Raw genomic sequence first — 138242 nt, forward strand, 5'->3', positions numbered from 1 at the left:
TGCCTCTGGCTGAATGTCTGGAAGGTTCAGATGTTTCCAAGAGCAGGGTTTTGTAAAGAGAAACTGTTCCTGCTCCTCTTGAAATAGTGTTCACTAGTATTTAGCTGTAAAGGTTTAATGTCTTCATATTTTGTTCTGCTGTTGCTGTCAAGGATCCAAATTTCTAGTAAGTGCAACACAGCAGAGAGGGACACCAGCTGCCATGTCACTGGATGTGCAATTCCCAGCTCTCAGCTGAGTTAATCTACACTTGAGTATTTGAATGTGTTTATATAGGCAGAGCAGCAACAACACAGTGACATTAATTGTTTGGTACACAGTTGCTCAAAGGATGTTTCTCACATTTTAAAGATTTGAAAAAAAAATCTCAAATTGCTACTTTTAGTCTGTTCCACATCAGCTATAATACATCTCCCTTATATGTCCTTCTGTGCCTCCAGACAGTCTGTTGTCTTGTCATCCTGTGGTGTGGATCTCTCCAGGCCTTGCACCGATCCTCTAAATCTTGGGTGCTGCCTCTCCTTTAATGCCTATTGAAACAGTATTGATTGATTGATTGATTGATTGATTGATTGATTTTTTAATTGGCCCAAATAATTTTATAAGTCTGACTAGCCCCTTCAAAGAGTTTATTGCTTATCTGGACCCAGCTGTATAGCTGTGATAACCAACATGGACTTTTCATATTATCAGAACTCTTGGCTTTTTGGCTCTTCTTAACATATTCAAAGGCTGTACATCTGAAATGTGGATATAAATGTCTCTCACAAAGCATGTTAGTCATGGATCAGAGAAGGATACAGCAATAAGACACAGACTTAATGATGGAGCATAATGCATTAAAGAGTTATTAGTTAATGATGTTTGGACACAAAGTAATTATGTTTAGTAAAAATGGTCTTTTTTGTGGCAGGTTGCTGACTGCCTGTCTGCAGCATCACTTGAACCAAGCTCTAATGGTTAATGTGGTTTTATCCTACAATCCCTCCTTAAGGATAATACAAATAATGACAGTCATGAAATCATACATCATCCCTCTGTACTAGTTAGAATTTTGTCATGCAGCATTTGATTTAGGTAGTGGTAGATATTATGTGTTTTCCTGAGCAAGAGGGCTGTGTAATAGAATGATAATTACTAAATCTACTGATGGATTTGTTTTCCATGTTGAGTTTTCTCATGGGGTAAACATATCTCACAGCTCTACTTTGGTTGGCATTTTTAAGGACATTACAATTTACACTAAGTTATTACTGGCAGCTTCTCTGGGCTTTGGGGAAGCCAGGTATGCCCCAGTCTCCCACTGCATAAAATGAAGACAAAACTACTGCTTTTGCCTGCTGCTACAAGGATGTGGGGCTTTGTTTTTACTAAAGCCTAATTGATTAGATGTTTATTAGATAAAAACCTACAAGTATAATCAGAGAGTAACATTAATATTTTGATTAAAAGCCAATATACTGTAATTTAATTTTGTAATCTTGTGCAACTTTTCTTGCTTTCTGAAAACATTTGGCAGAGATGTTTTAGATTTCATTATGTCTTTATCATTCTCAAAATGTTAGAAACTCTTGAAAAATGGAACGTTCCAGATAACATTATGAAAAATTATAGTAAATTTCTGGAAAAAAATCCCACTGTTTTAGTTCTCTTTACTACAATTACTGATTTGTCTTAGTTTCCTGTCCATTTTATATATTTCTTTATCTTATCTGTATAATTTCTTTATTTTTCTTCTGACCTTTTTCTTTAATGTCTTTCTTCAAAGCTGTTAGTTGGAAAACATGCAGGAACTCTGACAAGTATATTATTCATTTTATTTGTGTTTTCTTCTTTCCCTTTAGAAATTGTCAATTTGAAATGTACTTGGGCATTGTACAATTTGTATCTCTTTTTGTAACACAGGGGGGTCTAAAATATCTTCGGGATATTTCCTTTTTCTTTTTCCCACCTGAGCTAATGATGCACTGTGATTGTTTGGTTTTGTTCATCAGAGAAAAATGTCCACAGAATGAAAACATTAAACTTCCTTTGCCAAGTTTACATATTCAGTATTTTTCCAAAGAAACAAGATACTTACTGAGATACTGGAAGTGAGTGTTAGTGTATTTGGTTAACTTAAAAGACAAAGCATATTTAGAACAAGTATAAGTAAGATTATAGACCCTTTCTAAATATAATTGCTGTCTGGTTTCTGGAATTTTGAAAGTACAGGACATCTAATGCAATATCCAGCCTGTCCTGAAAACTGGGATTATTAGTGTACCTACCAGCCATAGTTAGAAGAGAGCCAAGTGTGGAATATCTAATGGTGGGAAGGTGCTTTCTGCACATACAGTTTGACTGAGTTTAAGCTCTTAGTTGCCTTGGTTCAGGTCAATGTGTGGTCCAGCCATTCCTGCCTATTGGCTGTGGCTGCACCACAGGCATACACAGATAACATTATTATAGAAATCTTGGTAATTCAGATAGTATTTTTATCTCTGAGAAAGGTTTTCACATAGTTTTTTCAGATACTTCTGGTATGTTTGCCATCTAGGAAACCTTTATGCAGCACAGATCTCAATGTGTCATTGAGTAGCAAGAGCAGCAGTATCATGAGTAGTGAGGTTTATCAGTTTTCATTAAAATGATACAGTTTATTGTGTTTGTGGCAAATAATATGAGTTATGTTCCAGTAATGACCTGTTGCACAAAGTGTGAACCCTTGTTGTCATCTTCCTCTTGTGATTTTGTCCAGCTTGTGCACAAAGTATTTGTTGGGGGAAATGGAAGCCAAAAGATGGAAGGGGACTTCTTCCCAGCAGATGTTCTGTGTGCTCTTTGAAACAAGATATGTTGCACTTTTTAATTCTGTTCCTGCGAAAAGTCAAATTTCTCAAGTTTCACAAAAGGAAGTAGAGTCAATGAAAAAGCTGGTGCTACTTTCTGTTTTACAGAAAAGCCTGCAAGTCTGGGTGTGGGAGTGGAGAAAAGTATGGTGATTTCAAAGCCACTAATAATTTTTACCTTTGCAACATTATTTTCAATGCCAAAAATAATAATACCTGTTCATTCAAGCAGTCATCAATTCCACAGATTAAAAGAGTCTCAACCTACTAATTTAGTACCTGGACATGAAAGCTGGTGCACTTGACTTTAATATCTAACCTAATTTAAGATGTGGATGTAGCAAAGAGTATTTTTCTTAGGTTCTCATCACAACTCCTTAGGGAATGCTGTATGCATAGTGATGGGGTGCCTTGCTTTCCCAAGCAGGGTTGATTCAATGGAGAACTATTTCATGTGCTCTGGAGAAAAGTGTCACATTGTTCTTTATCTGTATTTTTAGGTACTGCTGTAGCACTCATTATCCTAGCTTCGGGATTTTTGCTATCAGCTCAGGTCTCGCCAAGAATCACACTTAATCCAACAGATCCTTCACATCAAAACTCTACCTGCACAAAATACAGGTGAGATTTCATGGTCATTCATCCAATCTTCTTGAAGACTGCTTTCAATTAATTTTTAAAGCCCAGCATGAGTAATAGACAATTATTCATTCACAAAGCCTGGTACAAGGACCTAAACTAGACATCTAAATTCAAAATCCTAACTTCCCTCTGTAGAGAAAATGAGACCTTGGATTAAATTCTCTGAGTATTCCTTTGGAATTTCTTGGACTAAGTAAGGTGGTTAAGTGGCAAATTCCACATATGCCTCTTCTAATATATCACACCTGCTACAAGTTACAGTGTACACAACATCAGGAATATTTTATAAGGAATTTATGAAAATGCTTGCTGTTATTCATCTGCTTGTCATGTATAGCAGCTGTAAACTCTTCAAGAAGATGGGTTCCTTGCCTGTTGTTTTCCTGAGCAGAAAGAAGTAATATTCAGATAATTGCATACCAAGAAACAATTATAATAAATGTGTGGGCTTTGACCTATTTTCCATATGCAGTCATGGTTTCAAATAACATTACTTCTGGGGGTCTAAGAATGTGTCATTTTCTATATTTTGTGGGGTTTATTCACATGTGAGTGCTCTTATGTTCATTTAGCTGACAGGCTAGAAAATTTCCTATTCAGAGAAGACTAGTTCAATGGCTGAAGAAATTCTAAATTACGTTCAAAATCTGTCTTTTGGTAGTAGAAATAACCATCAAGAAATGAGAGGTACACTCCTGGTTTTGTGGCAATATTGGCTAGAAATACAGTTCATGGCTTTTCTTATGCCAGAGCAATGTCTTAGGTGAAAGATTCTGAAGATCTGAAGATTTATAGAAAACTTGGGAGGGGATGGAAGGTCTTCATTGAGTGTAAATAGTTACAAATAACCACAACACAGGATACTATCAGATATAATGATTCCTGTATTAAAAATTGTCTTCTACTTATAGCAGAGTCAGCTATAATTTGCAATTTTTGAGATGGGCCTGTCTACAAAATGGAGAGTAGTCTGGTTAAAAGACTACTCTTTTAACCAGACTAGGGAAGAAGGGGGAAGATGCTCTCCTTTTGCTATCAGATTACATTAAAACAAAAATGGGAGAAGGATTTGCCTAGTACTTCAGTTAACTATTTGGCAAGGATGTTTGGAGAGATGAGATGCACCCTTTGCAGAACTCATAATTTATTATTTAATAAAGCTAGATGGTTAATGTAACCTGAAATCATATAAAATTTATGTACAGGAAATATGGATAGTCCTACTTAAAAAAAAGAAAAAGAAAAATATTCAACAGAATTTTCATGTTTGAGTTAACCACAGCCAGTCAGTAAGGAAATTTTCATGGCTTTCAGTGTGTGCACTTATGGGCAAAAGCATGAAAAATTAAAGCAGACAGTTCTCGTAAAGGCATGTTACTTCATGAATTATTGGAATGCTTGTAATCTGTTGTGATTTCTGTTTCTGATGTGAAGTGGGGAAAAGCAGATAAAATAAAAATTCAAAGGTGCTGGAAAAAGAGCAATAAAATAATTTAAATATTTTCATTTGAGAGTATTTTGAAAGAGAAGGAGCTTTTTGTTTAAAGATCAAAGTGAATGGAGGGGGAAATAATGAGCAACATATGGGAAAGCTTTAGGTGCTTCTATTTTAATCTTATGCTGTACTTTAGTAGAGACACAAAAGCCAGGAGAGCTGAAAATAATAAATGGATGCATTTGCCCACAAAGCACAGAATTAGTCTACAGCACTCAGTATTTAAAAGGTTTGTACAAAAAAAGTAGGGATTGATATGTCTAATAATAACTTTCACACTTGTATACCTAAAACTGTATAAATTTTTATAACTCAAAACATCACCAAAGTGTGATCCAGATGGAGCCAAAGGAAGAATTCCTTCAGCATGATGAGTATTAGTATTAATTATTTCTGGAGCGTATGACATACAAGCATATATCTGACTTGGAAAAGTGGCTGTGCCTGCTTTCTATGCACATTCTCAATAAGCTGAATGAAATAAAAAATATTGGTTTTGTCACAAGAAAGTAGGTGGTGTTTTTGGCATTCCACTTGGGTTAGAAGAACTTCAGCATAACATTTATGGTCTTGTAAGGAAGAGGAGATGGGGACTGCAAACCAGGGAAAAGCTGAAGGCTGAGCTTTGTGACTCTCCTCTCTCTCCTTTTTGGCCTTGGAGGTATTCCCCATGGCAGTTATAAAATTGAATCAAAAAGATTCCCAAACCCAAAGCTTTGGAAGTAAAAGTCTACTCTGTATAATATCAATCTTGCATATTTTCTTTGTATATCCACAGTGAGGGGCAGCAAGTGTTGCTTTAGAGACAGGTACAACCAGAATATCCAATCAAAGTAAAGGGAAGTCAAATAATGGCAGTGGTCCCTTGCTCATATTTTAGCTTGTTCTAGTAAAAGTGCTGGTGTCTCAGATTGCTTAGCATTGTATCTTGCAAGTCTTCAAGAGGTCTCAGAAAGTTTGGGAAAAGCAAAAGGCAGCAGGAGTTCAGAAGATGAACACATAATGCCAGTTCCCTGTAACTGCTTTTAAGTATGTGCCTGCACAAGTGCAGCTCGTAGTTCTCTTCCTCTTGTGGGGACACAGTGCTTCTCTGAGCTGAGGTGAACTTAAAGTCTAAACCTGATTGCAGCTTGGGCATTTCAGAGTGTGGGGCTCTTTCCTAAATATAATTTGTGATTGTGTGTGTCAGAAGGTATTTATAAGTTATGAAAGCATCAGTAGAATTTATTTTGCTGGCAGAAGCTGCACTGATACTACACAGAGTAAAAATGCTTTTTATGTTAGTAAATCCATTGGGTTAAAGTGTGGGTGTCCATTAAGGAACCCTTAGAGCTACTACAAACAGTCTGTTTGCTTGTTGTTCCTTCAGATCCATATTCCTCTGCACAGACTAATCCCTGCTGCTAGAACAACAATGAAGATAGAAAGACTAGCAGATAAAGAGCACATTGTCCTAACTCAGAAAAGCATGTAGGGCTGAGTTCTGTGTTCTCAAAGAGCTGTGCCATGCAAATGGAGTTACAAGACGCCTGTACATGGTTGCAGAAAACAAGCCAGTAAGATATGCTGTGCATAAAATAAGTAAAATAAAGTATTTTCAGTTGGTCTGGAGATGTACAATATTATAGTTGAACAGCCGAAAAATAATTCAATAATGTGTGAAAAAAAAAAAAAAGAATCATGGAAATACCTCCAATTCAACAGGGTACTCCAAACACTGTAATTTGTTTTGCCTCCTTACAGCTGGAAGTGGATATGTATCTCACTGAGGAGAGGCAGGGTGAATGCTTCTCTCTGCACCATCCTTTAATCAAATATCATTTTCACACTCAGCTGTATGAGGTTGTATAGATATTTGCAGTGTGACCACCTGTTTTATTTCATCTGAATCTCCTCAGCAGCTGTGATTGTACTTGTCATCAAGGCCACAGAAACCTCAAAAGGTAAATTTAAGAATACAAAGCAACACCATTCCAAAATTTGTCACCTTAGAAGTGAAAAGATGAACTATCCATTCCTATGATTATTCCACCTACCAAAACTCTATAAACATCCCCATTTTTCCTGGGAACTTGCCTGCTTCTGGAAGGAGGTTTAGGTTAGGGCATATGTATTAGCAACCCTCCCACCTTTTCCCAATCTTTAAAGAATCAATGATGTGACTCTTTGGGACATTGAGCCATTTCTGTAAAATGACTGTGTTCTGTATTCTTGCTTGTTTTGTCTCTGTTCATGTCTTTCTCTGCACTTCTTGAAACTTGGTCTGCTCTAGGAGACATAATGCAAACCTGTTCTGCCTAAGCAATATCTTTTCTGTCAGTTACTATGTAGAAATGGTAAATATTGTGTTAAGCTTAGGCCAGCCCTCATATCTTAGGGAAATGATACCTGAGCACACAAAGTTTCTCAGAATCCTTCCTGAACAGATTGTCTTCAGACTGATTAAAATAACACAGGCAGTGCCAGCTGTGCTGGGCACACAAGGACTCTGTTGTTCAGTTTTCAATTAGTCAGCCTCACGTGGTTCATGATCCTTTGTACAAATACACTGAGATGAAGGCAACAATATTTAGTACTCCAGCATAGCCATTTAGTAAGGTAGCTAATGCACAGAAATATATATATATATATATATATATATATATATATTATATATTAGGAGTGTAGAAGAAGTATCTAATTGTGATCAGTCCTGAAAAACTCAGCTAACCTAGTAATTGAAGCTGGTTTTATTATACTTAATAGCCTTAGGATGCCTATAGTAGGTGTATTAGGTATTGAAATTTATTTTATTGAGAACTCATTGACAATCTGATTTATGAGCAAACTAGGCATTGCTGTTTTTCATAATGTCACTGTAGCATGGAACCAGTATTTGTTAAAATATGATTCTCATTTTCTCTTTCCAGTGTCAAAGTGCCTGAGTTACTGGTCTTTCTGATAGTTGAGAATTGAAATAATAAATATAGTAATGTGTTTTGGCCACTGAGGCCAGAAAATTATGAACATATAAAGAGATAAACATGTCTGAGAATGCTTTTGCCAGCTCTTATGAAGTATAGTTAAAATTCTAATAGTTTATGTTGCAGAGCTGTGAAATGACCTCAACACAGTCTTGAAATTTATTAAATAAATAATATAGTGATATATTGCTTGGTAATGATTTTCCCTGTGCTGGCATGTTGGTCCTTTCAATCAAAACTTGTAATTTAATTTTAAATGATAAAGGGTAGGAATGAATATGTCAGTTCATATAGTAGGCATCTTTAATGTGAGTGGAAAAAACCCTTCTCTCATCATTTTAAACACATTTCATTCAAAGATCTGAAAAGAAACTTACCTGAACTATAATGTCTGAGTGCAATGCAGTTCCTGTAACCATTGTTAAGTTTTTCACATGCTGTGACTCAGACTCTGCATTGGTGAGGAAGCAAGGTGTTTTCATATAGTAGCCTTTTAACACTTCACATCTCTGCTAGTACTTCTAAGACTTTGCTGTTTAACAAAACCCAAAACAATGCTTAGGGAATGATTTTTTAATATCTTCCAAAGTGGTGGTGTTACACTTTACAAGGTCTGCAGGTTTTAGTCACACAGGAATGATTTTAATCAAGTTTGAACAGGGCTTCTATCTGATCTGCCTGGAAGGTGAAAATAGAGTATCTGCCTGTAGGGTCTCTTTGGAAAAATAGTTTGGAAAACAAATTATTCTACAGAGACAGACTCTGTCCAAAATAAAGGCCTGTGTAAGTCAGTTGTTTCTGTTCTTTATTGTCTGTGCTGCTCAGTTCCAGGAATAAATCAAGAAGCTCTGTAGTTGGAGGCTCTATAAATTGAGAACAAAAGATCATCAAAGACAAGAAGCAATTGATACCTATAAGCAAGTAGATCAGGACACTTCTCATGTGATGTCAGCATTTCAGCTGCCAAGGTGCTGGTAGCAGTAGGGGGGTAGCCCTAAGGACTAGGCAGGGTTTGTAGAGTCATTATCCTCCTAGGACTGTGCTAGGTGAGGAGCATAGATGAACCTTCACATCCTCACCACACCTAAAGCACAAATAGCAAACACCAAGAGGCTGAGAACAATTTCTGGGAGGCTGTATAAATTATGTTGCATAGTTGAGGAATGGGAGCCTTTGTGAAGAAGGTTTAAGGAATGTTTGAAGAAAGAGAATGTATTTGTATGTAGCTGGCATATCAGGAAGGGTAAAGATTCAGGGCTGGTCTGGAGCTTTAGGGAGGACACCAAAGAATGATCTCAGTGGAATAGATGGAGCAGGAGCCTGATTTGAAGATGAGAAAGGGTTGATCATACTTGAACATAACTGTGATTTAGATCTGTTGGAGTATCTGTGTGGTGAACTGCAGAACTGCAATTAGCATCCAAGTGCTGTGATTACAAATTATAACTTTTACTTATGGACCACTAAACAGATACATTTGTTATCTCACAAAGTGTTGGTAGAACTTAGCAAATACACTTCTGTTGCTTGGTCTCTTATAATAGCAGGGAAGTGCTCTTAAAGTTCAACTGGATTTTTCTCATTCTTTGCTAAGTAATTTGTATCCTGTGTCCCAGATACAACAGCTGGAAGTGGTATCTGCAGTTAGCACACATTTTAACTGCTTAAAGCATCCCCTATATTCTTGTCCAGTTATATGTAACCTGAATTTAATGCTTCACTTCTGGAAGCAACACAGGGACCATCAGAAGTATAGAGAAAGGCTTAATTTCATGCCTGAGGTGCAGTGAAGCCTGTGCAAAGAGCACAAGCATCAGGTGCAAGCATCAGGCAGTTTTAAACATGGTTCTAGTACCTAACTGAGATGAGTTTGTATATAAAAATGAAGTAAGCCATTTGTCAAAAAATCCCCAAGATCCTCAGTTGTATATCTGGCTGAAAGTATCAAAACCCTAACATGCCAACAGAGCTAACAAGTCTACTGCAGTATTTGTCCAAAAGACCTTGGTTAGATCTTTTTGTTGTTGAGCAGCCTTGGCTGTTTGGGTTCATCAGTTGCCCATGTCCCTTGGTCAGTGCAGCTGAGCAGGCCTGGCCTGAGCAGTGATGCTCAGCTCAGCTGCCTTGGCCATTTGCTGTTGCTCAAGGCTGGAGGAAAAGACATTGTCTTGTGTCTTGTAGATAGAATACAAGAACAGAAGCAAGGAAATCTTGATCCCAACTTGTTATTGTTCTGTAAGGAGATGGAAAGGAACTGCACTGCATGCTAAGGCGGGCAGAGAGTGTGTACATAGCCAACCTTGGGAGCAAAGAGTAACCTGAGGGTAGGGTGAAAGATCCACCTGGCCTAGGATCATGCTTCCAGGGTGCCAAACAGCAAGCTGGAAATAGGAGAAAGCAGCACAGTCAAAGTGACATTCCTTCCAGCCTGCAGTGATTTGCAGCTTATATTCTCTTTGGGTGGGATGTGCTAATCCTGCATGACCCTCCTGTCCCTGCATTTAGCCTTTCCTGCCTGAGTCACTTTTTATTGTTCCTGCAGTTCTGTGAGGAAAACCATCTTCAGAAATATGAATATTTGCATCATACAGAGCAGGGGTAGTGGGTTAAAAAAGTGCACAACAGTGGAATTTACTCTTTGGACAAGACAGGACATGAGTAAAATGTCCTGCATACGATGTCTCAGGTTGGTAGGGACCCATAAGGATCATCAAGTCCAATTTGCATGTAGCAGATCAATCAGATTTTCCCATAAAAAGTCTTCTTCACATACTGAGGCTGATTCTGCAGCATGTACTCAGTGTGAATGATGGATTTGCAAGAAGTGGAAAGAGTCTGTCCACAAAAAGAGTCTGTATTTGGGGATGTTCTGATACTCTGAGTGGCTGTTCTGCTCCTCATGCAGTAGAATATTATGAAATCAGGTGCTATATCCTGTACAGCTGCACAGTCCAGAATGCATTATCAGGTTCAGTTTGCATTTCTGTAGCTGGACAATAGGAACATACTGATACATTTTGTAAGTGGATAACAGAAAATAGAGAGCAAAGTTGAAAGTTCTTCAAAATGTGGCAAAAAATGAAAATTGATGACATTTTTTTAATTGAGGTTCAGCTTGAAAAAGTCAAAATTGTGTGAGAAAAAGACAAATTGTGCTTGCAGAGCAAAGGCACTGGGCAAAGGTCTTTTAGTGCTAAATCACTCAACAAAGAATGGCAAGGTAAAACTTGCATCTTAAATTACAAGACTTCTGAGAATTGTAGGAGAGTCATTACTTACAAGGTCATTTTACAAATTTAAAGTGCAAAATGTAATGATGAAACAAATGTAAGTATGGAGTGTTCCAAGCAGGGGGGCAAAAGTAGTTAGGAACCTTTCTTCAGCACCTGGAGAGTCACTTTGGCAGGCCAGAGATTTAATTCAATATTTTTAGAGACTGCATTAGAGCCTAGTAAACCACACTGTTAGAAAGAAAGAAAAAAGTAATTTTGGTATCAAGAAAAATGTCCACAGCTAGTCAATTAGTAATTCATCCACATAATGTAAGATGTCTGTGAGAGAGGATGGCATTGAGGCCTTTGTGATCAACCTCTACCCTCAGGAGCAGTTAATTGTGCAGGCTGATCCCGAGCAGAGCGTTCTGAAAGTTGCTGCTGCTCAGGCTGGCAAGAAATTGCTGTCAAAGAACCTCAAAATTGGTTCTGTCAGTCTTTCTAGATATCAGTTATTGCTGTGGGGTTGGATGAAGGGGACATGTGTTGAGTGTGTTGGCAGAATCAGTGAGGAATCACAGGGTTGGGGATGTGTTTGTGAGGTCACCAGGATGAGGTGAGAGATGAGAATTTGACTTTATGTTTTCAGAAGGTTGATTTATTATTTTATGGTATGGGATGATATATATTGTATTATATTATATTACATTACATTACATTACATTACATTACATTACATTACATTACATTACATTATATTACATCATATTACATTACATCATATTGTATCATATCATATATAATATCATATCATATTATGTTATCATATATGCTATACTAAAGAAAGAGAAAGGCTGTATCAGAAGGCTTAACAAGAATGATAATGAAAGCTCATGTCTGACTCCTCAGAGTCTGACACAGCTGATGGTGATTGGTCATTAATTAAAAACAATTCACATGTTTGGATAAACCATCTCCAGATCACATTCCAGAGCAGGAAAACATGGAAAAGCTGAGGCTTCTCATCTTCCCAGGAGAAAAAAATCTTAGGGATTTTTCAGAAAATATCCCAGTAACATGGGTCTATCTACTCTGCTGACAGTCTGTCAGCTCCTCAGCAAACATGCTGTGATGTTTGAGCAGGACCCCACAAATCCCATTCCATGGCAGCCTCCCATAAACTGAGAGGCCAGGCTACTTTGTTCTGTTGAGTTCATGCCCCTGATCTGCAGAGAAGCTCTGGAGCCTGGCTGTTGTTACTCTGCCTCATAGGCTGCAGCATCTGAAGTCCAGACACTTGCCTTCTCTGGGTTGCCTAGGAGCCCAGCTGGCAAGCAGGGAGTGAAACAGGCTCATTGTAAAACCTTTCTGCTGTAGTGCTGCCTGGTTTCATCAAAATCAAATCATCTCTCCCAGGTATTTCAGTCTTGAATTGTCAGTCTTACAGACCACCAGCCTACCTGGGAATGTTGAACTGGCTTTTCACAGATGAACTTGTTTTCAAGACATTAGCTCATAAACTTAGCACAAATATAAATATCTCAGGATAACTAGAGGAAGCATATATCCTGTTTATGATTGGATGCAAATTTCCTTTCCTACCTAGACATCCTCTCATCCAGGTGTACTCTCATAGAGCCTTCAAGGCCATAACTGATCTCTGGTGTGGATTTGAAGAATTACCAATATTTTTAAAGATTCATCCTCTGATATATATATATATATATAGAGAGAGAGAGATAGATAGATAGGACTGATAAGGTACTTCTGAGCACAGGAATGAGCTCTGTAGAAATTGTTTCATGTCAGTAAATATTAAATTGTGCATTTCTTCTCCTGATATATTCTATATCCTGTATTATATATATCACTATGAGCATGTATGTCAGAATGTGCTCAATTTCAAATTGTTTAAATAGTTTAGCAGATAATAATGGGTCTAGAGGGAAGAAGGAACCTGTAACTGCTATATATTTTATTTCTAGAGTGAGCAGCCTCAGCACATGGTGTCTGTGATTGTTTTTTAACGGCTTCTTTGAAAAAAGAATCTTCCTTGCTCATTTCATGGTGCATCTTATATTATCATTAGACTTAGTGACTGATAGAGGTTTCTTTATTGTGTTATGGAACAACTTTAATGTGTATATGCTGGGGTTTTGGAGAAAAAAAACAGTGATCTTCATCTTGGAAAAAGCAATGACCATGTACCTCGTCAAAGACACCATAAAATTTTATATCAGTGATAAGACAGGGCACAGAAAAATACTAAATGTTCTGAATAGCAACTGCCTGCTCTTAGCCTGCTGGGAGTTAGATTTGAAGTGGCTTTAAGTCTTGTGTGTTAGATTTCTGTGTTTCCTCTGTCTGGTATAAATTAGCCTTGTCTCCAAAATCTGAAGTCAGGGTCTGATTGTATGGACTCACTGTATAGGATGACAGGAAATCCTAGCACAAACATAAAAGGTTTATATAGAGCTGCTTTTAACTGTTCAATCCGAAAGACAAACTTCAGAAAAAGCATGGAAAATAATAATTTTAAGTTATTTAAATTGTTAGGAGTAACTCTGTTAGGAATAACTCTGTATAACCTCTGACATTTGGCAAAACATGAAATCCAGCAGCCTTTATTACATTGAATGCCACCAGGAGGATCAGTTGGATTTGATGGTGTTAAAGGTCCTTTTCAACCTGAATTATTCTGCAATACCCAATAAAGCCAGGGGATCAGCTGAACCAGCAGCCATGTAGACAGACACTGGAATCAATACTCAAATCTCTCATTTTTTTCTGGATGGGAGTAGGAATAAATAAAATATCTTGTGCTTCCCACTCAACTGGTTACTGATACCAGCTCTACATGAGGTTATGTGGAGTTACCCAGCAAGATGGAACAGACAGTGCAAATTCAGCTCTGCTCTGTTCATCTCTGCATTGATTCTTGTGCAGACACTGAGGGAACCAGGAGGTGTCCAGTCCCTGTCCTGTCCTCTGCTGGTAACACCATAAAGATGACACTATGCACTGTGTCTTGTTAGAAATTCATGTTCCTTACAGGCACTTTGATAACCCCATTTCAGTGGAAAATGTTCTATATTTTGAAAATCGTATGCCACAATCCTGTTTGATATCACAAGATTCTTTTCAATATAAGAAAATATTGTAATTTTATACATTTTTTGTATTATTATTATTGCATATTTGAATACATTTGTGATTTATAAAGATGTTTTCATTCACTTGCAGTCTTCTGTTCCTGTAAACTCTTTTGGTCACTGCCCGTTGATGTACTAATATCAATGTAACAAAATGTAACTAAATCTCACTACTGTGATAGTGCTATTGGCCTTTCCTTTGAAAATTGCTTATTGCAGAATTACAATTTTCTCATATATCTTTGTAAGAGAAGAAATGTTTTCTACAGTTAGATAAAATTATTGTCTTTCATCTGAAAGTTTTGTTTCATCTCCAATGTAAAAATATTTTCTGCAGTCTATATTTGAAGTAAGATCAGATTTAATGCAGTTTTCCTAATTAAAAACCTCAAACTGTTTAGACTGGAATTTGACCAATCAGTTAAGCAGAGGAAGGTGTGTCTAAAATAGATTTATATTCTAAATGTAGACAACATAGAAATTCTGCAGTAATTTAATAATTTAGAAAGAACACAATGGCAAAGAGTACACTTTTCTGAACTTGGAAGAAATAGGAAAATCCAAATGAATACATTTTCTAAACACAATGCAAGCCCTTTTTTTGCCACCTGCCGTGTGAGTTGGCCTTATAATTCTTTTAGAAACATTATAATACAAAGAGTTTGAATAACTAGATTTTAAGCATATACTTTCAGACTTTTTATATCCATATAATCTGTTTTGCTGTTTTAGTTTCTTGAGACTTTGTCATACACTTATTTCTACTTTTTCTCTTAATGCTTAAGAAGTTTAAGCAAGATACTCCTTAATTCACAAATTCCTTCTTGTGTTAAAGATATGTACTCAGAAAATAATATTTCCTTGATATTGTTGTTACAGGAGTGTATGGTAAAGCTCCTTTGGTCACCTTAATTATAGGTTTCCAGATGTTGCATTTCAAAATTGAATTTTATTTTCAAATTTCCAGGCTCACTCTATGTTTCACAGTACCTATTATTTTTTACATTTTACTGGCTAAATGGTGAAAATGTGTGTCTGAATGTAAAATGGCTTCCAGGGAAGATAAATACCTGTGTTGTTTTATCACAGGAGCAGTGAGTGAGTGTTTGCAGGGCTTTGTGCCAGCAGCTTTCAGGTACCTTGCACTGCATGGGGAGCTTTGGAATGCCATTGTAGCTCAGGGAACTACATCCCCCATCAGTCAGATCTGAGAGACAGATTTTGGACTGACTCCTCAGTGGAGTATCTGTAGGGCCCTTGGTGTCTAGGCTGCCAGAAGAGTCAGTGGGGATGTAGTCAGTGCAGCCAGGGGTATCTAGAGAAATCTAGAGATATCTAGGTATCTGTATCTAGAGAACAGTTTTGCTGTCTAGTTCCTTGAGCAGCTAACAGAATGGCATTGAGGAAACTGCCTGAATGTTAGCATCTCATGCTTATTGAGACTCCCAAGGAAATCAGAGGCATCTCCACAGAGCTGGCAAGTGTGATGCATGGGAATACCCTGCAAGAGCACTGCATACTCTGCAGTGACAGCTAAGGGGCAGATGGGGTATTTTTGGGCACTAGGTGCTTGTATGTGAATTGTCTCGACTGACATAATGACTCTTTCCATCAAATGTGCTGGAAATTCAGGTGCTGAGTTTGCTGATGGAGACACATGGTATTGTGGTCTCTGACTCACATCCATGGATGCCCAAATTCTAGTTTGATGATTAGGTATTATGTATATATATATATAGGACAAGGGGGAATGACTTCAAACTGAACTAGTGTTTAGATTAGACATTAGGAAGAAGCCCTTTTATTAGAGGGTAATAAGTCACTGAAGCAGATGCCCAGAGAACTTTTGGATGACTCATCTCTGGAACTATTCAAGGCCAGGCTGGATCAGGCTCTGAGCTGAGGTCTAGTAAAAGGTATCCTGGCCCATAGCAGTGGGCATTGGAACTTGGTGATCTTTAAGGTCCCTTCCATCTCAAACCATTCCATGATTCTATGATGATTCTTTTTCTTTGACTCCAATCTGTCTTTTTTCAATTTAATTTTATTCTATGAATGAATTCTCCTACAACCTGATCAGGTATCACAGGGTAGATGCAGAAGGACCATCTAAATGTGTTACAGAAGAGGTTGAAAGCAATAAGTGATCCCTTTTGGAAAACTTACTGGTCTTGTCTCCAACCCTGACAACTTAGCTATGTGCATTCCAAGACTTACTAGGAGATGCTGTTGGTTTTGACATCTGCAAATGAATGAAGTGTTGCTTAAGTATTTATTTTTTCTCTTTCAGTTACTGCAATGGATGCATGTTAGATCCAGACTGTGGTCTCTGCTACAAATTGAATAAATCAAGTGTTGTTGAGTCCTCATGCATTCCTGTTGATAAACACTCTACAATGAAAGCAGCTTGGGGCAGGTATGTCACTTGTCAAGATTTTTTTAGCCTTGTGCTCTACAGAGAGTGTCTTTTATACTATTGAGAACAATTTTGCTTTTACAGAAAGTGTTAAATTCTTAAGATGTTTGGGAAGAAGAAAATAACTTGGCATTGTCAAAAATGGGTGATTACTTCCTAACAGTAAATTAAAGCCTTGACCCTGATGTGTGCAGCCCTTTTGGTGTAGTCTGTCACTTAGGCAAAAGTACACTAGAAGTGAGGAAAATTACCTTTCCTTTATGTTTTTCATTCATTTGAAGTGGCACATTCCCTAGTTATATACTTAAAGCCCTCTGAATTAATTTTCTTTTAAAATGCATTAATTAGACCACACTTTTAATATTGGCCTACCAAAGAAACAATTAGCTCAGCTGAATAAACTAAAATTAGCAAAATCTGAAAAGTTCAAATTGTCAAAAGCTTGGCTTTGGCCACAGATTGCTGTGGTTCTGTGCCTGAAAGGGGTGCCATGCCATATGTTGCACTTGGGTGTAAAAACGTGTGCATTCATAGGCACAACTGCAAAATGTATCACACCTCTTTCTTATGCAGCACAAAACTGCCTGGGAAGTCACAGCAACCTCCAGGTTTTCTAAAGTACTGACTATTCCTCAGGAATAGCTTTGTGAGTTGGAACATTGTCTTGTAGAAGCTTTATGAATACTTTAGTAATGATTAGGGCTTGGATTAGGGTTTGGAATGGTTCAGAGGCACAAGGGAATTATGTAATTACTTCTGAGAAAACCACCTCAACATAATTCATCTCAGCCACCCACACACCATGAACATACTTGGGGAATAGGCAAAGGTTTGTGTGGTGGTTTGGGCCTCTTTTTTTTTTATTTTTATAAACTTTCATACATATTTCTCAGAATTTAAACCAAACTGTCTCAAAGGCACTGAGTCATATTGGACAGAGGTTAAAAGGTATGAAAAATATATACTAATTGTGCAATCATTAATTTAAAATTACTTTAAAATTGCCCTCATTTTGATTTCAGTACCATTAGGCCTAGTAATTAATTCCAAGTGCAGAAAAGAGAAGCTTATATTTTTTGTAATCCTAAGTTAAAAGCACTCTGATCATTTGGGCGTTATTACAGTTAATAAATAACTGTGAAAACTACAAGATTGCATCTGACCTGCTTGTTCTGTGACTAACTTCAAAGTCACATTATGGAATATACCTTGCATGTTGCCTGATACCCTGATGTGATCTGCAGCCTGTGGACTCTCATGTTTGTAAGGTAACAGATGTCTCTTCATATTCCAAGTCAACATTCATTTCCTATATGCTGTAGTTTTAAGTAGCTTTTCTATAATTAGCAGAATCACACTAGAATGCAGAAAGACATACATGCAAACAAAACATTTTTATGAATAGTTGATAGGTAAAATTAAACTTTATTTCATTAGCCAGTGCTATTTTTTAGCACAGTAAATGTGGGCTAAGCAATTATTTCATATTCATGATTCAGTCTCTGTCTTTGCTGTACAGCCTGTTGGAGCAAATTAGATAGGGAAGAATAAATATTTCCTTTTCATATTGCAAAATGCAGTCTTTCCATGTGCAGGAATTCCATACCATGAGGACCCTGCTTAAAATCCTTTAAAAGGAAATCAAACAATTTTATATATACTATATTGGTAGTCACCACTGTGAAAGTCCTGCCTAAAGATGGAAAACCAATATAATATCCACATTTCTTTTTCTAAATATTCCTCACCATTTCTAGTGTTTATTTCATTATTTCTCTCTTGCCTCAGTTTTCAAAAATCTGATCCTTCAAGCTGTGCAGTGTCAGGTGATGCCTTCTGTGCCTTCCAAGCCCTGTGGAAGACAGAAGCGTTTTCCTTCTGCTCCTTTTCTTCACAGATAGGTGTATTTCTGCTTACTGGCCTGGGGGAATCCCCATAGAGTTTTGTTTCCAAGGGCTCACATTCACATACCACCCCCCAGCTCCATTTGCTCAAATCCTGAGTCTGCTTTACAGCAAAATCAGTCCCACAAAGCCATAGGGTTTCCCTGGCAAGGGAAGATTGCTGCAGGGAAAACAGCATAGTTCCATCCCCAGCTGAGTCTCAAAGCAGCCAGAGGCATCTGTATCTCCCTGGCAGCATAGGGAGAACAGTGTCTGAGAAAAGCTAACAGCACTGGGGAAGGAAATTGCAGCCCTTTCTTTCAAAAAGTTACTTTGTCACAAGCTAGACATACAGGGGCTATTGCTTAAAAAATATACATGGCATTAGGGTGATCAGAAAGTAGTGTAATAATTGGAGAGATGATTTTGTGGGCTGTGGACAGCTGATAGCTGTAATTATCAGCAGCCTCTTTTGTATTTCTTGTGTATCTTGATGCCTTCATGCATCCGGTATTAGATGAATGAGTTTAAATGGCTTAAAACCTCCAGGGTTACACTTGGCTCATAGAAAATCTATTTTGCCATTAATTCTGCTCAGGAGAGAAGAAATTTGTTTCTGAGCTATTGGTTTGGGACTTGTTGGACCTCAGATGTCTGAGCATTAGCAGAAGCAGCAGCTCTCACAATGAAGGAGTTAGAGAAACAGCTTCTCCTGGACTCTGGCTGACAGTGCCATGCAGAGCATTTTACTGCTGCTGTGATCATATCCTGTTTATGATTTTCCTGCTGGAAAGCTGGGAGCTGCAGCCATCTGAACCCCAACTGTCCTGACATTTACTCAGGGGCTTGTCTATTCCTGATGTGTAACCTACCACCAAGGTGAGAGGTGCCCAGAAGCTCTAACAGAGAAGGCCTTGTCATGTATTTTTTAAAGCTCTCTGCAGCCATGCAGACTGATGTAGAAAACTTCTGTTTATGTATTTATAGCTTTGCACTGTTTTTCACTGTTGGTCCCAAGGTACTTCGATAGCACTGATGTAGTGGGCAATGCTTTGACTGTTACCATAAAATATTGTAATGCATTTTATTTCCAAGACATTTCCCCAGTGCCAACTGGGTGTACTGAATGCCACCTCTATTGTTAATTGCATTTATTTTGTTATGGTATGTTCTACATTGAGAAGTTCTGGGGAGGGGAGGGAAGAGAGCAGAGATTTCAGTCTCCTGTGGCTGCCAGCAAGGCTGTTTATGTTGCTGTAGTTGTCATAGAAACCCAGGGAGACAATTAAAGCATCCACATATTTTTCAAGAAGAATATAGTGTTTGGGTTCTGGTGAGTGTTGGGAACTCAGTGGCTGGCAGTGGCCCTGGGGGAGAGAGAGAGATTGCGCAGGAATAAATCTGACCGAGTCCAAGTCACAGCTAAAGCAGCCTGGGTGATGTGCAACGGGTGTGCCTGTAAGATCATGCATGTACCACAAGCAGCAGAGATGTATCTTTCATTATTTAATCAGTTACATAAGCGTGACTGCTAGTAGAATAACACAGGGAGGAGTGTTTAGCCCAGGGCACCAGCACAGGCAGGTGCTTTGCTGCCCTCCGTGTTTCTGAACCACTTAACAAAATCGCTGTTGACATGCAAATCTTGCTGCCTCTGGCTCTGCTCAGGGACACATAAAGGATGGTTCCAAGACAGAGAGCAAGAACATTCTTAAATTATTTACTTGGCAGTAAAAGAAGAAGAGCTGTATCTTTTCTTTCAGTGTGGTCTCATGGTTCTGCACTGGGACTCTGTTTTCCAAGATTTAGGGAAGTTTTGCACGTAGCAGTAGCACAGAAAGCCTTGCAGTTCTGTTCTTCATGAGCATTGAATTATGAAATCCCCATGAACTTAATAAAAAGCATTAGCTCACCTGTACAGATGGGCTTGCAATGGGAGGGTTCCCATATGAAGCTCAGGTGGCACAGAGAGGTCATGGGCAGAGTCCCTCTCTCAGCCAGGACAAAATGTAGAGGGGATTGCTTTCAGGGCTATGCTTTCTGAACACAACCCAAAATCCAGGGGTTTTCCCCACAACTACAATTACTCCCTCAGTACTCAGAGAAATTTCTCTCTTGAAATTTCTCTTTGTGTAATTGCAATCGATGCTCCTAAAGGTCAGCCAAGGATGAAGAAACTTTAAATTGCATTACTGCCCTTACAGTTGAAAGAATAACTGCAAGGGAAGGAGGTACTTACAGTGCCTTGATGTGACATTAACCTTGACATGAGTATGTTGTCAAGACGACAGCAGGCCCACAACTGAGCTGAAACGCTCTCATGAGCAACTCTGAGCAATCTTCCTCTGGAGAGAATGATGTTGATTTTATACAGTAAACAATTATGAAGAAATAATAACATCATCCTCAGATCAGAGACAAGCCTAGAGCCATCCTGTCCACACAATTAGCTGGCAGGTCTCCACAGCCCCCAGAGGAGAATGATTGGGAGCAGAAATCTATAAAGAGAGAGAAGCTGACTGATTTGCTGTTTTCAGCCATTTTTATTAACTTTGTTAGAGGAACATCTCTGTGCCTGGGGAGTTTAATGCTTCATGGAGAATCCTGCTTTTCTCAACATAAAGAAGCACTCCCCTCTCTAAGGGCAGCCCCAGCAAAGGCAAGAGAGCAGAAGAGCTCTGTCTTTGGGAAGCTCTGTTTTCCTTAAGCCAGAGCTCTCCTAAGCATCTTCCTCCCATGTAAAATTAATGGCATGGTTACAGATGCTCAGTAATGCTGTTATGTTTCACTGTGTGCCTGTTGCTCATATCTGCCAGTTTGCTGAGGGGTTTAAATGTGTCTTGGAAACCAGTTTGGGGGGAAAGTGGGTTTGAATTGCCTGTGCAGTGAGAGGAAGCAGGTCAGGCAGGCAGTCAAACTCTCTTTCCCAGCTTCAGGAATGTGCCTAATGACCTTGGCATTCGAGCCTGGATGCTGACTAGATTCCACTGGTTAGAAAAAATAAATTCATGGGAGTTCATTAGCTGGATTCTCAGACAACAGATTGGGTTATGTCCAACAGGGGACATGCTAGTGTCTGTCACAGCCTCGAGAGTATTCTGGGGAGCTTTACACTCATGCAGCAATCCCTGTTGTCTAATGCATAGCAGATGAGACTCTTAAAATTTTAGAATACTTTTTCTTGGTAAGAACATTCGATTTTTCTAAAAATACCATGTTACTTTTTCCCCTTGCAGATAAAGACAGACATGTAGGTTCATTACACTTGTTTTGCATCATCAGATACATTTGTAAAAGTTCCTGTGACTGCTTTACTAATGCAAGAAGAATGTATGTGCATATTTATGCATTTGAAGACTGAGAATCTGTTTTCAGTGCATCATGGGAAGCAGCATGACAGACCTTTGCTGTTACCACAGAAAGATTAGCCCCAGAGCAATCTTTCAGGAATTAAGTACTCTGCTGTCCATGGGTAGACCTGGCTTATTTTGTCATGCAGAAAGTATTGCTAGAAAATTTTATTTCTGAAAAGATTATTTGAAGCCTTTCTACAAGGGTCTGCATTGAAAATTCATGCTTAACTCAGCAGTAATTAGAAGATAAACTAGTATTTCTCTTACCAAGTAGTCATATCAATAGATGAAGATTATACATAGGATTATGGTTCTCATATTTACCATGTAAAAAATGATAGTAGAGGGAGTAAAGGATTCAGGAAAGTAGCAGGATCAAGAGATTATTCACACCTGCATGTATGTTGGCAGCACTCAGAAGAGTTGTGATTATAGCCAGTAGTCTTAGAGAAATCTCTTGATAGACAATATGGTAAATGTTGGCTAAATTGAAATATTCATAACTTCAGTAGGATCCAGAACATAAAACGCCCCCTCTCTGCCTCAATATTGTTCAGAAAAGAAAATCAAGATAGATGCAGAATTGTATTCTGAATATCTTCCCCAGTGCTAGTAGTTATGAAAACCTAGAGCAGCTGTGTGGCAAGGTGCAATCCTATTTGTCCTGTTTGATTTGGAGTATGTACATCAGCACAATAATGTCTAATATATATTAGTGAGTTGTGTGAAAACAGAAACTAAAAGAAGATCTGAAACTGATTAAAGTCTTTGTCAGCCAAATTCCAAGGCACGAGGTCTTTCCTGGGAGGAGGTTATCAGACATGTAGTCACAGTCTAATGGTTGCATATGCCAGTGAGATTTGTAAAAGAGTGTTGAAGAGGAACTTAAGAAATCTCGTATGCATGTTTTAAAGCCATTTCTGCTCTCTGGTAAGAGCAAAGAGGAAGAACAGAAGGATAAAGTAATATAGAATACTGTGTCCTTGATCCTTGATGAGCCTGTCTTATTGGTGATGCAGGAGTAGGTAGTAAAAGGAGTGGAATTTTAATGTTCAGATCCTTTCAGCCACTCTTCCTGCTCAAATCTTAAAGACATCACACTTTGAAATTATTTTAAAAGGAAATTATTTAATGGTGGAGCTGAAAACCATAATAAGCTCCTTTAAAGCACATATAAAGATGGTGAAATCTATATATGTACTGAAATATTGTAAGGGTGTAATTAAATAATTGAGGGCGGAATTTTATTGTAACTTTAATAGAAGATAATCTTGTCTTTTTTTTAACTGTTTAACTTGCTAAAAAGGGAAGACATTTTTTAACCTATTGTTATAACATAATTATATTTTAATTTAATGCCTGTACAAATAAAGTACTTTGTATATTGTAGCTGCATTTTAGGTCTAAAATAGTGAACAGAGCAACACAATAATCTAAAGTGAAACTGTTTACATTTCTTTCAGATAATTGCTTAGGAATTACTATCAATAGTTCTAGCATGATATTTCTACTCCGCCAGTGACAAATTCTGGCTGTTTGAAAAGCCTTGTTATGAAGTGAATGTGTTTTGACTGGGAAATTTTCAGTTTTTATACTGAAGGCAGAATTTATTTGTTGGAGACACCCAGCACAAAATAGGATTTTAAAGCAGGGCTGGTTAGTTTGAAATATTGTCTGTGCATTTGTTCTCTACCCATTCCTTTTTATTGCTAAACATGCTTTTGGATCTTGCTCCAGGTTACTGGTTAAAAGGCATTCTGGCAGGGAGTGTCAACTGCTATTTGGGTTACTTGGTACAACTACTTCAGATGCAAGCATTGAGGTAATTGGAATATAAAAACAAAAGTGACCCTTGAGCTAAAACATTATCTGTCAAATGCTGCTGGCTGGAAAAAATTGCGTTATTTAAATGAAAAAATATTTGAGTCAGTGTTCTTCATTTTAAAAGTGGTCCAAAGAAGAAGATGGTATGGTGTTCAAAATTTAAATATACATCTGCTGAAGAGGCAAGCCTTCAGCTTTTTTCATTCATTCTCTGGTCAGCTGAAGGAGAGCTAAAAGAAAAATACTCTTGTTCCCTGTTCAGAAAGCATGTTTGCTCCTAGCTGACAAAGGAGATGGGAAAGGAAAGGAGGAAAAAATGTCAGAGTGTACGAGAGAATTGTCAGTCTGCCACCAGTGTGCTTCGATTATGAGGATAATTCCTGCAGCTTTTCTCTTTCCCTTATGAAAGGTACGTTAGAGAGTCTTTTACTGCCCACAGGAGCTGCTGCTAATTAGCTGCTCCAGCTGCTCATCTTCCTAGGGACAGACGGAGAGCCGTCCGTGCGTCCCTGCCAGGCTGTGCTGGGCAGGGCAGAGCTCTGCTCATCCCAGGGCACCCCAGAGGGGCAGAGGGAACGTGCAGGGAGCTGCTGCTGGCACAGATGGGGAGTTCCCCTCCTGCCTTGGAGCATAGGGAAGGGAACTGACTCACTTTTGGGAGCATGTGGATTTTTTATCTGAGAGGAAAACTTCCAGTAGCTGTTTTTCACATTTATTTGGTTATTGACTATAAAGTTTGAATTTAGATAAAAATAATTTGTGAAGACTGTCTCAGCAGATTCCTTTGGGCTTTTACAGTGTGAGATGGATTTACTAAAATTAAGTTTCCTCTGTGTGGAGGGTGGAAAATATTTTGGAAAGACTCATGTGGTAGAGTATTTTTACTGATAAAGACCATTCAACAGGGACAAACCCAGACCTCCATACAGCAGCTTGTACCTTTAACAGCATCCCTAATCCACATCTTACATACCTTTATTCCATACTAAGTAGTTCTTCAATAATCACAACATGGGACACAGTAAAATTTTCATATCTTCCCTTCTTAAAAGAATTAAATTTTTAGAGTTTGTTGGGGGTTTTTTGTGTTTTTTGCTGTTTTTTTTTTTCTTTTGAGGGAAAATAAATCAACACATTTCTGCAGTAGGGCTGTTGAATAACTCAACATGTTTGATTAGTTTAAGTCATAGAAATTACTGCATGTGCTGTTTGCACGTGTGGTTCATTTCCTTGAGAATGGAGGCAGTAACATCAGCCCCTCACTGGCACAAGATGAACTGGAATTATTGATTCCTTTGATTTAAAGTCTTGACCTTACTTTAACTCAGCTCTTTGGTTAGTACAGGCTAGGAGGTGGGCAGTCTGGGAGGTGGCAGACTTCTCAACAGCAGCACTTTGGGCATTTCTTCCTCCTTGCAGGATGCACAGACTTCCTTTTGTCCTGCAGCTTTCCACAGCTGTCAGTTAGCTTTGCAGAGATAATAGTGAGAGATGAGTTTGAGGTTCTGCATGACTATTGAGTTCTTCAGTCCTGTGATTCGGGTGGGTTGTGTTCTCATGTAGCATATTTTCTTGGAAAAATAGCTATTGTTAAAAAGCATTTATTTATGTAAAATTCTTTCTAGATATCAGAGGCCTGGAAAGATAGAGGATTACTTTGATTTCTGCTGAGTTCTTCGACTGTCACATCCCAGACTATTGAGTTGCATGTAACAATGAAGACTTTGGTAGCCAAAGTTCTTAAATTTCATAAAGCAGAGATAATGAAACCATATATACCATATATATATAACCATATATATATTTTATAAAGTTCGTTAGATTAGGCATGGGTGTTGCACCTGTGTGCACAAATCAAAGCAGAGCAGCACTCTATGTTAAGTGCTCACTCTCACAAATCAGGCATGAAGTAATTATCTTGTTATAAGTGTTTTTAGAGCCTTAGGGCTCCATTTTTACTTGCAACATTAATGATTTGCAGTGAATTTTAGGGCTGACAGCAGAGGAATCTTCTTTGGAGAGCTCTGTTGGGTGATTTAATTCAGAGCCTCCCCGGTACAGCAGGGATGGGTGGGGACGCAGTGCTTCATTCCCCTTCTGAAAAAGGTTTCTCTGAGCTTTTTAGGGCAGAGCTATTGCCACCTACTGGAATCAGGGAAAAGCTCTGCTTAAAATATATGTTCCATCATCTATTTAAAACAACAAATGCAAGATCTCAGGTGTTGTCTAGTTAGATTTCAGTTGTGATGGCAAGCAGTTACTGGCAGTAGTTAAAATGTAATATTTGTGTCTAAATTGCTGTTACAGAAAACAAGTGTTGTTAGATGGAAGGCTATGGTGGTCAAGATGTTACTGTTAGAACTGTTGAAATATAAACTTTATATGTATGTCAATAACTAGAAATTAAACAGAGCAGGGAAGTGCTAAAAAGGCATGCTAATGCATGTAATATTGATCTCTGTTTTAAACTCCTTGTCCTTATGTGGTCTTTTGTCTCAGATTCAAGAAGAAAAGCAAATTTAGGAAGCCCCCCCTCCCCTTTCCTTTTATTTCAGTAAAAATTTCCAAAGGATTGATACTTTACTCTCTCCTCAGCTCCCATTGAAATATGAGGTTAACTGAGGTTGTAAGGTATTAACAGCGCTTTGGAAAATTCTTTCTGCACAGTGCTGGTCTGGCTGGGAGGTACAGGGTCTGCTGCCTGGAATAAGCAATAAATTATCTGTAAGCCTCAGCAGTGTGCCTGCAGACACAGAGCAGACCCAGGTTGTGCTGGATTTGTGTCACCATGTTCCATCTGTGGTTTGAGTTTGGGGTTTGGGTCGGATTTGCTTTGTTTTTCTCAATTGAACGATAAAATCTTGCCACTCCTCGCTACCTTCACACACCAGGTTTCAGTGTAAAAGTACAGTTTTTATGGTACCTCTGTATGTCTAAAACTTTGGGGGAGTTAAAGCAATATATTTTTTTTTTCTTTATTGTTTTCTAAAGTGTTTAGAAGCACTCAGAAAAGAAAAAAGATTAGAATAGAAACGATTTCATTTGGAGGGTGAACTTCCAGTGAATTGTTCTGAGTTACCGTGATACTAAGTTACAATATCCACTTTGATTTCTTTGGTCTTTAATTACCACAGTCTTGGAAATGCTTCTGACAATTGTAACTCAAGGGATGATTTTGACATGATGATATTCCTCTGACACTACCACTGGCACATGGTGGACAGCACAAGCATCAATAAAGGTTACTTGTAAGTTTAAGTAAAAAATAGGAAGTCTGGATGGAATTTGTTTAAATCAACTTCAGATGTCTAAAATTGTGACCTTGAGCTGTAGTTCCTTGACTAATGGAGTAGAAAATGTTCCTTTTTTCCCTGTGCAGCTGGTCTTTGTCTGTGTTTTAGAGAATTCTCTTTCTTATGCCATGCCAGCAGTTCTGTTCTGCTGTTCTGTTAAAATTTCTTCAGTTAACATTAAAATACTGATACTTCTTATTATTGAGCCCTACACTTGGCCCTTCCCACCAGTATTCATTGGAGTGATCTGTCTTTATTCAGCATTCAAAAGAGGCAACACCTGGGAGAACTGATATTTCTGCAGTGATTAGGCAGCTGGTTGATATTTCTGTTATAGCCAAAAGAACTTTGGAAATTATAATTATTAAGAAAATGAAATGTAAATTCAGGTGAAAGAACAAATGAGATTAAACATCAGGTGGATGTTTATTTTATGGTAAGTCTGCATGAAATTCCAAAGTGCTGCATTTGACATCATAATCTTCAGACCAGTTTGTTTCAGTAATTTTATTATTGAGTGTCAATGCTGCAATCAGAGAGATTAAATGCTTTTAAATCTGGAAAGAAAAGCTAGAAGTTCTCCTGTCCTATTGCCCCAGTTCTGGCAGTCGTTTGGTTGCAGTCTGGTGCTTAGTCCATAAGCTCTCCAACATGTCAGAACAGGGATGACCCAGAACTTCCACCAAAAACTCAGGAGCAGCAGAGCAGCTGCAGTTCAGGGAAAGACCAGGAGCACTGAGGTACAGCGAGGGGTCTGCACACAAATGAAACTCTTACTGAGCTAGTCTGTCATGGGTGTTCAATGCCAGTCTGTCTTTAACAAAAAATACTTGAATCTCCTACATTTCTAAGCAATTTTGTCCTGAAGGAGCTCCAACAGAATGAAGCCTGCCTGCCTGTAGGCAGGAGTAGAGTGACTAAATCTGTCTGGATTTTGCTAGAAAGCCTCGGGCAGCACAAGTTAGCTCTGGCAGCCCCCAAGGTGACTGATAGACACTTGCCAGTTCGTGCTCATCTCTGAAATTCCCCAAAGGTTTGCCTTTCAGAAGAAATGGCCAAATCATTAATGAGCACTCCCTCCTTTCAGAGAAGCAGGGGAAGCTGGCAATGGCTGGATGAAGCCAGACTGGATGTGCACACCCACTGCTGAAACGAATTGTTCCAAAAGTGAACTATTTCTGTATAACCACAGAAAAAGCCACTAAACAATCTTTAAAGCCCATTCTGGGGTCACAGGGAGTCCAAAAGCATTTCTCAATCATGATGGCTGCCAAGAGGGAAATAATAGCTCATTCTGTTTCCAGAATGTCTCTGTGATACCTTTTTGCTGGTTGTCATGAAGAGACAGCTTTGTGCTTATATTTTAAATCTGTGAAATGGCATCTACTTCACAAGCAGTTAAATATTCTCAGATGTCATTTCTTACAAGAGTTTGCCATGTGTCTATGCCCTTACTGTGGTATGAGGTGTTTCTTTTCAGTTTGTACTTGATTGCAGTGAACACAATTAAATTGAGCTTTTGTGGCAGCCACCAAGGTGGTGGGAGCAGGAATTCTCATGTCCCACTGGCCACTCCGTGTGCAAGTGACATCCCTGAGCCACGGCCCCATCACACACATCTCATCTCCATCCAGACCTGCACATGAATACATGACTATAAAAGTGTTGCAGGACACAAATTGTGGGTCTTTACCAGATCATGGAGTTTTTTCCACTCCATCTGGTAGAATGCAGTGGGTTTCTTATATTTTTTTATATTACTGTCATACTAAAATACCTATTGATCATGGCAAAGGCTTCAAAATGTTGGGTAGTATCACTTCCACCATACTTACTCAAATTTCTAAACATTCTTTGCTGATGTGTACCTCTGGGACATTCTTCAAGATTTGATAATACCTGAAAGAAAGAAATTGTGGAAACTGCAGCATTTAACTGAAGTATTTCAGCATGAGAATTAGGACTGAACTAAACCATTTCTTTATCTCTTACTGGATCTTTCTTATTTTGAGAATTGGCTGAGACTTTTTAACAACAGCACTGGAATCTGGGAGGCTTCATGACTCACTGAGGGCACTCTGCTGGAGCCCACCTTTTATAAAGCATTTGTAAAGTTGGGGTTCCCATGCACATCATTCATTTGGAAGCTACAAGAAATATTAGAATGTGTCTTGAAAGAGAATAAAAGATTTAGGGTTAGTAAAGTTCTTCAAGGACATGAACAAATAAAAGTTTTGTGATGAGAGGTGAAATCTCAGTGGACCACTGGGCACAATTGCTTATATTGCCACAAACCTTAGCAACAGGATATGCTGAAGGGACAAACACAAGATTTGTTTGCATACTAAGAGTATTTCAGTAAGAACTGTCAGACAGTTTAGTGGTTGTGAAATACTCTGTGGTTATTTTTAATTTTTGAATCAGTGCATTCTACATATGAAAAAGCAGGAAAAGTTACTGAAAATTTCAATCTTTAAAGTACACAGATGTAAGTTTTCTGTAAACCACTGGAGTGTGTCCTTGACAGGGGGAAAAGGGCAGAAATCTTACATTGCCTGCAGTTTCCTTCTGAGTCTTACCTGAAATGGTTCACTCTTTTATTGTTGCTTTTTCATAGACTTTTTAAGCTTGTAAATACACAGAATTATGTTTCAAGTTACAAAAAATATATTATTGTGTCTTCTCATGAAGACACTGTGACCTATTATCTAGTGATTGAAGAAGTTGAAACCATCACAGGCAGAAATGCATGAAGGACAGTGGCATTCAGCTGTGATGCTTATGCTCAAAACTAATTAAGTTTTTGCATTTTGATCAGCTTTTAATTTGAATTCTGCCCATTAAAATTCTGTACTTATGACTAGGTATTTGTTAAGTGAACAGTTGATTATGTTTCATACTTGCATGACCTCTCACAAGTTCCTGTGCTATTAATATAATATTTGAATTATTTATGATTATGAAATCATACAATTTAATTACTACTAATTAATTCTAATTTTTGCTGGGGTTAGCCAAGTGTGTCCAGTCAGAATCAGAATTAGAACTAGGAAAGGACACTGTAGAGCACAGAGACATCAGATGTTTCCTGACACTTTTTGTGACCATCTGATACTTTGGAAGAGTAGGAAAAAGCTTGGAAAGAAAAATAAGTCAATCTCTGTATAGTGCAATAAAGGTAATTTTGTCTCCTATGACAAAAATCTGATATGTACTTATTTCTGCTCCCAGTTTTTGAGTGCACTGTCAGCTGCTGCGAGGTCTGAAATGGTTGGGCTTTAACACTGGGTAAACATTATTCTGCATTTTCCTGGTTTGAGTCCATTTTTCAGGGTAAGGAGTGCACAAAAGATGATGGGGAAGCCTGTTGGACAGAGTTCTGGCAGTAGCAGAGATTTGTCTCTCTCCCCTCCTGGCAGAAATGATGAAGAATGAAGCTTGAAACCCTTGGGGTGTGACAGCAGAGTGGGGAATTGTAGCTGACAGCTTGGAGGTAGCCATGGGGGCTTGCAAGGTGCCTGTGTAGGATAAAAGAAGTCTGAGGCAAATCCCAAACTGAGCATCTTTCTCTGGGAGATTAGAGTTGTCTAATCCCACCAAAGGTGCTTGCTCAGCCCCACAGCTCAGGAGCATCCAGCTGGCACTGTCCCACAGCTGAGGTTCTTCCTTTGGCAACAGACACAACAACAGTGTTGTCCACACTTCAGAATCCACTGATAGGTGGTTCCAGAAGTACTGAAATGTCCAGATCAGCCAACAGTTCAGAACCCCTTTGATGTGATTAATTTTGGGCAAAGATTTGTCATGGGGAAAAATTGCAGATGCAGTTGTAAAGCTGAAATTTTTCAGCTTGTGAAAGTGTTTGAATTCAAACTGAAAGATTCTTATGTAAGTAAATAATAATATTAAAAAATTATGTTCATCTCTGATCAGGTATCCAGGACAGAGGTAAATCAGAACAGTGCTAAGTCTCTTGCAGGTGTGTGTTCTGACATGACTGAGAACCCTGGAATTATTTGGAAAAGGCTGTTAAGATCATCAAGTCTGTAGCTGCAATGGATAGATCCTGTACCAGGGGGGTCAGTGTGATAAAGACTTTTTCCATCACGTACAGATGCACCAGTCATCTGCTGAGATGCAATTTGCTTTCTTTGCTGTGAACTAAGCTATTTTTCCAGGTTTTTGAAACATATACTCGTATTTTTAAAACTCTTTGACAGTTATAGCAAAAGGCTTCAATAAGTGTCCCAAAACCCTCTGTATTTTATGCAATGAAAGTAAAGCAATGTGTAGCTGAATCCCATGAAGTTTCATGGCAATAGTTTTTCAAGGCTGTATCTGTTTGTTCTTTTCTGGTTGTCTGGGATTTTGAGGGGTTTTTTTATTTTGGTTTAGGGATTTTTAGGATTTTTTGGTTTTCAGTTGCTGTCACCTGGTATAAGAAGCTTCATCTGTAAATTTTTAGGTAACATCTAGTTTAATGGAGGAATTATTTATCTGTGTAAACTATAAAGTCAGAGTGATAAATGCAAACTCCAGAGAGGTGTGGAGCTTCTGAGGCATGGATGACAGTAGCTAGGGAAATGTGGGAAAGCTTAGAAATTATTGATTCCAACATTAGTCAGGTTTAAAGTAATCTGTTTGCCTTCAGGTTGAGTTGCAGTTCATTTGATACTTTAGACATCGTCTTACCACCTGTATAAAAAAGGAGCAAGGATTTTTCCTTAAAACAGAATATGCTGATTTATAGTGAAATTATTGCTCATGGTTTAACTGGTTTCTATGAGTTGTGCTAATGTAACAATTTTGGATGTACATGGATGGATATGGGAGGCCACTGGATGGACAGGGTAGAGGTGGTTTCCAGAGCTCTCCTTAGAGAGAGTGTCCAACTACCACTGAGTTATTACACATAGTTCATCTGGTACCTTGCTAAATTCTGCCCTCTAAGGTAGTTGGGGGTTTGTTCAGACAATTAAATATCTTTAGCAGAAGAGGAGGAGCTTGAACTTATGAGAACTAATCCAAAGGTTGAGATTTAGATTCTTCTACAGGATAAGTAATGGATTGTGGATAAATAATCATAGTTGTTCCCAAGCATCATCCACAAAAACCTTCCTCCATCCAAACAGCAGCTACTCTGAATCATGTCTCTTTTGTCCCCTGTTATCTCCATGACAGACTTCAGATGAAAACATGACTCAGTGAACTTGGCATAAATGTATATTGTTCAGTGGACTGCCATGATATGAAAGTCAGCGCTCTACACAGAAGACTGTAAAAATCTCCTTGAAGGAGATTTTTAGTAAGTCAAACATATTTGTTTTATACTTGAGACTTAAATTGGAAAATTGTAGATTATCATCATCCTGATAACCCAGGCACAAAAAGCTGATATAAGAGCAGTCCTTAAGTAGTTTTTCTTGTGTTAGAACAAAGAAATGGGGGATTAGTGAAACTGTGAATTAACTATAAAATCTTTGCCATCAGCATCTGATGCCAAAGTTTATCTCAGAGCAGAATGTGTAATTTTGAAATATGCTCATTCTAACAAGCATTTTACAGAGATAGACAATCACATTAGTGTTTTTCTTCAAAGATCATTTCCTTTGCCTGAACTTGATTTGAATTTTGACCTTTCAAATTTTTGATCTAAATCTAAATCTAAATTTAAGATGCTTCTGAAGGGTTTAAAAGACAGTGAGAAGTCAGAAGCTTTCATATTAAAAATATATGAACTGTTCACAATGAAACAATTAATTCAAGCAAAAGCTGTATCTTTAGGGCTAGACAGTCCTCATTGCACAGCAAAGCAAAAATTAATGGATATGTGAGAAGAAAATCAAATTGGTCTCTGTCTTGTGTCTGTGTTGTGCCTTGCCCAGCCATTTCTCACACTGAGGTTTTCAGCGTTGTGCTTCAGAATTATTGTACAGCTAAAATGGCTCAAGTATTACAAAAATTTTCACTGATCATCAAGGGAAGTGGTTTTATCCTGTTTCATCCTCCTGTTATTCGCAATAACATTTTAGACTCCCCACACTGGCTCTTTTCTTACCTTCCTTTATGTGCCATATGAAGGTCATTTAAGGAGATGGGGAGCAAAGCTGTAGTTCTTTTGAGATTCAGACCATATCTGATAGAAGGTGGATTCTGTGATTTTGAAACTGACCATACAATGCTTGTGATTTCAAATATTGATCTCATTTATTTTCTGTCAGTTGAATTTTTTGCATCAACTGTTTGTAGGTCAGGCTTTCATTAATTAGAACTGATGTACATTTTAAGTAGCCTGTAGAAAACACTTAGCCAAAAAAAAATTCAGAGTAAAGGTTTTCAGTGTAGAATTTTCATGGTTTTAGTCTGGCAGTGATTTCAGAGGCTATGATGTGGTGTGTCTTCACTGGTTGCACCAACCTGACTATTATCCAGCATATTGGTACATACAAACTCTTTGCACCAGTACCTGACTGCATCATTTCACTTGTACCATTTACAGGGAATTGCCTGGATGGTCACCCAAAGTGTTGCAGTCAGCAGTTTAATGACCAAGTGGCACCAGTGACAAATGGCATTCTTCAGGGGTCAGTACTGGAGCTGGTGCTGTTTAAGATCTTTGCTGATGACAGGGACATGGCATTGAGTGCACTCTCACCAGGTTTGCAGGCAGCACCAAGCTCTGTGCTCCTGTCAACATGCTGGGGGGAAGGAATGCCATCCAGAGGGGCCTGCACAGGCTGGGCCCATGTGAACCTTCTAGAGCCATAGAATCATCAACGTTGGCAGAGCCCTCTAGGATCAAGTCTGACATCAGCCCAGCACTACCCCTGTAACCACTTAAACACATCAGCCTCTTAAACACCTCCAGGGATGGTGACTCCAACACTCTCCCCTATTCCAATGCCTGAGCACTCTAACAGGGAAAAATACTTCTAATACCTAACCTTAATCTCCCCTGTCTCAGCTTAAGGCCATTTCCTTTGGTCCTCTTACTTCAGTCACTGTAGAAGAGTCCAGCCTTCATCTAACTACAATCTCTTTTTGGGTAGTTGAAGGCAGCGATGAGATGCCCCCTGACGCTCCTCGAGACTGAACAAACCCAGCTCCCTCAGCCACTGCTCATAAGATCTGTTTCCTAAACCATTCATGAGCCTTGTTGCCCTTGGCTGGACATGCTCCAGCACCTCAATGCCCTCTTTAAAGAGATGATCCCAGAACTGAGCACAGGATTCAAGGTGCAGTACAGTGCTGAGTACAGTGGGGTGATAACTGCCCTGCTCCTGCTGGCCACAATATTCCTGACACCAGTATTCAAGATGCCATTGGCCTTCTTGGCCACCATCAACAGGGATGTTAACAGGCTGTGGAACAGGCTGTCCACAGAAACTGTGCCTGCCCCATCCCTGGAAGTGTTCAGAGACAGTTTAGATAGGGCTCTGAGTAACCTGAGTGAAAGTGCCCCTGCCCAAGAAGGTGCGGGTTGGAACTTGGTGATCTTTAAGGTCCCTTTCAGATCACACCATTCTGTGATTTTTTTACTTTCTTCTGTATTTCAGCTTATGAAGCAAATGGGTAGCTGTTCCTCTGCTTCCATCATAAATGCTGCCTTCATGTAGGACAAAATTAAATTTTTTCTGTTAATAAAATGTATGCTAATTATATGTATGCTCTTCAGCAAAATAATAGGTGGTACAGTAATAGAACTGTAATAGAGCTTGAACAAATCTCCAGGCTTGAAGAAGTGTTATTTTTTTAACATTCCCAGCACTGCAAGATGCCAGCAAATGCAGATGTCTTTGCCTTTACTATGTGTACCATGCTGGTTTACAACTGAAGGATAAGCAAAGCAAAGTTTATTACTGTCATGTTTCTGTTTAATAGTTTCAAGTGCTGTTTTTCCCATTTCATTGCACTGAATCTGCTTTTTTTGCAACACAATTTCCTCTCTGTTAGGGGCAGACAGTGAAGAATAGATGAGTGGCTCAGTCACAGGAGGCTTTGGAGACATCTGGTTTTCCCTTGTATCATTTGTTTTCCAATCTGTCAAAGCAGGACACAACTGGGGAAAGATGGCAGGGGAAGGAAACACACTGACCTGCCTGCAGTTGTGTCTGCATGAATCAGCATGTTGGTTTGTACTCATGGAGATGGATGCAGGGTAATAAACCAAGTATGTCTTTGTTTACAGTTTTGTTTGAGAGAAACCTCTCTGCAAAGCTGCCAATCTGGCTGGGCAGAATGGAGAAATTCATCTCAGCATCAAGATGCTTAAAAGTGCTCATCAACTTGTATTCATTCCAAACACCTGCAAATGAAATTCATGTAACAGCAAAAGAAGGAAAAGTGATGATGTTGAAGCAGTGTGAAACCGAGCACTCCTGTGTCTGCAGTGGGCCAGTCTGTATCCAGGCACAAAGGATGGGTCTTTGAGAGGGATGTTCAGCTGACCTGTTTTCTATGTGTTTTCTACCTCAAGAGTGAAAATGAATCAATGCCCTGGATAAGATGGCTTTTCCAGGGGAACTCAGCAAGGCAGAGCTGTGGAAGAGTGGAAAGGTGCACTGGCAGCACTGGCTGCACTGCTGACCCCAAATTAAGGGCTCAGCATTTCTCCACTCGATCAGGTGCTGCTCAAGGGCAAAGTAGAACTGTAAATCTTACAGGTTACTGCCATTAAGGAAACATTAGGGTCTTACCAAGGTTTCAGACGTGCATTTTTCCAGTATTTGTAGGGTTAACCTCTCTCTTTTAAATATTTTGGAGCTTTGGATTTCCAGCTGTCCTGAAATTGGGTCTGCGACTTCACCCTGATATCCTGCTTTAAATGTTGTCTTTTCATCAGTGATGACAAAGGGAAGATTTCTGCCCTAGGAGTGCTGGGGGGCTGGCCATCAGTGCTTGGCACATTGCTGCTCAACTCTGAAGCATTGCAGGCTGGCTGTTACTCCACCATCCACAACTTGTTGCCCACCTATTCCCTGTTGCAGGCATCTTCATTCTGGTTTCCCTACTGTCAAGAGGGTCATATCCTTCACATAAGTGCTCAGCTGATCTAGAAATCATAACCCAGGCAGATGTTCAGCTCTCTGTGATTTCTTCTTTGCAAGTAAATTCCACTTTCTGCATTTGAAAGAGTAGTGTCTGCTTAAGTCCTCTCTCCTAAAAGTATAGGATTTTTAATCTCTAGCAATTTAAGTGGTGGCAGCTGAAAAGTTTCACTAGTTACATTTATGACTTGTTCCTTTAAACAAATGGTAATTTTAAAAAAATTAAAACAAAAATAATGTTGTGAGTATGCCTTTAAAAAATGTTATATTGTTGGCAGTCAGAGGGAAATACCTGATATTATACCTATTCCTTGAAATATGGAATTCCCACATGGTCCTTGGAATAGAGACATATTTTCTTTCAGCAGCTAATTACAAGCACTACCTTCTCCTAAACTATTTCACTGTGTAGGAAGAAAAATACACACCTCTTTTCTTTATAACTTCACTTGACCTTGGCACGCTCCACAGACATTGCTGATTACACCTGAAGTGTGTCACATGTAGTTGGTTCAGCAATGATGGAAGGACTAACTTGCATCTGTCCTTAAATCCTTGTGTGCAACATCTTTATCTCAAAGTCCTGCTGTTACAGCTGGTTTTGCACTGTGTGATATTCCTTTGAATTGGTCTTGATGGCTTTGGTATCACCATTTTTGTAGTAATGCTTGGTTGTTCGAAGGAGATCTGTAAATACAAGGCAAGTGTTTAAACTCAGGGATGTTCTGCTAATTACTCTTCCTAAGACCAGACTTGAGAGAAAAACATGTTTCTTGAACTTTGCTCAAAGACCTTGTACATTACTTGCCATGTTTATATTGCAATGTCAACTAGTGCCCTGAAAATTCTTTAATAAAAAGGACTTTTGTTGATTTTCAGGTGTTCAAATGAATCCACATTCAGAAAGGAAGATTTATTTTGGGCATACAATTTCTGCCCCACTCCGTACTCTTGGACAGCACTTCTGGGCCTTATTTTGTATTTGGTTTTCTTTGCACCTGGTAAGAAAATACTTGGTTTTGCATATAAGTTTAAAATGTCAAATAGTGAAGCTGCATGTTAAATTTATTTTTGAGCACAGCCGTTAAAGTCAGATTGATCTTTTTATCCCTGATTCTTAGGGATGGGTCCTATGCCCTGGACTGTCAATTCTGAAATCTATCCACTTTGGGCTAGAAGCACAGGAAACGCGTGTTCTTCTGGAGTCAACTGGGTTTTCAATGTGCTTGTGTCACTGACATTTCTGCATACAGCTGAATATCTGACATACTATGGTAAGTAACAGTACCTGTCCATAAGTGCAGTACTGCCACTGGCACAGAGATTTCCTCTGGATTCTGGGTCCCTCCACTGGTTTTGCTATGAAGTGTCAAAGCAGTGTTCTCAACCCACTGCGCTTTCGTAAGACTGGGGATCTGCTTGGAACATAGAGTTTGGTCTGGATTTCATAAGAAGCATTTATTTTTGTCCTTAACTGAGAACCCAGACAGTTGATTAAAACAGAGAAGCTGGAAAAAACCACTTTTGATTTAGTGAAATAATGCTAACTCCCACTTAAGGTGACAGCATCTGCAGTTTTCCAGTTTATAGTGACATCCAAGGCCAGTATCAGATGGTACTTGCAGAAATGCAGCTGTTGATAGAGTGCTGTCTGTGGGACCCTGTGGAGTGTTTGTCAGGTTACTGGTCAGCTACTCTGGTACAAGTCATTTAAATCACATTAATCTGCCAGGGAGCTGATGTGACCTTCACATCCTTCCTAGTGCAGAGCCTTTCAGCTCTGCTTGTTATTCTTTTGAGCCATCAGTGAAGCAACTCTAGGTAAATGTTTGTTGGTCCTTTGCTACCTGCTCTGCCCCTCTAGGTATGGTGGATTGTGGGCAGGAACAAGCTCTTTCTCAGTATTAATTGTCACCACAACACACTTTTAAATAATAATTAGGTGTAAAAGTCACAAACATTATTTTAATCCTGACTCATTTCTTTTGCTAGAGCTTTTCATTTTGAGGACTTGACTTAATGTGTCCTTCATTGTCAAGGCAAACCAAGAAAGCTCTTTCCTTTCACATCTGCTTTTTCTTTTTTAATTTGGACATGTGACTGTCTAATTGCTGTTTATTTTAAGAGCAGAGTGACTTGCCCAGAAAGGATATGTGTTATCTTTCACATGAATTGAAATTGCCTTTGTCAATTTACTTTGGTGAGGAATGAGGCAGTGAAGAGTCCTTCTCCTACACCCACAGCTCATTGTTGTAACCTGCCACTCCAGCCTTTGCTTTCACACTCTCTGTTGAAGCCACAGCCTGCTGCTTCTGTCACTCCCCTGCTCTGGCACAGAGGAGGGATGGGGACCTCTGTAACTGACTGTGACAATGGTTTTACATTGCAGGAGCCTTCTTCCTCTACGCAGGGTTTGCTGCCTTGGGACTGGTTTTCATCTATGGCTGCCTTCCTGAGACTAAAGGGAAAAAACTGGAGGAAATTGAATCTCTGTTTGAAAACAGGCTATGTACATGTGGTATGTCAGATTCTGATGAAGGGAGGTATATCGAGTATATTCGGGTGAAGGGAAGTAATTACCATCTTTCTGACAATGATGCTTCTGATGTGGAATAATTTTCAGCTGCTGATGTATTTAATCATTTAAAAGCCTTCTGGGGGAAAAGCAGCTCTCTGATGACCTCACTGCCCTGCTTCTGGTCTGGTTCTCCTTTCTACTGTGTATTTAAAAATGCCTTCATGTTCAAAAATGCTCCATTTGGGAGGAAATTCAATATGCTAGCGTTTTCTTGATAACTGAAAGCAATGGCTTCCAAAAGAGATTGAATTCCACAATTATGTGACTTTACCAAGTGTGTGTGACACTGCTCCATCCCCAGAGGTTTAATAGGGTGCACTGTACCAGATGAATACAGAAGGCAATCCTAGATGGTCAGGGGCTGTCCTTATCTCCAATACTGACAAAACCTAAAATAATCAAGTGGCTGATGAGAAAGCAGCTGACAGCTGTTGGATCCCCATCCCATAGGAGCCAAGGAAGAAGCTCTGCTGTGCAGTATGACAAAGGATGAATACATAAGCTGCTGTAATAGTAACCATTTCAAAGGTTTAACTGATGGGCTGTATCTATCAGAGGGACATTTCCCAAATTTACCCAAAGAGAGAGAATTTCCATTATTTATTTGAGCTAGCAAGTAGAGAGCCATACTCACCTGGATGGGGGTTCACTAGGGTGGTGTGTGTCTGTGCTACACCGGGTTATCCACTCACTGCTGCTCCTGAGTACATGCTGCAGTTGGGAGTTTATGTTTGTGAGAAAAAACTGCCAAAATTGATTACTAACAGCAGGAAAACAGAGTTCACTACGTGGCCACACGTACAAATGTACTGGTATATATTGCTAGGTACAACACAGAGGCTTCAGTTTTAAAAAAAAAAATGTTTGTTTTCCTTTTTAGCATTTGAACATATTGGTTTGTGCCTAGTTTTGAACAGAAAAATACCATTAGAAGAAATAGAAGGAGGGGAGAGGGTTTTTGCTGCTAAATGCACAGTGGTCATCCCTCCTGCGCCTTTTGCTTGTGAATAATTTTTGCCTTCAGTTTATCTCCATATGTGCCGAGTAAATGACTCCAGCACATTTTTCTTCAAATTTCCATAGCCAATTGGTGTCTTGCTGAATCTAAAGAGAAATATTAGCCATGGGCAGAAGCCTGCATCTCATATTAATTGCCTTACTGAAGCATTGCAAACTTGTCAAGAAAATGTCAGGCGCAAAACTAACTTGGCTGCCTTTAGCTTGGTAATGAAAATGTGAATGGTATTTTATTCACCTGCTGTGATTGCTTGCCTTGGCAAATTGAATTTTATGCAGCTACATAAAAATATTATTTGTTTTTTCTTTGTCCTGTCCTTACTGCTTTAAGTCTTCAAAGATATGAGTTTGAAAACATCAACAATTCAAATTCTTATCTTTGAAACATTTGCTTCATGAAAGAATATTGGAAAATTCCCATGGGCTGACACCCATTTATTTGGTAAAAACAACATTTATTTTTCACTGTGTAAAGATTAAAGAAGTCATTAGGTGCATTAGCTTTTATAGATTTGGTTTGTGGGGTTTTTTTGGGCTGAAAAATGTTTTTAATGTTGGATTGCTATCAAAACCAAGCCTGGACAGTTGTTACTAAATTATTTTTATTGGATAACATGGGGTTTTGTTGTTGTAAAGAAGTCTGACATTATGTTATCTAATCTTCTGTGGGGGGGAGTTCTTATTCTCCAATTCTTGACCCTCAGGATTGGGTGTATTTTGGTTTTTTTCTTTCTTTTTTTTTTCTTTTTTCTTTTTTTCTTAATCAGAGAAGTATTTTTGGAAAGAAAGCATTTTAAGGAATCCTCCTGTGACTTGACTGGGGCTAAAAGGGAAAAACATAGTAGACAGAGGGAATTCCAACTGACTATTTGCAAAGAGCAGCTCGACCTGTGCGGTGAGAGGGCTGGATTTTCATGCCTTCCATCTTGCCTCCCTTTTAAGCGCACAATATTTTTATGCTTGAAAGCACCAGCTGTAGAAAATGCTGAGATCTCCAGATCTACCTAGTGCAAATGCTGAGGTCCTCAGACCTCCCTACAAATGCCCCTGCTGTGGCATGTCTCCCTTCGGCTGTCACCTCTTTGAAGCCTTCACTGAAGGCGCAACACCTGAAATGAGAAAAAGAGGTACTTGGTACAGAGAGAAGAACAGAATTGTTTCAAAGAGAAATTAACTGATTTCTGAAAACAAAAAATGGTGTTTGAAGGCCCAAATTGGAAGCAGTTTGGTTACCTAGAGCAGAGTGTGAATAGGTGTGTAAAAGCCAATCGGTGCTTAAGTGGTTTAAGTGGGTATTTTGTGGCTTCTGGGGATGGGGACTTAGGGTTCTGATGGCCCCAAAAAGCACAAGCCCACATTCACCTTCACACCTGTGAACATTCCCTTGCTTGGGGTGTCTGGAGTGGGAGCGAGGTGGGAGCCAACATCCCAGCGCTGGCCCCAGGTCAGCGCTGAGCTCACTTGTGTCCACAGGGAGAGGGAAGGTGCAGGGATTGGACAGAACTGAAGTGACTGAAAGGTCACTGTCACAGGGTCAGCAGCCTCTTCTGTTTTGCAGGCCGTGCTGGGGCTTTTTAGCAGCAGCATCCCATCTCTCTGCCAGCCTTGTTTCACGGACCTTCCCAAAGGGGCGCTCAGTCGCGCTCAGCACTGGGCTCGTTTTCTCACACAGGTTCAGTCTTACTGAAAACTGTTTTCTGAAGGTTTGTATCCCCTGTCCTTTCTCCCAAGACACACCAATTGAAACATGTATTTTATTCCTCACTGCTGCTGGCCATGAGGGTAAAAAATACATTGGCTTCTTTATTGTCCCCCCCTGTTCTGTGCCTATGGAGAGCGGGGTTTAAGTCTTCCTTTTAGGGTTTCTTCACACCTAGAAAGCATTCCATACCTTACAAACACTGAACCAAGCATCATGTGTATTGAAAATGAGATCAGATACTTCAAATTAATCTTATGCTGTAGGGTTTTATTTTTAGAATCTATGAACATTTAGAGTTTATGAAGAAAATTAGAAATGTGTTTCTATTTTGCAAATATTTTTAATATTTATGAGTATTTTAAGTTTTAAGAGATTTTTGCTAAAGGTAGACTTAGTAACATTCCAGATAAGAGAATAAAAATGCAGTGTAACTGAATAATTTATTACATGAATTTCATTTATAAAGTAGCATAAATAATATGTCTAAGCACAATATTCTTTTATTGAAAGCTTTTTGAAGAAGATGTGAAATTGTTTCTTCACAAGGACTGCACACTTAATTCAGGTATTCTGTGCATCGGGAGTGTGAGAGTAATACTGCTGGTAGAATTGGGCATATTAGTTATACACAACAATTTGAAATATTTTAATTCTGAATTATCCAACAACTCTACATGTTGTGAGCTAACACCAACTATAAAAGAAACAAGTCCTGATGCATTTTTAATATTTTAAAATTAAATTCATGTTAATTTGCATACAGTAGTTTGTTCACCATGCTGAGTAATTTCAGATAATTTGGCCCTTTTTTTCTTCCCATTGTCACTTTGTTGATCAAAAGAATCTTTTAACACGAGAACCAAATCTGTTTTGAAAATAGAGTCAAAGCAAGGCCTGGGAGTCATTTGGAGGGCTGGAGTTTCATTGGGGCTGGTGCTGTGTGGGCACCTTGGATTGGTCACTCTTGTGGACGTTTCCTTGGGAGGTGCAGTGACAATGCTGGCAGAAATGGTGGGGCAAGAAAGGGTAAATCACAAAGGACCATTGCTCCAACACTAACTTATTTTGGGATGGGTTGATAATGCCACATTTCACTGGTGTAGGAGTTAGGGTTGGGAGGGGAGAAGGAAATGATGCATCAAAAGGACCACAAAGTCATGTTTCAGTAGATATGGGTGTTGTAGCCAGCAGGAGCAGTCTCTGCTTGTCTCCCTTGTGGGGTGAGGATGATGGGGTGAGGGACTGTGCTTGGCCCTGTGGATAGGAATGGAGGGGCTGTCAGTGCAAGAAGCACTCTAGTGCTGCTCGCCCATGCCTGTGTGGAGGTGAGGACGTGGCAGTGGAATTGTACAGCAAAGTTGTACATTTTTCCTTGGTGAAATCTCTTTGGCCATTTTTAATCACTTGGGCTGAGCACTGGGGAGAAGTTTTGACCTTCAGGGGCTGCTACAGGCCCTAAGCAACGGTCTTGCCTTAGGCCATGCAGTCCTGAGGCAAGGAAAAGACAGACCCTGTACTTCTCCACTTTTTACCCAGCTTTCTACTTCTTGGTGATGCTCTTCTAACATGGTGATTTTGAAATTTTACTTGCATTGTTGGCTTTGTTGGCTGAACGTCACTACTGCAGAAGAGGCAGAACCTTTACAGCAGAGAATGATCTGGGGGTAGAAATCGAGGCAGAAGAGACAGTTCTGCAAAGCACTTTAAAGAGTACTTTTTTTCTGAGAGAATCAAGCTAACCAAACCCATTCCTCTGCATTGGGAAGAGAATCAAGCTTTGTGTACCAGGCCAGAAGCAGATAATGCCACAATATGTGCTTTATGGCAAAACGTGTTTCTATTGCGGGTAACATTTACAGCTTACATGTAGCTGCTGCCTATAAAGTGACTCAATTGTTCTCTGGATTTTAACAAGTCATACTTTTGTGCAAAAATCTTAGTGGTTTTCTATCAATCTTCATCACCTTGTGTACAGTACAGTTAAGCATAATCCACAGTGGTCTAGATTGTGGCAGTGTTTCAAATGTCAGCACAGTAAAATTCTAGGTGAACATTGTTAAAGAAATATTGTTGTTTGTGATACTGGGGGTTAAAATTCCTCAAAGGCAACTATATATAGATTTTAAAAGTCTGAACAAAAAAAGGCAGTTCTTATCTATTTTGTGTATGTTTTCATATAGAGAAAGAGTTTTTTATGTGCCAATAACCATCACTGTAGTGTTTTGTAAATGGGTGTTAATAGTGTTGCAGAGTTCTGTATATGAGAATATACTTTAGCCACAATGACCTGTTAGTGTGAACTGTGGCATGTTTTTAATCTTACACCTCTCATCAGAGGTGCTCACTTGTTGGCTTCAGTAGAGCTCACTCATGCCAGGGGAAGTTTGACAAGAGTCAGGCCTCAACAATACAGACTTCATCTAAATCCCTGCTTTTTCACATTGTCCCCAGACAGTATGTTACATGTGAATGATCTGGCACACGTAATTTTAAAGCTTCAACTCCAGTTCAGTTACTCTCCTTGATTTTGTTGAGAAAAGTTTTGTCAGAATTTGCTTTGGCCTTTCATGACATTTATATAAATAAGGAGCATACTGATGAATTATGAATATTGTCCACCTATTTCTAAAGGAACCATCTGTTTCTGAAGTGTTAAAATAAAGGCAAATTCTCTTGCTGCCTTAAACATTACACAGACTTTGGAGAGGACTGAATGTATGACCATCATCGTGACTTCTGCAGGAGAAACTTCATGGATGCTCAGCAGGTGTGAAACGAGGTGATTTCATGGTGCTGGGATGCTGCGTTGCACTGCGGGCCCTGCCTAGTGCACGCCTGCCATCTGTTTGATTTCCAGTGTTCCTACAGTCCCTGTGAAACTGATGGGATTATCCATGTGCTTGGTATTCTCCATGTGCTCAGTGTCCTGCTGGTCCGGGACGTCCCTGGGAAGTGGCACGAGTCATGTCTCTGCTTTCCATTGTGAATCTCGCTCCTCTACAAAACGCTTAACCGGCTCTGTGTGGGACAAATGCCATCTAGAATATCTGAGACGTTATTGGGGACCAAACTGACAGTAGTAATTCCATGCTGAATAATGTGCACATGGTGCCATCAGGCACACTGTAATCCCTGGGCACAGGTTATGGTATTCAGTACAAAACAGGTTTTGGCAAAACAATTTGCTGGGTTGTCCAAGTCATTTCTTAACCATGTCGAAAATGTGCCATTTCCATTTCCAACCGGTCAAGCCTATAATGTATGAAAGTGTTGTACATTTTCTGAAACTTAAGTGATGTAAAATTATTTAATTGACTTATGATTGCTTTAATGAAGTTTGGTCTTTACATAAAAATAAATATCTTCAAAGAATTGTCAGTGCCAGAAGTGTAAATGAACAAAATAAAAGGTGAGATACTTAATTACAGAATTCTTCTCAAGGTTTCATTTTCTTGAGTATTTGGGTCACCTTTTAGAGTGGCAGCTTCACATTGCTCAGCAAAATGAGCTTAGATAGGCCACAGGTTTGCCTGAAATAAGGGAAGGGTAAGATTAGCTTTGAATATCATCTTAATATGATGTTTTTCAAATCAGAGAATGGTTCTGTGACACCAGGTAAGTGTCCCTTCCTTTCCGGAGGATTTGTGTGAAGAGCTGAATGCAGCTATGCAGAGCTGCCAGCTGTCCCAATGTCCCACCATGGGTTTGCAATGTCCTCTGCCCAAGCAGACTGGTTTCCTTACAGCAATTTACACTGTCAGACTTGATTATGGACTGGGAAAAGAGCAGGAGTTGCTGTTTTCTAATGGGGAGCTGTCCTAATTCTGTGTGTTTTATTAAGAAAATTGCTGGAAACACTTTGATGGCTGAAAGAAAGCAGCATGACCGTGACTGTGCTGTGCTGGGGCTGCCCTGGTTGCACTCCCCAGTGCGAGAGAAGAATCGCACCCAGGAAAACAAATGGAAGATGGTTCTGTTACATCCACCCACCACAGATACCACAACTGAATCCTGGTGAGATCCAGAGCTGGCTCTGAAAGAGCTGTAGCCTTTTGGTCCAGGATGCAGAGAGATCACAGCCAATGGGGAGAAGACTGCAGGGCAATCCTGTATCTGTGGCAGTGCATATCTCCAAGAGGGTAGTGAGGCAGCTCAGCACTGTGCACTGACAGCTTCTGTTTCTAGGTTTCTGGCTGATAGTGCTTATAAAGGTGATGAGTGACTCCAGTTCATATTACTTGTTACCAAAACTACATGGCAGCTTTGTGGGATAATGAAAATCTGCTGGCTCTATGTTAAAGACTCAATTTTTTGCCTTCTCTATGCTCCATTGCCATTTCTCTGTGCTCCAGCTATTACAAAGCAACTACTGATGGATTGATTTTTGCCAAATGCATTCTCAGTGTAGAACTGAACTGCAGGCAGTTACAGCAGTTGCTCCAAATCTTTGTGAGCATTTTCAGGGTCAGGACTGGGTGATGCTCCATCTGAACTAAAGTCACCCATAGGGTGCCATGTGGCCTTTGCTTTGTGCAAGGCACTAAGTGCTTCTTTCAAGGCTCCTACAGTTTGTGGGAAGAAGTGGGGAGCTTAAAGGTAAGCTTAAAAAAAAAAAAAAAAGTCCTTTTTTTCTAATCTCAGTGGTCACCTGCTGAGTTGCTCTGGACTGGTTAAAGAGATCTGCTGTCAGTTGTCCCCTGAGCTGGTGTCCCTCCAGTTCACCCCTCACCCACACAGAGCTCCCTGCACAAACATACTTGGGCACTTCAACTGCTGCATTTCACTTCCACTTGACCCAAAATGAATGGCATCTCAACTCTTCTCCTGATGGACAGTCTAACATATTCAGCCCATCAAGCAACCAGCTGAACTCCGTGGGAACCAGTCACACACAATTGCATCAGCAGTTCCACAGTCTCATCCTAGGGCTGTTTGTTAGCTGGTCTCCAGGGCAGGTTTTCACTCCCTTGTTTAACATGTGTTACCTACCCCATACCTGCATGTGTGTGTGATTGAGAAGGTCTGCATAGTCCTGAAGTTTAGAAAGCTTTTGCCTTTTGAGACTTAACTGCAGAACTACCAGGAATATTTTCTGCATGTTGATTTTGACAGAAAAATCTGCAGGGTTGTGTGAGTTTAATTTGGTTGGATACTTTTATAGGAGATATTGGGATCTGGGTTTCAAGAGGATACAAGGATCCATCTGTTTTTCTGATTTGTGAAACCTTTGCCTTAGCTAGCACACTCAGATTTTGGGTGCTGTGATATCCCATGAAAGCTCAGATAGAATCCTTAATGCCTAACAGAAAAGCAGGAGGTCATACACAGAGCAGTGAGATGTATTGTGTGAAGGAAGAAAGAGAAGCACACATCCAAAATGACCTGCCCACAGTCTTGTAATACATTAACACTGGCACCACACAGGGGGGACTTAGGTGCCTTTTATTGCAGGTAGAAAATGGCAGGGAAATGAAAGGCTTCAAAAGCAACCCTGTTCTGTGGATCATTCTTCAGAAGATCAGAACACAGAGATCCTCACAAAGATGCAGGAGTTATGCTCAGTTAAGGAGTGTGGAAGCTGCAGTGCACTGATGCCAAGGGAGCAGATCCCTTGAGGGGACTCAGGTGTGAGAAGGGAAAACAAAGCCCCCCCCCACTTTCACAAAAGCAGTGAATCACTGCAGTGTCCATCCCCATTGGAAAGAGAGTTACTTGCAAATGATTAAAGGTGGAGAAAGGGGGCTGGAGAGGTGGGGAAGATCCATGCCTGAAGGAACAGTGAGAGTTTGGGGGTCTGTCAGGGAGCTGGTTTGAGATACAGGAGTAGTTTGAGGGCAGAGGGGGCTGGATTAGCTAAACTTCATAATCAAGGTGATATTGGAATTGAGACTGGATCAGGTTGCCACGGCAACATGAGCAGGAAAAAACACAAAGCAAATCCTGAGCAGAGGTTGGAGGAAGGAAGGGCATAAAGGTATGGAGGATGGTTAGTGAAGTGTGAGTGTGGGGACGTGTGTCCATAGTGTCTCTGCCACACTACTGCATGATGTCAGGGGACAGTGTCAAGCTGTCCTGGGCACAGGGGGGCAAAGTCAGAAGGCAGCACTGGGCTGAGGATGCAGCTGATTCAAGATCTAAATCTCTCTCTAAAAAACAGGGTTTTTTTTTCCCAGGACTCAGATTCATAGGCTTAGTCTTCAATTTTTAATTTTTTTTACACTTCTTGAGTGCTGCAGTGCACTTTGTTAATTGCCTAATCTATCAAAACTGCATATATAGAGAGAATTAGTCCCTATTTCCACGGCTAGCTCTCTCAGCTGCATCCACCAGTTTGTGCATGGTGACAAAGCACAGGAACAGGGTCAGGAGCAGGGTGAGCCAAACCCCTGCTCTGCTGGCACATCCTGCCCTTCTCCTTTACATGTGGCATTTTCAGCCTTCCCAGCCCTGCAGCTTTTCCTTCTCAAAACCATTTCCACAGCTGAGGCTGGTGAGACCCCATGTCCCCATCCACCTGTCACCAAATCACACATACACATTTTCCACCTGAAGCCTTCACTCAGGGTCACTCAGCATAACTGTAGTTGCAAAGGGGAGGCTCTTGGCAGTCACACAAGGAGCTGTCCTGCAAGTGCCAGATGACTTCTCCATCCCTAAAGGGGCAGTTGTGGCCTGCAGCAGGTGGCCTGGTCCCCACTGGGAAGTGGTGCCTTGGAGTAAACACTGCCATGAAATTGGTACTTGTTCTAATATATTCATGGTGAGATGGCATCAAAACTGTCTGGCTGCTCCCAGTGAGCTCCTTCATTGTCCAGGATGTCCGATCAGTGTGCCCTCTCACTGGTTTGTCACAAGATGTGACTGCAGTCAGTCAGTCAGTCTCATGCTGTATGGCTTCTCCTGTGCTCTCCCTGGTGTTTGAGGTACCTATAACCTACAGGTTGGCTGAGGAGGCTGAGGGAGAGGCAGATGCCCCATGCAGCTTTGGAACTAAGTTGGAGCTGGTGTCCCCACTGCTCTCCTCTCATGGGCTGCTAAAAACGATAGGAAAAAAGTTAAGAGCAAGCAAAGTTTTTGTAGGCTGGGAGAAGGCTAACTGCCACCCCCAGCCTGGTAGCAGATGAGATAGCTTTTGTATTCTCTCTATATGCCAAGCTTCCTTGTGGCAGGTGGGATTCACAGGGATGCACTTGGGGGCATTGTGACCCTCACAGTCCCCGGTGGGGAAGTGATGAGTGCCTGTAGTTAGTGCAGCCCAAGGCTGCAGGGCTGCTGGAGAAGGCTCTGTGGCTGTGCACTCAAGGATGAACTGGTGTTGGGGTGAAACATGGCTGCTCTTCATTGCTGCACTGAAATGTGGGGGAGGAGAAGCAAGAGAGGCAGGAGCTGTGCTCTAAGGAGGTGGAGCAGGGCAGGGCAGCAGCAGCACCCAGCCTCCCTCCCCATACATCTCCCCTTCCTCCAGCCCTAGGCCCCTGCCTGGCTCTCAGCACAGGGAGGAAGTGGCTCAGGCAGTGGCTGCCTCCATCTGCTGCAGCTGCTGTGAGCAGGCACAGCTTCCCTGGAGCCCCCTACCTGGCAGGGCTTATTCCCCAGCCCCAGGCTGGGTGTCTGTGATAGCAGCTGGCCATGGCCTAAGTACCCTGCTCCAGCTGGCCCTGCTATGAGTGGGGCTTGCAGTGGGCAAGCTGGGAGGTCCCTGCCAGGTTCAGCTGGTTTGGGGTTCTCCAAAAATTAATTTGTTTGCATGGAGTGCAGCTTCTCTGGGGAGCAAAGCTCCTTGCAGACCTCCTGTTTCTCAATAATGACTCCAACCCAGGAAATTAAATAAATCTTCTGCAGTAAGACATATTGGTCTGTCCCATGAGCAGCCACAGCTCTGGGTCAGGCCTGCACCCATGTGCTGAGTGTGACACTTGCAGTAAATCACAGCACTCCCTCTGCAAACGGGCACAAATAAATGGTTCATTTGGACATGTTTTCTCTCAGCTCTGTTAAATAATTCTACTGGTCTCCTTTGGCCCCCTGCCTTATCTTGACTCTCTCACTCTCCACCCCTCTGTGTTTGGGCCCAAGATCCCCCATCATCTCCCACAGAGCAGGTGTACCAGCACCCTCTGCAGCCATGTGCTGTGTGGGGGCTCACCAGGAGCTGCTTCTGTCACCTTGCACACCCAGAGGGCTGTGGCACCGGAGCAAGCACCATCAGGGTGTGCCCTCACTGCAGAATGCTTGGAGAGGGGGACACGTTCAGTATTCAGCTCAGAGAGTCAGGAGACCTGGCTGGAGTTCCACATCACCAGTCCTGGAGAAGCAAGCTCTGATATGGGTGACTGGGATTGTCACCTCTAACCTCTCCAAGCCTGTCAGGGAGAACAGGCTGAAGAAGCCTTGCAGAAAGGTCATTGACTTTCATGAGGACAGAGTAGGCATGAAATGACTGAATGCAGAGAGTTAAATATTTTTTCCAGGAAACCTCATCCTCCCTCAATCTGCTCTCTGTTAAAACCCTTGAAAAACCAATTCACAATTTCTACCAGAGAAATAATTACTTGCATAAGACTTAAGCCTCTCATTTCCTGTAATGATAATCCTTCATGAAAATGAAATAAGAATTTCTACAAAGTTTGTGGAGGCTCTTGGCAGAACATCCAGCAACAAACTGCCCATTAATGACCAAACTTCTTTTGGTGCTTGTCCAGAAAACCTTACTTTGCAGGTTACTGTAATTAGATCTGATTTTGGAGGGAAATTAAGTTATGAGCAGTATATTAAAACTGATTCTGACTGAAGCTTTCAGTAGTATTTTCAGTGAGAGTCTTTCAATCTCTGTTTAGAAGCATTTGACTGCCACCAATAAGCTCATGGGTTTTGCTTAATTACAGGTACCCTTCTGTCCTTCTCCCCAACAAAATTCTACTTACAATTAATACATACCAAACAGTTAAAATCATGTATATTTCCATGGCCTCCCTGGAGGCTCAGCATGCTGCCAGGAAGAATGGCATGGATGAAAAAGGGGCGCCTTTGCCTAAGCTATTGCCTCAGAGAAAGCTGGTGGTGCCTGAATGCATTTAGACAGATGACAATCATTACTTTTAGTAAGATGACAGTCATTACATTTAGGGAGATGACAATCATTACTGCTGCTGAATTATCAGCTGAAGAAAGCACAGTTTGAGGTTACTACTTGCGATTAAACCTAACTCAGCCCTTCCCTGAAGTCACAAAAAAATCAAGGGAAAGTACCCTAACAGAGGGGCAGACTGGTGCTGAGCTAAGGAGAAAGCACAAGTCTCTTTAATTGCAATAACAGCAATGCAACTACTTTAAAATACTTCTCTAGTGGCTATAAAGAGCATGCAGCCTTATTTGTCATCATTGCCAGCCCACAAACCACTACAAAGATAGTTTTCTTTCTTCTGATTGCTTTGCAATTACAGGTAAAAATGGGAATGTAATTTCAATTTATATACTCTCATCCAAAGGCTTTGAAACATGATTACCTACAGTGATTGATATCCCAAGTGGGAAATTATTGCATTAGAGACAGATTAGTACAGTCAGTCAGAGGGTGAGTTTCTGAGCAGTGGAATTTCAGTGCAGTCCAGGCCGAAACCTGGCTGGGACTGGACAGAGTGTGAGATTTTCTATATCAGTGGCTGAAATGAAAATAAGTGATACCCACTGAGAGGCTTTTAAGGATGATAACTATGAGCAATAACTTAATAAGGAGCATTTGAAACCCCCCACACATACATCCATATGGTGCAACTGTCCCTCTTTTCCCACCTAAGTTCCAACCTGTGTTCTTTGTCCCTTAGGTTCATAGGCACAAACTGGGAATATGTCAGCTCAGGGGCCAGCTTTGCAGATCTGGAGTAACTGCCTGAACGTGGGTAGCTCACTTCAGTGTAAAACTGAACACAGTTTAAAAGTCCCAGCAACAATTCCACCATCAGAGAAACCAGGAGCAGAACTTCCACTGCAAGTTAACAGCAGCTCATCTCTGGGTCACCAGCACCTCTCTAACCCAGACACCAAAGAACTCTTTGGCCATGAGGCAATTTTACATCTGCTGGGGTAATAAAACCCCTCTAAAGCATACAGTGATGGAGCCTTTAGCTATTATGTGCCACTCTCTGGCCTCTGCCACTGTGTATTGCAGGCTGGCAGGCCAAGTGCCTTGGGGACACATCAGTTGTGGGGGAGGCTGGGAAGCTGGACACACACCACTGGAAGGACTGGCAGGCATGTACTGGGTGTGAGGGACTGCTGGGAAAGCAACATTCAAGCCAGCATGGGCCACTGCTGGTGTGGCACAATCTGAATTGACTTTGTCATACTGAGTGAAAATCTATGCTTTAGAAACCATGGGTAACAGCTGATCTTTCAGAAAATCATAGCTGTTATTCAAATAAATTATATCTCCTGTGAAGAAGATGAATATTGCAGCTTAAAAAAATTACTAAGGAGTTTGCTTTGACAACAAATTGAGGCAACCTAAAAAAGAAAATCTGCTTATGTCAAGCCTTAGGAAGTGGGCAGTGAATTGGCTAAGTGATAGGTACATGGTTTAGAAGTCTGCCTGTGCAAACGACTTCCTATGTATGTAATTTATACATATAAAAGACTGTGCTATTTTCTTCCAAGTACAGAACACTCCACTGAAATTTCTGAGCTGCTATTTTAAAAAACAGCACAGCCATAAACCTGCAAACTGTTGAGCGATGTAGACCTTCTTTTAAAAATTAGACCTAGCTTCAAAAAAAAAAAGGAAAAAAAAAAGCAGCAGCAAAACCAGCCACTTGTTTGATGATGAGAATAGAGACAAAGAATGGTGACAAGTCTCATCCAGGCTGGGTGACACTCACCCCTTTTACAAAGCATTGAAAAACCCCTGACCTGGTGGGAATAAGGGCAGTGAATCTTTTAACAGCAGACTCCAAGGGGAAAGCACAACATAATAACCTTATAGAGACAAATCTCCTGTTGTTTAAGGAAGTCTCCAGCATAGCTTTTGCCCAAGCCCAGTTTGTGAAGAAGAGGAGCCCTGCATGCAGCCAGCTGGCTAGAAATGCCAGCACAGGCATTTCTATAAATACATAAGTATATGTATATATATGTACATATGCATACACACACATAGTTAAGATAGAGAGATATCTATATAGAAGTGAAGGTGTATGGATCTGTAAGTAGATGCTAGTAACAGTGAGTCTCCCTGACACCTTTACCAGGAACCTTTTAAAAGGCAAAAATATAACCTAGAAACAATATAATCAGAAACTTTTATTTGTTGTGATTTGTAGCTTCACACAAATACTGAAGTGAAGATGCAAGTAGTTCAGATTTCAGTTTGCAGACAGAATACAGAAACACATGACAGATTTATTTTTAGATTAACAGCCAGAAAATGAATGACTGGATCTGCTGTGGAAAAAAAAATGGAGCATTTAAGAAAATTTAATAAATTAGCTCTTTTAAAATTACATTCTATTCTATGTGTGCAGGTGTACATTTTCTGTTTCCCATTTTTCTGTTTAGTATGAACACATGACAAAGGCAAGTTTTTCTGTTAAAATGGGTGAGAATCAGACAATGGCTCTGAACTCAGAGCCACACTAAATATTTTTTGAAGTAGAACAACATCTTCCTACTACCTTAAAAGAAACAGGCAATGAATTCTAAACTACAGAATCCTACAGATATAGGGTGAGGAAACCAATATAATTCCCAATGGAAACCAATATAATTCCCAATGTGTTTATTTACTCAGCTGTTGTAAAATCCTTTGTTAATAGTTGGGTATCAACAACTTTCTATAGATATAGTTCAGTATCTATAGAAACCCATACTTTGAGATAGCAGTAGGTAGACAAAAACCCACAATTATTCATAGTTAAAGCAAACAAACAGTAAAAGTATCTTTTGCCTAACCATGCTAGAAAAATCAAAATATGCCAACTGAATGAAATACACTGAGAAAAGGACAAAACTACTACTGTGTTCCTAACATGCCATTATAATTGATCACTGCTTATCTATCTCCTTCATTTTATCAATGTAGTTCAGCACCTCTAGAGTCCTCCTGCCAGCCAAACTCAGGTACTCGGCCTCAGAAGAGAAGTCGTCTGTCCCGACTGAGTTGCCGGTGCCCGCGGGCTGCTGCAGCTCCCGCGCTGGCCGCTCCTGCTCTCCCGCTCTGCCGACAGTGCTGGGAGGAGGGACCCCGCCCGGGCTGCAGGCAGCGGGGAGGGATCCCCCACAGCTGCACACCCTCAGGCTGCTACACTGGGTGCCTACATCCACCTTCTCTACGGTCACAGGGCCCTCGGTCTGCGACCAAACATCGCACCTGGTGCTGCTACTGACATGCTCCCTCTTAAAGGCGTGGTGTGATGGGCCCTGAGATAGACCTGTGTAAGTTTTATTTTCCTCCTCTGTGGCACAAAAATTAGAGTCTTTCCCCCGAAGATTGTTTGCTTCTTTTCTAGCCAAAATACTGCTGGGCTTCATACCCACACTTCGGGTGTGAAAACTCTTGGGGGCCTCTCTGCTCACTGAGGCTGAGAATAGGTTGGCACCATGTGCCTTCAAGGACTGTTCATTCAGATATTCCTTCTTTTTGGCTGATATTCCTTCTTCCTCTTCAGACTGTTTGGATAGAATTGTGCAATTGTAACTGTTCAAATAGTTCAGTAACTAAGGACTAAAGTAATGACTTGCTAATAGCTAAGTGCAATAAACAGAAAGGCCAAAACAGTCCGTTTTTGGTTTGCGGGTTTTTCTTCATTCCTTCTCCAGGGATGACTCTTGGTGAAGAGAAGGTGGCCAATGCAGACCTTCACTCTCACATACAATTTATAATCTTACACCATGGCATTTTTGTGTTCAAGAATGACTAAAAACACAGTGTGTCAAATCATTCTGCTTTACAGGCGTGTAATGTAAGGCAGGTATACATATAGGAAGAGCATAGAACATTGCTTAGCACCTTCCCACAGTCAAGCTATGTAATTCCACAAGGCCAGTCATTATCAAGAGAACAATCATTATCAAGAGAACAAACCATGTCTGTCAAACTACTTAGGAAAATTTACAGCTCATAATTTCTTGTCCTCATCACATACAAAGTTATCTCGTACAAAACAAAATGAGATGCCAGCTACATCCACCTTTAGGTGCATGGGGCATAGAGATACAATTCAAATAAAGCCCTGCCAGCTCACAAGGATTTACTCACTGTGTCAGGACTAGAGCTCAAATAGCTCTCGGACTGCCTTGGAGAGTAACTGTGAGACTGGCTGCTGAGTGGTGAGTCCACATCTTGAAAAATTAGATGAAAAAGAAAGAAAAGGTTACTCATGGAACAATCCCCAAAGTAATCCTCAAGTACACCATGTAGAATTAAACATTACTATTTCTGATGCAGGTTTAAGATATTGTTTAAAGAACAAAAAGTTAGCAAGGTCAATCTAGTTCTCAGTTCTTCTCTTCTCAGGTCAACACATCTTAACAGAGGTTGTGAGATGGGGCCCTTAAAGCCTCAGCTGTGCTGTTAATCAGCAGCAAAACTGGGCTACCCAAAAAGAGGAGGGACTCTGGAGAGCAGGGCCTGCAAAAGAGCACAGTAGACTCCATGTGCACACTGGCTGCCATACAACTTACATATATCTTTCTTGGAGGCCCCGAGAGATTCTCTTCTCTGAAATGCAGCCAGCACAGCTGACCTGACAGCTACTGAGGGAGTAGGAAGGATGTAGGATTGCCTCTCTTACTCCCCCACCTCTATCCACGTGTGGAGTGACAGCATATAGTCTAGTGGAAGAGAATATCTCTTCAAGGAAAAGCAAGCACAGCTAATTCTTCACTGTCTTTTTACAGTGCTATGTGAATCAGAAATACAAGCCCTTAATCAAAGTTAACATCCTAAAAAGATCATTCTCCCTGGCTTTAAAAGTAACTGTTTCAGTTTCACATGTAGAGAAAACATTTTAAAGTGATAATGTATAAATAGTACTAACCCATCTCATGAAGATATGAACTCAGTCCAAACTTATACCCTTTCTCTTGGGCTGTTGTGAACTGTTAAAAAGAATAAGGAATTAATAATGAGGGTTCAGCTGGATCAGCATCTCAGGTTAAGAGAGGAACATTCAGTTTCTGTATTACCTAAAGGAGTCACTGCACTGTACCACAAATTATTTTAAGAGGTATTTTTACCCCAGAGTAGTACCACATGTGCCTTCTACAGGCAAGACATCTGAAACAATTTTTATATGTATACTGGCACAAAGCTCCTTTATAATACTGAAGCATCCTGCATATAATGTCTGGGCATTGCCTGCAGAACCTGATCCCAAGTGTTGATGGGTAACTTACCCAATGTCTTTCAGGCATCAGCTAAAGTGTGAATGAAACCATGTGAACTGTGGACCTGTCTATCTAAACCACATCACTAGCAGCAGCTCTTTCTGAATTCCTTATATAAACCATGATGGAAAAGAAGCTTCCATGGTAGTTAATTCAGTGAAGATATATTCATTTTCTAACTGTGGTGAAAAATCTTTCTCCGCCTCAAATGAATTAAATGAAACAGTGGGTTTGACAAAAAAAAAAAAAAAACCAACATATTTTTAAAAGTTACCTCTTCAAAAACAAAGACATGGTTCTGATTCCAGGCTGTTTCTTTCACAGACTTGTCACTGAGGAATGCAAACACAAGTTCTCTAGTAAGTGATTTTTCCCCATTATTTTTATTTTCTTTCTGAGTTAAATTCCTTACTGGTGACTTTTCAATTTTTACTTTGTCTTCAGTAACCATTAAATGCTTCCCACTACTGAGATCACTAGACTTATCTCTGAACCTGAGATTTAACACCAAGAATATGTTTCTCATAAACTTCATTTCTGTTGAAATGCAAAATGGAATTGAAGCAATAACTGAAGATAGTGCTGTTTTGTAAAATGGAAGGTACTGCGTATCAGTCTTTGAAAAACAAGTATTTAGTAAAACACAGAGCACTCACATAGCCCAGAGGAGACACTTACTTGCTCTGTAGCCAGTGATGAGACAGAGTATTTTAGAGGACAAGCCAGATCAACAGCTTAAGTTCAGGATCTCCAAACTGCCCTATGAAGCAGTATTTCTGTGTACTTATTATGGGCAGATACACAGAGGCATAATGGGCTTTCCTGTGCATAGATTTATTCACATTGTACTATTTGCACTAAGAAAACCTGAGTCCTTGGTACTACTCTTTAGAATTTTGCTTTCTTGTGCTCTTAGCAGGATTTCTCCAGTTCAGCAAAGTCTCTGAAGTTATCACTGGTTAATAGATTGGTAATTTCCATGACACTCACCTTTTTCTTCTTGAATAATTCTGCACATTCTCCTTTAAGCTATTCTGCCAATCATGGTGATAAGCAAATGTCTCTAAAATTTAAAAAAACAAAGTAAACCTTGATTTTGAAATGCATTAGAATAAACACAATTTATATAAAAGTTTCTGTAAAGTTTTTAAAATAATTTAAATTATTTTATGTTTATGTTTATGTTATGTTTTTTTAATTATTATGTTACTGCATTCTGAAGATTCATGATGTTTTCAGCTGGGGCAGACACATCTCTGGTTATAAGAAGATATATCTTGAAAAGGGGCATAAAACCCAGAGTACATGTCCTTAAAATATGATACACACCAATTTTTTCAAGGTTTGCTCTTCTTCGTTTCTGTTCACAGGGCATGAAGTAGCACTGTCCCTCACAGTTCTGCCTGTGTGTTTTATGAAGTGCACTTGTTTCCTTGTAGCTTGTATTTGACACGTTATTACTTTTAAGGAAAACTTGTTCTGGAGCTGTGAAAATGCCTTCAAGGTGTCTATCTATAGAATCTCCTTTTGCATTGATTGCAGGATAAACCCTTCTAGCGTCACAAGAATAATTTCTGTTGGTAATTTGATTTTGAACATCAGGAACAGTGAAAAAAATGTCATTACTGCTTTGGTTAGAAAAAGGACTGAAATGCTTTGTCGAAGGATTATTATGGATTGGTTGACTCTCATCTTCAAATAGTGCCAGAAAGGAACAACCACTTCCACCTTTCAATTCTGCAGTTTCTTTCACAACATCAAATATTGGTTCTTTTATTCCTTCACAGTTTTCTGATTCATTACTGGCTATTATCACTGGATTTTTCCTGGCAGAATTCATGCAGTCTGGCCTGGGGGTAGGCAATGAGGTATAACAGGGGTAGAAGAGAAAAAAACATTTTGCTGAGTACACAGACAAGCAAAATATTGTTAACACAACACTTTATGATAATTTGATGATAAAAATATCAAAAACTACACTGCTCATTACACTTGATTTTGTCCTAAATATACAGTATTTCAACTGAAAAAGTGTGTATTTTATTATGTGTTATATCTACTTTATGGTAAGATTGATTTAAAAAGGGTTCTATTTCTTATCTCCAAATATACAAAGCCTTGGAGCACATCCTCCCAGACAGAGAACTGTGATTTATAAAATCAGCCACAGTATGTCACTGCTGCTCCACCAGCTGACCAAAGGCGGCCACGTCAGGGAGAAAAAGAGGAAGATAGTTTCTTCCATTCATAAGAGTAGGTTGCTAAGACTATATTTCTCTTCCATGCTGAAAGCCCCTAACAAGTGATTTTCATTTGTACTTGAAATCAGTAATTCTGATTCAGCGCAGAATTTTTCTGTTTCACTGCCAGGAGGCCAGTCAGACATTTTGTTATGCCTCTACTATCCTACCCTACTTCTGAAAGTAGTGGTTTTGAAGATTTTATCATGTGAGCATCATGGACATGAAAGCATCCTACTTGCACTTATTTGGCTCTTAATCGAACATTTTCACTGGTTTTTTTTCCAGGCTGGATGTGCTGACTGACCTTTCAGAAACTCTGAGCAAAAAGTCGAGATTCTTCTGAAGGACAGAGATCTGGCAAAAAAGGCCATTCAAAAAAACCGCCTTCTTTAAAATGTTCTAAGCAAGGCTGTCAATAGAACTTGAAACTGAAATGTAGTACAGAAAACTCTTACTGGAGAAAATTCCTGTGGGGTTTTGATCAGCAAATACTTGGAAGTGGATAAAGATTCTATGGAACTTAAATGAGAAACGAGTTTTCTCTAGTTACAGAAACCTGACCAGGACAGTTTTAGAAGGCTAAACACACTAGAGTTTATTTCAGAAGATAGATCTACATGAGGAAGGTAAAACCATTTTGTGAATCAATTCAGAGAGTCTTTCTCAACTCCAGCTGAATATTTTGTTATGCAAAATAAGATTTAAGAGTAGATGAGGAAATATGGCATGAAAACTTTTAATTAATATTTCATAACCTTGAGGTGCCACAGGTCTCAGAATTATGCACATTGATTACATCATCAGTATGTTCCATTAAACTACTGCATGAACTGACACCCTACTTTTCACAGACAGTGAAAGAAACTCCCTGCACAGATTTGTGATCTCTTGAGGTATAAGAATTTATGGCTGCAATGGATGAAAACAAAATGATGACAATACAAAGAAATGGATCTGAAGAGCAGTTGGAAAGGAAATGGTGTTAGTGACCCATAAATGGGTAGAAGATGAGAGGATGTGACATAAGCAGATGAGTGCAGGCCTGATAGCTGGTGGAGAAAGGAGAGATGCACGTGAGATAAGGTTACACAGGGCTCAGTGTAAATATATAAATTTACAATTCACTCAGATGTGCAGCAAGATGAATCCTATGCTCATTTTAGGTTTTGCTGGAGAAAGCCAGGAGAAGCCGGAAGAAGAATGGAATTTAAAGGGGCTGATGTGTTTAGTTATTATTTGGCCAGTGATTTTATGGGGCACTTGACTCCCCAGGCAAACAGCCTGCAGGCCCTTCAGGAACAGCAAAATACTGTATGGCCTTTTTATGTCTCTATCCAGCCTAAGCTAGAGATGGACAGGAACTTTCAACCAAATGGCAGACTTATGGAATAGAAGGAATAAAGTAAGATTAACTATGTAAGACCTCTAGGTCCAAGGGAGAGATGCTGGAAAGAAAATTAAATAAAATTTTCAGTACAAATAAGTCTGGCCCTAAACCATCTGTGATTTGAAAGATTTTTAATCAGCACATACAAAAAGAAATATATTCTCGATTTTGATCCGTTCTTTTAAAAACAAAGTGCACATTCTCATAGAATATTATTGAATCAATTATAGGGAAAAAAGAAAGCTATAGTAGGACCACATTTGAAAGAGAAGGAAAGAAATTGCTTTGTTCCTGGAACCCCTAGCATAAATAATGCAGGTGCAGATGCTCAATTGCTATTGCATCAAGATTGTCAGAAAAGCACTTGCAATACTACCCAGAACTAATAACACCTGGGGCAGTTTCCCTCTCCTCGTGGTCTCTTAGTAAATCTGTGCTATCATTCAAGGTGAATTCAGCAACACTATCGTGTCTGTGACATTGCAAAAAACAGATCATGATTCCAAGTGCCTATCCAAAATTTTGCTGCCTTTCAACAAATTTAAATAGCTTTGTTTAGTTTTTCCATTTGATTTCAATTTTTATTTGACAACCAGTCAGTGAAAAAAACAAGTAACAATAAGCTTCTGATTATTTTAGTATTTTTCTTAATTAAACTTGACTTATTTTCCTCATTAATGTACAATCACTGCCTACCTATCAAATGGCTTGAACAGCTCCCAAGGCACTGTATCAGACTGCCTGAAAATACACTGGCTTGGAGGGTTTGTATTCCAAGGATCTTGATCAAGGCTGTTACCTGGCTGAGAAAACAGTAGAAGCTGTCAAACTGTGAATATACATAATTGTCTTTAAAACTTTCAACTTGGGTTTGGAAACAATATACATATTTTCCCACTATTTTTATTTCTTTATATCTTTACAGCAGAAGCCTAAACCTCCTTACAGCCCAACTGTTGCCAAACAAACTTTAGCCAATGATAACTACTTTGAGCATGACAGTAACAGACAGTTTTTCTCACCCTATTGTTCATCCATCTGGTTCATAGCTGCCCATTTTGGCTACCAGAATCCTATGGGAAACTTCAACAAAAGCCTTCCTAAAGGCAAGGCAAATAATGCCTGCTCTTCTCTCTAATTCCCAGAACTACCAATTCCATCACAGAAAGCCATTGGGTCCACCAGGCAGAGTGTGACCTTGCAAAATCTGATGGCTGTTTGCAGACACCTTCTTGTTCCTCATGTACCTCTGGAATTGCCTTTGGTAGCTTAGCTCCTTAATCCTTCCAGGGACAGAGGTGAGATGATGCTTCCCCAGATCATGCCTACATTTTTGCAGGTGAACATAACATTTCTGTATTTCTTCTCACTGGGAAGCTTCTCTGATCACCACAGCCTTACAAGGGTGATAAATATCTGCCTTGCAGTGATGTCATCCAACACCCTGAACTAGGCTGAACGCTGTCCAGTCTCATATATTTCTTTATGTCCAAGCTACAATGGATTCTCAAACTTGCTCCTTCCCTGCTGGTTCATTCAACTCCCCCCAGCTCCTGAAAGCATTTTAAAATGAGCCAAAGAGCAGATCTTGTCTGAAAAATTTGAAGCAAAGTAGTCTTTGAGTATCTAAGGCTTTTCCACATAATTTTTTCACTAGGTCTCAACTCTGTTTAGCAGTGGACAACATTTTCCTTGCTTTCCTTTCTTTGATGACACACCTACAGAAGTCCTCCTTGCTGTTCTTCTCACCCATTGTGATTCTCAGCTCTGGCCATCCTAATGCCACCCCTCCAAACTGAGGGGATGCTCCTGTTTTCTTCCTGCCTTGCCCATCCCTCCTTGCACTCTTCCTCTTCGCATTTGACCTCAGTCAGGGGTTCCCTGATTCTGTCAAACTGGCCTCCAGAATCTAATCATTCTCTTGCACATAGCAGTGGACACAACATATTTGTGCTCTGAAAACATATATTTCTCGGGCTTCTTTGCTCTTCAGGTCAGCTTCCTGTGAGTTTTGACCTCCTCATTCCCTGAACAACCCATAATCTCCCCTTCCGAAACTTCTTGAGCATTTCTTCCTCATTTACCTCAAAAGTTCAGAATACCATTGGTGAAATACATTTTTTTATTATTATTACCAATGAATAATATATTTGCTAAAAATAAAGTTTATTATATTTGCTATCACTTTTGTAAGGATCATTCTTTTAAGAATCACAAAGTTAACAAAAAGAAAAATAATAGTATGCACCAGATCAAATAACTTTCAACTGTTTCTTAAAAGTAAAGAGTTAAACAGCAGAGCGCTGAAAATTCTGTAAGAACTATATTAATAACTGAGACATTAAAAGATAAAAAATTAGGTCATTGGATCACCTGGGATCATGCAACACCCAGTTACACTAACTGTATGTTTAAGAAAACTGTATTTCTAACTATATTTCAGGTTTCTTTAACAAAATTTACAAGCTAGAAGAAAAAGAAAGCCACCAGTATGTGACTAATTCTCTCTCTGCTGATATCAGCAACACTGAGAGTTCAGTGAACAAAAGCTTAAGTTGAGCTTATTTCAGAACAATAAAATAAATATATTTGTATGTACAGAATATTCATTGCCACCAGCCTACAAAAAATGATGATCAATCATAATTGTCATCACCATTACACTATTTTTATACACCAAATAAATGAAAGTTAGTTTAAAGTAATTCCATGGAAGTAAAACATTAACCAAACCTGATTTTGCAGCTTTTTTTCATATATCTGTTCCCAAATGTTGCCCATTAGTTTTGTGCTGAAATTTTCTTCTGAAAGCTGTGTACAGTTAGAGAACTGATAACCAGAGGAGGACAATGGACAAGCACTAAAACCTCTTGCCATGCTGTCTTCATTTTCTATACTAGAATCAACATAGCCTAATTCCATTACTTGTGGAATGAGCTAGACAAAACATAACAAAGACATTTTATTTAGCTAAAACTGTTTTGATTTAAGCATAAAGTTCAAAGTAATCAAGCCATTCTGTATCTTTTACATCTCTGCACATAAACCACAAAGAAGAGAAAATTTTCTATATTCTGATATAGAATTAGAATTCTGATATAGAATATAGAATTTCTATATTCTGACTTTTCACTAAAAACTTAAGGCAATAAGGGTTTATTTCAGGGAAACATGTAAGTAACTACTTAATCTGAAGCATGCACACAAATGCTATCTTGAGGAGAAATGGATATAAATACATTTTTAGCTTTTTTTCAATAAAGATATATGCAGCATGAAAATAATTTATCAATAAAGACAGAGAAGACTTTATGTTTCAGTATCCATGAGCTTTGTCCACTCTTTGAAAAATCACTTAAAAATACATTAATTACTGCACATTTTTAGTCTTTTATCATTAGAACAATAACTTACCTTATCCTGGTATTTTACTTTTTCTGAGAGATGTTGTCTTCTGCTGTCCAAAACTTGCTTTTGTAACCTTGTAAAATGAATAAAAACGGCCTATGAAATGCAAGGTCCAAAAGATTAAAGTATTCTGAGTATTAATTTCAAATAACTTAGGAATATTTTTCCACACATCTTAAAACAGCCTGATTCTTAGGCAGTTATGAGCAGCCTGTCCATCAGTTGGTCACTTTAGGGTGTCCAAAGCAGGATGGGAAAACAGTTTAAGAGCATAATGCTGTTTGAATAACTGCTCCTTGAGATAAACTTAGTATAAGTACCTGACATGAGTAGACACGCAACCATTAAAAAAACAATCTCTCAGCTTCATGTGCAGTTTTTTATTCAGAATTTATTAATTACTCTCTCACAGTAAGAGTATCACTGGAATAACAGGAGTGGTGAAACTTCCCTGTTTACAGTGGTATGTTTATGTTTTCATAATACCCCAAATGTTAAGACTACAATGAAATACCTCTCCCAGAACCTCACTGTTGCATAACTATTGCCTATTTTATACAAGTACCTGCTCTGGAGACCATCTAAGTTTGACTTCTGTTGTGTACGTAGGGGGGATGTGGGAAGCTCTAAGTTAAGTCTCCTGATGGGTTTTTTTTCATCTTCAGTGATATCAACGTGGACTGGCTTCCTCACATTCTCTGCAATGAATGTATTTGTTATGTCAGTGCTGGGCTTGGAGAAAGTTTTGAGGTTCCTTAATTTTCATTACAGTACAAAAGCTGTTGTTTTATATTTCTTAATTCACTTAAAGCCGTATTTGTTTCTCTCTTTGCTACTAACAACACAAAAACTCTATTCTAAATGGCACAATAGTATAAAATTATTGAGTCAGCCACTGTGTGTGTACAGGCTCTGTTGCCTTCCTCAGTCACCTTCTACTCTTCTGAGCATAGGAGAAAAAACGTTCCATAATCTGGTTTACGAGTATGTCACAGATGACAAGAATCATAGAATCACAGAATCATTTAGGTTGAAGAAGACCTTTAAGATCATTGAATTGAGCCATTAAATCAGCACTGCCAAGTCCACCATTAAACCATACCCTTAAGTACCACATCTACGTTTAAAGAGCTAGGACTCAAGTTTTAGTGATGTTTCTCAAGAAGTTTAATAATGGATTGTAAGGATAATCTGGGTAGAACTGACAAAACTATTCCAAATGCCTCCAAAGTTATGAAAAAGGAAATGGATGGGAAATGGACCCACTCAACAGCCAAGAGGAAAAGAAATGAACGTGGGGTAAAATTAATGAATAGAATGGGGAAGGTAATAAGTGTGTGAAGTGGTTTAGAAACAGTATTCTCCAATTTAGTGTTCCCACAGAAACACTTAAAACCCTGTTCTGCTCACTCCCTCTCCCTTCTCCCTCCTTTCCATCTCCCTCTCCCTTTCCTTCTCCCTCTCCCCATCACTCTGCAGAGGATGGAGAGGAGAATTGGAGGCACAAAAGGTTAAGATCGTGGGTTGAGATATGAACAATTTACTGGAAGCAGCAATGAAACAAGAAATTATATTTATTACAGAGTGATGATTCACAGGCAGGTGCTCACCACAGGGAGCACAACGTTCCCTGGCCACTCACTTCCCACTGCCCCACTGGATGGGACTCCCTCCCTTGTGCATGAGGTGAGGAGGTGTAGAGTCACCTCAGCGTCGTGGCCAGGCCTGTCCTGACTACTGCAAACATTCACCCTGGCCTGGCCTGGCCTGGCACCAGGACACTGCACAAGGCTTTACAGGGGAAGTAGGCAGGAGCCAAGGTTGTTTGATACCTTTTATGTCCAGACTTTTTATTCAGTCATAATTTTTGTATTAACATACGATTTTTAACTTTAAAAATAAAACAACGTTTATTTGAGGGTTAAGCTGTAAATGGAAGAACAAGAACTAAAATAACAGCAGTAACAGTTAAGAATAACTAATTCTGATGTGTCAGAATACCTAAAACTCACCAGTGTTTTCTTTTTTGGTTGATATCTGGTTAACCACATATAGATTAAGAAGATCCAAACTGACTGCTGAACTTTTAGGAGATGATACTTCCAGGAGCTTCATTTTTGACTTAAGTTTCTTTCTTTCAAAGTATTCCTTAATTTTTTAAAGGAGAGAATAACTTTTTGACAGCAGTTTCAACAATGCATTACCATTATTAGTATAGCTAAGTCTTTTGAAATTAGCAAGCAAGAGTTAGCAAACTATTCTTAATATAAAAGCACACAGTTAAATATCTCTGAATTCTCATGCCCTGTTTGCTCTTAATTTATTTTTATTGACTTGAAAAAGAATGTAAATATGATTTGGTCATATTCAAAATAAATCATTGTTATCTTGATGTCAAACATTTGGTCCTTCAAAGCTCATTTCTCAAACTTTGTGTAAAACCACTAAAAATATTTCTTGAAATAAAAGATACCAAATGTGGCAAGGACAAAGTCCTAAAAAAATTTAAACGGTCTTTTCAGGAAGCATATAAGATAAGCAAATAAATCAGCAAGATTACATACACCAGATGTGCCATCTATAATGACACAAAGAGTTTATTTTTCTCCAAATTTCTCTCTTGACAAAGAAAATAGTCTTCTGACAAAAAAAAAAAAAGATGAAAAAGGTAAAAAAGAAAAGTCTCTAAGATTAGGAATTCAAAAAGATTTTTTACCAAAAGGAATAAAAAGGGATATGACTGACACTTTGAATTTATCAGGACAATAATATAGGAAAGAAACCTCTCAATTTTGCAGACACTATTATTAACCATCCTAAAATCATTAAGTACAGCAGATGAATAAATAAACCCAGTAAGATTTTTTTTTTCTAAACAAAATACGGACATTGAAGACTGAGGGCTATGCCAAAACAAAAAATAGTATTGGCTTTTCTTCTAAAACATAATCCCTGTCATGACTGCAGGTTACACGTAACTAATATACCTGACATGTATGCTGGTAACTAATTTTTAGTATCATTTATTATTATCTTTATCTTCCCACAATAATATTATCTATGGAAAATATCTGTTCTTCAGTTAAGATTAATATCTTCAGTAAGGTAAAATCATCCTGTGTACAAATCAACACTTAAAAGTTCATTTTACTTTAGGGCCCACACCCCCAAAATGTAACCCCTTCCCTTCAGTGTCCCAGACGTTTTTTCCCCATCACCTCTAAATTACCAAATTATTAATAAATATGTAATAGTAATTAGAAAACTAACACTGTCTTTAGTAATTTAGTACTATATTACTAAAAACAATCCTCTATTTTCCTGTTTTCCCTTTCCACTGAAACAAATCATATAGTTGTAATATAAATTATGTGGCTTAGACCAGTAATCCCTGAGAAAACAGAGAGCTCACAGGGCTCCAGGAAACTGGGAAAGGGATGGGGACAAGCTTCTGATTGGTCCCACATTGCTGTATGTAAATGTTTTGAGTAATTGTATCTATACAGCCAGCCTGTTTTTCCTCAACCTCTATATGCCTGGGCACCTGCTCTGGGTATTGGGGGTATCAGCTTCAGTGGTGGAGCTTCCCTATACTGCCTCTTTCTTCCCTGCTGCTGAGGAGGAAACCGACTCCACTTATTATGGTCATGGCCAATTTCTCTTGCTGTTTTCTTTCTCTTTCCTGTTTGAAATGTCTCCTGCTATGCCAGGGATAAGTTTGATTCCCTTATTTCACTTTCAGATTCAAAATACAAATAAGCCATCCTCAGTTTGCAAATGCCAGAAGAAGGACTTTAATGAGCCTAACATCATTTACATGATGCAGAAGAATGGCTGTGTAGGTATGTGTTGGGCCAGCTGACCACATGGTTATCACCTGAGGCTTCAAGCAATCCCTTGTGTTCCCACATACCAACACAACATGGTAACATAAGTAATCCAAGAAAGCCAAAACTGGGCACAGGCCAATTCATTCATTCATTCATTCATTCATTCATTCATTCATTCATTCATTCATTCATTCATTCATTCATTCACACCTTTTCTTGTTGTAATTGAGTTTAGTAAATCTAGAACAAGACTTTTCCCCTAAAAGTCAGGGAAACACATTGTAACTGTTTAGCTATTGTTTTCAATCTCACTCCAAAGGCTTTGAAAGTTTTACCTAAGTGAACCCACTAAAGCTTTTATATAACAATATAAAATCCAATATGGCTGAAACCATTTACCTTTTGTTTTCTCCTTTCTTGCTTTAATATGATTCTGCTTCTGTAAAATGCAAATAATTATTATTTTAATTGCAAAGGCATAATCTTGAGTCATGGCTTGAATTTCTCATCAGTGCTTCTGAGTTTTAGGACACAAATATGTGTTATGTTATGTTATATGTTATAATGGATCAAACCTTCAGGTAGTAAAGTCACCATATCTCTATTGAAGTAATTCTGACTGATCCCAGTTTACTCCAGTAAGGATAGGACAGCATTCAGTATTAGGCTACCAAACATATTTAACATGAAAAAAGAAAGCAGAAAAAGCTTTTAATCATTTGACTTTTAAAGCACATTTCATCAATTTGTAATTTCTTAAAATTTAAGAAATCTTTGTCAATATATTATTTCATCCTAATTTTCTTTGTCATGCTGCAAAATAGCTACAAAACTATATTAGCAAACAAAAGGAGCACTACATGAGCTTTTATCTTTTGGGACTTTCCAGAATACTGGGGACCTTTTGTAAAACAGGAAAGCAAAATAGATCAGCACTACAAGTTGCTGTTGTTTGTTCAAGTACTTGTCTCATCTGTCAAACATAGTCTTATGTGAAATGCTTGTAGGGCTTGCTGCATTAAACTGGAAGTCGAGGCCACTGTTCCATGAGCAGAGTGAGCATGGCTGCAGTCCTTAGGTCAGTATGATTAGGACTTTTTGTGAGGGTTAGAAATTTAGAGCATTCCCTTGGAATTACCTTTTGCTTAAAGTTAGAGCAAACTTTCCAAACATATACATATAACATTCACCCTTGCAGTGAGGAGGAACCCCAGTGATGTGTAGTTTTTCTGACACCTAAAATGTAAACCCCAGATTCACCCGAAGAACCCTGAAAGATACTGGCAGCAGCAGTAAGCAGCAGGTTGCTTTATATTTGCTAAATGTGTGAAGTCCTCCTACACACTGGGTTTTCTTACAGAGGGTATGTGAGGCAGGCAATTAAGACAAAGCTTGGGTTGGTGTTTTGGGGTTTTTTCCAAGTGAAACTCTCCCTTCCTCCTGCTTCACAGAGGCAACATTCAGAAAACTCAGTTTGCTGGGAAGACTTCCAGATGGGTAGGGTGTTCTTTTAGTTTGATTCTGCATAGTCTGGACGATTACAAAGCTGTCTTCAGCAATGCTGCTTCCCAATGGCTGACAAAATCTGTGGGGTTTACATTTCTAGTAGATTGGCAGAGGGCACAGCACTCAAAGAAAGAGAACATTATCTTTTTTCTTTCTTCATCATTACAACTCAGTTTGTGATGCTTTACTGTTTCAGTGAATCACAATACCTGTACATCCTTTTCCCCAAATGGTAACCACTGCTTTTTGTGAGGGTGTGAGAAAGGCCTTGTCCAGCCCCTGTCTGTGGAGAGACACTGAGTCCAAAGGTGACTCCCTGCCTGGGGTGGGAGGGCACCTGCACCTTCCCACAGTCTGGCTCCGGAGGGGACGCCGGGGCTGTCACACCACGGCCTGCTGCTCTGTGAGGGGACACCAGGCCTGAAACACACACACTGTGGCACTACTGTTCCATGGAGAGACACTCGTTCGGTCACAAACACCACGGCGATGGCCAGTTTGTGAGGGGAAATGAGGCCTGAAGCACACACCATGGCTGTGCGCAGTTTGTGAGGGGACCCCACGGTGGCCACACACAATATGGCCGGGCCTGATTTGTGAGGGGGCATCAGGGTTGTTAAACACACCATGGCAGTGCCCAGTCTGTGAGGGACACTGACACAGCACGGAGCTGTTTCTGTCGGCTTTGAAGAGTTTCACTTACCGACTGCCACCCACCCAGTTCATTTTCTGCTGCTGAGGAGGCAGGAAGGAAGGGCTGGCCTGGGCGCTGCCAGCACTGTGGGCAGAGGCAATGGCTTCCCCGGGATGGTTTGCAGCCTCCCAGCAGGGCCACAGGGCCCTCCCGTGGGGCCTCCTCCGCCTTGCGAGCACCAGGGCAGCTGCTCTCCAAGCCCCCAGCTGGCAGAGAAGAAACAGCTGGTACAGGGATTGACAGACAAAGGGGAAGGATGCAAAAAGCCAAATGAGGCACTGATGGGGAAGAGGCGATGCTCTGGTTGCTGCTGCCCTTCTTCTACCCCTGGTGTTATCATACAGCCTGCTGCCAAGGCCATTGCCCTTTCCTGAGGAAATCATGAGCATCTTGCTGTCCCAAGTGAATTGGTTTGTCTTCCAGGTCCAGCTTGTCTCTGCTACAACCACCACGATTTTTAGGACAAGAGAGCACTTTTCATCTGGCTTTTCCTCAGGTATTTTAGGGGCAACAGGGGAAGCGATGAGCATTTTCTACAGGTAGATGTTGTTGCCCTTGGTCCTGCCTGATGAGCTGTTGTGTGTAAATGTGACTAAGCCTCGAGGAGGGATGCAGAGCCACTCAGGGATTCTGGGCAGCAGCACAGCTCCACTTGCTCCCTTCCCTATAACTCACTTCTATGGTCTCAGCAAGTGAAGGCACCCATTTACAAAACAATCATCAAAATGCTACACGAATCTTTTCCTGTGGTGTTTCTTTCCTGAGTTATCTTTAGCCTAACGTTTTTCAGGGTACCAAAGTTTGATTAGCATTAGTACAACAATGTGAAGAGAGTTCAGAGTAGATAGTAGGAGTCTAAAATTAAAAATTAGCCAAGATGTTTTTAATACTTCTAATTTGGCTAGGTTGTTTATGGAATCTGATAAGTATGCACAATTTTTCTTGTAACAACACTAGATTAAAATCTTCATGATAAATTATATCCATATTTTAAGTTTATGTGGCTCAACAGCTAATATGACAGACAACAGACTGAACATTTATTTAATTTCTTCATTTCAAATAATAATTTTTACTTTCAATTCTATCTAGTGTAAATGTTGAACTTGCTAATACTATGTCTAAGATGTAGTTTCATGTATAACATAATCAAATCCCTTTTACATTTGTTTTTTAATATATGATATTTTCTATATCACCCTTACTCTTACTTTTTCGCAGTATTGTCTAGATTTAAAGGAAAAAAAGTGGGATTTTCTTTATTTTTGACTTATTTTATCTGGTATTTTATCAGGAGAAATTACATCGTAGCTTCAATTATTTATTTTTCAACGTAATAAATCTTCTCCTCCTCAAATTATTTCTTGCAAATAAAGTTAATGACCTTTCAAACAGTCATAAAATAAAACATCAGTTCTTTTTTGAGGAGGGCAAAGTAAAAAATGAAATAATACCTGCGATGAATATGATTATATTTCCAATGTTTGCATATTTTGCCTTGACTGTCAACATTTTAAAAGTTTGAAATAATTCATTTGAATTTCTGAATTATGGCATAATTTCAAAGAGTTGTATGATATAATTATTAATTTTTAAAAGGTCATGAGAGTGAGTTTCATAGAGCTTAGCTAATTCTCTGGGAAGTGAAATAAGACAGAACAAAGAGGCTTCCTCTATTTGTTAAAGACCGAAGTTTAAAGATTTCCCTTTTTCCTAACTTTTTATAGCCACTCTTCAGAATAACTATCTCTCATGTTCCTTCATTAAGAAAGTCTTATACAGGATCTTCTTCAGAACAGTTTTCCAACCTTCAGCATCTGAATTTTCCTCTCTGACATGCTTCTTCATTATCAGATCAGCTCTAGATATAAGAGACATATCAAAGAAGCCCAAAGCAGTCTAAGAAAGCATTTCTCCAGGGAGGCTGGTCTTGATGTGTTGACTGTGTAACTTTTGGCACCCAGCTTTGAGTAGGTCCATACAGAACTCCTGAATACTCAAATAAGAGAGAGGGAGGTCTTCTGATGGGTGACTTGAGCATTTAAGTTAGGCCCCTACTCTATGTCCCAACACACCCAGAGAGGAAGCAGCTAATTTAGACAATGAAACTGTGAATTCAAAGTGTGTGCCAACTCTGTCTGCAGCATTATTGTACCCTGAGGGTTTGAAGATGCTTCTTTCCTTAAACATTCTCTTGAGTGAACAGATACTGCTTATGTAAAATCATACCCACCAGAGAGAGCGAGAGAGAAACAGAGAGAAGGTGTGTTTCCAAGAAATTTCTTAGAACTAACTGCAAATAGTTCTCATGTTTCTTAATGAATCTTCCCTTTTGCAGCAAGCATCCTACTCTAATGCTCATTATAAAGGAATTACTAAAGAGATGAATGTTAAGTAAAAAACCCAAAACGGTGACTCTCACAGTTACTTTAAAATATTTTACAACATTACTGATTTTTTTATGTTAATTTAACATACTTTACATTTAATTTTTTGTTTGATCTTGATATCCACCATTAGGTAACTAAATCCATTTGTAGAAAACTGCATAAAATATGTAGGGAAACTGAAATGCTTTCCCATCTCTATCCAGGGTGAGAATTTCTGGCACTTTAAAATACCAGGATACACTTACTTAGATCCCGAAATATTGACCTAATTATCTAATGCTAGTAATGCATGACTTAAAAAAGCCTGACTCTGTTCCAAGTGGAAGATTTTCTTTGGCAAATGCAGTGCTTAAACTTTGTTTACAGAGTTGCATGGCCTTCTTCCAGGCCTTCCATGGCCTTCTTCCATACTTGATGCCATTCCCTTCCTTGAGAGATCAGCTTATGGAGAAATAAAGCAACACTGACCTTGTGGTGTTTTATAGTAACCTGGTTGATGGTTTTGCCCTAAAGAGTATTTTTTAAAAGATGGCTGTGATATTGCAAAATCATGACAGAGTCTGAGGAAGTTCAAAACAGAAGACAAAGATTTATTTAAAAACAAAGTTTCCCCGTTTAAAAGTAGTTCCTCTTGAAAGATAGATCTCTCTTTCAATAATTTCATAAAAAGTCCTTCCCCTATTCACCTTTAAAGGGTGGAGAGATACAAGATTGTAGAGAGGCTAAACAGTTTCCAAACACAGCAAACTGGCCAGAGTTCAGAGAAGCACCTAATCCACCTAGATCAAAATTCAATGCCCAGCTGGGAAGAACATGGGGTTGGATCCACATGGCAAACTACCAGCCAGGAGAGTACCACTGACAACAGTAGGTTGACACATTGCTATATGAAGCAGATGCCATTCTTAGGTGGTATTATTTGGTTGAGGTAATTTTTTACAAAATGAACTCTCAAGACAAAGGGCTATCCTTGGCTTGATGGAGAACAGTGCATGAGGTCTATTACAGTCTTGTGCTGATAAACCTCACTTTACAAAAACAGTATTTCTATAGATATTAACCAAAGCATCCTCTATAGATGTGCCAAACTCCAATTAGGGAACAGTGACAAAAGCAAATTAAGAGAGGGAGCTAAGAGAATTAAATCCTTATAAAGCATTAGGAAAAAGCTGAGGGATACCAGACTTGACTTAAAGAGACAGTCTGAACCATAGCCGAAAGAAGATAACAGAGGGGAACACAAACACAGAGAAAAATACAAATACAATTGCAACAGACCAGAAAAAGATGGGAAACAACCAGACAAAGTAACCAAACTACTAAATAATTTTTTTTCACATCAACTAGGAGCACAATCTTTCTAGAAAGCCTAAAGGGACAATCAATGGCCAAGGAACAACACGCGCACTCAGAAGAGGCATGGATGTCATGTAAAAGAAATGTTAGGCTTTTTTCATCACTATTCATTGATGAGGAAACGGGGGAGAATTTTATGCAAGAATCTTTCCTGGGGAACTCAGTGAGGATCTGTCCAAAGTGAAAGTAAAAGCAGATGAGGTCAAAATGATCTTACCAAGGCAGAAGAAGACTAGCAAAGCACCAGGACTAAATGGTATTCAACAAGAGTTCTGTAATGCAGCACTGTGGAAAGGACCACTTGAATTTGGAGTCATCTTGGAGACCAGAGGGTAGCAAATGTGACACAATTTAAAAAATAAGAATTTTGTGTCAATCTGGAAAGCTCACTTCTGCACAAAAAAATAGCAGGAATTATAATATAGGCCGGCATGTGGAAAGCCAGCGGAGCTTCTACAGATGGAAGCTTCTGTAGAACATATGTAGAAAAGAGTGGGTACTGCTGTCTTGATGGATTTAATTAAGGCTGTTGACAACATCTGTTACTGAAGGTTTTAAGAAAATAAAGAAGTTGTGAAATAATAGGGAAGGTCCTGCCATTGAATAAAATGCAAAGGGGAGGGAAGAGACTATTTAGTTCTTGTTTTCGTGCACTCAAGCACTGAGGACTGATATGGAATAGAGGCTGAGAAACTCCTGAGTGGTATGAGAAAGTTGCAGGGTGAGGGACGAGGGGAAGAGAGAGAGTAAGCTGTGTTGCTGAATGCCTCTTCCAGAACAGGCACAGGTGGACATAAAGCAGAGCTTGTGGGAGCCAGGGTCAAATTAACCAGAAAGAAGTGTTTCTTCACATATGAAATGGTAAATCTGAGGAATGGCTTGTCAGATGTTTCTATTTACGTAAGAGTTTAGAAGATTTTAAGAGAAACTGAACAAGTAATTTTAAGAGTCATTGTAAGGAATGTTTAATAGCAAAACCTCCCAGTCTCACAAAAATTCTCACAGCTTAAAATGGCCAGAGGTTGGGTGAAGCTGCAGCATCACATTAAATGGCAATTTTTTTTCTCTCTTGGGTATCTGCTTAGAGTGATTGCTAGAGACAAAATACTGTGCTGGGTGAAGAACTGGCCTGTTTACTTATTTTTAATATTTAGAAGTTTCCCAAATAAGAGTTAATAAGTAAACTGCAGTAGATTAGATTTGCAAACCCTCAAATAAATTCTTGAGGCATGACAAAAGGATGGCAGCAGATCCCATGTTTGGGGTGCAGGAATAAAAGAATGATTTCTCTGGATTTATTCCTGCCTTCACTTTTACAGAGAACACTGACTCTGCTGTGGACAATGCCAGTATCACCATTATTAACTGACACCAGCTACATGATTTTACCACTTATGCCTGTACTCTTGCACTTGGCATGTAGCTTTTTTAAGAGTTTACAATGCACTTGAGAAAAGATTTAATAAGGTAGCATCAGAATTTTCTTCAGATGATTTAAGAATAGAAACCTTTACAGATTTAAAGCAAAATCTGAAAAACATACATAATGTATTTGAGACTTTTGAAGGCATAAGAGAGACATCCTGGTTCAGCTGAATTATCTGTATGGAATAAGTTTACAAGAAAGAGAAATCTAGATATTAAAGGCTTAGGTATTAAAGCCTAAATAATAAAAGTGAAATTCCTTGTCTGAGAACATCACTTGACAGTTTACCATGCCTGGAGCAGCTGACATTGACCTCTACCCTTGCTTATTTCCCTCTCCCTCTCACTCTGTAAAGGGAAAACAACTTGTTTATATTTCTTTCTAGAGCTGTATTCCCTCTAGAATACCACTGTTCTCAGAAGTCAGAACTGTTAGTGCTCGATCTGCTATTGATTGTCCTGTCAGAGAGATTACCTGAATCCCTTATGGGTAAATTATCAGAACCTACAAGTCATGCAGACTTCAAATTTACAGCAGCAAGTGTGTACCTCCCTAAAGACAGAGTAAGGGGAAAAGGATTTTTGGTGCAGGAATGCACCCCATTCACACCATCTCTGTGATGCTTACACTCAGGAGCCAAGCAACAAAATAGCATCTTCCTGTTTCCTCTCTCTTCTCTTAACATGACATAGGTCTGCCTAGTCTGGGTACCCCTATGGCCTCATTAGAACCAAAGAGTTGGAATCTACTGCTTGGTAGGATCAGGCCAGTCTCACCACACTGACACTTCTTCAACAAGCTTCTACATCCATGTCATTAAAACTGAAGCTCTAAGGATTTACACCTAAAGGAAGATTTAAGGATTTACACCTAAAGGATTTACAGTGTCTGGATATTCTACTGAGGTATATGAATATAGCCAATAGCTTCTCTAAACCGGACTAAATAAACAGATATTTCTGCTGACACAAATTTGAAATCAAAGGTCAGGGTATCTTATCACCCTTTTCTGATAAAAACATCAAATTTGCCCTTGGTGTGCCCTGATGTTGCAAACTAATTCTGTGGGTGTATTTCTGTACTTATGTAAGTGATGACATTAAAGTAAATAGAAAGTTTGAAAGTACTTCAGAGAAAGGTATTTACTTGAATAATAAGGCTTCTGTGTTCATACTCTATTGAATCTGACTCAAATGAAATCTTACTATTCCCACACCACTATGCAAACATACAGCTCAAAATTAAAGAAAAAAACATATTGAAAGAAAGAAAGAAAAAGGAAAAAAAATGCAACATTACCATATTGCAGTACATTATATTCTGGACGTTATTTCCGGTTCACTACTAGTAACTGAAAACAAGCACTGTGTGGATTCATGTTACGTGTTTCACATACAATGATCCACATGGAAACCACTATGTACTAAATGCATGACCTACACACATCTAAGTCTTAAAGGTCCTAAATAGCAATGATTCAAAACACAGAATGTATATCTATTTTTCAGTACTTTAAAAAAAATTTTTGTATGTCCTTATGGCACAGTGGATAACTCCACAAGCAGCAAGGAAATGTCAGTTTACAGCAGACTGATGTTCCAGCTATTGGACCCTCTGTTAGGATCATATAAGACATTAGATAAATGGTCTTTTGCTTAAAAAATTGCATACCATTTTTTCAAACACTAAATCAAATGGTAGAAAAAATTATCATTGAGTAATGATTGATTATGATTATCTCTTGCATAATAGCCTGAAGGTTCCAAATCCACTACCTTCATCACAACCACTAAGTTGTGCAAAGATGAAGTGCTGGTGTGGGCACAAAACAGAAGATAAAAAAGAGGCATCAGCTGTCATGATTACACTCTAGTTCCTGCATATACAAATATTCATGGAGTTTACTCACCCTGATACTTATTGCTGCCATATATTCTTCCTCCTCAGTTACTGGTTCCTATATTTAAAAAATGCACACAACTTATTTTAATGCATTTGATGAAAACTAACCATATGATTAAAAACAATCACTTGACACTAAAAAATTAGTTTCTCCTTAAGAAAGGATAAACCCCCAAATAGTCTGGATCTAATATTAACATCCCTTCAATTGCACAGCTTCAGTTACTCAAACCTACTTGATTACACATATCTCCAGAAGTTTATTATAAAGTCAGTAGAAAACGTGGAGACTATAGGGCATGGAACACTGCACCAATATTACTGCAGTTTTGGCTGTTATTTTTCCAGTAATATTGGGAAGTGTTATTATGACTAAATGTAGTAAAATTCCTGCCTTCAGTAGTAAAAAGAAAAAAAAAATCTAACACCTAAGGCCATGCTTCACAAAGAGGAGTTTGTGCATGGATTACTGAGCAGGATTGTGGTAGAGCAAAACTCTTAAGACAGCAAAAACAGAAGAAAGGGGGTATTTAAAACAACAGTTCAGTCTTTTCTTCATCCTTTCAAAAGAAGGAAATACATTCTTTTTAGTGAGTGAAACACTATGTGGTTAGATTTGCTTCACTTAAATGTTCCCACAGATCTGAATGTGGGGTGTATGTCTGCACTAACCACCAAATCACCAGAAGTTTCAGTCATCCAGGATCCTGAGAAGTGAAAGGTCAGCAGATATGCAGAACTGAAAGAGATCTGTGAACTTTCCCCTTGTTAAGAAAATGCTAGAGTAATGGAATATTGCAAATAGCTGTGGTTTGGCAAAATCTAAGAGTATGCTGTGCTACACACAAGCCAGTAAGGGAAGTATCCAGTGGAGAGCATGATTTAAAAAAATAAGAAGCCATAAGCAAAGCAAGTTCTTAGCCAGGGTATCTTGTATCTTTGTGCACTGAACAATCTATTTTACTGACAAAATAATCTGCAGTGAAATCAGGCTTACCTACTAATTGAATGTCTCCTGTACCACACTAGGTCAGATTTTGACATTTTCCTAGCTTTATCTTGAGTTGTGCATTTAGGAAAAAAAAAGCTAGAAGGGCCTGTGTCCAGATCTTTGGTCCATGCTCACTGGCAAAAACATAATACACTTAAAGATTACCCCATATCCTCTCTACCTAACTGTCCAGACTACTATGGACTGAATTTTTGCAGCCTCCTAGGAAGAAATGAGAAATAGATCTTCCTTGCTTCCTTCTTGTCCTGCTGATCTTGGGACTTCATAGAAGGCACCTGGATGTTTTGATAAGCGGTGTCTGATTTTTAAAAGCAAACCTCACTGGTTCTTAAATCAATTTTATCATTCATTCATCCTGAAGCTTGTCTAAACATCATCACTGCACTCTATTCAATGAGGCGTTGTTTTATAACAGTAATGTGAGTTATTTAAGACATTATTTGCTGAATTACTGTGAGGCAGGTAGCCTCACTGCCCATGTTTAGGGAAAAACTGGGCTCTTCGCCACTGCCATAAACGCCTAGTATCACATTTTAAAAACACACTTTTATATACACATTCTAAACTAATGTTTTATCATATACTATCTTACGCAGTTACCTTAGTACTATAGTTTCAAAGTGTAAAAGTACCAGAGTATGTAAGTACTCCGATCCTCGCCCAGCAATTTCACTACCTTTTCCAAACAAGTGAAGCAGTAGAAATAAGTAATTAAGAAACCAGAAAAATAAAGCAGCAAGACAACTGCCTTTACTATGGCTCTCTTTGTGTGAAATTGGCCGGGTGTTACTGCAGGGGCCGTGCGACTCGGTCGGGGTTATTTCGGGCTAATAACGCCGTCAGCGCACAATACCGGTTTCCTTTCTGCCAGAGGACAGGAAATCAATTACGCGCAATGTGCAGGCGCTACCCCGGAGACGCCGAGCTGCCCGGCTCCCTCCCACGGCCGCCCGGCCGATTTCCGACCCGAGGCTGCCCGAGGCCACCGGCCCGGGGGCGCCGCCCTCTGCCGCGGCACTCCCGCACCGAGCACCCCCCGGCCCCGGGCCGGCCTTACAGCCCCCCCACCCTGGGGAAGCTCGGGGAGTGCCGGGGGTGATGCGCTGCCCATCCTGCCGGGGCTGGCACGGGACCCGAGCTTTCTCCGGCGCTGCCGCCCCCCGTCCCGCTCCCCCCGCGCCGCTGGCGAGGCCGTGGCCGGAGGCGGAGCCTCCTCCGCAGGGCAGGCGGAAGGAAAGGGCCGGCCGCAGCCTGGGGCGAGCCGGCGCGCTGTAGGGCCGAGCTCCCCAAACCCGCCGAGCGCCGGGGAATCAACGGTGCGGCCGGAGCCGAGCGCCGGGAGACCCGCCGTGAACCCGGAGCCGGCCGCCGGGAGACCGCGGCTACTGCGGCCGCCGCCGCGGCCACGCCCCGAGCGATAGCGGTTGTGGCCGGGGCGGTGGCGCTGAGCGGCCGGGCCGTTGCCGTTGCCGGTGCCGCCCCGCGCGGCGCAACCAATGGTGGTCGGCGGGGCGGGCTGCGCCGCGCGGGGCTGCGTTGTGCAACGCGCCGCGCTTTGAAGGCACCATCACCCCTGGGAGGCAGCGCTCACTCGGCATCTGTCACGGCAGGGCGGCCGGCGGCGGGCCGGGCCCAACGCCCCGATGAAGACCCGGCGGGACCGGCCTTCCCAGCGAGCATGAGCCACCCGCGCTAGGAGCGGCACGTAGCGGCGGCGAGGCGGGCAGGATGGCCCACATGCTGCATGCGGCAGCCCGGCGGGTGCAGTGGAGCAGGGCGGGCGCCGCGAAGAAGGCTGCGTGCCTGCTGGCCGCGGCGTACGGGCTCAAAATCCTCTACCCCATCATCCGCGGGCGTGTGAAGCGGACGAGCGGCAGAGGCGGCGCGCACGATGAGACGGGCCGGGCGGCCCCGCTCCGCGCCCGCAGCGGGGGCAGAGCCTCTCCGGCCGTGGACGCGGAATTCTTCAAGCAGCTGCTGGAACTCCGCAAACTGTTCTTCCCGAAGCTGGTGAGTGCCGAGTTGGGCTTGCTCTGTCTCCACTCGTTTGCTCTGGTATCCAGGACCTTCCTCTCCATCTATGTGGCCGCCCTCGATGGAAAAATTGTGAAGAGCATTGTGGAGAAAAAGCCCAGGAGCTTTGTCTTCAAGTTAATCAAGTGGCTGATGATTGCAATCCCAGCAACTTTCGTGAACAGCACCATACGGTACCTGGAGTGCAAGCTGGCCCTCGCCTTCCGCACGCGCCTGGTGGATCACGCCTATGAGACCTACTTTACCAACCAAACTTACTACAAAGTGATCAGCATGGACGGGCGGCTGGCCAACCCTGACCAGTCCCTCACCGAGGACATTATGATGTTCTCGCAGTCCGTGGCGCATCTCTACTCCAACCTCACCAAGCCCATCCTGGATGTTGTGCTCACCTCCTACACCCTCATCCGCACAGCACGGTCCCGGGGGGCCAACCCCATCGGGCCCACAGTCCTGGCTGGTCTCGTCGTCTATGCCACGGCCCGCGTGCTCAAAGCCTGCTCGCCCAAGTTTGGCAAACTGGTGGCTGAGGAGGCTCACAGGAAGGGCTATCTGCGCTTCATACATTCACGCATCATTGCCAACGTGGAAGAGATTGCCTTTTACCGAGGGCACAAGGTAAGGAGGAGAAAAATTGGAAGCACTGGGGTAGCTCCTACAGTGCCGGAGTGGACCCATGCTTCCCCCGATGTCCTTCTTGAGTATTTTGGGTCCCTCTGACGATTAAACTTGTTTACAGCTTGACGCTTCCCATTTCTTAGGAAATGCCGTCTCACAAGCGGTGTCTGGGGGGAGCAGATCACAGTTCCCTTGAACTCTGACAGTATGCTGGTTTTGCAGATGGATCTTATGCTTATCTAGAAAACTAATCTACTTTGCTGTTTTCCCCACCCAGTCCGTTCTGATTAACTTTTCCAGACTTCTGTTTTCCAACCATGGGTATGAACCACCGTATTTAATTCAGCAGAAATAGCAACCATGGCACACCAGAAAGTCTAGGGGGAAACTCTGTGATGGCCTCAGAGCACACTACAACCTTTGACACTCTTTCACATAGCCAAGCAAAGATGTAGTCACCGGTCTTAAAATAGCATAAGTACAGTACTTCTGCAATCACAGTTACATAAACTAGTAGCTTGTTTTAAAGCCGTCTTATTAAGGGACTCTTAATATTTTTATTAGAAGTAAATTTTGGCTGTAATATCTTTCAAACATGTTTGGGAAAAAAGTTGTTTCATGCATGGTGAAAATGAAAGCTGGAAACCAGCCTGAAGTATTACTCTTTCAGTTCAAGCAATACAACATTAATGGTTTATTTTTGTAGACACAATCATTCTCAAAAGCTGCTTGTAATAGTGGTTTAAGTGTAGCTAAATTATACATTTTCTCAATTTCCACATATACACGCTTGAACTGAATACATACTGACTTGCAACTGTCTTTGACTTCTTAAACCTCCTGGGATAATTCTCTCCTTCCCCAGACTGTTTGCAAAAACAAGCAGCATTTCAGGAATCAACTCTGCAGCTTTAAGTCACTGAAGATAATTGATTCCCAAATGCTTTCCAACATAATTTTCAGTTGCTGTGAAACTCTACAGCTGCAACTTTATTAAAAGGACATGAAATCAATCTTATTTTGGTTGTTGGAATGAACTGTTGTGACTGCTGTGTTGTTCTTGTATATAGTAGAGATCTTAAAAGAGTTGAAAACCTGCCAGTGTTCTGTCAAGGGACAGTGGTGTAAATAAGAACCAGGTCCACGGACTTCCATATAGCTATGCACTTTTGCTGTGAGACTGCAGCACAATGTGTGTAAAGTACCACGTGGCAGATGTGATTCAGAAGTGACAGCTCTGGGTACCCGATTATTTCTTCCACACATGTGAATGTATCTTGTACTACATGTCCATCTTTGTTTCATGGTATAAATTATTTTCTTATTTTAACCGTAGGTAGAATTGAAACAACTGCAAAAAAGCTACAAGGATCTGACAGATCAAATGAATCTCATTTTGTCCAAGCGTTTATGGTACATCATGATAGAGCAGTTCCTGATGAAGTATGTCTGGAGTAGCTGTGGTATGATCATGGTCGCTGTGCCCATCATCACCGCAACGGGATTTGCAGATGGTGGTAATAACATCTTTTTTAACATCTAATTTCTAAGTGTTTCTTTAAAGTTATGTACCCAAAAGACTGTAGTTCCCTTAAGTGCGTTCACATTGGTTTATTTTTCACAGACTTTTTTACAACATCTGTATCTTATGTATAACTTGCAAGCATAGCAAGTCAGCTGAGCAAATGATCCAACTGTGTGTGTGTGTGTGATAAATAGTATGAAGTCAGAACTTAGAGGATCCTGGTATCACACAAGGTTGTAATGATTATTGCAGTCTCCCTTTTCATTAGTCACTGTTGGAATTGCAAGCTGGTTTTTACAGTATCTCCTTTTACAAAATGATACTATGAACTTTAATAGAGTGCTTATCTTATCCTTCCATAAACCATAGTATAATTACAGGTAATTATAGGTAATTTTTCTCTTATTGTTGACCTATTGGAAACCGCAGATTTTCCCTGACTCCCTGGGAGAAGAGAAGGTAAAATTCAGATTCCAGGCTAGGATGGTATCATTTTTCACATCCTATCACAAGTTTCCTGGAAGTGAAATGAGGCTCAAATAGTGTTGTTACTGCAGTTGCTATTAATTAAAAAAAAAAAAAGAAAAAGAAAAGAAAACAAGAGAGAGCAAAAAGAAAGGTATTAAGGAGTGCTGTTGGTGAATTTAGTTTAACAGGCTTCCTCATGCACAATTAGAACTTTTTACAAATGTCATAGGATTCCTATAATATGAATCCTATAAAGTCTTCAGAAGGATCAGTTCTAGTTTGTGTACTTTGAGTTAGGAATGAGTGAATTATTTTCTGTGCAGTAGTTCTGTTTCCTTCATAGAAGTTAAATCTCAAATCAGGACTGTCCAAGTGGAGAAGTTTGGTGTGAGGTGTAGGATGGCTTTGTGCAGTGCCCATGTGGTTTTGCTGTCTCGCTAAAAAGTTGTGCCCGTGCAGGGCTGGGTGCTCAGCTCCCTGAGCTGCTGCCCATCACGTGCCTTAGGAGGGCACTACATCAGCCCCCTGGCTGGCATCCTGGGAACAGCTTCAAAAATATCAGGATGTCTTGTTCCGAACTGAAGAGGCTGTACAAAGGCATTTCACCTCACAGCGAAGGTTATCAGCACAACAGAAAAAGTGATAAGGGTCTTTCTGCTAAGATGGGAATGAGTACAATCAAGAAAAGGAGCATTTAACCACATGTTGTAAATATCTCCTTGGTATTAGAGCATGAATAGAAAAGGATTTGTACACATGCTAAACTAAATAACATTCCTGTTATTCATGTTTGTTCTTTTGTTAAATACATTTCAAATGTGAGAGAGAACAAAGATGCAGCAGTGGCTCACGTTGTAAAGCAGAATTTTATTTGCTACCAACAACCTAAACTACTAAAACATGGGGTTTATTATTGAGTCCTGGGACTTACCATAATGGTGGTTCACAAACACAGTACTGGCAGCACTGTCAAGACCAGTGTGAGATATTGCAGGTATTCAAAGAATCAAGCACACCTGAAATTGCCATTGACCTGCTTGGGAAAACAGTGCTTTTTGCAAATCACACCAAGTTTGTTCACATCTGAAGGAAGAGGTCATGGATTTTTTGTGTTAGGCTGAATGAAAAGAGTCAGGGAAATGTACAAAACTGGAACCATGGTGAGACTTGAGACTACTGGTGTAAAGCCACAAATTTTGTACACTTCTTCACGGAAGAGAAAGAAAAAGTAAACCAATAATTATTCAGTAAGAAGAAAAAAGAACCTTCTTGGACAATGATATTTCTGACTGAAATTTTAAAATTGTGTTATATATTTCAGTGAAGAGTTTAGGTGGCAAAGAGAAGATTTTATTTTGATAACATTTCTCATTTTTTTTTTTGTTTTAAACAATTCATATTCCAAATGTTGTGTCTCAGTTTATGGAGAGTAACTATTTTTTGAAGACTTGGATTTCTCTAGACACAGTGAACATTTATTTTTGTTTATAAAATAAGTGTGACTATCAATTAAATAAAGGAAAATGGAAATGTTAGGTCTGTATGAAACAATTTGTCTGTTAAAATTTGACACCTTCAAACACAGGAGGCCAACCATATGAAAAATGTTTTGGACAAAGAGTTCAAGAAAAATTATATTTGTGGGTTATATAATAGAAGAGTTTGTCTTTTGGGCCTGTGAAATGTTCATAAATCCTGTATAATTTCAATTTTTAAATACCCCTAATCTGACTGATGCAGTGGCTTATAGAGATCCTTGCTCTTGCTAGATGAGCTGGCCTGGGTGCTGGAAGCAGCCATCAGTAAATATTGCATTTACATGAAGGAGGAATGCTGCATCAAAGCATTTAAACCATACCTGATTCCTAGATGATTTAATTGTGGTGGTTCTGTATAGCATGGGCTCCATGTGCTATAATCCCAACAAGATCAGCAAAAATTGGTTGTGTCTGAAGTAAACAAATTTCAAATCCTCTTTTTCTAATGAATTAGCTGAATTCTCTCTATTCACTTCTTGAAGTGGAAATAACTTTTTGAAGTGAGAGCCACATTAGTAAGAATTTTGTAATCTCTCCTTTGCAAGACCTTTTCTATATTTTTTTTAAAAGCATGTCTCTCATTGTGTCTCAGCAAGATTGCATGCAAGTAGTTGAGAGTGTGCTGATGTAGAACTGAAGTAGAATTAAGCTCAGGAAAATAACATAGACATTCTCTGTGTGTGTATGTGTATATATATATGTGTGTGTGTATATATATATGTGTGTGTGTGTGTGTGTATATATATTTACACACATATATATGAAAAGTTATGATGTAACAATTTAAAAAATTTTATTAATTATTACAGTGAAATAATTAATTCAGTTAAATTATTATTATATTAAATAATTATTCCAGTGCACTTCACTGTAATAAGAATTAAATAATAATAAATAATTAGCATATAATTAATAATATATTAATATATAATTAAATACTTTTAAATTAAATAATTATTCCAGTGTATTTTACAGCAATGCAGTCTATTTCAGTGATCTAGTAATGTAGGAATACCTTTATGGATGTGTAAATGAAAACAGAATAACATTTAGAATTAACTAATAAAGACAGAAAGATACATCTGGCTTTGGTACTGACTGTAGATTATCAGACACCATATTTCTAGAATCTCATTTGTCAGGGAAGTGAGAGTAAGAAAATGCTGTTTGCTCTACTCTTGCATTGCTTGACTTAGCCCATGAAATTTATGGTTGCATTACACCTGCAAGGAATTTCTCGTAGATTTTCTTAATCATGAGCACTGTGGAAACTTGGGTAGCAATTGCTAGTACAGGAGTTGCCACACTGGATCCACCTGTTACCCTGCCTAGCACAATTCTAGCATCAGCTTAGTTTAAAACAGAAGCTTAAAAACTTTACAAACTTTAGGAAAAAAAATATCTTGATCCCATTCTGCAAAAGATTTAAGCAATTTATGGAGATGCACATAAAGTTATGTGATGCAGAAAACCCTTTAGAACTTTTATTGTAAATCTTTTATGTGGGAAATTTTTAAAAGTGGTTTGCTATACCACTGGTCTACTGCACCAGTGATTTGTAGTTGCAATTATAAACACTGAAACAGCATTTAGCCTCAGAATAGTCAGGCACTTTTTTTAAATCTTGTTTCCTTCAGGAAATGAACCTTGCCACTTGAATCTCTGGGATCCATGGTAGCAAAATGGTATATGTAGATATGTTAAATATACTTAGTTTTCACATATCTTCTATAAATTCTGCTGCTGTTTTCTCCTTGCCTAATGCTGCTGACATTCTTATGAGACAAGTCCTTTCTTTGGAGCAAGAATATTCTTGTTAACAGGATGCAGTGTCATAAATAAAGCCTCACAACTTTGTTCTGAGGTCAGATGAAGAGAGAAACTTCATTGGGAGGGAGAGTTATCCTATTGAAACCATGCCTTTGATACCAAGAGAGTTTATTGCTTTCTTACAGAAATATAATAGTGTTGCCAGATTTACACAAATGTGAATGGTTGCTTCTACATGAAGTCAGTAAATAAGTAAGGTTGAAAATTAATAATCACAAAAATGTTGAAAATTAAGTTAAAAATCTCTTTCAAGTAATTTCTCAGGTTTCACTTTTTCATATTTTGAAAAATTCATGTTGTAGGATGATATATTAAAAGGAAATGACCCATATAGATAAACAGATAAAATAACACAATGTTTTGCCTAACAAGATGAATTCCATATGTTCCCACTTAATTCTTTTTGACCAAGCTATGGTAATTACATTCACTAATTCTTTTTGAAAGGTTGTCTTCATAGAGTTAACTTTTTCTTAAAAAAAAAAAAGCCTGCTCTATAATAGCTCACATTGCAATAATAATTTAGTTTATAGAGATAATTATCAGCAGACTATTTTAACAGAACTTTTTTTTTTTACATTCAGAATTGGAAGATGGGCAGAAACAGGCAATGGTTAGTGAAAGAACAGAAGCTTTTACTACATCACGAAACTTGCTGATCTCTGGAGCAGATGCTATTGAAAGGATTATGTCTTCATACAAAGAGGTACTGAACATCCTGCATGCATGAAACAGAAGAGGGAAAAAAGAAAAACAATTTACTTTTAATATAAAATATTTAAAAAAAAGGAGTGCAGTTTTTAAAGGCAAATTCTATTGCAACTAAATCCATGGGGATATTTGAACTGGTAGTTTGATCTTCAGGGTTATGTTGACGTAGAGTCTAAAGTGCACAGTTGCCTGTATGGTGCAACATGTAGATGTCATTTTTAATGCTTGTGTTCACGTGTCATCAGAGAGTAATAGAAGTTCCTGGAATGTTAGTGATAAAGGTTCAAATTTCTCTTTTGTTTGGAGCACAGACCTGAATTTGGGTTGTCTGCCTTCAGTGTACTGGGACTCTTCTGTTGGAACTGTCATAAAAGCATATAATAGTTTAATTGTAAGAGTCTTTAAAGGTCTTCTAGTCCAACCCCCGCCATGCCTTGAGCAGGAACATCTTTGACTATTATTGGATTGCTCAGAGTCCCATGCAGCTCGACCTTAAATATTTCCAGAGATGGGGTACCTCCACCTCATTGGACAACCTGTTTCTGTGTGAAAAACAAGGAGAATTGAATACTTATTTCTGGGCCACTTAAACTGTAAGGCTGTTCTCAGTATCTTGTGAGCATGTTAAATTGTAAGTAATTTTTCAAAATAGAGAAATTTTAGCAGGAAAAAGTTCACTTTGGGAGTACAAGTATTCTAAAAGTACTGAATGTTAATAATCTTGAAGATCAGAGATGTTTCAGGTCCTTACTCAAACTCCAGTAGAGCTATGCTTAAATCTGTTGTCTCTCCTGTGGATTTCTTTAAATGCCAGCTGTTAAGCCACTGAAAAGTGAGTCACTGCTGTTAATCTCAAGATTTCCTTCTGAATGTTTGTTCTTCATATTTGAATTGGTGTTTGCTCATCCCTTTGGTGGGAACCCCTTTTCCCAGTGCAGTGCGAGGAGGAATGCATTAGCTAGGCAGCTAATCAAAGACTATGGATTCTGTTATTTGGAATCCAGTCATAACAGCCATAGCTTTGTAAATCGTCAGAGGAGGGGTTATTTAGCGCCTTCAGATACAGATTTGACAAAGCCAGTGTCTGTGCTGTTTTCAGAAGTCCTTCTAATGGGCTGTGATTTTTAACCTATTCTCTTTTAGCTGTTCCCCTCCTTGATCTCTGCTGTCAAGATACTGCCAGATAACCTATCATACACTGATGTAATATGTGTTTTGTTTTCAGCATTTAAGTCATTTATATAATGTACATGAGGACTTAGAAAAACTGTGGTTTTATTTTTTTGGCAAAAAAATATCCACAAAATAGTAGAGGAACTGAACAAGCTCACTTTGTCTATAACATGGTAAGACCCTAATTGAGACAGCATAAGACCAAAGAGCAGTTCTGTGAATTTCCATCTTAATTTTACATTTATGCTTCTCTTCAAGAGACACTGCAGTACTTCAACCACATTGTCGTTCCCATTTTGTGATTCAGGCAATTTCCAAAGCACAATGTACTTCAACCCATGTCAAGTGGTAGTGCACTTCCAGTTCTTGCCCACCTCCTCCACAAAGGCAGCCTCTTTCAAGTCAGTGTAATTCACTGTGCAAATGAGGTGGATTTAACTTTTCTTTGCAGTCAATAGTTTAGGTGGTGATATTTAGTGTTTGAACAAAGTAAGTTTCTACAGTCATGGTATAGAAGCTTACTACATGTTATGGTTCTCCTGGGGCACAGCTGGTACAAGTTTCATTTATCACATGCAGGATTCTCTCCATCATCCTGGTGAAATGATGGCCATGTGGCCAGAGCTAGCACTCACTTCTGAGTCTGGCACAAATAGTGAAACTTACAGGAGAATTATGGAACTATTTCCAGTTATTTCAAATAATCTTGGAATTAGGTACACAATAGTGGGTGAACTCAGTCATGGGGTATTTAACCTCAGAAAGCCAAGGATTTTATAATCTTGATCTAATTTTCTTGTCCTCTCCACATTTTATATAAAAATATATCCTTTATAATAAAACCATCCAATAATACATTTAAAATAAAAGGCCTTGGCTTAATTCTTTACTACCAGCAGATGGAGGCAGTTCTTTGGGAGCTCTTAAATAGCCCATGAATATGAAGTTACAAGGTCCAGACATCTGTTGTTTCTGTCTTCACCAGGTGAAAATTGTGACAACCAGACCAAAAAAAAAAAAAAAGAAGAAAGCCCTTTTAAGAGACCTCACCATCTTAAAAATGCCCAATTCTGTTCTAAGGTGTCAGATTTAGCAGGCAGTTGACAGAAGACTCATTTCTGGTTTGTACTGTATTTTAGGTTAGGGTGCCCTGATGCTGCCTCTTTTACACAGAAAAGCACACTTCTCCCACAGGAGGTTTCAGGACTACAAGCAAGTAAACAAAAGTAATTCCAGATGCCATTTTTTTCCCTCACTTCTGTTGACTTCTATTTTTGCTCGAAAATGCAGAGACTTTGGTTTTTTCTTGTTTACCAGCCTCTTTGTTTTCAGATATGTTAGTAGCTGTTCTCTGTTCATGGAAGACTACAGAAATCATCAGTCTCTACAACCTCTTCGTTTATTGGGGTTATCATAGTGTACATGGGCTTAACTCAGCTGTCCTGTGTGCTGATTCGTAGGAGCTACAGGTGGCATATGGGTTAGCACAGCATTTCAAGGAATGGAAATCAATGGGTGATGATCAACATTGTTGTTCATGTTGATCCTTGGCCAAGCATTTAATTTGTAGAATTTGTGGAACATAACTGTAATGAGGCGTTTGTTGTTTCTCAGGTCACTGAGCTAGCAGGCTACACCGCCCGTGTCTACAACATGTTTTCAGTCTTTGACGAGGTGAAGAGAGGCATCTACAAAAGAACTGCTGTTATTCAAGCGTCTGCAAACAAAAGCAGCAGTGAAGATAAGGCAGAGGTACACGCTGATGGGCCCTTAGAAATCAAAGGTAATTAATTCATATTTGTATGAATTTCCCAGGGGTGGTGGGGGAGGCTTGGAGCAGTGGGACAGGAGGTGAACAGAGGTTTTTTTTTCATAGCTAATCAGCCTCTCAGCCTTAATGCCCCAGAGATCATGTTGCCTTCCATTTTAAACCCCTGCTTTCTTATAAGTCTGTCCTTATGGTGTGCTTTTCTAATACACAAAATGGCTCAAATGTTTTCTGTAAAAACTTTCAATGAAAAGGCATTTTAACTATACTATTATATGTGATGGTGATTGTAGTATTCTTACACTGACAGTGCCTGTTTTCCTCAGACCATTCATTTTTTTCAGAAAGCTGAGACTAACATTTTTATCTTCAGACATCACATTATTTTGTTTGAGGTAGGAAGAAAAAAGACAGATTGGTTCTGTAGTTTTCCCCAAAAATACTGTTTTCCATGATTAAAGATCAGCCTGTGTTCATTTTTTTCAGAATTTAGTGGGAATCTTCAACTGAAAATGGTAACTTTACCCATCTCCTCACCTCCCAAATGATCTGATCGTGTATACTTTTTCCCTCCTGACCCCATCCTCTGTCTTTCTGGTGCTACTGTCGTTCTGTCTCCACCCTCCCTGGAGCATTTTCTGTGTACATCCACTCCTTATTGTGCCACCTCTCTCTGCCTCTTGCATCCATCTTCTCTCTGAGATACTCAAAGGCAGCTTTTGCAATGGGTTTTTCCTCATTTTCCCAACATAGGATTTCTGCTGCTGCCCTCTGTGGTGTTGAAAAGCCTTGTTCTCTTCCTTTAGCTTTTGAAAAGTTAAGCCTCAGTAGAGTTATAGGCCCCAAAGGGCTCTTTGTGAAATAACTTCTTGCAGCAGTTTCAATGGTGCTGCCCTGCAGCTCATATTTCTCAAAGCTCCTCTGACAAGGTTCATTATAACAAAGTGTGATGCAGCGTGGTTGATAGGTATGGAAATAGCTGATATCTTAATTTTATAGATCTTGGTAGTGCTTGGCTGATGTTTAAAGAAATGGCATTTTATAACTGTTGCATGTTGTCTTGCACATGAGAAAAGGTTTGTAGTTCCTGGAGCAATGAAGTAATTTGGGGGCACTTTTTAGATAACTGTGTTTGTAGCCAAAACCAAATACAGTTCAGATATGCAAGTGTGCTCTTTGTGTTCCCTTTAGGTCTACTATATTTAATCCCACTCCTCTTTGCAACCTTTTCCCAAGATTTCATTCCCCTACAGTCATTTTTCATCCAGTCTGAACTCTTCTAAGCCATGGTGACAAGCATTTGCTCTTGTATAGTTGTAGCTCTCAGAGGCAGCTAGCCAAGACCAAGCACTGTGTACAAGGATTTAAGAAGAATTTAGGCCAGATGAATCTAGGCCACAGGCTCCACATTTTTTATGACAAGTTCTATTGTAATACTGGTTTTCCTCCTTTCTTTTGGTCGCAATAATTCAGAAATCCCTGAAGAGTGGATTGTTTGTGAATAGAAGTGCACGTGCTCGCATACCTGTGTGTGCCTGCATTGTTAGAGAAGAAAAATCTTAATATTCTGCTTCCCCAATGGCTCTTTGAACACATAATACTTATTTCTTTTTGATCATCCAGTATAAGTCTTTGTAACTAAGAAGTGTCTGTTTTGTGCCTTGCATTTACTGTTGTCAGTAGGTGTGAAAATATGAAAAAAATAATAATATTTTACAGATAACAATATTGCCTTATAGCATATTTAATAATTCATAATTTAAAAAATTAAGTAGAATTTTGTACATATTGTTCAAATACTGTCAAATTTTATTTCTGATTACACATAAATATACTTTAAAAGCATGCTAAAGTTGCAATCAAATACTGTGAAATTAGGATTAGGAAATGAGAATTAGGTTTACTTAATTCTTATTAGCTGACTATATTTTATCATAGATTTATTTTAATTACAGTGTCTCCACTGTATCAAAGTAATTTCTTTTTAACAGAAAAACATTTTTTCCCATAATCTCATGCTGTTGTAAGTAAAATTTATTTTATGAAAAAAGAACACTTGGACTGATACATGGCATAAAAATTTCTGCCCAGGTTGTTATAGTTTGGCAAAGTTGAAATCAGTTGAACAAAGAGCCTCTAAAGGAAGAATGTAAGACTAAACTTAAGTGAAGAAAATGCTGTCAGAGCTTTCTATGATTAACTAACTAACTTGGTCTTTGTTAAATTTTTCTTTGGTCAGATTAGTTTGTTATAAATAAACAGCTTTCTAATACAAAGAGAAATGTCTTTCCTTTGCATCTTGTGTATATAGGTAATGGCTAATATTTTTCTAGGAATCCAACTGTTTGGGTTCTATTGGATAAGACCATTAACAGGTAACTGAGAAGTTAGTTTCATTCTTTTACTCTTTCCAGGGCAGTTAATATCAAAGTCCTTGTATTACAGAGTATCCGGATGTCCAGTAGAGATTGTATATTTAATTTGCCAGAAATCCAAATGCCAGTGTGTCTACCTGACTGAAATATTTTATGAGTTTCTGCAAATACTTACAAGACATGTTTACAGTGTCTGTGGCATCAAAAAGAGATGGAAACAAGCCATTGAATGTTTTCTCCTTTGCTCTTGTTGCTGGAGGAGACTGAAAGGTGCTCCAGCTTTCAGAGCTGGTAGTGATTCCTAATTAAATCCTCAAAGAAGGTTAACTGGTTTGCCTGTGGCTAAGGCTGTCCTTGAACTTTTTTACTGCTTGATATTAAACAGCTATTTAAAGCAGAATACAGAAACTGCAAGTAGAATTTGAATGAACACATCTTTATAGTGCATCACATATTTATGATGCATACTGTGCTTTGTGTTTAGGATCAAATTTAGGCTTCATTGCACATTCTTGGCTACTATTGACAGTGTCTTTTGGACTAGCTAAGATTTATTATCTAGATTTTTCAGTAGGGGAACCTGGAGCACATAAAAGAGCTGTCTCAAACACCAGTCCTTACTTGAAAATATACTCAGTTGTGCACAGAGGCTGTCACAAGTGATTGCTTAATGGTGGGTTTCACGAACTCTAATTCTTGTTGTTTTTTTTTTTTCTTTCTAGGGAAAGTAATTGATGTTGATCAAGGAATTTTTTGTGAAGATGTTCCTATAATTACTCCGAATGGCGATGTGGTGGTTTCCAGGCTAAACTTCAAAGTAAGATGATATGCAAGAATCTTCTGATTGTTGCCATCACATTAACACAAACAGCACAGAATTCATATACCTTATGTTAAGTACTTGGAGGAGCATATGGATAAAAGGGGAAGTCCAGAAAGGTAGGCATAGTAGCTCAGTGAAGGCAGACATATGGAGTTTTTCCATCTCAGAGAAAGAAAAGGGAGGATTTCTGTTGCTGTTGCCAGGTGAAAAACTGATCTGAGATTTTCAAAGGTGTTATGACAGTATGCATCCACCTTTAGTTAAATTCAGTCAAATTGGGGTGCTTTACTCACAAAGGCTCCTTTAAAAGTCTGAGGCCGCAGCAACAGTGAAAAAAATCAAACCTGTAGTTTTTCCTGATCACCGCCAAAAGCAGTACTGACTAATAGCTGACAGCATAGTTCACAAGTCCAGCTGGGGAGCATTTATTCAGCCAGAACTTGTATTGTTTTTAAAAACCTATTCCAGACACCTCTTGGTACCTGCTCACAATTTTAATGAGTGACCTTTACTGAATTGCTCCCAGATGTATCCTGATCTGATGTTCCAGTGCAGATATTGTTCTTTTTAAAAAGAGTTGAAGTTATCAGAAATAAACTTAACAATTCCAACAGATCTTTTAATTTAGCTAAAGCAGGATTTTCCTTTTCCTCTGAATTAGGAACTAGGAGAAAATGGTCCTAGCTATGGCAAAACACATGACAACTTCAGTGTAGGAATTTCAGAATTGTGAAATTACAACCTTACGAAATCAAGCAGACATTTCTATTTATTCATTTGTCTCAAGAGATAGAAACAAAGAAAATACAGAAGCCAGTATGTTTCTGTAAAACATAGATACTGACATTCTTAATATACACAGGGTAATAGGCAAATGAGTGTAAAAAAAAAAATCACTTGTCATCACAGCCAAGTTAACACAGGCAGTTAAGTGGGAAATGGCAGTGTGAAATAAATTTTCCAAATCTGTTGATTGACCTCCCATACCTGCAATTAATATCACAGATAGGCACAATACTGTTTGAAGCCCTGTTAACAGCTTTGGACCTAATCTGCATTAGAACAATTGATTCTGACTGGTGTATTGATGCTGTAATGTAATCATATTACCTATTACATTACATATATATAATAATATATTACTATAAATATTACCACCATATACTACTGTAAACATTAGTTATAGAGATACTCAGATATAAAGGAAATTATTTTCATTATCTTAGCCTACATATTTTATCTAATGCCACTGCTTCCAGAACAGTTGCATGAATACATGCAGCTAATCAATAAAATTGGTTGATAATTTTATATAAATACCTATGTAACCCCTCTTAGGAGTCTTAGAATCTCTTGTGCCACATACGCTGTGTAGTAATGTCATTGCATTTTCATCCCCTTTGCAGGTCGAGGAGGGGATGAATCTTTTAATCACTGGACCCAATGGCTGTGGAAAGAGTTCTCTCTTCAGAATTTTAAGTGGTTTGTGGCCTGTGTATGGAGGAGTTCTCTACAAGCCCCCTCCACAACACATGTTTTATATACCACAAAGGTATGTGTTTTGCTGAAGGTGCTGCCTCTTACCTGGTTACATGAATTTTGACCCTTCTTCTCGTATTTCTAATCTGTAGTGTGTACATCCAAGTTAAAAGGTGGTAAGCACAACCTCAGTTATGTGAAGTATGTTTATAAGAAGAGATTTTTTTCTCATTGGTGATACATCATTAGTCATTGGAAAGGGCTCACATACACTTGTGTTGGAGCCTGTGTTCCTCAGGTGGCTGAAGTCCTGGATAATTTGGATCGTGGGAACAGACTGGAGTCTGAAAGAAATTTGAAATAGACCTAGTGTATCTCAAATCTGATTTCTTCTAAAACCAAGGATCAAAGCAAGTGAGAGTGGTTTGATTCTTGAGTGTCAAAATAACCAAAACTTAACTTTCACATTGCAAGACCACAATCCAATCCAACAGTAACTGCAGATTGCCTTTTTCATAATATGTGCTCATTTCACTAATGGAAGCTTGGCTCTGTTGTCCTTTCTTTGTACTCTGACATGCTCTTGGACTCTCAGTATATACTCTTATGCAATTGGTTCTAGAATATCTCCTTAGAGACCTCTAACTATGTTGTTTTGCAAAAGCAAAGTCAAACACTGAATCTTTGCTTCCTGTAGTTCATTTCTTCCCATGGGCAAAAGAAGTATTTGTGATAACAGTTTGTAGCCTTGCTTAAAAAGTACAAGATATTAAGAAGAATGGAATATGCTGAACTGATCAGTAGATTTTCCTTGCTGCAAGTGAAACTAGCAAAGAACACTGCTCTATTATTTCTTCAAATATCTGTATAATTTATTGCTAGCCATTGTAATTTTTCTGATTTACTCGGGACTTTTATTCAGGAGTTTGGAGCAAAATACTTTATTAAATGTTTTTCTAAACATTATTTCAGAATACCCATTGTGCAGAACCTTCTTAAAACTGGTTTACTCAGAACAAAAGTTAATCAGAATTTTTTTCTTGAAGAAAATCTTCAGCCACTTCCTTCCTCTGTGTGATCCCAGCCCCTGCTCAGATCAACATCTGTGCTGGCTTGCTTACAGCCCTTTCCCTTTACTTATGTTCCCTTTATCCTGTGAAAGCAAACAGACTCATGTTGCATTCAGGCAAATTTGTCAAGGTGCTGTTTGAGGGGATTGCCTCACATCTGCTGGGTTTTCATTTCCATGAACATGGTTCTTTGTTAGCTGCTTCCCCTAACTTTGCAGTGCTGGAAGAGTTTGTCCAGCAGACATCTTTTGTGAAACATTTTAAAAAGTTTTAGTCAGAATTCACCCAATGTGTTTGCAGCCCTCCGTGACCAAAGCTGTAGTACTGGGGATGTGCAGTGTAGGGATTGGCATATGCAGTCCATCCTAGTAGGATCCCCAAGGGGAAGGATGCCCTTGCTGCATCCAAGGGACACTGCCTTAGCTCAGCTCCGTGGCTCTTCATGAGCTCTGTGCTTCCCTGCCCAAGGGACAAAGCAGTGTGTGGGTAAATGGGGCAACAAGGAGTGACAGAGAAAGCTCTTCTGCCAAAGTGCTACACCTTGACTGTGGATGAAGATTCTGAAGTCTGCTCTGGAGGACAATTCAGCTGTGTTAGAGTGCATTTTGTACAATCAGAAGTGTGGCCTGTCAGTGTCTCATATTTGGACAGGGACCGAGACTGAATATTGTAGGGATTTCTCAGTGAATGTGGCTGAAAGGGTTGATAAAGGACAGCAGTTTGTTTGGCTGTTCTTGAGGATCTCAGATTGCTTTTTTGCCCAGTGTATTTGTTCTTTGGGCATACAGAGTCTTGGATGAATATCTGAGATACTAAGAACTTCTTAAATTGAAGTTTATACATTTCGGGACAAGGTTTGCAACAGATCTGCTGGAGTTTTAGGGCTTTTGTGGGGATTGTCTTACATGGTTCAGACATTTTTTTTTGTTGTGGTTTTTTTTCGATTTTTTTTTTTTTTTAATCCCTGTAATCTACCTGTGAGTTTTTTAACAGTTCTTTTATTTGTGGCCTAAGTACATCACACATTCACTTGGGTTTTTTTGTCTGTCCCTGGCTCTAGTATACATTTAGAATTTGTGTACTGGTTTGTAATCTGTCCCCAAATTAAAGAGGTTTGTTTTGTAAGGTCCTGCTGGTGCAACCATTTTACTTATTAGTCCTGTGCAAATTGCTGCTTTATCAGGGTTACCTTCTGTTTGTTTATTTTTGTTAGGCACAATTCTGTAAACTCTAGACTGAAGAATAGAGCGCCCTGCCTACATTTCATCATGTTTGTATTTCATCATAACCTTAGGGAAAATTGTTCCTGTCAATCTGGAAAGTGTTCCGGAAAATGTTTGACTGACAGAATCTGGGAGGTGGTAGGATAGGATCAACCTGGCATCAGCCTACCTCACTGTTTTGTTTGCTGGGTAGGTGAAACTGTGGTACAGCAGAAAGCTCTTGAATTGGTAGATGTCCATCAGAGCAGCAAGTTAAGATGACATCCCTGTGTTTGGCTATATACATTACATCTCTGGTCTAAGAGCTTTCCATTAGTGGACACAGTTGCCATTGAAGCATTGGCATTCCTGTGGCTGAGTTTAATTCTGCATCAGCCCATTCTGAGTCAAGTGTGAAACCTCATCTGCACACATACATGGTGGAGAATAGAGTCATTACTGAGTAACAGAATACTACACAATAAGTAGGAGCTCACTGAAAACATTATTATTTCATTTCTGGTTTTTAATGTTCCAGCATAGTATTCCAGAAATGTGTGGGAAATCATGTGTCTTTTTCAAGTTCAAAAGCTACATACAAAACTATGATTTGTTAAAATATGAATTAGCTTACTGTGTACTCCAAATTTCATCCACACTGCAGGCATTTAATAGTTAACATTACTTAGTGGGTTGTAAGCTTTAAAACAGAGCCTTAAGAATTCCTGTCTTTTTGGGTTTTTAGATTACTTAGCATAATTATACTGCTGTTTTATCTTTTGCTGTGAATCATTGTGAGGGTTTTTTTTCTTATAGGACTAGGACTTGCAGAATTGATCTATAATCTGTCACTGTTCTGGTGGATGCTGATGGGACAGACTGGGGGCAGGGTGAGAAAAGCCCAGGAATTTCAGAGGCTCTGCCACTGTCCCTGACAGGCCAGTCCAAGAGGAGAGTGTGTAGAAGGGAGGGCGGACAGAAGAGATGGAGGCTTGAAGAGCCTTTAAGCATCATTTGGTGCCTGAAGCAGCTTGTTGTTTCAGAACTAGGAACTGGTCACACCTCAACAAGTTGTCAGATCTCATAGGAGACTCAGTAACTGGCAGAGAGTGTGTTCTTACCTCTACTTCTCTCTGTCCCTGTTTTACAAAGTTAAATTCATGTGTGTTAACCACCTCTTTGCATTCTTCTTTGAATCTTGGCCAAGAGTGTAGCATGAATGAAAAAATAAACACGTGTCACTCTAGTTGGTGAGGAACCATGGTTCAAATCAGAATCCAGAAACATCATTTTAAATAATAAATAATTGACAAAAGTATGTAGTGGGTCACATGAGTACTGATTCTGAAGATATGCCACACACAGAATCACACAGAATCATTAGGCTGGAAGACACTTTTAAGATTGAGTCCAACCCATGCCATAACCTCAACTAAACCATGGCACCAAGTGCCCCAGCCAGTCTTTTTTTAAACACATCCAGGGATGGTGGCTCCACCACCTCCCCGGGCACACAATTCCAGTACTTTATCACTCTTTCCATAAAAAACCTTTTCCTAATATCCAGCCTATATTTATTTCTCTTGACTCAGCTTAAGACTGTGTCATCTTGTTCTCTCAGTTCCTGCCTGGAGAAAGAGACCAACCCCCACCTGACTGCAACCACCTTTCAGGGAGTTGTAGAGAGCAGCGCAAGATGTACCTGAAGCACTTTGGGAATTAGCCTTTCACAACCTATTGTTCCAGACTGTGCCTTGCTTCTACTCTGTTGGTCTTATACTTGTGAGGAGACTCTTCATGGTCTTAAACTTGGGAAGAGACTCTTCACTCCATCTTCATGGAATTAGAGAGCTCTAGCAGGCAAATCCTCCTAGCATTTACTCCAGCCTTTCTTGCTCTCCAGCTAAAAGTTTCAACTTTTTCAGTTGTAAGGAAACAGATTCTACATATGTTGGCTCTCATTTCCTTAGTTTGGTTTAAATGCCAGCAAAATTGCACAGCTAGATACTGGCAGGTTACATTGACAACAGCACAGGAATATTCCTCAATATCTCTGCACCATAACTTGCAGTAAAGCTCTAATTACCACTGAGTTATTGATACAAATTGTTAATAATTTTCTGCTTGGTGTGTCATATTGTCTTATTTGCATGGAGGAATGTCTCATGCAGTCTCTGTTAGTTCCATAACCTTTGATCATGACTCTAGAGTCTTCCTAGCACAGCACATATCTGAAACGTCCATCAGAATTTTCTCTTTCTTGAGGACTGGTTCCCATAGAGCCTGGAGTAATACACTGTACTTCTTTCTCCTCATCCATTGTCACTGTTCTTTCTCTCCAGCTTGCTTTTACTGTAATTTGGTTATTTTTGTGAGAGGTGTGTTTCTCTAGTAGCATGCATGGTTTCTTTGTTATTCTGTGTGCCATTCTAGTAGAAAACCTACCCACTTTCTCAGCAGTCACAGCAATGTCCAATACTATATTCTCTCTCTCTTGCTATTGGTCATTCAAGTAGATCTCTTAACATTTCTTTCTTTCAACACCAGGGTTATCAAATGCTATAAGGGTGGCAACTGAAGATAAACTAGTATCAAATGTTGTTTGTTCTTTGTCATTTAACATTTATATACCTATTTCTTGCTGCCTTCTTAATAATGCTAGGACAGTCTGGAATAGGACAGTTTAAAGGTTTGTCTGGCTCTCCTAAGCTGTTTGGTTGTACATACATCTGCTCTATTTCTGGTATTTTATTTGGGGTTTGTTGACAAGTCTTTTCCTGTCTGGCATTTTTCCTTCTTATTCTAAAAATATCTTTGGATACAAAACAAAATTACATCAGCCACAGAGATATTTTTCCTCTCCTTACCTCTATTGAGTAATCCAAATGTCTGATGTGATTTGCCTCAGGTAGTCCAAGGATATTCATCATGTGGATGAATGAAGCAAGAATGTTTCAGTTGTAAGTGATGTAAATAATAAAGTGATAAAATAAATTTTACATTATAATCACATGAAAATTCAAATATTATAGTGCAACTCAAATGTTGTTTTAAGCATGAAGTAGTTAGTAGTGGCCACCCACATCCTGAAACAGTTCTTGAAGATGTTCTTCAAAATTGCTGTGTTTCACTTGCAGATACCCCTACATGACATACAGAATTTTGTGCAAATAGAGTATGTATCTATATGGTTTTTCTGTATCAGACTACTTTCTTGTTAGTGGTCTGCTGGAGAATGAATGAAGTGCTGTGAGTTCTGGTGCCTCATCTTGTGTAGAGTTGCTCAGATGTTTCTGCCCTGTGTTGTATTTTGCACATCCTAATTTGCTGTCAGCAAATACTGCTCTGTCTTTAACTATGATCTTTTTAGTTGAGTCAGGTGGAGTGAAGCTGTACTCTGCCCATGCCAACACTGCACCAGTGATTGTCATTGCCCTTCAGCATTTTGCTGATAGTGCATCCCCACATCGACTTGTTCCTTCGATGCTTTGCCATCAGTTCATGTCAGGCTGTAAAGATACCTGCTCCCTGGCACACTGGATCTGTCTGTGGACTTGCCATTATCAAGTTCATGATGGTCCTTTCCAATGTGTTTATTTCCAAAGTTCACCACTTATCTGAGAGAGGAGAAAAAGGGTTCTGATAGATAAACATTAACAAAAACCATAACACAACACACTTCATACTATGTGCAATAGTTTGCATACTATTTTGCTATAGTTATGGTTTAAAGATTGCCTGCTACTTTGTATCTTATTTTTCTTCTTTTGAGATCAATCAGTTCCAGACAGTTTACCTCAGTTTTGCTGTTTGATAGAGCTGTGGCCTGGCATCTGAGAGGGCTGTCAGGCTCTCTCCTTGGCCAAGGCACAGCTTCTTCCATTTCATCTTTGTCATTTCTGTAGAAATGCTTGCACTTATTCTTCCTGATTGATGATAGTTCCATCTTGCCTCATCTAGGTTGGTGGAAGCTTTGCCTGCTAGGATCTCTGTGAAACCTCTGCGTTTCCACTGAAGTCTCACTCAGAGCTGCAGAGTTTGAATGTTTGTTATTAGGTCTGTGTGCTGACTGCTCACAAGTAATGGCAGAACCTCTTGGTAGGACACTGTACAAAATTCACCAACACTGATAGTCAGAGGTGGGAAATGGTTTTGTGGATTAACTGCTACTCCCCCTCAAGCCATGCCAGGTGTCTTCTCTACTGCCCAGACACAAGACTCAGCTGATTAAAGCACAGCTTTCAGGTATTTTTTGTTATTAAGGAAAGTAATAAGTAATATTTTTAGTTATTAAGGAAAGGATATACTCCAGACTGAAGTATATAGTCAACTCACTGCATTGGGGCTTACCTTAGGTTTAAAATGTATTTACATAAATCCAACATTTAAGGGCTACTGCTAAACTGATGTTTGTGAAGGACTTCAGCATTCTCCAGGGTTTTGGTCCCTCAGTGCCTTCAGACTGGGGCATGTCTGGACCAAGCTGTGGCTATGGGAGATACCAAGAGGACCAAATGTAGGTGAGGAATTGAGATGTGTTGATACATACTCAACTTCTACTCTAGTCGTCTATCTATGTGCCAGACTGTTTATGACACTTCATTTAAAAGCTAGAAAAATAAGCTTTGAACTTTTTTTAAGTACATAGTCAGGTTAAGCTTGACAAACATTTTATAATTACAAAGCCATTAATAGATTGTAAGAACTGAATACATGGCTGGTTTTTATAGAATCTATCCTGCAAAACAATGACGGTCTATTTAATTTGTTAGTTTCATTTTGCTGATACGAGCAACTCATAGAATCATAGCTTGCCTTGGGTTAAAAGGGGCCTTTAAGACCATCCAGTTCCAACCCCCTGCCATGGGCAGGGACACCTTCCACTAGACCAGGTGCAAAGGCCTGTCCAGCCTGGCCTTGAACATTTAGAGGAATGGGGTATCCACAACTTCTCTTGCCTTCAAAATTTAGTTTTGGTAGCAGTGCCAGGGGAATAAATTCACCTAGAGGTTAAGTGAGAACTCTGTGTAGCTTAGCAGTGGTACAAACAGTGTTGCATGTTAGGGAGTAATATGATGGTTACATTTACGTGACCTCGTTTCTGCACTAAGCTCCCTAAACTCTGTCCAGCTTGAGCAGTTACCTCCAGCTTAATGCACCTACCCTGAAACTGTGCAACAAAGGATCTGTGACAGATGAACTGAATAGCAACTGTTTACTATTTTAATAATATTTTACCTAGGAGCATCATAAAGCACGCTTCAAATGCCTTATGCATATCAAGTAATGAGAATCAATTTGGTTACATAACAATGGGAAGCTCTGGGAAACATAAACTATGAAATCTGCTTGACATAAAAAGCTTGATATGAAAAGACTAAAAGGATGCTGGCTTTTTGTAAGGGAAGGACAGCTGAAAGCTCGAATAACAACTAGTATCAACTTCCCTGGGAATAAGTCTTTTTTTTCTCCTTCCTACTATAGTTTTCAGTCAGAAACTCCATTACAGTTCCCTATGCTTTTAAAAATCCAGGTAGGAGACATAGCCAACACCTACTTCAGGAAGTGAAGGTGGCAATTCTTCCCATGTTCCTCTAGACTTTGCCATTTGCCTGCCCCTGTTTCTCGGGCTCCAAAACTCCAGAACTGTGACCCAGCTCCAAGGTCATTCAGCTTTCTTCCAGCTTCTCCATGGTCTTCTCGCTCTGACACATTTCTTAGATTTTAGTTCTGTGTTTGACTGCCTGCAGGCTAAACCTGTTTGCCCAATACCATGTCCACGTGGCTTCTGAGTATCTCCAAGGATGGAGACTCCCCAGCCTCTCTGGGAAGCTTGCTTCAGTGCTTGATCACCCTCACAGTGAAAAATTGTTTCTGGATGCTCATTTGTCATCTCCTGTTTCAGTTTGTGCCCATTAGCTCTCATCCTGTCACTTGACACCAGTGTAGAAGAGCCCAGCTCTGTCCTCTTTGCATCCTCCCTTCAGGTATTTAAGTTGATAAGATCCCCTTGAGACTTCTCCCAGGTCTCTTTCCTCATAGGAGAGATGCTCCAGTCCCATCACCAGTTCTGTGGTACTTGAATCCCATCAGATGCCAGGAGCCCAGCACTGTGCAGCATCAGGCAGACCTTTAGTCATAGCACAGCATGTGCTACACTTGGGCCCATCTGTGCTAATGTTCTTTGGCACTATGGTCTTGAGCATTCTGGTAGGATTTTCTTAGGAGTAAACAATGCCATTTGTAACTTCCACTGTCTGACCAAAGGATGTTACCATGAGAACATGCTGCTTCACTTCAAGATAAAGACAAGGACAAGCCAGTGGTGTTATTGCTGGTGCCAGGGGGGAGCTGCTTGCAGGCTCCTCTGTGAAGATTATCCTGCAGCCAGGAGTGCAGTCCAGAACAGGCCTGAAGGCCAAGCTGCATGTGCAGCACAACCCAGTACAGTGCAGCAAAGTATAGCACAGGCCTGTGGCCACTCAAGGGCAACTGTCCCACAGATCACCAACTCCATAATGCACAGCAGTCTTCCAGCTGGGCTCACTGCAGCTGCTTGGCCTATGTTCGAGGACCAGTTCCCTGGAGGACACCACTGACTACAAAGAGGGCCTGGGGTAACTAACTCAGACTTACATGAGTAACTTCTAGGTTAGATGAGTCTTTTCTGCTGACAGTGCAGAGTAGTCCTCACAACACTGGGTTTTCACTTTATTGTTCTTTAGTCATTGTCTCATGTGTCTCATTGTGTCATGGTCTCATGGGATAATGTAGCAGGTGGGATTTTTTTCTTCAGTTCATCATGTGTGCACCTGCATAGCTTAGTTGGGATTGTGGCTTTCCCAAGAGGGAAGACTTTTCCAGGCTTGGTTATTTGCCTAATATCTTGCATTAATTATACCCTATTCATCTCAGTTTCTGCTTATTACTACAGCTCCCTTGAAGAGCCACGTCACATACCAATAATGCTTATAAAATGTCTATAATAATGTTCCACGTATCCATTTACATGGTGTGTCTCTGCTCTGTCTGTCTTGTTCTATCCTGTGTAATGCAGTGTTTCATAGCAGATAAGAGAAGGAAGTCAGTGCAGTATGTGGCTTCTCACTTGTTGGCAGGTGTTTCACTGCAGGCACACTATTGCTCTATGAATACTTGTGTATTGATATCACAGTGCATGGAAGAAGTTATGCCATGGGCAACTAAGCACTGTAGAGACCCAGAGCAAAACCAGCCTTTGACCTAGAGACTTTGTCTACACTTCTTCTTCCCTGTGAAAAAAGGTGTCACTTCTCATCTACAAAACTGTGAATAATTTGGGATCATTCTAGAAGAGGGAAACTGCCTTGCTCATTGATTTACACTGCTGTGATAAAACTCAGCCTAAACCTCTTAGGCTGGAGTATGCCTGGTGGGACTGGCAGGCTAGAACCTTGTCCAGAGCAGCTCATTGTTCTTCAGTTCATTGACCTTCGTGATCACCCATCCAGATAATCTTTTTATCATCAGTACTGCCAGAGGTAGTTTAAGAAAAGGAGAGTATTTCCTCTTCACTTGATTGATTCCTTGCAGGTGGTATAATTATTTCAGAATGCATTGGCTGCTAAAATTCTGTAGAAATTGTTTATGGTTTGATTTTAATTATATGTGTGTCTTTGTGTGTTCACAAGATACAGACTGAACTGAATTATTATGTGAATTGCTCACCTTAAACATTTTTTGCTGTCTGACCAGTTCTAGTAATAGTCTGTCTATCCTCTAGGTAATAAAAAATAATGAGATGAGATGATACCTGAGTATGAATAGCACTTTGCTCCTAGATTGTTTTCTTGTAGAAATGTCCACAGCTTTGTTGCAAAAGAAAAAACAAACAAACAAACCACAGAGTGATTATTGTGATTTTTTTTTCAGCCTTTGATACCAGATTCTATTTATATGCACTAAGAATTCAGCCTTTCATACTGTGCATTTCATCTCCTGTCAGCTATATTCCTTGGCATTATGGTCTTTAGCACTCTGGTAGGGTTTTCCAATAGGTAACTGATCTATCTGAAATATTTAGAGGATGTTTGTGGCCAGTTCTGTATGAGAGGAGAGCAAAGTTCAGGGTAGGGTAGTTTAAACACAGATAAATTATTTATATATTTAGAACAGTTACTGAAACATTAGCTGGCCCTAAAATCCCTTGAACTAGACACAGTGTGATAAACAAACAGCCTGTGTGGTTTTTAAATTTTGATAAGTATTATTTATTATTTTTTAACTCTTTGATGATAGCACCTTTTGTTCAAGAGCAGTGGATACAACACTACTTAAAAAGAACTTAATTCATGTTCATTCAAGACCTTTAATTTTCTCAAATTTGTAGTGGTGGTGCCATCTTATTTTTCTGTTTATTTTATTAATGTCATTGAAGAGTTAAGAATTCAGTTACTTTAATTAGTGGAGGCTTTTGTTTCTTGTTGATCACTCTTGATCAAGAATTGCTGTTGCTGAAACCGGAATTTTTACTATTAATCTAAACCAGGAGCATTGCAATAACTGGAGTTTTGCTGAGATGATTCCAGACAAAGTATAGCAGCTTGTAAAATTATGATCTTGACAAGCAAGATGATAGAAAATTCAAATATGGTAGGATCCCCCAGATGTTTGAGCTTTTGGAAAATGGTCCATAATATCTATGTAGTAGGTAAAGGGAGACACCTAGAGTTAACCTATAGGAATCTCTGTGTATAAATGTATGTCTGATCTTCTGCCACTTCCTGCAGCTTAAGGGGCAAACAGAAAGCTAAATGTTAAAACCATGAATCCCTCCTGAGAGCAGGCAACTAAATGAGATAGAACCTCTTTTAAATGTTTTTACAATGCTACTGAAGGGTTAGGATAGTTACTGGGTTTTATCTTAGAGAGCATTGGGGAAAAAAAGACTGGTACTAAAGTCTCCCTCCTTCCAGTTGAGGATTCTGACTGCTATAGTATATAATTAGGCTTTTTCCAGTAACTCTCTCTTTGGACACATGATTCCTGTGTCTTAACAGTAGTTTCCTTGTAAGCTATTCTTATAATGCTAGTTAGTAATTTATGGGGTTTGTTACTCCCCTGCAAGCTGGACTTTTCTGTAATTTTTACAAACTAGGTGGGGAGGCATGCTTGGTAGTACTGGTGTGTTTAGCTGTGAGGCCAGAAGGAAAATTCAGCTGTGCCAGGAAGAAGTGCTGGTGACTCAGTGAACAGCATGGCCCCAAGTGTCCTGGCACAGTGCATGGCACCCAGTGTCCTGGCACAGTGTGTTTGAGCATCACTTTCCCTGTTTTGCCATAGGTTAAATCTCAGAGCTCCTAGTCATTACAGGATCATACTTCACAAGAGTGAGATATTAAATCCCAGACAAATTATAGGATAGGTGACTCTGTCCTCCTTGCCCTTACCTGCAACTTCACCTAAATTACACAGCATTACCCTCTGATTTAAACCTTTCTGAGCCCAGGTGGAGTTGCTTTTCTGTCCCAGAGGTGGCAGCAGTCTGGAGCAAGTGAAGTGATTTCTACACATGCAAGAAGTCAAGGCCTTTGGGATTTTAGATGGAGAGCATTTTGGATATGTAATAGCTCATTACTTCATGAAGTTACTTAATGTTTAGAGTTGAGATTTTGCAATATCACAATTAATGTAAATGGCTCACTGCACTTGGAGCTAGTGTTCATGCAGCGGCCCAGAGCACTACTATTGCCACAATAAGCAGAGAGTAGAACAATGAGCAAAGAGGAGCAAGCAGTGCTTGTATTTGACTTGTGGTTCTGGTTTTGCTCCATCTGGGCGCTTGCCACAACACAGAGATGACCAAATATTTGCAAAGAGTTCAGATCCCCTCCCATCCTCACCCAGTTGGTGGTGAAAGTAGTTTAACCACAGGCGGGTACAGACAGTTCACCATGGATGTTTGCAGCACTAAAACCAATGCAGCTCATGCCAGCTTGCATGCGAATTTTAGTTTATATGGCAGCTTTAGTTCTGTAATCCTTTATTTGTTGCACTGTGAGTTCCTTCACTTTACTCTATGGTGTATTTTAGGGATTCTCAGAATAACAATGGATAGATCCATGCTTCTGCAGACACCTGGGAAGAAATCTGCTGAGGTGTTACACATCTCTGCCAGGCAAAGCCTCTGCATGGCTGAGACCTTCCCACCATGTGGGTCCAGAGCTTTTTAGGGAAGAAAACTGACTGCATTCTAACACACTGTGAAGTTGTTGAAAGCAGTTCTTGGTGGCAAGAGTAAGCTGCCTGGAAGCCTCCTCATTGCTGGCCCAGTTTTGACTGCTCCTCTCTATCATCATCCCCTGGCACTACAGCTTTAATAAGACTAGTATTGTTTTAGCAGATGAACCCAGAGGGAGTTGTGGAACACTTGGCAGAGAAAGCAGGACAGAGTCTGGAGCCTGACTGTTCTTTGGCTCTGACTTTCCCTTTCAAACTCAAAATCCCACAGACTGTTCCTGTGGTGTTTCCAGTTTCCAAGAGCAATCAGCAGTGCCTGTGAGACAGGATGAATATTTGCCCTTCACAAGAAATCCTTAGAACAGCAAAGGAAATGGTCAAGTACATGTGTCTTAGGTTGCATTTGCTGTCTTAACCTGAATGGCTTGATATCTTTAACAGAGCTGTGAAACTATTCTTTCAGTTTTCTTGTTTTGAGCCTAGGAGGATTTTGGGGTCCTGGGCAGTGCCAGAGGCTCTTGACATTGTGGCAATTGGCCATAGCCATTCCCTAGCCATGACTGGGGACTCTGGCTTCAAACTGGAGACAGCTTGTTTAAGTAAGACAGATGATATTACCTGGTCTGGAAATATGGTGATTAAGAAGCTGCTTCACATACCACATAGCTTTGTACTTGGCAAAGGGAGGCTGGTGCTGGGAGGTTTAAGGTGACCAGCCCATTTAATGTGTGCTGCTTTGCAATTCAGAGGTGGTACACTGGCTTCTAGAGCCAGCTAAGTTATGCCCAATTCAAATTCTGCACTTCAGAATAATAGAGAGAGAAGGGTTTCAGGGCAAAGGTTTTCAGTGCTCTCTTGTCTGACTTGTGTGTCTCCTGCTACACTGTGGAATTCTTTACCAGTTAGAGCTGCAATGTTTTTGTTACAACTTGATTTTAACATGTGTGTGTTTAAATCAATTTCTAAATCTCCTAAGAGTACCAAACCTTGAATACAGGATAGCTCTGCTGATTCCAAGTGAAACCATTCCAAATGGACTATGAAGTGGGTATTTATTCTGCCTAATCTATCATTGTGTTTCCATGCTAACACTACCCTTGTTGTTACCGTGTAATCAACTGTTATGGAAACAATATATTGTCCCTAAGGTAAGTTTAGAAAAATGTTCACCCACAATGCACCCGCTGGATAAATCCAGTTTTAGCAGTGTAATTTTTAAAGCCTTACACCCTGTTCATGGAGCATCAGCCAGATGTGCTCACCTGAAGCCATCCTCAGATTACCCGTTTCCCTATATTGTTCCTCAGGCCCTACATGTCCATTGGAACACTACGGGATCAAGTCATCTATCCAGATTCAGTGGAAGACATGCATGAGAAAGGCTACCAAGATGAAGATCTGGAGTCTATTCTGCATATGGTTCATCTGTACCACATAGTTCAAAGAGAAGGAGGTAAACTGCATATTTTTGCTAAAAACTTGACAAAATCCATTCCTTGTGTGTCTTAGTGTGACTGAACTTTACTAACTGAACTGGCAAAACTGGATTCAGACCTTTGTGGTTGTGGGAGCTACACAGACACATGGCTGTCATTCCTGATGTTAACAGAGGGAGAAGAGCTGAATGCTCCTCCCCTTCCTAGTAAAGCCATGCCCAAGCTGAAGATCCTCACTGTCTTGTGATGGCCAGTCTTTTCCTGGTATTGTGGGATCACTTACCTTCCTTGAGTTTCATAAAAACTGTCTTAAAACATTGTAATTGTCTCCATCAAGTTGAAAGCATGTAAATGAGAGAGTCAGATCTGCTTTCACCTCCCTAGGTTGTGGGATCAGCAGAACTATGTGCCTTGAAAAGGGGTGTCTAAGACCACCCCACCAGAGTGAGCAAGTTAAAAATAACCAAGCAAGGCTGGCTGGCAGTAGAATGTTGCCATCCACTGCTTGCTGTTTCAGTTGCTGTGTGTTCTCAGCGTTGTTTGTTCTCAGAGTTGGAGACAGTGTGTATAGATATACTGGCACTATAAATGTCAAGATGCTAAAGTCTTCTTTTGTATCTGAGGAACTGGAGCATATCATGGCTTTTTTCCCTCCAAGCACAGCAATAATTTTTATCCTTTTGTTCCTGTCAGACACCTATCTTTAATTTCAATTTCCTCCCCATCATTATGCTTTTAAAACAGACATAGGACAAAGTTGGTAACATTTAGAGAGAAGAAAAAGGATCTTCAGACGCCTTTAAGGGGGTGTGCTGAATGTACCCTGCATTTCTCTGCCAGCTGTCAATGCTGGTTTTGATCAGGTACTTTGCCTTGTGTGTGCTTGGTGAGTCTCAGGATTTTTCTGACAACACAGAGTAGTGCTTCAGCCACTGGGAATCCCAAGACAATGTCTAAATTGCCATTCCTGGATGGCAGCCTGTTGTTCTGTAAAGAGGCAGAAGCTGTCTTTTTTTCCTAAAGTATGTGTAGATACTTCAGAGTCTTTTCTGCACATTTTAGAGTGGGAAGCAGTAATCATTTACAACAGCAATTGCATATCTAAATATATTTCTTCATCATGGGTTAATGCTTCTTTGTAATGTAATAAGAATAAGAATGTAATAATGACTGTTGCAATAGAAAATAAGAATCTACCATTATTCTGATTCATGTTATTAAAATCTGATCCTATAACACAAGAAAAAGTAGGCAGAGCTAAGCGCAGTGACCAGAGCAATTGCAGAGAAGGCCTCTCCTTCCTACACTGACACTACAACTATTCCTGTTAGTATTCCTGAGTCACTTACTTTGCTAAGTGAGGTGCTCAGATTGCAGAAGAACAAGCAGGAATGTTGGAATGGGCAGCTGGAAAAGGAGAAGCAGTCAAATTGTCAGTGGTAAGAAGTCACCGTGGAGTGTGTGCATTCACTGTGTGCTTGTGGTTGGACTGCCTAACACGAGACCCTTGGCCAAAGCCACCCCCCCAGCAGTCTGTGAGTGCACATGGTTGTGGTTTCTGACCCTGCAGCTGGAGTGTGTAACTGCTGATGGGACAGTCACTGTGCCCCATGTCCAAGACAGCTACAGTCTGGCTACAGTCACTGAAACCCCAGGTTTGGGTCTGCCTCATGCTGCTTTCCGTGCCAATGAAAGTATTTATTGCTGACCCTGTTCTTGCTCTTCTGCCTGTCTGACTGCACATGCACAACAGGCACAACTATTACAAAGGCTAGAGGACACTGTTAATGTTCACTGGTGCTGTATTGAAGCTCAGGATAAGGGCAGACTGTGCAGAACTTTGCACAAACAAATCTTGGGAAAAAACGTGTCTTAGGAGCTTTGTGATCTAAAGCGACAGAAGTGGGCAAAGCCGGAAAACAGGGAGAGAGATTAGCACATACCAGAAAGTTTTTAGGACCATAATATACTTGCTTGTTCCCTTTTCTTCTTGGGCATTTACAGGAGACAAGTGCCAAGGTAGGGGCGGAGAGGAAATCTGTGACATATGATTTGACATGTCAAATCCATCTGTGAATATGATTGGACATGTCAAATCCATCTGTGACATGGATTTGATATGCTTAGATATTTTTTAAAGCTGCCCTGGTCTGGGATAAAGACTTGTGTTTTGGGGTTTTTTGAACCAGCAAGACAGAAATACTTGCTGAAAGTGAGCAGTTGAAAGCTTTTGTTTATACTAATATTTTTAATTTAAATTTTTATTTTATTTTGCTTAAAATCGTATTTTTAAACTAAAATATTTTTATTAAAAATTGAAGATTTTTTTTCTGAAATAGTGAAAAATCTCATATAAACCTCTTGTGCTTTAACTGATCACAAATGTCATGTGTGTATAATCTGATACTTTGCAGTTTGGTGTTCTGCTCCTTGTGGGCAGTTATGAAAACACCAGATAAAGCCAGAGGTGCACAACTTTGACTCAAATTATTTGTACTGGAATGACGTTATTGTTTTTAGCTGAATTACTTCCACATTGCAACTGCACAGGGAGCACTACATTCCAGGTATTGTGTCTGATGTTGTTTCTGTTGCTGGCAGAATTTCCAGAATTTCTGTTGCTGCCAGAATTTCTGTTGCTGGACAGATATTACTCTCTTTTTCTTCCATTAAGGTTTGACCCAGTGTCTTGGTTTCAACAGATAGGTGTCTGCTAAGGAAGGCAGGAGCCTCCCCTGAAATGGAAAATGTAAACCCCCTCCCTCCAAATTGCTATAAATTTTAAATTAAGGGGGTCTCAGGCAAAAAAATTGGGAGCAGGAATAACAGTTCTTTATTAGGGAAGCAAATAAAAAGATAAAATAAACCATGCAGTAAACCAAAACAACACTGACAGAGTCAGAACTCAGCCTGACACCCTGTTGGTCAGGGTGTTGGTAGCAGTCCAATTGAAAACGTGGCTGCAGTCCTCCTGGAGTTGTCAGGTGTGGTTCTGCTGGAGCAGGGATCCTGTAGAGAGGGTGTAGTCTTCCTCTGAAGATTCAGTGGAAGAGGCAGCTGTTCCTCTGGGAAATCCAGTGGAGAAGCTGTGCTGGTATTCCAGAATCTCCAGAGTATATCCAGGTAGGAATGCTTGGCTCCTCCCTCTGGGCGGAACATCTCCTAGTGGGATGCTGTAGTTCTTGTCAGTCATGCAGTGACATTCAATAGCCTGTTATCAGCAGGTGTCTCCCCAGAGGGAGGATTGGTTGTGGAAGAGATAAGGAAAACTGCCCACTTGACAAAAGACAGCTGCCACACAGATGGCAAATAGAATACATCTTGCCTGCAATCTGGGACATCCAGTTAGAAGGAAGTAAAATAAATAGCCCAATTTGGCATTTAGCTTCTGTGTTACCCTCATGAAACATTTTTCAGTTGGTATAAACAGAATACATCAAATCACCAAAACAACAATCCCCTTCCCAGCACCACTGTTCTGGATGCTCCTGAGCCCAAGCCCTCGAAGAACCCAGTGCAGCGACTGTTGGCAGTAGCCCCCCTTGCTGCTGGAGGCAGAGCTCCCTTTCCACTGTGGTCCACACTAATGTTTTTCTCACCACCTGGATATTAGACAAATGCTGTTTTGTTACTTACCTTTTTATTATCCGTAAGGTGCCCCCATCAACACCTGTAAAGTTGTTAGCTCTACCAGAGCCATAATTTCATACAAAATGAAGGTTGTATTCAGCGTGTGTGAAAAAGCATGTCCAGAAATGGGGGCTAAAAGCATGCAGATATGCAGTACATACACATAAAGTAGTTCCTTCTGACCTGCTTTGAAAATCTGTGAATATTTAACAAGTGTCAGTGGAGAGGCAGCCCTAGGCTGCTGACAGCCTGTCACACCAGAGGAGCCATGAGGCTGTGGAGCTGCGCCGTGCACGCGTGACTGGGCCTGTCCGGTTGGGGCTGATGACATTACTGAGCAAGTTCAACCTGTTTATGGTTTCTCAGCACCCCAGATTATAATTATTCCTCATTATTTTGTGCATTTGTCATATCTTTGGGTGTTGTCCAGGGAGCTTTTGTGCTAGGCCATGTATAAACAGACAGACCAGCCCATTTCCTCTCTCTGAGATTATTTCACATCATCTCTTTAGCCCTGGATTTGCTTTTGTTACTGGTACCAGCAGGAACTCTGGAGAGCTGTGCTAGCTTTTCCAGTGGCTCTGAAATCCAGAGACACAAATCCCTGCAGTGTCATACTGAGCTGGGGCTCATGCAGTCCATGGTCTCTTTGTTCCTTGCTCAGCTCCGGGTTGTCCTTGCATATTCATCCTGCACAACATTGGGCTCTCTTTACATAAACAGTGAAAAGGGCTTCCATGCCCAAAAGCTCTGCAGGGGTGGACTCTCTGGCTGTGATCTGCTGTGTTAGCCTTTCTTCTGTCCTTCAGTCCATGTCTGATAAGGTGCTTTGGAATGTAGATCTGAAAAAGGAACTTTTAGGCTTATCTTTTCATGGCAGCTGAATGCTCATTCTTGCATAAAAATGCAAGGGTTCACAAGGATGAAGGATGCAGAGGGCTGTGGATCCCAGGAGTAACCCATTTGGGTTTTGCCAAATACAGCTTGCATTTTCCTTCAGAAAATTGAGATTAAAGGAATTATAAAAGAAGCCATGCAAGAAAATGAAATGCTGCTATCCTGAGGCTATCACTAGTTTTTGCAGGCAGCTGTATGTATTTCTGCTGCTGTTACTGTGCCCCAGCACATTAAACGTGCTCTTTGTCTTACTGGCTGCAAAAGCCGTAACAAGAAGGTGGGCTGGGAATTTGGACTCTGAAAGCCAGGATTGTGCTTGCACTTACTGAGAGATTTGTGCTGCATTCATGGGTGAGCCATTTCATATCTTCATTTCTGAAGTGGATGTAGTTATGGGTGACCTAAGCCACTGACTTGGCTGTTATTTCCAGAATACTTAAGTACCTTCACTGACCTGTGCCATGTCAGCAGGAAGAAACAGGAGACAAGTAGGTGCACTATTGTTCACAGACAGAGGGGAGTCAGTTTAGTGTGAGTTACAATGCCTAAGTATTCAGATGAAATTATTTAGACATTAGAAAAGAGTTTTTTAAAGGGATAATATAAAATTGCACACTTCCTTATCTGTTGTTCGAGGCATTCCAAGTGGAAAATAGGAGAGTTCAGGGAGGGTGCTAGGCAGGAAGAGACAAGATGCACATGTCATACTCAGTTATAATGTAAGTTGAAGTAACCACAGAGATGACCATTGTATCCTGGTAAATGAAGGTTAAATCTTACACCTTTAGAGTAAATAATATAATTATTTTGCTGACAAGAGGATGCTTCTTTTTGAACTTCACTCCCTTTTTGTCTTTTAATAAGCCTTTATAAACCAGCTGATCAGGAAGAAGCTATGAACACAGGCACTGCTCCCCCAGGCACAAGTGCACACATGCACACCAACCCACACCCCAGCTCAGAACCAGGTTCTGAAGCTTGTCTGTATTCTCAGCTTTAAAATAACAGAGCATAAGCAGCACCTTGAATGTTGTCTTTAGAAGCATAGTTGTTTCTGTGGCTTTTGTGAAGAATCATTCCCATCTCTTGCCAGAGCCCTTTGCCAAAAGGGAGTGCTCCAGGTGTTTTACAGTGCTTTTTGCAACTCAGGATGTTGGTGGAAGAGCACTCCAGCTCTCTGTGAGGTCCCAGCACTGGGACTGCTCAGCAATTGCAGCCTGTTCCCTTTACCAGAGTAAATCCAAATGGTGATTCAGGTAATCACTACACAACTTCATCTTTCTTGGAGCCTGCTGAGAGAAAGCAATTTATGTGTTCCTGGGAGGGTACCCACTGGCATCCTTAAACAAGAATGGAAGGAAAATTGGGAAAAACTATAGGATTACTAAAGGTGATGTCTTTCTTGCATATGCCTGTATTTTGAATCTAACTTTATAAATATTTCTTTAAAAATCATTACATTATATTTTCTAATTTTGTGTAGAGCAAAATCTTGAAATTTAGTCTCTGTCATGATCAATTATTGGTTTTGGTCACACAGCCCCCCATCAGATGTTTCACTGATGTTTGCTTCAGTCCTGCCAAGCCCTGGTATAGCACCAAGCACAGGCAGAGCAGTACCAAGCCTCCTGCACCTTCACAAGCCCCATTGTCTCATATTTGTTCAGGTATCAGAAATAAAACAGCCCGCCCTCCTTGCTTTGTCCCATTTATAGTCTTTTCTGGCAAGTACTTATTTTAAGTTTGGCAGTGGCAGAAAAGGGCTTTTGACTGTGTTTTTAAATTTTTAGTTACAGTATTTCTGGGGCTGATCTGAAAAAATGTTCTCTTCCTCTCAGCCCCACTTCAGCTGCTTGCCTCATGAAGAGATGATCTGTTGAGAAAAATGTCTTATCAGATTTTTTTGCTACATCCACACTGTTTTTTTTGAAAACTCATCTATTTTGCTGCTCTATCCATCTGGATTATTTGACTGAAAACTTATTTTCAGTAAGGCAATTTGTTACTTAAATTTTTTCTGTAGGAGGAATTAATCATGCTCAAGTACTCAAAGAACACCAGTCTGCTGTAAGATCACAGATAAAATGCCTCATGCTTCTGTTGCATGTACCTGAAAGTGATAAAGAAATAAATCAGTTAGAGACCATGCAGAATATTAAATAAGGATACCCCATGTTATAGTAGTTGTGGGTTATTTTTAAATACAAGGTAGTAGAAAATTTTTATAAAAGATTCTCCTGCCTGTCTGCAGTTTTGCTGCCTGTCTGTGCTTACAGATACATCCCTTTGTCTGCAGCTGTGTTTCTGTTGGGTTTGTTGACAGTTTTCTTTGCCTATAGTAGTGAGTGCTGTCTGACACTGCTCTTTATTTTCTACACTTTATTTATTTTACTTTGCTTTTAAATTTCCACTCATACCTTTCAAGAAAAAATAGAGAATTGTTCCATGAAACAAGTATGACAGAATAAAATTACTAGTTATATACAGGTCAAAGAGTTTTTTTCAAAGAGATGGTAAGTAAAGTTTTTTGACAATATCTATATGACCAAAAAATTCCACTTTCAAATTTGTCATGATATAAGGACATTTTTCCAGTTGATTGCCAGTGGATAGGCATGGAGGTATTTCAGGAGATGTGATTCAGTAGTCTGAGCTGTCTCTCCTGCAGTTGAAATGCTCTTTATGATTCTGGTTACAGATTGCAGAGGTGCTGCAAGTGAAGCTGCATTTCTTACATAAACTTATATTGTCCTGACTCATTTTGTTTTCTTTTTTTTTTTAAAGGCTGGGATGCTATCATGGATTGGAAAGATGTCTTATCAGGAGGAGAAAAACAAAGGATGGGCATGGCCCGGATGTTTTACCACAAGTAAGTGTTAGGGTTCATTCCTTAAGAAGCATTTGAAAATGAGAAAGAGCTTTGCAGATCCTGTTGCAGTTTGAGCAGTAGTAGACTATAATCTGCATCCAGTATGCACCACTGTCTAGCATAGGACCTGCATAAATCCTGTTGTTTATTCATTCAAGCTCTGTCTTTGGTATGGATAATGCTTCTTAAGCTTTGCTTTTGGAAACATAGCATTACCCTTTTCAGATATTTCTTTCTTTAACATCTCAGGCACAAGCATCTTCTCTCTTAGAAATGTTGCTGAAGTGTGATGGACTGTTGGAAGAAGCTCTTGGAGTTTGAAAGCCCAGCTCCTTAACCTTTTTTGGTTTTGGAGACTGCAGGCACATAAAGGCAGCCCAGTCCTTGCATAGCAGTGGATAGGAAGCTTCAGGTTTGCTTTAGCTGCTGCATAACTTGATGAGTACAAAATAATACTAGGTCAGACTAGGACATAGAAGTTAGATCACTGTGTACTCAAATGGAACAGGAAATAAACCCCATTTTTCCTGGAAGTTGTCTTTTCACCTGAATAATGCATGGAAACTTTGTGTTGTTTCTAGCCAGCTTCCAGCTGTAAATAAGAGACAGCTGTCTGGCAAAAATAGCTCTCTACTTCCTGTTGTTCTTTCAATTAACCTTGTACATGGGAGTACTCTCCAAAACCTAGAGTAATGTTCTTTATCTACTTTTAAAAGGCCAAAATATGCATTGCTGGATGAATGTACGAGTGCTGTAAGCATTGATGTTGAAGGAAAGATATTCCAAGCTGCAAAAGCTGCTGGGATATCCCTGCTTTCCATAACACACAGACCTTCTCTTTGGTAAGTATACTCAGGGCTTTATCATGGTCCTTGCTTTTAGCTCTCTGACCAGCAGTGGATAGGCCTTTATTCTTTTTACTGGGGCAGATGTTTAGTCAATATTTACTGCAGTTTCTAAGATAAGTTTTCTACAACAATAGTGATGTAAATTAATTTAACATGGATTTTTTTCATTCTTTGAAAGGTATTTATTCATCCCTCTTATTTTTCTAATGTGTTTCAGTTATTAATATGCAGATGTCTAACAGGTAATTAATTAGTGTATGCCACAGCCACAACAGGCATCACCAGATTATTCTGTAAAGCTGACTAGATCCATGAGGTGTCCTGCAGGAGTTTACCAGTGCAGGGAGAAGGTGGGAAACATGACAAGTGGTTAAACTATTCTTCCTTCTTCCATAGGAATACTATGTCTTTTTTTTTATCAATTGTATCTTCTATCTGCAGCATTTAGCTTCTTGATGTTTTGGGAGTTTGGTGGTGGAAAAATAGAAGGATGGGTTAAGCATTTGATATCACAAAGGATAATATGCAAAAAGTGGTGAATATTAGTCTGGAGATGAGTCTCTTTTCAGTCCTGTGTCATAAGCCATTGAGTTTATTAAAACTCTCACATTCCCTGGATGAGATTTACAGTCAGTGTTTTATGATGCATTTTACCTTCTGTAATTTATAGTGGTAAATTACACAGTCACACCAACACCTCTGAGGGAACTCTGTGCCCTTCCTCTGGCACCTCCTGAAAAATGTTTTGTCAGGTCCTGACAAATTCAACATGTACACCTTTGAATATTTTCAATGCACACACCCTGATACTCACTGAAAGATCTGTGACTCCTATACAGACTTTTTTATTTTGTCCCCTTGCAAACTGAACCATGTTTTAGGAATAAACTTACCTTTAGCCAACCTTATAAGATGCAGAGGAACAAACTGAGATGTAATTTGAACAATTTGAGTTTTATCAGTAGGATCAGGTGCATCATGCCTGCCTCACTGTATTTGCTGCTAAGGAGATAAGACATCTATCAGAAAGGGAAGTAAATAAAAAAAAACTGGGACTATAATTCCTGAGGGAGACATGAACCTTGTCTGATGCTGCTGTTCTAGCTCCTGGGGAGAAAGGCATCTGATAAAGTTGTAGTGAAGGCAACTGTAGCCACAGTGTTTCTAAGGAGGAGGCAGTAAGAGGGACAGCAGGTGATGGGTGGACCTTCCATGGCTCTGCTGCCCACTCCAGCCAGCGTCCCTGCAGGCGAGGGGCTCAGAGCCCGGCCCTGTGGGCTGCAGAGGCAATGATTGCCCCTGCTGGGAGCTCACACCAGCGTTGTTGCTTCCAGCTGGCACCTGCTGAATTTCACTATTGGCCTGGGGCAGTCCTGGTGACAGGCTTTGAAATACCCAAATCCCTTATGAAAGAGTGTCCTGGCATGACAAGTCATTGAAAAAAGAGTCTTACCCAGTGATCCAGAACTGGACAGCTCAAATTCCTTAGTGGCACCTTTGAAAAGAGACTCATACATCCAAATTTGCATGCAAGAAGGAACCATCTGTTCCCTGAGCCATGACTAATGTTTCAATTTCTGCTGCAGGAAGTACCACACTCACTTGCTGCAGTTTGATGGACAAGGCGGCTGGCGTTTCGAGCAGTTGGACACCGCTATCCGTTTGTCACTGAGTGAGGAAAAACAGAGACTGGAATCCCAGCTTGCAGGAATTCCTAAAATGCAGCAGAGACTCAATGAACTGTGTAAAATCCTGGGAGAAGATTCAGTGCTTAAAACAATGGACGAAGAAGAATAAATAATTTATGGTTTATGTTTTTAAAAGTATTTTTTTAGTTAAAAGCATTACAAATTCAGCCGTTATCCTTTGCATGCATTGTGTCAGAGGCTTAGAGCATAGCAAAACACAGCCAGCAGAAAATAATGCTTTGAACGCTATGTAAGACTTCAGTGTTTTAGTATTAGGGAGGAAAGTGGTTGAACTGTGAAAAGAAAATAAGCAAGTGCACAGAGTGTAAGATTAGTCATTAAAGCTTATGTTAATTCCTAGTGAAAGCCCAATTCACTGCAAGAAACGACCAACACTCTTAGGCTTTATAGGTGAATTTTTGCCTGAGACTGGGCCTGCAGAATGTGCTCTTATACCAGGTCACTGTGTGCGTATGACATGCCTGCTACGCAGAGCAACCGGGCATGACACTCAGGCATGGAGCACAGCAGGGGCACTGTCTGGGTGAGCATGCAGATGCATGCAAAAATCTCATTTGGGTATAAGAAACATTCTCTCAGCCCATGTAAAACAAGATTTCTACTACTGAATAGTATACATGCCTTTCCATAGGAGATAATGATGTAGGCTGACCAGAAGACAACTGTCTGAGCAACCCACTGCCCTCATAACAGAGAAGCAGGGACAGAGCTAAACATGTAATATACTTGCACTTTATGCCATTACACATAGCTTCAGAGGCTCTTTGCCCTTCATGATGCATCAGTTCCTTCAGGGGATTATTTATGTCCCCTACTCGGTAACCTCTGGTGGTGTGGATGGAGCACTGGGCCTGGCATCAAGTGACTTAGTTTTGGCTTGACTAAATCATTCATCTTCTTTATGGGTCCAGTCCAGCTGGCATCCATGTCTGACCCAGTTCCTCCATTGGCATAATCACAGTATAGACACTTGTTTGTTCTGTGAGACACTTTGTGGTGGGAAGGACTGTAGGAGAAGGAAATGGCAGTTTCTAACAATATGCTGAATTGTCAGGCATGGCTGTCCTGCCAAATGCAATGCTCAGCACTTATAAAGGTCTGTGAAAAGTTAGAGCATTTGGTAACCACTAATGAATATACCTGCCATATTTTGGTGGAGTGGCTAAACATTGTCCTCCCTGTGAGCAAATGCACTGGTTAACAGCCTTGATTTCAGATGCACCCACTGGTTGTCCCATCAGCTTTTCAGTTCATATCCCCAGTCAGTCAGAAGGTGCTTTAACAGAACTGCCTGAGACAGTGCTGGTCTGAGTGCCTTGCTGAATGCAAAAGCTGGAGAATTAGAAATACAGATGTGAATGTATTTTGGAGGTCCTGTTCTCTCTGACTGCAAGTGCATTGCAAAGGGGCAGCTCAGGAGTGAAGATCAGGAGGGGGAAGAACCTTTGCAGATGGGCATATGAGCCTTAGCCAAGATGTAGCAATCCTGAAGTTTGTTAGTTTTTTTTTTTTCCCTAGAAGTGTGTGTTTCCTTAGAAGATTTCTGTCTGTTCTTAGTTTGAGAGAGGCAGTGCATAAACTGCTAAGAGCTGTTTGGAGAGGACAAATATGTTAGGGGCATTTGCTGAGCTGGAAATGTTTGAGCACCCTAATGCTAATATAACCTGTTTCTTTTTTTCTGACTGCTTCAAGAAAAAGAGGAAGGTGAATTACCTCCATCTCCCAAATCCCAGTCCAGTGCACTAACCACTAGCCCATATTCCTTCTCAATGTGCTCAGCTGCTTGGTATGGCATTTGCACCAGAAAATGGAGCAAGTCTGCTCCCTCCAGTGTCCGTAGCTTGAATGTAACCTTGTAATTTACCCTGGTGACAACAGCTGGTTCCTTTCATCAGTTTTTTTCTGTAGAGCTCCCTGAGACATCTCACTGATATAGAAAGGAGTGCTCCTAGGAACCTTTGAAAGGGCAGAAAAATTAAGGTTCAAGATAATAAGATGTTGTGTCGTAAAGCACAGGTGGAGGTCACTGCTGGGGTGGCTGACATGTGTATGCATTTTAATTTGTAAATGTCTGTGCTTGTCCCTCTCCCTGAAGGTGAGCTTTCCCCTTTCTCATCTTCAAAGCAAAATTTATAACTGCTAAGGAAAAAAAGAAGTCAGCCAAGAATCTGTTCTCAGTGAGCATAACTGAGATGACTGATGAGTGTAAAAGCTCGCAGGTTTCTGATTGATGTTTCTCTAAGATGAGATGAATCAGGGCACACCATGCACATACCCTTGTCTCAGCTGCAGTGCATCCTGCTAGCACAAGGCAGCCTCAAAGCCACCTTTCCACAAGCCTTTCCCAAGCCAGGACCTGAGGTAGAGGAAGGGGCATTGCTGCTCTCTACCTCTCCATTAAGCACTTTAACATATGGCTGGGAACTAACCAGGGTTATCCATTCCCTGAATGAGTGGGATAGTGAGAAGTGCTGAAGAATTGGCCCAGTTTGGCACAGCTCCAGATATCCCACCAGAGCTCTGCTCCCCCTGTTTGACTTTCTGGGAGCCATTAAGGGCAGCGCCTGAAATCTGCTATATGCCTTACAGAGATCAAAGCTGGATGTCCCTCATGGCACAAAAAAATCTCTTATGAGGAAACCATGTTTAGTAGAAGAAAGTTTGTTTGCTGTTTTTTTTTTTTTTAATGAGATTATGCATAAAACAAACAAAATTTATATATGTTACTGAAATTTTGGTGTTATGAATTTCAATGTTATGAAATTTTGATGAAAACTAAAATCAGACCCAGATCAATCTAATAGTATTTTCTTTGAAGTTCAACATTTATTTGGATCCAGTAATAGACAACCATTCCCATTCAGCTGTGTGGTGTAAAATACTCTAGCATCTCACTCAGCTGTTTGTGTTCCTGTAGGCATGGCAAAAACATTAGAGGCTGCTATGAGAAGAATCACTTCTCTAAACAGGGACTTTCTGAGTGATACCTAGCTGGGTTTAGAAGGAATTTCTCTACTAGGGCCTCATTATATTTCAAGTTAGTTTTGTGGCAGGAAGAGAAGCTGCCCTGGCAGTATTTTCTGCAAACTTTCTGTGTTGCTCCAAGGGCTAGTTGAGACTGGAGTCTCTGTTTCTGTTTCTGGAGAGATTTACAGAGCATAGTCCAGCTCATTTTGTGCTGCTTTGGGCCCAGCCTAGCAGAGGTGCATGCTCCCTGCTCAGGAATGGCTCATGGAGACACTGTTCTGGAGCCAGAGCATGGGGAGCACATGGCCCTGGCCGTGCAAGAAGGTCAGAGTGGGACAGGATACCTTGGTGGAAGCTTTCTTGTGGTGCAGTGAGAGCTGCTTATGAATGTTCATTCCCTTTTTGGTGTTGAGGAGCTATGGCTCCCCAGGAAGCTGAGGAAGTGGCTTTATGGCCTCCTTTCTGCCTGTCATACCTATCTGGAGCTAGCCAGACCCTGTCATGGTGTCTGTGCATTAAGGGCTGGGTACTGCCCAGTGCTGAGCACACCCAGCCCTGTGAGCACCCTCTCACTCCCCTGGGCTCAGGGCAGAATAGATTACCTGGGTCTGTTTGCACCTAGAAGAGCACAGGTGATGAGCAAAATTCATACCTGCCTTGGGCAGGTAGTATCTGTACAGCAAAAATACGAGTTCTCCACGTCAGTGTGTTCAGATAATGCAGAGTGTTTTTGCAAGAATGTTCAGAATGAAAGGATACAATTTTTGTGTGTGGGATTTCACCATTTTAACCTGAAAGGACTTTGTTTTTTACTTAGTTTTGGGGTCAGACTCATTCCTGGTTTGGACTTGGAAGTCCTCTTTCGGCAGGGACAGAAAACTCCACATATGTTTCAAAGAAATTTTTCAAAAGCAGTGGCATTTGTATTTGAGTAGGGAATGAAGGACTGGGTATTAAATGGGATATTTTAGAGAAAATTATATCTTAAAGCAAATGAACACATCTACAGTCCACTCAAACTTATGAATGGTGATAATGCATGTCAAAGTCAAATTTCTGAGCCAATCATATAAAGAAATCCCCCTACTGAGCTGTTCATGAAGCTTAGGAGAAGTGAACTGTTAATCAAATGTGTCTTTGTTTTGTTTATGTTTGATATTAATGCCTTTTAAGAGCAGACAATTTATAAAGCAATAAAATATGCTTTACAGTTGTAATTTATTCCAATCTCAAATAAAACATGTTGCATTTACTTTCAGTTTAGTGTTCCTTATGAGTCATTCACAAAGCAGTCAGGACCTGCCTGCATGTGCTCTGGGAGTCCTTTCCCAACCCTTGTCTCTGTGAGGGAGCAGGAAAGCTGGGGTGGATGCTGTGCATTTTCAAGTTAAAACAAGTATTTCATTCCTAGGTCAGGCAGGCATCAAAGGCTGCTGTGAGGTTTCTCATTTTTCGTGCTACGCACTTCGGTGTGTGCCTGATCGATGACAGGAAGGTGACAAGAGCTGCCACCTTTTACACCAAGCAGGGGCTTTTACACCAAGCAGTGAGCCAGAGGACCGTGTCAGCAGTGCAGCACTGGGTGCCTCAGCAGCATCACTCCCAAAGGTTGTTGTTAGGGTTTTTGTAAGACACAGTTATGCACAGAGCATCAGTGCCACAAATAATCAACAAGCAAGAGCTCACAATGGCCTAGCAGAGGAGTGAGCTTTTCTTAGGGAGTGTGAGGGCAATGGTTGGCTCCTTAGCAGCCTTGACACAGAGCTGGCTTGTGTCCAGCCCCTTTCCAGCTGTGTGGCAGGGGATGGTGAGGACCTGGATTATGCAGTTGGAGAGCCAGTGGAGATGGTGGTCATTTGAGAACCAGATTCTTACCGATGACTGGAGTCCAGTCCCCTGTGCCTCCCTTGCAGCCACTGCACCCACTCAGAGGGAGAGCACTGGCTGAGAGTGAAGTCCAGGACATGAGCAATGAGAAATCCATATCTGGGGGTCTCTGGGCAGGCTGTAGGGCCAGGCTGGGGCTGGTGCATCACACTAGGTACCATGGTAGTTGAGAAGGTGAGCTGAAAGCTGAGGTTGCACTTCAGTTTCACCTTTTTTGACAAGAAATGCTTTGGTGTCCACTCCTTGGAGAGCATTCCTGCTTTCTGATCAGGAGCCCTGGTGTCATGTGTTTGATGTGAAGTGTCAAAGTCCTGAGCCTCTGCCCAAGGGTTAGGTATCCCCAGAAGAGAGGGAACAGCAAGACTTGCATCATGGGAGCTAAAAGGACTCAGAAAATATTCAGAGCAAAGGTGTTCAAAGACTTCCCACAGGTGAAATTTTCTATTAGGTGGGAAAAATCTGGAAGAACATCTTAACACTGTCTCTGTATGGCTTATTTATGATTATAGCTCATTCTGCTGCACCTGCTTTGTATTTTTTAAATTAGTGTCTTTAACCTAATGTGATACCATCTCTGAGAGTGTAACATTGACTTTTCAAAAATACTGCACTGACTCAGTGCAAGTCTGATGTGTCTGAACAATCTGGTTTTAAACAGGTAATTAAAAAAGGGAGAAAGAGACTGTGATGGTGGCTGATGCAGGGCTGAGGAGCCAGCTGGTCCTGGGGCTGGGCTCCCAGTAAACACAGGCTGGGATGAGCTCTGGGGAAAAAAACAGTCCGGGAGAGTCCATGGGAGGAGTCAGATGTTAGAAAAGGAGAATAATGAAACCTGACTTGAAAATAAAGTAATTGTGCAATAGTACATTAGTTTTCTTTTGTTGTCATCAAAAATGCAAAGACAAGATGTCTCTTGACACAGCATTTCTAGGATAACACAAGCAAAAACTCAAACCCACTCATTTATTGATCAACTTTAGCATGAAAAAAATAATTGTCATAAAAGTCATTCAGATTGAAATGTCTTTGAAAGAGAGTTCATATTTGTTGGATTTTAGAGTTTCATTTCAAATAGATCAGATTCATAATTTCATAAAGACCTGTGTCTTTGGGAATTAGAAATTATTCTTACCTTAAATAATATCACATTGAAATATTCAGAGCAATCTATTTAATTTTTAATTTAACCAATCTATTTAATATCTAAAGCAACCAAAAAAAATGCATTCAATAATTCCAATATTCTTGTTCTCAGTTAAAATGTTCTTTTGTATTGTAGCCACAGTGTACTATAAATACATCAAGTTTATGAGATCCTCCTTTATCAGTTGGTGTTTGCTGTGCTGGTGTGTTTAGAGATCTCTATCTTTATTATATGGGTTGCACTGAGTCTTTCTTCCCACCCTTTTGTCCCATTTTCTGTCCCTGCTGGGATGGATGCAGCGCTGAGACGTCCGGGGGCAGCGCCTTTGATGGCAAATGCTGGAAGAGAGGGAGTGAGGTGGTGGGTCCTGTCTAATACATCTGCTTTTCTTACAGATCCAAACACTTTGAGGAAAAGACTCAAGGAGTAATGTCTGCAGAACTAAAATGCAGCAGCTGGCAAGGTACTAAAGCAAGGTACTAAGGTGCAGCAGCTTTACTGGGTAGTGGTAAAGCTGGGTTCTGCTAGATGTACACTTACAGTAACAGGACACTCCTGCACTGAGCAAACACTTCCCAGCATCACTTTATGCCTGCAAAGCCAGGCTGATTTAAAACTTACACAGCTCATACTTGTGAAAAAAAAATAATACTCTTTTAATCCTAGCCCTCAGTTTCCAGCAGAAACACACAATTGCCTTTTATAGTGTCCTTTGGAGTATTTCTATGTAACTCATACATATAATCTGTTCTTAAATAACAACATGCCTTGTTTGAGCTCTGCTATCCAACCAAAATCCCTTTATAAGCAGTATGAAATGGCAGCCACAGAAGGAAAATTCTGAAGATTGCCATATCTTTTCTAGTGCAAAATGAGCATACAAGGAGGTGCTGTTGCAGTCTCTTGCTGGCCTATTTTTGTGCTGTAATCATGTTACAGAGAATTCAACTCCTGTCTAATTGCCAATGTTCCCTTATGTATGTGCCATGTGGCTCATTGCTGAGCATCAGAGGATAAGGACTCTGTTTATTAGACTCTTGCTTAAATTATTATGGGTGAAAAAAAGAGTGAATAATGTATTTCACGCCAAGATGAAAGTGGAGGCAAGGTAATCCAGCCTGGGAGAATGATTGCACTTCCTTTGTAAGGACTTCTTTCCAGGGACTTCTGAAGGGAGGTTCAATTCCTCTTTCAAGTCATGGGCTGAAAACTGCTTCTGTCTGGCAGAGGATTTAATTAGCAGCCAGGAAAAAAAAAAAACACCAACAAAAAACCAACATCTGTTTTAAAGGTTTTAAAAAAATATCTCTTTCTAAAAAATGAGCCTGATAGATGATCCCATAATTGATCTGATGTGGTACTGTCAATTTTCTGAGACCCTCTCCCCTGCTCTGACACTGGGCAAGGATGGAACTGTTCTGGTGAGAGCTGGGACACGATCAAGGTGCTCCTCTGCCCCTCTGAGTGCCTCTGGGAAAACAGAGCTTACTGCACTGGCATGGGCCCAAACTTTCCTATCCCTTCCCCTCCAAAAATAGATCACTTCCTAAAAATCTCACTCTCTTGACTTTCACTCCTATTTTGTCTGTCCAAATTTCCAGGGGAGTTTGGAGCTCTCAAGGGCATCCTAGAGACAAACCAGATGGGCCCAAATCATGTTCTTACCTAGGACATAGCTTAAGGCTGTATCTCTTAATACCTGCCTAGTCTGCTGTGAGTGTAAGGCCATGTTCAAAGCGTTTTGGTTCAGTTTGTTTAAAGCTGTGCTTCAAGATGTGTGTTTACTTTGCTAATTCAGAGCCTCATGCTGCTGCAAGGGACATAAATGAGATGCAGAAGCTGGAAGTAGACACATTCAGACTCTGATGAAGCCAGGACAGGTTTTACTTCCGATGGGTGCTGGGGTGCTCCAGCAGAAGGTGCCTGTTTGGCACAGGGTGTTGTTTGATGGCATCTGTGGCTTGTGTTAAGTGGTGCCAAACCAGTCCCTCCTGGCCAGCAGGAAAGTGGGAACTGCTGTGCTGCTGGAGTCAGGAGGATGCAGCAGTCTGGGCTTTTGTGGACAACACAGCCACCCTGCTGAGCTCTGCTGCTCAGAGAGCTGCTGTGAGCTTGGGAGGAAAGGACTGAAGACCTGGAGACACGAAGGACGAGTCTCTCCTGCTCTTTTCCAGCATTTGCTGGGAGCAAGTACAGACAGACCTGAGCTGCCCCTCCCCAGCACCCCTGAAAGCACATTTTAGTCAGCATTGCCCACCCTGAAGGCACTCACTTCTTCCCTCAGGAGCTGCCCTGCCTTACCCAGTGCCAGGCAGAGCACCATGCTGGGCTGCACGAAATGCAGTGCTGGGCTGCATGAAATGCAGTGCTGGGCTGCATGAAATGCAGTGCTGGGCTGCCTCCAGAGCAGAGCAGGCTCCTGCCACACCAGCCCAGAGCAGGGCCAGCATGCTGTCTGCACCCACCTGCCCAAACAGGTCTTAGACTGGCTACAATCTATCTGGGCTTGTGCTTTAGTCCTATCTGACTGTCACAATCTTTTCAAGGGCCTTTTTTTGATTTCTTGTGTGTAGAGGCAGAAGAGGCGCGGCCACACGCTCTCCTGAAGAATGAGCCGTGCATGAACAGAAACTATTTACTTTGTTGCCCTTGAAGATGAGTCCTCACCCACAGTGGCTCCGGTAAGAACTCTGCTGCGTGCCATGGAGGGCTTTCAGGCTGAGAGTTTCACCAGAAATACACTCCAGGAGCATTCAAGAATACTCCAGACCTGAGAGTATTCATCTTCTTCATCTTCTGTCTTGCTTCTTTAGCTCAACCAGATGGTGCTGCTGCTGACTGAGCACCAGATTCAGGCACAAATACCCAAGCTTTTGTGTATTGTCTCTTTTTCAGGTTTCCTGTTCCACATGTAATGCTAAACCTCAGGAATGCTGTTTGGAAAGTGCTGCTAGAGCTCCAGTCTCGTGGGCTTCTTTCAGGAATGAAACATGATGCTGAGTTGAGCACCGTGTTGAGCAGTGGAGCCAAATTTGTTGCTGGTGAAACACAGAGCATGTCAGGGAAACAAAACAAAGCAAATGTTTGAACCATGAAGCTCAGAGTCACCAGTCAGCAGTCACTCAGCTGCTCTGAAAAGCTTTCCTTAATGACACTGATTAGATTATTAGAGAGGAACTTGAAAGAGGCCACGTTACTGCTGAGTTTGCAGACTCCTATCAGCATGGCACTGCCAAGGTTTGCTCCCAATCCAGGCTTGCTTCCTTTGCAGTAATTTCCTGAAAAGATTATTGATAGTGAGTGAGTTCCAGTGATGACTTGTGCAGCTCCTTTTGCCATTAGTGGGCTAAGAAATTGTCATTACTTTGAGGCATAACACATAAAATAGTGACTGTATTCATGGCCCCTAACACTGTGAAGGCACTTAACAGTTTTGTTTTATATGAATATAATTTTCAGGTGCTTAGTTGCTCTTGGGAGTGACTGACTATGCAATACACTGCATATTTAATTGGTGAGATTTGAAGTCAAAAATATTCACAAATCCTAAATTCCTTCCAAATTTTTTTCCCCACTGTTTGCACACTACATTAATTGGAGCAGCACTGCTGTGGACAAGGCTCAGTAACCATGGCATTTCCCAAGAGTTTCATGACTTTATCTCTTCCAGGCTGACATTTTCCTAGCTGAAAACTCATCTGCCACACTTAGGAAGCCTGCAGTGAGGATGATGTAAGATTTGCAGGTGCAAATCAAAGATTAATTGATTTTGGCCTTTAGTAGGACTGACATGACTGATAAGCTGAGGGGGGAAAAAACTGGGAAAAAAATGAAATACATTGAAGTTTCCTTCCAGTCAATTCCAGCACTCAAACTGGTGCTGTCTGCCTGTACAGAAACCAGCTGTAGTAGGCTGGGAAGAACTCTCATGTTGCCTAGGGCATAGCTTTGATCAAACAACCTCAGCTTGTCTCTCACAAAGCTTTCCTAATGCACCTGATATGGGATCCTGCCTGAGATAATGAATCATGGTGCATTTAAAGAAAGTAAAGGATTAATGTCAAACTCTGCCTCTAATCCAAACCAGCACCTTGATCATTCCTCCAGTCTGCAGAGTGGTAGGACAGCAACAGTCCTGGGATGAGCACCCATGAATGTAGGTCACTGCCATCTGGGAGGCAGAATCAATACTTCAGGGTACATTGCTCCCTCTAGCTTGTAAGTTTAATGGAAGAGGTAGGAGAACTAAAATTAATTTTTAAACAGCCTGACTGGAGGGCAAAATCATCTTAATTAAATCTCATACACTCTTCCTCTGCAGCAGGCAGATGGTGGGTCCCTCCTGCACTTAGAAGAGGTTAGCCCAGAAAAGCTTCCAGGAAGAGCAGATCTGAGGCTGTCAGAGCTCCCTTTCAGACAGGTTTCCACTGCAGAAGTCACTGACTCTGTCTGTTGACAGACCACAGAGTTTGAAAACAAGAGACAGAGGGACATGCTCCCAACTCTGTCCTTCCAAGGTGAAATAAGGGGAGGTCATGTATTTTGGAAGTTGGAAATTTTGGAATTTTAGGTTTTTTCCTTTTGTGCTTCTGTTTATTCACAGAGTTTTGAGCACAACTGTTTACACCCTGGTATGTCTTTCTCAAGAGGAGGTGCTGGTGAAGGTCCCAGAACAGGGAGCTGCCACACAGCACAGGCAGTACCTACCCAGCACACACACCCATAGCACTGCTTTGCATTTGGCCTTACCTCTGGTTCATATTTTCATGCTTTATTCTCTGGCTGTGAAACTAAAATTAAGTTCCTATTTATTTATTTTCTTTAAAAAAAATTAATTGTTTATATTTCTCCTTTGTTTACCTCCACAGAACTGGAATTCCCAGGGCAGGGTGAAGCCCAGCTCTTAGATTTGTGATAAAAAGGGTGAGAATTTGCTTTGTTGAGAAAACAGGTTAGTTCCTCTGATCTGCTCCAGCTTAAGCATTCGTGCTGTTTTGGAAGCAGAGGGGCCAGCCTGGCTTCCCCAAACACCATGTCCTTCTGGCCCCAGGGCAGGAGTGGGGCTGAGGCCAGCAGCAATCCCGGGGTGTCCTGCAGGGCTCCTGGACCAGGGCACCTTCCAGTGCACCCTGCTGCTTTGCCCAGGCCCTGTGCCTGGGGAAGGAGGAATCATTGCCCCTGTCCCACACTGATGGGTGAGGTTAAGGGCTCGGAGGCTGCTAGGGCAGCTGCTCTTCAGTGGAGCAAAAATCCAGCAGTGTGGTGGAGGAAAGGGAAAGCTGGGCAAGAGGGAAGCCAGGGAATGCTTCCCCTCTGGGGCAGTAGAGCTTTCTTTTGAAGACTGGAAGCAGCACATCTTTGAAGTCTGTTTCAAACTGCGTACATAAGAGCTCCCAGGGTGTTCACATAACAGAGATGCCTGGCAGTAGTTCCAGGGATTGTGCAAGGGCTGCCATGAAGTCAACCAAGAATGAGATGAAGGAGCCGCTCCCCAGCCGGAGCAGAGGGGTGGGACTGCCAGCCAGGGACCCATCCCTCACCAGCTGACAGGGTTAGGTGGAGCAGCTGGAAAACCACTCTCCACAGCAGAGAGCCCTCATTCCCACTCCAGAAAAGCCTGCCCACAGCCAGGGGAGCTGCTGCCCACGTTTAGTGAATTATTAGAGCCAGGCTCCAAATTTTAATGCTTCTTTTTTAGCCCATTGGTAGAACTTCTTTGAACACCTGGTCCTTATGGAACCCCCAGCTGTCTTTGGAAACCTCTGGCCACATCCAGCCATGACCACGGCAATGCCTTTCTGGCATGCTATGCTCTCTCTGTCTGAGCACCAGCATGCCCAGCACCCTCCTGTTGTGCTGAAGACACTTGTCCCAGGCCACCCACTGGGTTCAGTGATAAACAGGAAGAGTGTGTGGGGCACAGGGACAGACTGCAAGGGCCACCTAGTGCTTTGTGTGTGGCATGAGCTGACACGAATACCACAGCAGCCAGCTCCTCATTGCCCAGAGAGGGGACTCCAGAGTAGGAGAACAGCTAAACTGGTGACTGTTGTGTGGGTAGGACAGAAAGCAGTGCATGAAGGCTGTTGATGGATTGCCAGCCAGCCCACATGGATATGAAATTACTCTTTATTTCCACTGTAATCAAGATTTATGAGAGCTTTATGTTGATGTGCCTTGTGCGGATGCAGCACCACTCAACGTTGCCAGCACAGACTTACACCCATGCATATCTTTAGGTGTGTTTCCTGGTGATTATCAGTTGTGTCCTGAACACGATGGCAAGATTGGAATGTTTCTAACCTGCTGCTCCCTGCAGCCTGGGAAATATGTGGGCAAAGTTCTATGGTGCTTTTGTGTTTTCTGCATAGTTCTTCCTCTGCATCCAGTAGATGCTGCCTTGATATGACTCTCATGGCATGCCACATGGATTGTGTAAATGCCTGTGGGAAATAGGTTTCCTTACGAGCGCTGCTGCACGTGCCACAAACAGCTGGACCTGTGAGTTACAGAACACGACGAAATGTTTCCCTGCCTGTTCTTACCTAGAGATATTTCAGTACCATTTCCCTGCTGATTCCAAACCTGTTTCTTCATGCTTCAAAACTAGGTTCTACGTGCTGGGGAGGGCTTGCACAATCTGTTTCCAATGCAGAGTTCAAACACTTCTGATACTTTCATGAAGAAAAAAATGAAGCAAGGTTTCATGTTTGCTAATGCCACACCTCGAGCAGTTTTTCTTAAAAATAGTGATATTTTTAGAAAACAGCAAATACTGGATTTTTGTTATCTTAATATTTCTTACTTGCAAGTCTTCAATATGCGGCTAACCCGAGTTTTCATATTTTCTTTGTGAATATGAGTGCTGGATACTTTCCTATTAATCTGGAAAGATTTTACTCTTGCATAACTATGAGTGTGCAGGAGTTTGGCCTTTACAAAAAACATTACATCTTTGAAACTCTTAATGAAAAGATAACATGACAAGATGTAGCCCAACTATAAAATTTAAAAAATAACTTTGTCTTTATGCCATATAACAAAACAAGATTATTTTATTTTTTATTTTATGTGTATACCTTTAAACTGAGTCGAGCCAGGAAAATTTATGTCTTCCCAGAAAAGATTTCATAAGATTTTATGTGTAAAATAGAGGGTTGTATTATAGTACATAAATCATGGTATTTTCTATTACCCAAAAACTTGTTGGGTAATAGAATATCAGCAGGTGGCTGATGACAGTAAGAGTTTAAAGTTCAGATTAATTTCAAAGAACATGACCCATAGGTTAAAAAAATACTGTAAGTAGTAGTTGAATTAGAAAATATACAGGAAAGCCTTTATAATTAAGAATGTTTTATTGAGCATTCTGGAGAAATACATGCAGTTATGCTGAAGACTGAATTGCAAATTAGATAGTGATGAATATTGAGTTGTATTATTATGTAGAAGGATTCTGGGCTTACAGGCCTTAAGGACAACTCATTGATTAGTCTTCCTGCCTACTAACTTAGGGTTTAGAGGAAAAAGGCAGCACAAAGCCGTTAGGGACAAATTCTGCCTTTCTAATGACATGGCTGCACACATCGCTGCCTAGACAAGGGGAGGCAGGAATTGTCTCTTAAAAGTAGCATTGCATCAGTTCCTTTGGTTTTTACTCAAATTCTGACCAAGCTTTCTGTGGGTCTTGAGAGGGTTTGCCAAGTGAATGAGCTGCCACATGTCTGAGTGGTTTAGCTTAATTTGAAAGCTTAATTTGGAAGCTGTGTGAACGTGTACTCATAGTGGACAATTAAATAAAAATTTGCCCATAGGGGTAGCTTACTGTAAGCCCAGTTATTCACAATGTGGCTTGGACTTTGCTATGTGAAGAGGTTATTTATTGGTTACTATGATTGGCAATCACATGGCAAAGGACAGGCTACCAGCACCACTCATCTGCTGCACAACCAAGGAGCACCTCACCAAGGACACAGGAAAACTGTGGTCTCTTCTGAGCGTCACTGGGGGTCTTGGACTGAGGGTATGTTGTGACAGGGATGTCATGTACACATGTCACAGGCCTGCATTTACATCATGCACTTCACGCTTGAGCAAAAAGAAGTGAGGTAGAACTTTGTCCCACAGTTTGTCAAGCAGCAAAATGTGTTTCACCAGGTAAATAGAGAAATACAGAGCACAAAGACTGTCTTTGGGTCTTTAGTCTAAGAACCCTAACTCTGTGAAAGGGACTAGTGTGGAAAAACTCTGTAATACTGACAAACTCTGTAATAAGGCTTCTTTGTGTCCTGTCCCCATCTAGCACCTGAGCTGACCACCACTCAGGTAGCAGCATGGGTTTATTACATTTTACATTGTCAGTGAGGAGCATGGAAGGTACCCATAACAAGTTCCCAGAAAAAAATTCTGAATTGCTGCTGTATCAACCCAACTGAGGAATTAGACTGAACAGATCTACACAGAAAAAAAGTAAGCAGGAAGAATGAATATCAACAAATATTTCCTATGTATTTGTCCTGTGCCTATAATGATAATCAGTTACCTCTTCTTTTGACTGGAGCAGCAGCACTGATGTTCAGGCGAGCTCCTTCTGTCTGTGTGCTTGTCTGACAAGGATTTGCTCTTACCTTTAGTTTCTGATAGTTTTTAAAATCACCTTGCATGTTGAAGCCTTCAGGATGCCTTCATGAAAGGCTTCTGTGACAGACTGAGTAACGGGTATCAAGTTAAGGCTGTAACAGGAGGTCAAGAAGGACTTCAGAGCAGGGAGACTGAGGGACTCTGGGGAACAGTTATTTTTTCACCAGTTCTCCTGGTCAAAGGGAAGGGGTTTGAAAGGGCCAGTGGAACCTGGTGACTCAACCAATAGTCACAGAACTAGGGCCACAGCCCAGGGTTGGTGCTTGTGCCATGGGTGCCACTCTGAGAAACCTGGACTACTGATGGTGTCCGTCTGTCAGAGAAAGGGAAGAGCATCTTTGGTCAAGGGCTTGCCCAGCTGGTGAAGAAAGCTTTAAAGGAAAGGTGCCAGGGGAGGGAAATCTCTGGTGAGGACTGGTCCTTTCCAGTCCTACCAATTTGATGCCAGGGAAAGCAAGAGATGCCCAGACACTGAAGTGGAATCACAGGTCAGCAGGAGAGCACCTGAAGGGCAGCACAAAGGAATTCCTGACACTCCAGCCAGAGCTGGTTTCACTGGGGCCAGCTTCACTGCCCCTGTGCAAGCACACACAGCCCAGGGGATCAGCCGGAGGAGGCAGAGAGGGGCACACACCTGCAGGGCTCTGATCTCTGTCCTGGGATGGCTGCTGAGCCTGGAGTGCTGCCATGGAAGGACAGGGCTCTTTAGGAAGGACAGACAGGAGAGGTGAGGGGAGGGTGCTGCCCTCATGGCAGTGACCAGCTGCAGGGCATGGGGCAAAGTCTGGGGGGAAAGAGGAGCCAGCTGGGAGCCTGTGGGTCAGGATTAAAGGGATGACAGGGGACATTGTATGGGGGTCTGCTACTGCTGCCAGCCCAGGAAGCGCATGAGGTCCTCTGTGGGTGCTCTCAAATTCAGAGCTTCTGGTGTTCATGGGGGACTTCATCCACCCCAATATCTGCTGGAAGGACAGCAGAGCAGAGCACAAGCAATCCAGGAGATGCCTGGAATGCAATGGTGGTAACTCCTCCAAGGATAGGGGAGCCAACAAGGAGAGGTTCTGTGCTGGACTTTGCTCTCACCAATAAGTAGGATCTGGTGGGGAATGTGGATCTCCAGGGCAGCCTGGGCTGCAGTGACCATGAAGTGGTGGAGTTTGAGATCCTCAGGGTGGTGATCAGGGTGCACTGCAAGCTCAGCACCCTGGACTTCAGCAGAGCAGATTTTGGCCTATTCAGGGATCTGCTTGATAGAGTGCCATGGGAGAAAATCCTGGAGGGAAGAGAAGCCTGAGAAAGATGGTTCATATTCAAAGGTCACTTGCTCCAAACTTAGGAGTGGTGCAAAGAGGAAGTCAGCAGGACTGGGAGAAAGAAGAGCTGCCCACTGATGGAGAAGATCAGCTTTCAGACCATCTAAGGAACCTGAAGGTGCACAAGCTCATGGAACCTGATGAGAGCCATCTGTGGGTCCTGAGGTGGAGGGAGTGGGTAATCCAATATACATCATATTTGAGAAGTTGTGGTGGTCCAGTGAAGTTACCACTGATTAAAAAAGGGGAAACATAACCCTCATTTTTAGAAAAGGAAGAAAGAAAGATGTTAGGAACTACAGATTAGTCAGTCTCATCTTGGTGCCCTGGAAGTGTTCAAGGCCAGGTTGGATGAGGCCCTGAGAAACCTGATCCAGTGTCCCTGCCCACAGCTGGAGGGTTGGGAGAGATGATCTATAAAGCCCCTTCAAAACCAAACCATTCTATGGATAATCTTAGGACTAAACTGAAATACGGTGATGAAATCTGCAAGGTGGTTACTTTACCCTGCCCAAACATAAAAAGAAGGATTTATTAGACATCTGATAAAAATGATTGACAGTCAGTATCTATATCTGTTTTAATATAATTTTAGTCTGTGATCTTTAGTGTTTCTATGTTTGCTATAAGGAGAGGCTATGGTTAGTTAATCCGAGAGCTACAGATTGCCCTGGCATTGCAGGAGGTATGTCACTTTTTAAAGCCTTAAAACAAAACAGTTTTCAGCAGAAGCCTTCCAGGGTTTGCAAGCTGTGCTTGGGAAACAACACCTCTCAAACCATTGCTCAAGCCAATGAGAACCTGCTTCAAGGTGTGCCTTATACACACCCTGTTCTGCTATATAATTCATGGTAATTATATGCTCGCTGAAAACACAGAACAAAACCAGAACTGGGAACAAATAGACAGTCTGGGAAAAAAAAAAAACTTTGGTCTGTAACAATTTTTAAATAGATGCCACTAGTTTGCTCCTGCAAAGGCTATCATCACAGCAGAGTGGTGGGACTCTGGCTTCTTGCTTGCAACGAGCCTCAGCCCTGCCAAACTTTTCTGACAGTGGGCATGCTGTGTGAGAAAAGAAAGCAGTCCCTAGGGAATAACTAACTCTCCCAAGTTGGCATTAACACAGGTATACTTTTTTCCTTCCCTAGCCCCTGTGGAACAAACAGGGGAAGGAGGCTTGAACAGCTCCCAGGCACAGAGGAGCAGGGCTTGCCCTCTCCCTGCACTGGTGTAAAGGGAGTCCAGCACCACTCAGTCTGAAGGGTAGGACTGGTGACCTCTGCCTCCTCTAAAAGAAAAAGCCAAGGTGCCAGACTGGGGAGGGCAGAGCAGCAGGCCCTTGGTGACAGCAGCTATCTTAAATGCTACTGCCCATCATTAATGTAGGGCTGCACACTCTCCTTGCATGGGGCCAAAAACCTGAACTTCATGCACTTGCCAGAGTCTCTTATTGCTCTTGGTTTACTCATAGCAATGAATAATTTTGCTTTGGTTTAATTTCTCAGTGGTTTGTTAGTTTCCTGAGGAGAAAAAGGATGAATTCATAACTCTCCTAGTTAGAAGTGCACAGGCTATTTAATTCACTGTAGCTGTATTTTTATCAATTAGTCCCTGCTAATTAGTTAATTACTGTGCCAGTTGTGTAGCTATGAATAGATGTTCTGTTGCTGAGTGTGGTGACAGAATTAAACCCATGTGCAATGAGATACTCCCCATAGCCTCTCCCATGCTCCCCACAGTTTTTACTATAGAAAAGATGCAAAATCCCAGCCCTTTCCAAAGTATTTTTTATATATGTATACACACACACACACACATACTCACACAGACAAATTCTGCTATTTTCTCTTGGTAAAGGACAAAACCATGTAAGAATAAACCAAAATCCTATAAACTACAAAAAAACCCACAAAACAAGAAAACATTCCTATAAAGAAAAACATCCAAACCAATCACCTGATATTTTAGAAATTAAAAGAAGAAATGATCATTAGTAGGTGGCAATATTTGCAACAGTGAGACTATAGACACAATATGGCAGAAAGAACTCTGGGTGTCACAGAGCATTTCTTTTCTGGTGAAGACTGCACTTGGTGAAGTTTGCCAGATAGGATAAAAATGTAGGACTATAAAGGACAGAAATAAAAAGCTCTGTGGGCTAAACTATGCTTTGAAGATCAGAAGATGTGGAAGGAGTTTGAATAGCTGAGTTTCATCATCTTCCTGTTAAAACAGTAGCAAATGCTGAGTAATTTCAAGGGAAGAAATTATTAGAGAACTTTAATCTGGCAGAATAAAGAAATCTTCATTATTAGAGAACTTTAATCTGGCCATAACTGTCAGTGAAGATCACAAATTTTAATGGAATAAGACATTTAAATTGCATTTTACTGTGGACACCTATATATAAATTAACTCATATAACCAATGCTACATGTATCTTCAGGTCTGGAGCTATTTAAATAATACATAACGATAGCTGATGCAGAATCATTCTAAGTTGATTTACCTGCTTTTGGTCTTCTTTTGAAATTTTAATTACATTATGACAGAAAACTCAATGCTCTGATACAAAGTGGAAGGCTTTGAAGACCAAAAATAACAACGCTAACATAATTTGGATTGATAATCAGCAGAAAACAAACAATTATAGGTCTTAATTATAAATGCTTAAAAATAATTAAGGTTGCATATGATCTATCATCATGATAATGAAAGCAACTTTCATGTAAAACAATGGTTTTTCTGAAAATCTGGATATTTTAAAAACAAACAACCCCCAATCAAACAGGAAAAAACACAATAGTCAAACAAACAAACAAAAGTACAACTTTCACGAAAAGTTGTTCTTTTATCCAAGAAAAGCTAGAAAATTTGATGAGAGTGTAAGATCAGACTGTAAATGCAATGAATCCTTGTTTTTATAAGTGCAAGCATTAGAAGATTGGTCTTCTGCTATCTTAAGCCTGTCCCATAAGTGTTGATTAATTTTCACTAGAGTGAAAGCAGAGAGACTTATCTGTGGAGCACAAAACTCCACTGGGTGAGTAAGGGAAGTAGAATCCAGCCCGAATGAATCAGACAAATAACCACAATTAGGTTAACTAGGTGCCTAGGGCATTACCTTAGTGTGCACAAAACTCTGAGAGATGTTGAGCTCTCGATGAACCAGCTGCTCTTATCAACAGCCTGGATACTCTCGATGCCAAGGATTACATCTTCTCTGGATGGGTAAACTGCAGGAAAACACTAAAATCAAGGCATCCAGAAGATAAGAGGGCACGGAGACACCTCAGCATCAAGAAACAGCACTTAGCACTAGGTGGTGCTCTTTTCTCTTCTATATTACTATTCAAGGTTTGTGAGGGACTTTTTTTCATTACACTGCCACATTTGTTACAGTAGGACTCAAAGAGCAGAAAACAGAAAGAAGAAAAAGCATAAAGCAAAGCAGAATTCTTTCTTGTGTTGATTAGCCATTGTCCATGGGCCTAGAGATGCAAATAAGGTCACAGTAATTTCTGAGTGGACACTGCTTTTGTGTCCACCAAGTGTCCACTCAGTAATTTCTGAGTGGACACTTAATGTCCACTGCTGCTCTCGGTCCTTTTCTGCCAGTAGCATTTACAGTGTCCCAGCAGTGATGGATTTCTTACTGTCCCAAAGAGATTTTCTTGGATATGTACATAGATCACTGTAATGAACTTCATTCCTGAGATGCTCCTTCTGTATTCTCAATCACAGTCTGTTCCTCTGTAAGTCTTCTTTGTTCATTCCCTCCAGGTATTTCTGTTCTTTGGTTATGTGCTCTGTGGCTATTGTGTAACCAGGGACACACACACACACACACACACACACACACACACACACAGCTAATTTAAGTATTTTCCCTTGTACCAGTCTATCACATATTACAGGTCTTCCTCATTTCTCATATTTTTCTAAAACAGCCCTTATTTCTTCAATGCTATCTGAGCCTCAGAAGAATATTTGTTAAGATCTAAATTCCCCATGGAAAGCCAGACAATGAGATAATAACTTCAATAGTTATGAAAATATCTAGAATAATCTCCTAATACAGAATGACTCAGTGATAAAAAGTGGTAAATTAAATTCAGAGCACAAAGACAAAGGAGAAAATGGTCTTTCATTTTAAAGGGAAAACAAAAAAAAAAGATTTCCCTATTACCACAGAGGAAGATATTAGACGTTGAATAACAAATGCCAGCTCAGTGCTGGTCAACCAGACAAACACAGCCTCAGGACTTGCAAACAAAATGAGAAAAACAGAGAACATCCCTGTGCTAGGGTAAGAATCCATGGTGCAGCCTAACATGGAGAGTAGTTTCAGTATACTGCCCTGATTTCAGGCAGGAGGTAACAGAATTGGAAGAATCCAGAAAAGGGCCGTAGAAGTACTCAGAAATAGTATGAGCAGAATCAAGTGGATTTAGAGCATTCTGCTGGAAAAAAGAGCCAGCTCAAAAGTCATGTCTAGTTTGATGCTCACTCTTCCTTTTAGTGGGTCCCTTGAAATAAAGGAATACTTGTTTTTATTCACTTTTTGGAGAGTGAGTTCCTTTGGTGCTATCCCAAACAATTATCAAACTTGTAGTGTATTAGCAGAATTTTCTGTCTCCCTCCATCTGTCATTTCCTGATCCCCAGTGAATGTTTTGTTAAAGCCAGCTCCTTTTTGTTCTTTATAACTCCTTTTCAACTCCACCACGCTGGTTTCTGGCCCTCTTTGAGAGCAGCACCACTTAGGGCTTAACCCATCAGAGCATTAAGAAATGTTCTGCAGGTGCTGTTGCTGCCCAGTGCCTGTGATGGCCCTGGGGTAGCAGCATGGGTGCTGGCCATCTGCCCTGGCTGAGCCACAGGTTCTGAAGGGCCCAGCAGAGCCGGGAGAGTGCCCCACACTCCCAGCACAACCTTAACAGAGATGGCCAAGGCAGATCCAGATTGCATAGCCTCAGAACATAGGAGATGCTTTTCAGGGAGAGCACGCGTACCTGGCCTCTTCCTCTGGTCCAGTCTCCTAAGCCCACGGACATCGGAACTGCCTGTTCCCTTTATTATCTGTTAACAGAGGCATTGTTCACAAATCTTTTCTAATCCCTTTTTAAG

At 40.4% G+C, this 138242-nt stretch overlaps 3 protein-coding genes across 4 annotated transcripts in view; 2 read left to right on the plus strand and 1 right to left on the minus strand.

Annotated features, from left to right (window-relative positions):
• The window catches only part of SLC2A13 (solute carrier family 2 member 13), a 144568-nt gene extending 99730 nt beyond the window's left edge, over window positions 1-44838 (plus strand). Inside the window, exons 6-10 of the mRNA XM_030238581.2 lie at window positions 3332-3452; window positions 16586-16711; window positions 36991-37112; window positions 37233-37385; window positions 38501-44838. Coding sequence (XP_030094441.2) covers window positions 3332-3452; window positions 16586-16711; window positions 36991-37112; window positions 37233-37385; window positions 38501-38727 — 749 coding nt within the window. The 3' untranslated portion in view covers window positions 38728-44838. The remainder of the gene's footprint in view (window positions 1-3331; window positions 3453-16585; window positions 16712-36990; window positions 37113-37232; window positions 37386-38500) is intronic.
• Window positions 44839-53441: 8603 nt separating this feature from the next.
• On the minus strand, window positions 53442-68766 carry C1AH12orf40 (chromosome 1A C12orf40 homolog). The gene is made up of 13 exons (XM_050985790.1): window positions 68510-68766; window positions 67052-67091; window positions 64835-64970; window positions 63388-63520; window positions 62819-62895; window positions 62148-62338; window positions 60111-60217; window positions 57114-57634; window positions 56775-56847; window positions 56059-56116; window positions 55436-55496; window positions 54655-54737; window positions 53442-54065 (listed from the first exon to the last, which is right to left on the minus strand). Exons 1-13 carry the CDS (start codon window positions 68764-68766, stop codon window positions 53442-53444), a joined length of 2361 nt encoding a protein of 786 aa, XP_050841747.1.
• A 9738-nt stretch (window positions 68767-78504) lies between these two features.
• ABCD2 (ATP binding cassette subfamily D member 2) lies at window positions 78505-121384 on the plus strand. 2 transcript variants are annotated; one of them, XM_009086821.4, is made up of 10 exons: window positions 78505-79590; window positions 80927-81107; window positions 85536-85657; window positions 88450-88618; window positions 91701-91795; window positions 93208-93353; window positions 107078-107223; window positions 114518-114602; window positions 115319-115444; window positions 117037-121384. In XM_009086821.4, the coding sequence occupies exons 1-10, from the start codon at window positions 78667-78669 to the stop codon at window positions 117245-117247; spliced, it is 2205 nt and encodes a 734-aa protein (XP_009085069.1). In that variant the 5' UTR covers window positions 78505-78666; the 3' UTR covers window positions 117248-121384. The 2 variants fall into 2 exon arrangements, with proteins under 2 accessions (XP_009085069.1, XP_030093743.1); XM_030237883.2 differs by having other exon boundaries at window positions 80927-81104.
• Window positions 121385-138242: the final 16858 nt, after the last annotated feature.

This window comes from Serinus canaria, chromosome 1A (genome assembly GCF_022539315.1).
Source record: "Serinus canaria isolate serCan28SL12 chromosome 1A, serCan2020, whole genome shotgun sequence".
Lineage (NCBI taxonomy): Eukaryota > Metazoa > Chordata > Aves > Passeriformes > Fringillidae > Serinus > Serinus canaria.

Coding starts and splice junctions, on each gene's coding strand:
- ABCD2 (XM_009086821.4), top strand. CDS start 78,667: ATGGCCCACATGCTGCATGCGGCAGCCCGGCGGGTGCAGTGGAGCAGG. Junction 79,591..80,926: donor CCTTTTACCGAGGGCACAAG/GTAAGGAGGAGA, acceptor TTTTAACCGTAG/GTAGAATTGAAACAACTGCA. Junction 107,224..114,517: donor CATAGTTCAAAGAGAAGGAG/GTAAACTGCATA, acceptor TTTTTTTTAAAG/GCTGGGATGCTATCATGGAT.
- C1AH12orf40 (XM_050985790.1), bottom strand. CDS start 68,766: ATGCCCCCTCACAAATCAGGCCCGGCCATATTGTGTGTGGCCACCGTG. Junction 63,521..64,834: donor AACCAAAAAAGAAAACACTG/GTGAGTTTTAGG, acceptor CATTCATTGCAG/AGAATGTGAGGAAGCCAGTC. Junction 56,848..57,113: donor AGCAAACCTTGAAAAAATTG/GTGTGTATCATA, acceptor TTTAAATTTTAG/AGACATTTGCTTATCACCAT.